Source organism: Eubalaena glacialis, chromosome 4 (genome assembly GCF_028564815.1).
Source record: "Eubalaena glacialis isolate mEubGla1 chromosome 4, mEubGla1.1.hap2.+ XY, whole genome shotgun sequence".
NCBI classification, from domain to species: Eukaryota; Metazoa; Chordata; class Mammalia; order Artiodactyla; family Balaenidae; genus Eubalaena; species Eubalaena glacialis.
Window position 1 is genome coordinate 116,138,589 of NC_083719.1, and position 144,179 is coordinate 116,282,767.

Consider the following 144,179-nt stretch of genomic DNA (forward strand, 5'->3'; position numbering starts at 1 on the left):
AGCTTCAACCTCATTGTAGACTGACTGTTTTATGTGGGTCCGTGGCTAACCATTTTATGGTGCAAGAGGCTCTAACCACATATATATGTTAAAGACGCCTTGAAATGTTCTCACATTGGCAAGGACTAGGAACACTAGATAAAGACCAGAGAGGCTGTCATTCTGGCCCCAACATAAAGGCCACCCAGAAGGATCAGGATTTTATAATCCTGATTAAAATAAGATTTGCTAACCCCTGAGATGCTTATTCTTAAAAAATAGCTTTACCCTCTCTATCCCAAAATTAGAAAACTTGGGCTGAAAAGTAACTAGATCTTAGTAGAACAGTTGAGAATGCTTACTAAGTAAGTTCAGTAGGGCTGCTTCAAAACTAAAAAGTTGAGCACTGAGAGATCCAAACAATGATGACAGAAAGTTTAAAGAAGGACCCAGAAATTGTAGTTTAGGTTGACACATTGTTGGTAGCTGTGTCTTTAAAGGACTTTGTCTATTTCATCTAATTTGTCAAATTTATAGGCATAAAGTTGTTCCTACTATTCCCTTATTGTCCTTTTACTACTTGTAAGGTCTGTAGTGATTTGACAATATTGGGCTAAGTAGAATTGTTTGAGAAAGAAAAAAAAGGGAGGGAAATTCGAGATTGCTTTATGTGAAGCCGTAACTTTTCCAAGGAGCATTCTATCGCCATCTCAGCCAAGAAATGCAGATGAGGCAAGTGGGGGAAAAAAAGGAATTTTTTTTTTTATGGTTCTAGTGATGGGCTGTTGGTTGGATTAGCTGCCCATTTGTCCGCAAGCTGCTTTCTCCTCCCATTCCGAGCTCCCTGCCATCACAGTGCAGCTGCTGGCCAGGAAGCCTGAGGAAGGGGCTCCCTCTGGAGCTGATGGCAGTGGCACTTTGGAAAGTGCTGGCAGGGGGTGGGCTATAAAAAACAATTTGGTCTGGGAACAAAAGGCATCAATCACAGCAGTGTCATCAACCCTTGATTTGGATGAGGGGAGAGAACTTTCTGGGTCATCCTGGAAGCAGGAAAGGAACAGACATCATATTTAGTCATCTCCCCTTTCCAATGGACTAAAGTATGTAGTTAATTTAATAGGAAAACTATGCTGGACTGCTCCACAAAGATTTTTTTCTTTAGTCATGTCCTTCAGTGAGGTGGAAGAAAGCTATCTCCCTTACAGTATTTATCTGAAATTGCCAAAAATCATTGGACTCCACCTTTAGAAGTGAACTTCTCTACTAAAGGCTCTCATAAGCCAGGGAGTTTCTGAGATTTAGTTAACTTCTGTAAAATAAATGAAAGGTGCAAAGTTAGTACAGTGAATGTTATTAGTAAGGGGACTAACAAAAATAACCCAAGATAAGCACCTAAAGTCAAAGAAGTAGCAAACAAAGAAGAATTGAGCCATCTCTGAATGAAAATTCAAAGCTTAATCTAAATAGTTCTTATATAGAGTTAACAACAAGAGAGAAGTGGCAGTATTTCTGAGATGGAAAAGTACTTCTCGAAAGTATCTGTGACACTTTCAAATCAAGCTAATCTGTGGCACCCTTAAGCCAGGGCAGATAAACTATTGCCCTGGGTTCTCCAAATGGGGGGGGGGGGGCTTCTACATGCCATCCCAGATCTAAACTTCTAAAGCAGTAAAGAAAAATCTAATCTTCTTCTGTTTAGTCCCAAGTCATAAGAGAGCTGCATGCTTGCTTCCTTTTTTCTATGATCTCTTTGAGTCCTAGAGAAAGAAACTAAATGAAGTGGTATATCTTGATTAACCAGAATACCACACTATCATTCAGTGCAAGAGAAATGCATTAAATCACCACTACTTAACAATAACAAATGTGTACACAGGACTTTGATACCACCTGACAGGTTATGTCAGAAGGCAGTCTTCTCATTTTCTTATTCATTCTATGCTGTACTTTCCAGTTCTGGCCCATGAAATAATGACCTCAAATGTGTCCCAAGTTTAAAAATCCTATGGCTAACTACATTGTTTTCCATCTGCATGTATTTTTATCTATTTTTTCTCCAAAATGTATCTCAGATTAGTCTGTTTTCTCTATTTTTTTCTTCCACTTAAAAAAAAAAAAACCAAAAACAAATGGCAGGTCTGGCGACTGAAGCTGACTTCCAGTACAGAATTTTTCTGCCATACACCATGTTGCCTCTTTTTTGCACAAGAGGAGGCTCTTGTGGTGGAAATGACCTCCTGAAGCTGGAATCTCATTGTAAAAACCATTTGCTTTTTCCCATATGCTCTTGACCATTGCTCAAAATATAGCCATCCACTATTTATCTTTGTTTTTAAGATTTTAGTTTGTCTTCCCAACACAATGTTAAAGGTGTTTTGAAACACAGTGGGCACACCAGTCCCAGGAGGAATATGTCCAAAAATTCATATAAACACCATGACTGAGAACTTGTAAAACATCTTGGCTCTAGATAGCTTAAAGATAGTCTATTAATAAGGAAGTGTTGCTAACCCTTTTAATGTTGACAACCATTAAGACATTTGTCTTTTTAAACCCTTTAAAAAATGACAAAAGCAGTAATATGAACACTGTAGAAAAATTAAAACACAGCTAAGCAAAAATAAGAAAAAAAAAATCAGTGTATTCCCACCATCCAGAGATTATATAATAACTTTGAGTGGGTGCCCTTCTACATCTTATTCCACACATATACACATATATGTATTTCTTTATCAAAGTAAGATCTCACTGGGCTTCCCTGGTGGCACAGTGGTTAAGAATCCCCCTGCCAATGCAGGGGACACAGGTTCAAGCCCTGGTCCAGGAAGATCCCACATGCCGCGGAGCAACTAAGCCTGTGCGCCGCAACTACTGAGCCTGCACTCTAGAGCCCGCGAGCCACAACTACTGAGCCCATGAACCACAACTGAAGACTGCGCACCTAGAGCCTGTGCTCCACAACAAGAGAAGCCATGGCAAGGAGAAGCCCGCGCACCGCAGCAAAGAGTAGCCCCTGCTCACCACAACTAGAGAAAGCCCGCACACAGGAATGAAGACCCAGCGCAGCCAAAAATAAAATAAATAAAATAAATTTATTAAAAAAAAAGTAAGATCTCACTGTACATATTGCTTCGTAACATGTCTTTTCAGTTAATAATCTTTACCTTCCAAGACAACACATTTTCATTGTATCTAATACTCATTCTAGATTCAAATCTTCCCAGTTACCTCAAAAATGTCCTTTGCAGCTTGTCTGCATAAATGAGGGTTCAATCTAGAAACTAGTGTTGATTCTGATTATGTATCTCACATCTCTGTTAATCTAAAAGAGTCCCTTTTCTCATAACACCAATTTGTTGGAAGACCAAGGCAGCTGTCCTACAGAACATCCATCTTGTAAATTTTTGCTTCTTTATGGTATCGTTCAGATGGCCACATTATTTCCTACTACTGTAAGCAGGAAGGTGGGCCTAAAGGCTTGATAATTTTAAGGTACACATGTTTGGCTAAAACACATCATAGATGATTAGTATATGTCATTTTTATATCAAATCAAGAGCTATATAGTATCTGAATGTTTCCCTATCAACAATGTGGAAAACTGATCACCAGCTTTTGATAATAACACACAGATCTTTTTTCCCCAACTTCATTTGTGAATAGTTTTAAAGCACAGAAAAGTTGAAAGAATAGTACACTAGAGTGCCCACCACCTAGACTGAACAATTGTTAATATTTTGCTAACTTTGCTTTATCTTTACATGTATAAAAATATTTCTTGCTGAACCGTTTGAAAATAAGTTGCAAACGTCAAAAAATTTACCCCTAAAAATTTCAGAATGCATCACCTAAACATGATATTCTCCTTTTATGGCCATAACATTTTGACCCTTTGAAATTTAGCAATTATTCCCTAATATCACCTAATATTTAGTCCATATCTAAATCTCCTTAATTGTCCCCCAAAGGTCTTCTGTAGATGTTTTTTTAGTCAAGAGCTACTCATTGCTTTTGGCTAAGGTGTTTCTTTGGTCTTCCCCATTTCTATTTTTTGTTTTATAATGACATTGTCTTTCTGAAGAGATGAGGCCAGTTTAATTATTTACTCTTAATAAAAGTCTTTTACAACTTGGATCTTTTTTTAAGTAAATTAAAATTTCTTTAATAACTGAGAATTTTTCATTTTTTGAAAACTAGCACTTCATCACAAAAACATAATTGAGAAATATTAACCTAAAGACTTTGGTAGAGGGACCAATCATTCCATTTTGTGAAGGATTAAGGGGTCTCACAGGATGCAGGACTTTCAGTGATACAACCAGAAATGAGTTGTCATGCTACTGTCTGGTCACCCTTGTAGGGCACTTATTAATGTTGAGCAAATAGTTATATATGACTGGTTAAAACTATAATTGAGTTCTAACCGTTTTCATTTTACTAAATTTAGGTAGTCCCCCTTTCTGAAAGTTCACTTGATGCCACTTTGCTCTTACAAAAGACCTGCATTCGTATCTGTTTTCATTAACCAAAAGAAATCTGAAGAGGATTTTTGCTTTTATGATAAAAGGCAAAAAGGGAAAACAGAACTATTTGTTTTGCAATGAGCCAATTCAGAGGCAGCGCGCACACTGAGCAACAAGAGTAGCACCACCAATGTCCTTCATAGGGAACTACACTCAGCATCTCAGCATCAAGCCGTGATAGCTTTGAACTGTCAGTGAGCATCTGGGCTTTATCCCAATTTATTCTGTGCATCTGCTAGCAACTTGTGAACTAAGGTAACTGATTCTTCACATTACACCCTTTCAGCTTATGAAAGGTTTCATAGGAACGCTCTACTACTGGATAGTGGAAAAAACCCGTAATTATTTATATACTTATACTTTTTAAACTCAGCTGTCTGAACTATGCATTAATTATGCATGTAGATATAGAATATAGGCTAGGGAAAATATAACGAAAATTCCACATCTTACTTCTCGAAATTAAAAAACAATAAGCAATATCTTACATCAGCCTTCTATTACTTAATGCTTACATCATTGTTAAAATCATCCTAAATCGACAGCCATTGTAACACAATGAGCTCCACAGAGACAGCACCAGGGCAAGTGAGAGCCAGATGGGCACTGGATGACTGTGACTCACGGAGGAAAAATAACTAAATATGGGAAAGGATATCCTAAGAGACCAAGAAGCACCATCATATGCATTCTTTGGGCAAACTTGCCAGAAGGAGCACAAGAAGTACCCAGTCACCTTCTCAGAGTTTTCCAAATGTCCTCAGAGAGATGGAGGACCATGTCTTGCACTGTAAAGCTGTGCAAAACTTGTTTTTAAACTGTATAGTGTCTTTTGTGTATAGTTAACATACTACCAAATGTGTCTTTAGCTACCCCTGTCCTGGTGGTATTTTCAATAGCTACTAACCTTGCCTAGTACATTATGGGGGTTGTAAATTGGCAGAGAAATTTAAAGTAGGTTCTTGTTGGTGCACAGCAAAAATCAGTTATATATAGAAATGGTATCTTATTATCTTCAGTTGTCTCTGATGCATCCTATATGAATTGTTGTTCTCTTAACTGAACACCACTTTGTAACTGTAAAAATAAAAAGTTGCAGTTGTTTTGTTGACATTCTAAATGCTTCTAATACAATTTTCTTATTAGAAAAAAAATCATACCCTAAACCAGTATTTTATTTTAGATAATGTTATCTGCTGCACGAAATAGTTATTCTTTTAAAATTTATTTTTAAGAAATAATTTAGGGGCTTCCCTGGTGGTGCAGTGGTTAAGAATCCGCCTGCCAATGCAGGGGACACGGGTTCAAACCCTGGTCCGGGAATATCCCACATGCCGCGGAGCAACTAAGCCCGTGCGCCACAACAACTGAGCCTGCGCTCTAGAGCCCGCGAGCCACAACTACTGAGCCGTGTGCCTAGAGCCCGTGCTCCACAACAAGAGAAGCACCTCAATGAGAAGCCTGCGCACTGCAACGAAGAGTAGTCCCCGCTCCCCGCAACGAGAGAAAAGCCCATGCGCAGCAACGAAGATCCAATGCAGCCAAATATAAAATAAAAAAAAAATTGTTTTAAAAAAGAAATAATTTATTTCACATGTAGTTACTTAAACCCTTAGGAGTTACTTCTTTCTTAAGTAGAAGCATGCCTTTTACAGTGAGATAGCTCGTGATTTGTTCTTTGAGGGTTTTATTTTAATAAGGTTCTTCTGCAATTGGATGATGACAAAGTTTGGGTTTGTTGGGATTATTTTTCAGCAACCAATCAGCCAGCCAAATCTATGGAAAAAAGAAAAAAAAAACCCTTACGTTAATTAACGTTTACATATTTCTTCAATATATACTATTTCTTCAATATATACTATTTAAAACAGTTTCCAAAATCACTTTAAGAATAATAAGAAAATGACCATTAAAAATTGAAATAGGGGGCTTCCCTGGTGGCGCAGTGGGTAAGAATCCACCTGCTAATGCAGGGGACATGGGTTTGAGCCCTGGTCCGGGAAGATCCCACATGCTGCGGAGCAACTAAGCCTGTGCGCCACAACTACTGAGCCTGCACTCTAGAGCCCGTGAGCCACAACTACTGAGCCTGTGTGTGACACAACTACTGAAGCCCACGTGCCTAGAGCCTGTGCTCTGCAACAAGAGAAGCCACCGCAATGAGAAGCCCACCCACCACAAGGAAGAGTAGACCCCACTCGCCGCAACTAGAGAAAGCCCACGCGCAACAACAAAGAGCCAACGCAGCCAAAAATAAATAAATAAATTAAATAAATTAAAAAAATAAAATTAAAACAATAAGTTTTACATTAGGCAATATTGTCAAGTATAGATCCATATTGGAAAGGAAGGTAAAATTATGTCCATTCACAGATGACACGACCCTATTATATATAGGCAGATCTCCATCGGTTTATTGCACTTTGCAGATACTGCATTTTTTTTTTTTTTGTACAAATTGAAGATTTTTGATCACTCTGCATTGAGCAAGATTATTGGCACCATTTTTCCAACAGTATTTGCTCACTTTGTGTCTCCATGTCATATTTTGCTAATTCTCACAATATTTCAAACATTTTCATTATTATTATATTTGTTATGGTGGTCTATAATCAGGAATCTTTAATGTTACTATTGCAAAATAATTATGACTCGCTGAAGGTTCAGATGATGGTTAGCATTTTTTAGCAATAAAGTATTGTTGCACACTTAATTGACTACAGAATAGTGTAACCATAACTTTTATATCCATTGGGAAACCAAAAAATTTGTATGACTTGCTTTACTGCAATACTTGCTTAATTGTGGTGGTCTGGAACCTAACCCACAACATCTCCATGGTATGCCTGTATTAAAAAATCCCAAAGAATCTAAGAAAACTACTAGTGCTAATAAATTAATATGGCAAAGTTGTAGGTTACAAGATCAATACACAAAAATCAGTTGTGTTTCCATATATCAGCAATGAATGATTCAAAAAGGAAATTAGGAAATCACTTTCATTTATAATGGATTTGAAAAAAATATCTAGGAATAAATTTAACCAACTTGTGTCCTGAAAATTATAAAACATTGCCAAAAGAAATTTAAAAACCTAAATAAATGGAAAGACATCCCATGTCCATGGATAGACTTAATAACGTTAAGATGCTAAGATGTCAATATTACTCAAAGTGATCTATAGATTCAACACAATCCCCATCAAATTTCCAACAGTTGTTTTTGCAGAAAAGGAAAAGACAATCCTCAAATTCATATGGAATTTCAAGGAGCTCCAAATAGCCAAAACAATCATGAAAAAAAAAAATCAAGTTGGAGAATTTGTTCTTCCCAATTTCAAAATCTTCTGTAAAGCTACAGTAATCAAAACAGTGTGGCATATAGATATACATATAGATCAATGGAATAGAATTGAGAGCCAGAAATAAACCCATATATATATGGCCAACTGATTTTTGACAATGGTACCAAGTCCATTCAGTGGAGAAGATATAGTTTCTTCAACAGATGGTACTAAGAAACTGGATTTCCACATGCGAAAGAATGAAGTTGGACCCCTATCTCACATCATACACAAAAATTAATTCAAAGTTAATCAACAACCTAAATATAAGAGCTAAACCCATTAAAATCTTAGAGGAAAATATAGGAATAAATCTTCATGACCTTGAATTTGGCAGTGGATTTAGATATGACACCAAAAGCAAAGGAACAAAAGAAAAAAGAGATAAATTAGACTTTTGTCAAATATTCAAAAATCCCATGTGTCAAAGGACATCATTAAGAAAGTGAAAGGACAACCTATAGAAGAGGTGCATATATTTGCAAATCATATAAGGGTTTAAAATCTACAACATATAAGAACTCCTACAACTCAACAACAAAAAAACAATTAAAAATAGGAAAGGACATGAACGTGAATAGACATTTCTCTGAAGAAAATATACAAATAGCCAGTAAACACATGAAAAGAGGGTCAACATTATTTGTCATTAGGGAAATGTAAACCAAAACCACAATGATAGGCCATTTCATGTCTAATAGGACAGTTACAATTATTAAAAAACAAAAAACAAAAAAACCAGAAAAGAACAAGCATTGGCCAGGACATGGAGAAACTGGAACACTCATACATTGTTAGTGGGAATGTAAAATGTTGCAGATGCTGTGAAAAACATTTTAGTGGTTACTCAAAAAGCCAAACTTAGAATTACCATATGACCCAGAAAATCCACTCTTAGGTATATACCCCAAAGAAACGAAAACAGGTACTCAAACAGATACTTATACACCAGTGTTCACTGCAACATTATGTACAATAGCTAGAAGGGAGAAACAACCCAAGTATCCATCAACAGATGAATGGATAAACAAAATATGATATATACATATACAATCAAATATTATTCAACTATAAAAGGGATGAAATTCTGATACATGCTACTACATGAATGAACTTTGAAAGCATTATGCTAAGCGACATAAGCCAGACACACACAAAAACAAATATTATATAATTCCACTTATATGAAATATCTAGAATAGGCAAATTTATGGAGACAGAAAATAGACTACAGGTTACTAAAAGCTGGGGGAAGGAAGTAATGGGGAGTTATTGCTTAATGGTTACAGAGTTTCTGTTTAGGGTGATGAAAAAATTTTGGAAATAGGTAGTGATGGTGACTACACAACATTGTGATTATAATTAATGCCATTGAACTGTACACTTGAAAATGGTTGGGCTTCCCTGGTGGCGCAGTGGCTAAGAACCCGCCTGCCAATGCAGGGACACAGGTTTGAGCCCTGGTCCAGGAAGATCCCACATGCCGCAGAGCAACTAAGCCCGTGTGCCACAACTACTGAGCCTGCACTCTAGGGCCTGTCAGCCACAACTACGGCAGCCCGCGTGCCTAGAGCCCGTGCTCCACAACAAGAGAAGCCACCGCCATGAGAAGCCCGCGCACTGCAACAAAGAGCAGCCCCTGCTCAATGCAACTAAAGAAAGCCCACGTGCAGCAACAAAGACCCAATGCAGCCAAAAATAAATAAATACATAAATAAACAAAGAAAGAAAATGCTTAAAATGGCAAAGTTTATCTTATTTATATTTATCACCAAAAAACTTGTGAAGTATATACAGAAGTACTGAAAATGATGTTAAAAGCAATTGTTTATTGTGGTACTGTTGTTAGAACATACAGATCCATGTAACAGAATACATGCCCATATATAGAATTTAATGTGTGATAAATGAGGCTTCAAAAATCAATGTACAAGGACAACTGGTCAGAAAAAAATCAATTTAGATCTTCATCTTGTAATTTATACAAAAGTAAATTCCAGATGCATAGGAAAGTTAAATATAAAAAAACTAGAAGAATACAATAGTGAATATTTAGCAAAACTTTCAATGGGATAGAACTTCCTAAACTTAAATGGTAAAGTAAAACTCACAATAAGAAAAAAATCAAGGTTTGTCTTATTAAATATTATTTAAAAGGCAAAATTAAAATTTAAACAAAAAGGGAAAAAATTTTGCAGCAAGTATGACAAAGGTTGATGTAACTAATATATAAAGAATTCTTACACCTATCCTTCTCAAACTCTTCCAAAAAACTGAAGAGGAAAAAATGCTTCCAATCTCATTCTATGAGGCCAGCATCACCCTGACACCAAAACCAGACAAAAACACCACCAAAAAAAGAAAATTACAGGTCAGTATCACTGATGAACGTAGTGGCAAAAATCCTCAATAAAACGTAGAAAGCTGAATTCAACAATACATTAAAAGAATCATACACCATGATTAAGTGGGATTTATTCCAGGGATGCAAGGATGGTTCAATACCTGCAAATCAATCAACGTAATACACCACATTAACAGACTGAAGAATAAAAATCATACAAACAACTCAATAGATGAAGAAAAAGCTTTTGACAAAATTCAACATCCATTTACAATAAAAATTCTCAGCAAAGTGAGTATAGAGGGAACATACCTCAACATAATAAAGGCAATACATGACAAGCCCACAGCTAACATCATACCAGAATTCCCACTTTTGCCACTTTTATTCAGCATAGTATTAAAAGTCCTAGCCACAACAATCAGACAATAAAATAAAATAAAATAAAATAAGGTAATCCAAATAGGAAAGGAAGAAGTAAAACTGTCAGTGTTTGAAGATGACATGATACTCTACAGAGAAAATCCTAAAGACACCACCAAAAAAAAAAAATTAGAACTAATAAATGAACTCAGTGAATTTGCACAATACAAATTTAATACAGAAATCTCTTGTGTTCTATACACTACCAACAAAAAGAGAAATTAAGAAATCAATCACATTTACAACTGCATCAAAAAAAAAAAAAAAAAACCTAAGAATAGATCTAACTAAGGAGTAAAACACCTGTACTCAGAAAACTAAAATACACTGATGAAAGAAATTGAAGACACAAATGGAAAGATATGTCATGCTCATGGATTAGAAGAATTATTATTGTTAAAATGACCATACTACCCAAGACAAAATTCAATGCAATCCCTATCAAAATACCCATGGCATTTTTCACAGAACTAGAACAAATAATTCCAAAACTTGTATGGAAACACAAAAGACCTTGGAAAAAAAAAAGAAAAAAAAAAAAGACCTTGAATACTCAAAACAATATTGAGAAAGAAGAACAAAGCTGGAGGTATCGCATGCCCTGATTTCAAACTATACTACAAAGCTAGAATAATCAAAACAGTATGGTACTGGGGGCTTCCCTGGCAGTCCAGTGGTTAAGACTCCATGCTTCCACTGCCGGCGTGGGTTTGATCCCACATGCCATGTGGCATGGTCAAAAAAGATAAAATAAAATAAAATAATAAAACGAATGGTACTGGCACAAAAACAGACACATAGATCAATGGAAGAGAACAGAGAGCCCAGAAATGAACCCACACTTATATGGTCAATCAACCTATGCTAAAGGAGACAGGAAATACAATGGGGAAAAGACAGTCTCTTCAATAAATGGTTTTGGGAAAACTGAACAGCTACATGCAAAAGAATCAAACTGGACTACTCTCTCACACCATATACAAAAATAAACTAAAAATGGAATAAAGACTTAAACGCAGACAGGAAACCGTAAAATTCCTAGAAGAAAACACAGGCATTATGCACTTTGAAATCAGTCTTAGCAATATATTTTTTAAAAATTTTATTGAACTATAGTTGATTCACAATGTTGTATTATTAGCAATATATTTTTGAATATATCTCCTCAGTCAAGGGAAACAAAAGCAAAAAAACCCAAATGGGACGACATAAAACTAAAAAGCTTCTGCACAGAGAAGGAAACTATCAACAAACTGAAAAGGCAGCCTACTGAATGGGAGAAGGTATTTGCAAACAATATACCTGATAAGAGGTTAATATTCAATATATACAAACGACTCATACAACTCAAAATCAAAAAAACAAAAACTGAATTTAAAAATGGGCAGAGAACCTGAATAGACATTTTTCCGAGGAAGACAAACAGATGGCCAACAGACACATGCACAGATGCTCAACATCACTAATCATCAAGGAAATGCAAATCAAAACCACAAGGAGATATTACCTCACATCAATTAGAATGGCTATCATCAAAAAGAACAAATAACAAATGTTGGCAAGGATGTGGAGAAAAGGGAACCCTGGTGCACTGTTGGTGGGAATGTAAATAACTGATACAGCCACTATAGAAAGCAATATGGAGGCTCCTCAAAAAATTAAAATCAGAACTACCATATGATCTAGAAATTCTGCTTCTGGGTATTTTTCTGAAGAAAACAAAAACACTAATTTGAAAAGATATATGCACCCCTATGTTCATTGCAGTATTATTTACAATAGCCAAGATAGGGAAGCAACCTAAGTCAATAGATGAACAGATTAAAAAGATGTGATAGAGGGCAGACAGCAGAAGCAAGAAGAACTACAATCCTTCAGCCTGTGGAACAAAAACCACATTCACAGAAATATACACAAGATGAAAAGGCAGAGGGCTATGTACCAGATGAAGGAACAAGATAAAACCTCAGAAAAACAACTAAATGAAGTGGAGATAGGCAACCTTCCAGAAAAAGAATTCAGAATAATGATAGTGAAGATGATCCAGGACCTCAGAAAAAGAATGGAGGTAAATATTGAGAAGATGCAAGAAATGTTTAACAAAGACCTAGAAGAATTAAAGTACAAACAAACACAGATGAACAATACAATAACTGAAATGAAAACTACACTAGAAGGAATCAATAGCAGAATAACTGAGGCAGAAGAACGGATAAGTGACCTGGAAGGCAGAATGGTGGAATTCACTGCTGCGCAACAGAAGAAAGAAGAAAGAATGAAAAGAAATGAAGACAGCCTAAGAGACCTCTGGGACAACATTAAACACAACAACATTCACATTATAGGGGTCCCAGAAGGAGAAGAGAGAGAGAAAGGACCCGAGAAAATATTTGAAGAGATTATAGTCGAAAACTTCCCTAACACGGGAAATAGCCACCCAAGTCCAGGAAGCGCAGAGAGTCCCATACAGGATAAACCCAAGGAGAAACATGCCGAGACACATAGTAATCAGATTGGCAAAAATTAAAGACAATGAAAAATTATTGAAAGCAGCAAGGGAAAAATGACAAATAACATACAAGGGAACTCCCATAAGGTTAACAACTGATTTCTCAGCAGAAACCCTACAAGCCAGAAGGGAGTGGCATGATATACTTAAAGTGATGAAAGGAAAGAACCTACAACCAAGATTACTCTACCCGGCAAGGATCTCATTTAGATTCGATGGAGAAATCAAAAGCTTTACAGACAAGCAAAAGCTAAGAGAATTCAGCATCACCAAACCAGCTCTACAACAAATGCTAAAGGAACTTCTCTAAGTGGGAAACACAAGAGAAGGAAAGGACCTACAAAAACAAACCCAAAACAATTAAGAAAATGGTAATAGGAACATACATATCGATAATTACCTTAAACGTGAATGGGTTAAATGCTCCAACCGAAAGACACAGGCTTGTTGAATGGATACAAAAACAAGACCCATATATATGCTGTCTACAAGAGACCAACTTCAGACCTAGGGACACATACAGACTGAAAGTGAGGGGATGGAAAGAGATATTCCATGCAAATGGAAATCAAAAGAAAGCTGGAGTAGCAATACTCATATCAGATAAAATAGACTTTAAAATAATGAATGTTACAAGAGACAAGGAATGACACTATATAATGATCAAGGGATCAATCCAAGAAGTAGATATAACAATTATAAATATATATGCACCCAACATAGGAGCACCTCAATACATAAGGCAACTGCTAACAGCTATAAAAGAGGAAATCGACAGTAACACAATAATAGTGGGGGACTTTAACACCTCACTTACACCAATGGACAGATCATCCAAACAGAAAATTAATAAGGAAACACAAGCTTTAAATGACACAATAGATCAGATAGATTTAATTGATATTTATAGGACATTCCATCCAAAAACAGCAGATTACACGTTCTTCTCAACTGCACACGGAACATTCTCCAGGATAGATCACATCTTGGGTCACAAATCAAGCCTCAGCAAATTTAAGAAAACTGAAACCATATCAAGCATCTTTTCTGACCACAACGCTATCATATTAGAAATCAATTACAGGAAAAAAACGTAAAAACCACAAACACATGGAGACTAAACAATACGCTACTAAATAACCAAGAGTTCACTGAAGAAATCAAAGAGGAAGTCAAAAAATACCTAGAGACAAATGATAATGAAAACACGTCGATCCAAAACCTATGGGATGCAGCAAAAGCAGTTCTAAGAGGGAAGTTTATAGCTATACAAGCCTACCTCAAGAAACAAGAAACATCAAACATCTCAAATAAACAATCTAACCTTACACCTAAAGGAACTAGAGAAAGAAGAATAAACAAAACCCAAAGTTAGCAGAAGGAAAGAAATCATAAAGATCAGAGCAGAAATAAATGAAATAGAAACAAAGAAAACAATAGCAAACATCAATAAAACTAAAAGTTGGTTCTTTGAGAAGATAAACAAAATTGATAAACCATTAGCCAGACTCATCAAGAAAAAGAGGGAGAGGACTCAAATCATTAAAATTAGAAATGAAAAAGGAGAAGTTACAACAGACACCACAGAAATACAAAGCATCCTAAGAGACTACTACAAGCAACTCTATGTCAATAAAATGGACAACCTGGAAGAAATGGACAAATTCTTAGAAAGGTATAACCTTCCAAGACTGAACCAGGAAGAAATAGAAAATATGAACAGACCAATCACAAGTAATGAAATTGAAACTGTGATTAAAAATCTTCCAACAAACAAAAGTCCAGGACCAGATGGCTTCACAGGTGAATTCTATCAAACATTTAGAGAAGGGCTAACACCCATCCTTCTCAAACTCTTCCAAAAAATTGCAGAGGAAGGAACACTCCAAAACTCATTCTATGAGGCCACCATCACCCTGATACCAAAACCAGACAAAGATACTACAAAAAAAGAAAATTACAGACCAATATCACTGATAAATATAGATGCAAAAATCCTCAACAAAATACTAGCAAACGGAATCCAACAACACATTAAAAGGATCATAGACCATGATCAAGTGGGATTTATCTCAGGGATGCAAGGATTCTTCAATATACGCAAATCAATCAATGTGATACACCATATTAACAAACTGAAGAAGAAAAACCATATGATCACCTCAATAGATGCAGAAAAAGCTTTTGACAAAATTCAACACCCATTTATGATAAAAACTCTCCAGAAAGTGGGCATAGAGCGAACCCACCTCAACATAATAAAGGCCATATACGACAAACCCACAGCAAACATCATTCTCAATGGTGAAAAACTGAAAGCATTTCCTCTAAGATCAGGAACCAGACAAGGATGTCCACTCTCACCACTATTATTCAACATAGCTTTGGAAGTCCTAGCCATGGCAATCAGAGAAGAAAAAGAAATAAAAGGAAAACAAATTGGAAAAGAAGAAGTAAAACTGTCACTTTTTGCAGATGACATGATACTATACATAGAGAATCCTAAAGATGCCACCAGAAAACTACTAGAGCTAATCAATGAATTTGGTAAAGTTGCAGGGTACAAAATTAATGCACAGAAATCTCTTGCATTCCTGTATACTAATGATGAAAAATCTGAAAGAGAAATTAAGGAAACACTCCCATTTACCATTGCAACAAAAAGAATAAATAAAATACCTAGGAATAAACCTACCTAGGGAGACAAAAGACCTGTATGCAGAAAACTATAAGACACTGATGAAAGAAATTAAAGATGATACCAACAGATGGAGAGATATACCATGTTCTTGGATTGGAAGAATCAATATTGTGAAAATGACAATACTACCCAAAGCAACCTACAGATTCAATGCAATCCCTATCAAATTACCAATGGCATTTTTCACAGAACTAGAACAAAAAATCTTAAAATTTGTATGGAGACACAAAAGACCCTGAATAGCCAAAGCGGTCTTGAGGGAAAAAAGTGGAGCTGGAGGAATCAGACTCCCTGACTTCAGACTATACTACAAAGCTACAGTAATCAAGACAATATGGTACTGGCACAAAAACAGAAATATAGATCAATGGAACAGGATAGAAAGCGCAGAGACAAACCCACGCACTTATGGTCAACTAATCTATGACAAAGGAGGCAAGGATATACAATGGAGAAAAGACAGTCTCTTCAATAAGTGGTGCTGGGAAAACTGGACAGCTACATGTAAAAGAATGAAATTAGAACACTCCCTAACACCATACACAAAAATAAACTCAAAATGGATTAGAGACCTAAATGTAAGACCGGACACTATAAAACTCTTAGAGGAAAACATAGGAAGAACACTCTTTGACATAAATCACAGCAAGACCTTTTTTGATCCATCTCCTAGAGTAATGGAAATAAAAACAAAAACAAACAAATGGGACCTAATGAAACTTCAAAGCTTTTGCACAGCAAAGGAAACCATAAACAAGACGAACAAGGAAAGGTTTTGCACAGCAAAGGAAACCATAAACAAGACGAAAGACAATCCTCAGAATGGGAGAAAATACTTGCAAACAAATCAATGGAAAATACTTGCAAATGAATCAATGGAATCAATCAATCTCCAAAATATATAAACAGCTCATTCAGCTCAATATTAAAAAAACAAACAACCCAATCCAAAAATGGACAGAAGACCTAAATAGACATTTCTCCAAAGAAGACATACAGATGGCCAAGAGGCACATGAAAAGCTGCTCAACATCACTAATTATTAGAGAAATGCAAATCAAAACTGCAATGAGGTATCACCTCACACCGGTTAGAATGGGCATCATCAGAAAATCTACAAACAACAAATGCTGGAGAGGGTGTGGAGAAAAAGGAACCCTCTTGCACTGTTGGTGGGAATGTAAATTGATACAGCCACTATGGAGAACAGTATGGAGGTTCCTTAAAAAAATAAAAATAGAATTACCATATGATCCAGTAATCCCACTAATGGGCACATACCCAGAGAAAACCGTAATTCAAAAAGACACATGCACCCCAATGTTCACTGCAGCACTATTTACAATAGCCGGGTCATGGAAGCAACCTAAATGCCCATTCACAGATGAATGGATAAAGAAGACGTGGTACATATATACAATGGAATATTACTCAGCCATAAAAAGAACAAAATTGGGTCATTTGTTGAGACGTGGATGGATCTAGCGACTGTCATACAGAGTTAAGTAAGTCAGAAAGAGAAAAACAAATATCGTATATTAACGCATATATGTGGAACCTAGAAAAATGATACAGATGAACTGGTTTGTGGGGCAGAAACTGAGACACAGATGTAGAGAACAAACGTATGGATACTAAGGGGGGAAAGCGGCGGGGGGTGGTGGTGGGGGTGTGCTGAATTGGGCGATTGGGATTGACATGTATACACTGATGTGTATAAAACTGATGACTAATAAGAACCTGCTGTATAAAAAAATAAATATAATTCAAAAATTCAAAAAAAATGATGTGATATATGTACACACACACACGCACAGAAATGGAATATTAATCAACCGTAAAAAAAGAAAATTTGCCATTTGCAACAAGATGGATAAACCTAGAAGGTATTATACTAGTGAAATAAATCAGAGAAAGACAAATACCATATGATTTCACTTATGTGTGGAATCTAAAAACCAAAACAAATGAATAAACATAACAAAACAGAAACAGAGTCACAGATAGAGAGAACAAAGAGGTGATTGCCAGAGAGAAGGGGGGTTGGGGATAAGTGAAAGAGGAGAAGGATATTAAGAGATATAAACTTCCAGTTACAAAATAAATGTCACAGGGATGAAATGTACAGCATGGGGAATATAGTCAACAACATTTCAATAACTTTGTATGGTGACAGGTGGTAACTAGACTTAATCATAGTGATCATTCTGTAATGTACAGAAATATCAAATCACTATGTCATGCACCTGGAACTAACATAGTGTTGTAGATTAATTATAATTCAGTAATAAAAAAGGAATTCATACAAAACTCCAACAGATAAGTGGACAAAAGATAAATAGATAATTCACAAAGGAGGATATACAACTAAACAGAGGGGGAAATGTTTAACCTCACCATTGTGTGAGGTTAAAACAACTGAATGGAAGTTAAAACAATTGAATTACCATCTTTAATCTATTTTTCCTCTTATCAAATCAGTCCCACTCCCACTCGTGTTTTTAACTTATATCTAATACTTATGTGGATGAGGTGAAATGGAAATTATACATTGGTGATCACACTGTAACTTGGGATGGCCCTTTAAGAAAGCAATGTGAGGTCTAGGCAAGATGGCGGAAGAGTAAGACGCGGAGATCACCTTCCTCCCCATAGATACATGAGAAATACATCTACACGTGGAACTGCTCCTACAGAACACCCACTGAACGCTGGCAGAAGACGTCAGACCTCCCAAAAGGCAAGAAAATCCCCACGTACTTGGGTAGGGCAAAAGAAAAAAGAAATAACAGAGACAAAAGAATAGGGACGGGACCTGCACCAGTGGGAGGGAGCTGTGAAGGAGGAAAGGTTTCCACACACTAGGAAGCCCCTTCGTGGGCAGAGACTGCGGGTAGCAGAGGGGGGAAGCTTCGGAGCCACGGAGGAGAGCGCAGCCACATTGGTGCGGAGGGCAAAGCGGAGATTCCCGCACAGAGGAGCGGTGCCGACCAGCACTCACCAGCCCGAGAGGCTTGTCTGCTCAGCCGCCGGGGCGGGCGGGGCCTGGGAGCTGGGGCTCGGGCTTCGGTGCTAGCCGGGAGGGAGTCCGGGAAAAAGACTGCAGCTGCCAAAGAGGCAAGAGAATTTTTCTTGCCTCTTTGTTTCGCGGCGCGCAAGGAGAGGGGATTCAGAGCGCCGCCTAAACGAGCTCCAGAGTCGGGCGCGAGCCGCGGCTATCAGCGCGGATCCCACAGCAACAGGGACGCAGAGGGAAAAACGGAGAGATTCCCGCACAGAGGCTCGGCGCCGAGCAGCACTCACCAGCCCGAGAGGCTTGTCTGCTCACCCGCCGGGGCGGGCGGGGGCTGGGAGCTGAGGCGCGGGCTTCGGTCGGATCCCAGGGAGAGGACTGGGGTTGGCTGCGTGAACACAGCCTGAAGGGTCTAGCGCACCACAACTAGCCGGGAGGGTGCACGAGAAAAAGTCTGCAGCTGCCGAAGAGGCAGGAGACTTTTTCTTGCCTCTTTGTTTCGCGGCGTGCAAGGAGAGGGGATTCAGAGCGCCACTTAAATGAACTCCAGAGACGGGCGCGAGCCGCGGCTATCAGCGCGGACCCCAGAGACGGGCATGAGACGCTAAGGCTGCTGCTGCCGCCACCAAACAGCCTGTGGGCGAGCACAGGTCATTCTCCACACCGCCCCTCCCGGGAGCCTGTGCAGCCCGCCACGGCCAGGCTCCCGTAATCCGGGGACAACTTCCCCGGGAGAGCGCACGGCGCGCCTCAGGCTGCTGCAACGTCACGCCGGCTTCTGCCGCCGCAGGCTCGCCCCGCCTCCTCCGTACCGCTCCCTCCCCCCGGCCTGACTGAGCCAGAGCCCCCGAAGCAGCTGCTCCTTGAACCCCGTTCTGTCTGGGCGGGGAACAGACGCCCTCAGGGGACCTACATGCAGAGGCGGGTCCAAATCCAAAGCTGAACCCCGGGAGCTGTACGAACAAAGAAGAGAAAGGGAAATCTCTCCCAGCAGCCTCAGAAGCAGCGGATTAAAGCTCCACAAACAACTTGATGTGCCTGCATCTGTTGAATACCTGAATAGACAGCGAATCATCCCAAATTTAGGAGATGGACTTTGGGAGCAGGATATATTAACTTTTCCCCTTTTCCTTTTTTTTGTGAGTGTAGATGTGTATGCTTCTGGGTGAGATTTTGTCTGTATAGCTTTGCTCTCACCGTTAGTCCTAGGGTTAGGTCCGTCCGTTTTTTTTTTTTTTTTTTGGCTTAAAAATTTTTTTTTTCCCTAATAAATGTTTTCTTAATAATTTTTTCCTTATTTTCTATTTTTAAAAAAAATTTTAATAAGTTTTTTCATATTTTTATTTAAAAAAATTTTTTTTCTTAATAAATTTTTTCTAAATAATTTTTTTCTTATTTTTAGTATAAAAAATTAATAAATCTATTTTTAAAAATTAAAAAAAATTTTTCTTCTTAATAAATTTACTCTTAATTTTTTTTCTTATTTTTTATTATAATTGCTTTATTTTATTTTATTTTATCCTCTTTTTTTCTTTCTTTCCATTTTTTCTCCCTTTTATTCTGAGCCGTGTGGATGAAAGGCTCTTGGTGCTCCAGCCAGGCATCAGGGCTGTGCCTCTGAGGTGGGAGAGCCAACTTCAGGACACTGGTCCACAAGAGACCTCCCAGCTCCACGTAATTCCAAACGGCGAAAATCTCTCACAGATCTCCATCTCAACATCAAGACCCAGCTTCACTCAACGACCAGCAAGCTACAGTGCTGGACACCCTATGCCAAACAACTAGCAAGAGAGGAACACAGCCCCATCCATTAACAGAGAGGCTGCCTAAAATCATAATAAGGCCACAGACACCCCAAAACACACCACCAGACGTCGACGAACCCACCAGAAAGACAACATCCAGCCTCATCCACCAGAACACAGGCACTAGTTCCCTCCACCAGGAAACCTACACAACCCACTGAACCAACCTTAGCCACTGGGGACAGATACCAAAAACAACGGGAACTACGAACCTGCAGCCTGTGAAAAGGAGACCCCAAACACAGTAAGATAAGCAAAATGAGAAGACAGAAAAACACACAGCAGATGAAGGAGCAGGGTCAAAACACACCAGACCTAACAAATGAAGAGGAAATAGGTAGTCTACCTGAAAAAGAATTCAGAATAATGATAGTAAGGATGATCCAAAGTCTTGGAAATAGAATAGACAAAATGCAAGAAACATTTAACAAGGACGTAGAAGAACTAAAGAGGAACCAAGAAACGATGACAAGCACAATAAATGAAATTAAAAATACTCTAGATGGGATCAATAGCAGAATAACTGAGGCAGAAGAACGGATAAGTGACCTGGAAGATAAAATGGTGGAAATAACTACTGCAGACCAGAATAAAGAAACAAGAATGAAAAGAACTGAGGACAGTCTCAGAGACCTCTGGGACAACATTAAACGCACCAACATTCGAATTATAGGGGTCCCAGAAGAAGAAGAGAAAAAGAAAGGGACTGAGAAAATATTTGAAGAGATTATAGTTGAAAACTTCCCTAATATGGGAAAGGAAATAGTTAATCAAGTCCTGGAAGCACAGAGAGTCCCATACAGGATAAATCCAAGGAGAAACACACCAAGACACATATTAATCAAACTATCAAAAATTAAATATAAAGAAAACATATTAAAAGCAGCAAGGGAAAAACAACAAATAACACACAAGGGCATCCCCATAAGGTTAACAGCTGATCTTTCAGCAGAAACGCTGCAAGCCAGAAGGGAGTGGCAGGATATACTTAAAGTGATGAAGGAGAAAAACCTACAACCAAGATTACTCTACCCAGCAAGGATCTCATTCAGATTTGATGGCGAAATTAAAACCTTTACAGACAAGCAAAAGCTGAGAGAGTTCAGCACCACCAAACCAGCTTTACAACAAATGCTAAAGGAACTTCTCTAGGCAAGAAACACAAGAGAAGGAAAACACCTACAATAACAAACCCAAAACATTTAAGAAAATGGGAATAGGAACATACATATCGATAATTACCTTAAATGTAAATGGATTAAATGCTCCCACCAAAAGACACAGACTGGCTGAATGGATACAAAAACAAGACCCATATATATGCTGTCTACAAGAGACCCACTTCAGACCTAGAGACACATACAGACTGAAAGTGAGGGGATGGAAAAAGATATTCCATGCAAATGGAAATCAAAAGAAAGCTGGAGTAGCAATTCTCATATCAGACAAAATAGACTTTAAAATAAAGACAATTACAAGAGACAAAGACGGACACTATATAATGATCAAGGGATCGATCCAAGAGGAAGGTATAACAATTGTAAATATTTATGCACCCAACATAGGAGCACCTCAATACATAAGGCAAATACTAACAGCCATAAAAGGGGAAATCGACAGTAACACAATCATAGTAGGGGACTTTAACACCCCACTTTCACCAATGGACAGATCATCCAAAATGAAAATAAATAAGGAAACACAAGCTTTAAATGATACATTAAACAAGATGGACTTAATTGATATTTATAGGACATTCCACCCAAAAACAACAGAATACACATTTTTCTCAAGTGCTCATGGAACATTCTCCAGGATAGATCATATCTTGGGTCACAAATCAAGCCTTGGTAAATTTAAAAAAATTGAAATCGTATCAAGTATCTTTTCCGACCACAACGCTATGAGACTAGATATCAATTACAGGAAAAGATCTGTAAAAAATACAAACACATGGAGGCTACACAATACACTACTTAATAACGAAGTGATCACTGAAGAAATCAAAGGGGAAATCAAAAAATACCTAGAAACAAATGACAATGGAGACACGACGATCCAAAACCTATGGGATGCAGCAAAAGCAGTTCTAAGAGGGAAGTTTATAGCAATACAAGCCTACATCAAGAAACAGGAAACATCTCGAATAAACAACCTAACCTTGCACCTAAAGCAATTAGAGAAAGAAGAACAAAAAAACCCCAAAGCTAGCAGAAGGAAAGAAATCATAAAGATCAGATCAGAAATAAATGAAAAAGAAATGAAGGAAACAATAGCAAAAATCAATGAAACTAAAAGCTGGTTCTTTGAGAAGATAAATAAAATTGATAAACCATTAGCCAGACTCATCAAGAGAAAAAAGGAGAAGACTCAAATTAATAGAATTAGAAATGAAAAAGGAGAAGTAACCACTGACACTGCAGAAATACAAACGATCATAAGAGATTACTACAAGCAACTCTATGCTAATAAAATGGACAACCTGGAAGAAATGGACAGATTCTTAGAAATGCACAACCTGCCGAGACTGAACCAGGAAGAAATAGAAAATATGAACAGACCAATCACAAGCACTGAAATTGAAACTGTGATTAAAAATCTTCCAACACACAAAAGCCCAGGACCAGATGGCTTCACAGGCGAATTCTATCAAACATTTAGAGAAGAGCTAACACCTATCCTTCTCAAACTCTTCCAAAATATTGCAGAGGGAGGAACACTCCCCAACTCATTCTACGAGGCCACCATCACCCTGATACCAAAACCAGGCAAAGATGTCACAAAGAAAGAAAACTACAGGCCAATATCACTGATGAACATAGATGCAAAAATCCTCAACAAAATACTAGCAAACAGAATCCAACAGCACATTAAAAGGATCATACACCATGATCAAGTGGGGTTTATTCCAGGAATGCAAGGATTCTTCAATATACGCAAATCAATCAACGTGATACATCATATTAACAAATTGAAGGAGAAAAACCATATGATCATCTCAATAGATGCAGAGAAAGCTTTCGACAAAATCCAACACCCATTTATGATAAAAGTCCTGCAGAAAGTAGGCATAGAGGGAACTTTCCTCAACATAATAAAGGCCGTATATGACAAACCCACAGCCAACATTGTCCTCAATGGTGAAAAACTGAAACCATTTCCACTAAGATCAGGAACAAGACAAGGTTGCCCACTCTCACCACTATTATTCAACATAGTTTTGGAAGTGTTAGCCACAGCAATCAGAGAAGAAAAAGAAATAAAAGGAATCCAAATCGGAAAAGAAGAAGTAAAGTTGTCACTGTTTGCAGATGACATGATACTATACATAGAGAATCCAAAAGATGCTACCAGAAAACTACTAGAGCTAATCAATGAATTTGGTAAAGTAGCAGGATACAAAATTAATGCACAGAAATCTCTTGCATTCCTGTATACTAATGATGAAAAATCTGAAAGTGAAATTAAGAAAACACTCCCGTTTACCATTGCAACAAAAAGAATAAAATACCTAGGAATAAACCTTCCTAAGGAGACAAAAGACCTGTATGCAGAAAATTATAGGACACTGATGAAAGAAATTAAAGATGATACAAATAGATGGAGAGATATACCATGTTCTTGGATTGGAAGAATAAACATTGTGAAAATGACTCTGCTACCCAAAGCAATCTACAGATTCAATGCAATCCCTATCAAACTACCACTGGCATTTTTCACAGAACTAGAACAAAAAATTTCACAATTTGTATGGAAACACAAAAGACCCCGAATAGCCAAAGCAATCTTGAGAACGAAAAATGGAGCTGGAGGAATCAGGCTCCCTGACTTCAGACTATATTACAAAGCTACAGTAATCAAGACAGTTTGGTACTGGCACAAAAACAGAAATATAGATCAATGGAACAGGATAGAAAGCCCAGAGATAAGCCCACGCACATATGGTCACCTTATCTTTGATAAAGGAGGCAAGCATATACAGTGGAGAAAAGACAGCCTCTTCAATAAGTGGTGCTGGGAAAATTGGACAGGTACATGTAAAAGTATGAAATTAGAACACTCCCTAACACCATACACAAAAATAAACTCAAAATGGATTAAAGACCTAAGTGTAAGGCCAGACACTATCAAACTCTTAGAGGAAAACATAGGCAGAACACTGTATGACATAAGTCACAGCAAGATCCTTTTTGACCCAGGTCCTAGAGAAATGGAAATAAAAACACAAATAAACAAATGGGACCTAATGAAACTTAAAAGCTTTTGCACAGCAAAGGAAACCATAAACAAGACCAAAAGACAACCCTCAGAATGGGAGAAAATATTTGCAAATGAAGCAACGGACAAAGGATTAATCTCCAAGATTTACAAGCAGCTCATGCAGCTCAATAACAAAAAAACAAACAACCCAATCCAAAAATGGGCAGAAGACCTAAATAGACATTTCTCCAAAGAAGAGATACAGATTGCCAACAGACACATGAAAGAATGCTCAACATCATTAATCATTAGAGAAATGCAAATCAAAACTACAATGAGGTATCATCTCACACCAGTCAGAATGGCCATCATCAAAAAATCTAGAAACAATAAATGCTGGAGAGGGTGTGGAGAAAAGGGAACACTCTTGCACTGTTGGTGGGAATGTAAATTGATACAGCCACTATGGAGAACAGTATGGAGGTTCCTTAAAAAACTAAAAATAGAACTACCATATGACCCAGCAATCCCACTACTGGGCATATACCCTGAGAAAACCATAATTCAGAAAGAGTCATGTACCAAAATATTCATTGCAGCTCTGTTTACAATAGCCAGGACATGGAAGCAACCTAGGTGTCCATCATCGGATGAATGGATAAAGAAGATGTGGCACATATATACAATGGAATATTACTCAGCCATAAAAAGAAATGAAATGGAGGTGTTTGTAATGAGGTGGATGGAGTTAGAGTCTGTCATACAGAGTGAAGTAAGTCAGAAAGAGAAAAACAAATACAGTATGCTAACACATATATATGGAATCTAAGGGAAAAAAAAAAAAAGAGGTCATGAAGAACCTAGTGGCAAGATGGGAATAAAGACACAGAACTACTAGAGAATGGACTTGAGGATATGGGGAGGGGGAGGGGTGAGATGTGACAGGGTGAGAGAGTGTCATGGACATATATACACTACCAAATGTAAAATAGATAACTAGTGGGAAGCAGCCGCATAGCACAGGGAGATCAGCTCGGTGCTTTGTGACCACCTAGAGGGGTGGGATAGGGAGGGTGGGAGGGAGGGAGATGCAAGAGGGAAGAGATATGGCAACATATGTATATGTGTAACTGATTCACTTTGTTGTAAAGCAGAAGCTAGCACACCATTGTAAAGCAATTATACTTCAATAAAGATGTTTAAGAATTTAAAAAAAAAAAAAAAAAGAGAATAAATAATAATTATTAATAATTATTAGTGAAAAGAAGCATCCAGTAAACTGGAAACATACTCGTTTTGACTTGTAATGCTTTTAAAACCCAATAAAATTTATTCCAACATTCAAAAAAAAAAAAAAAAAAAAAAAAAGAAAGCAATGTGAGAGTATGTATTGTGACTGAAAATAATCACATTAGAAATAATAATGCAAAACAAAATTAAGAGAATTCTGAAAAAAAGAGTAATTGAAAGGTTTAGAACTATCTGATTTTGAAATATATTACAAACCTATAATACTTAAAACAGTGTGGTACTTACAAATGAACAGATGAAATTAACAAACCAAAAAAAAAAAAAAGAAACCCACTAAATGCATGTAAGAACTTAGTATATATTAACAGTAGATTTTTAAATCGATGAAGAAAATACATACCGTTCAATAAATGGTTTTTGTCAATTGAGTAACCAAGTGGAAATAAAATAAAACGTGGCTCTCTACCTCACTCCCTACAGCAAAAAAATATTCCAGATGATCAAAGACATACACGTGGGGGGAGAAAAAGGAAATATTAAAAAGTACTAGAAGGCAGAATGAGAGAATGTTACTTATAATCTTAAAACAGAAAACCTTCTTCAAATATAACAGAAACCTGGAAGGCATAAAAGAGCTCAACAAATATAGTACAAAAAATAAAAATATATCATGGAAATAGTGATAAACTGAGAAAATCTACTAACGAACAAAATATGTTGGTTAAAATGTTTAATTTCTTAAACATAGAGAGTACCAATACAGTAAGAAAAAGACCTAGACAACCAAGCGCTGGCAAATGGACAAAGGCCTGGGGTAGGAAGTTCACAGAAAAGGAAATACAAATGGCTTTAAGTAGCATATACTAAAAGATACTCAAACTCACTCATAACAAAAGAAATACAAATTAAGTTACAAGATAACCATTTTTCACCTGTGAGATCGGTAAAAAAAAAAAAAAAAAACCCACAAAACTTGAAAAAACATCCGGTACTCTCATTCACTTTTTTTAAATTAATTATTTATTTATTTTTGGCTGCATTGGGTCTTTGTGGCTGCACGCGGTCTTCTCATTGTGGTGGCTTCTCTTGTTGCGGAGCCTAGGCTCTAGGCACGCGGGCTTCAGTAGTTGTAGCTCACAGGCTCTAGAGCGCAGGCTCAGTAGTTGTGGCACCCGGGCCTAGTTGCTCCATGGCATGTGGGATCTTCCTGGACCAGGGCTTGAACCCATGTCCCCTGCATTGGCAGGCCAATTCTCAACCACTGTGCCACCAGGGAAGCCCTCCCATTCATTTTTTTTTTAAATTGGACTGTTATTTATTCATTCATTCATTCATTCATTTATTTATTTATTTATGGTTGCGTTGGGTCTTCATTGCTGCACGCAGGCTTTCTCTAGTTGTGGTGAGCGGGAGCTACTCTTTGTTGTGGTGTGCAGGCTTCTCATTGCGGTGGCTTCTCTTGCTGCGAAGCATGGGCTCTAGGCGTGCAGGCTTCAGTAATTGTGGCACATGGGCTCAGCAGTTGTGGCTCATGGGCTGTAGAGTGCAGGCTCAGTAGTTGTGGCTCTCGGGCTTAGTTGCTCCACAGCATGTGGGATCTTCCTGGACCAGGGCTCGAGCCTGTGTCCCCTGCATTGGCAGGTGGATTCTTAACCACTGCGCCACCAGGGAAGTCCCCTCTCATTCATTTTTGATCAGAGTATAAAATGGTACAACCACTACAAAAGGTAATTTGGCAATATTTATCCAAATTAAAAATGCACATACCAAAAACATCAAAATAACACTTTTTGACTTAGTATTTTCATTTGTAGGAATTTATTCTACAAATAAATGGTATGCTGACAAATGAATGAAGATATTCACTGTAGCAGTTTATAATAACAAAAGAGTGGAAACAACTTGAACAACCATCCATATGTGACTAAGTAATAAATTGTAGGGAATTCCCTGGCAGTCCAGTGGTTAGGACTCCGCCCTTCCACTGAAGGGGGCATGGGTTCGATCCCTGGTCAGGGAACTAAGATCCCACAAGCCACGTGGCCAAAAAATAATTAAAAAATTTGTAGAAAATCCATAAAACAGAATGCCATAAGCTGTTCTTCTAAAATGGGGTAATTTTGTTTATGGTGCTATTTAATAATTTATAATACATATTAAGTATGTAAGGTAAAAAGCATCAAATAGTGTGTTTAGTAGCTAGCATTTGTATCTATATGTGTTTTTAAGTACATATAAATAATAAGTATTTTATTTTATGCTTATATATTATAGAGTTTCTCTGAAAGGATATACTAGAAGCTGGTAACACTAATCAACTCCAAGGAACAACTGGGTAGCTGAGGAAGAGGAATGGAAATGAGAGTTACTTTTCACTATATATCCTTTTGGAACTTTTAAATTTTATACCATATTCTAACATTGCTTATTCAAAAAATTAAACAGCTTAAAAAAGAAGTAAGTTCTTTAAGGGATAAAAATTTTTTAAAGATTTCATGTTTTGAATTATAATTTGACTTTTTGATCTCTTTCCAAATGAAATAATCTCAATGTGTGAAAAGCATTATACTCAGAGATGTTTATTGTTACAGTATTTATAATAGTAAACAACTCAAACAGCAAAAGAATGGTAAAGGTAACAAAAGAAACATCATGGGGCTTCCCTGGTGGTGCAGTGGTTGAGAGTCTGCCTGCCAATGCAGGGGACACGGGTTCGAACCCTGGTCTGGGAAGATCCCACATGCCGCGGAGCAACTGGGCCCGTGAGCTATAACTACTGAGCCTGCGCATCTGGAGCCTGTGCTCCGCAACAAGAGAGGCCGCGACAGTGAGAGGCCCGCGCACCGCGATGAAGAGTGGCCCCCACTCACCACATCTAGAGAAAGCCCTCGCACAGAAACGAAGACCCAACACAGCCAAAAAAAAAAAAAAACCTCCTTACTAATATCCATGCTTGCCCTGCTCAAAGCCATTAAAAAAAAAAAGAAACATCATGTAACTATTAAAATAATCTCTATAAAATATATACTTAAATATAGCAATATTTATGGGATATGTGTTTATATGTACTGATATAAAAAAATAAAACCTGGGCAAAGAAAAACAAAAAAACAGGACTAGTTTTTTTGAAACTAAACAGGATTAGCTTCATTGGAGATACAGGCTTTAAAAACCAAACCAAACCAAACCAAAACAAAACCAGTAATAGCAGCAGCTAATGTTTGAGCACTTACGCACCAAGCACTTTAAGAATTTTACATGCACTAATACATTTAATCCTAACAATATCCCTACTAGGTAGGCAGGTGCCAATATACCTATATCTTATTGATGAGAATAAAGAGACTCAGAGAGAGGTTAGGTGTCTGGAGTCAGAGCTGAATCCAAGCAAGATGATTTGGGAGACCATGTTTAGGAAATGGAACCAGGAGTATCTTTTTCTTCTCTTCTTTACATTTTTCAGTAGTTTCAGGTTTCTTACTAAATGAAAATATACTATTTTCACAATGAAAAAAACATATTAAAGAAATAACCTGTCAATTTTTTTCTTTTTGGTAAAAGTGGTAATGTTAGTGGGAAAGATTAAATCTTTTGTCTTCCAAAGGGGATTCCCTTTGAGAATGCTAACAAAGCCTAGAGATATTATTTTGGTACGGCTGGTATTAAAATAACCTTCCTTGATTATCTCAGATGGGTGGGAGTATCTATAAAGAAGGACCCCGGCTGACACTTGGCCCTGGACAATCATCCTAGGTCCTCATACTCAACCGTTCTTCCCGATGAATGAGCAATGTTGAGGCCTCTAGGTATGTGAATAAATATGTTTTCTATTAAAAACATTTAGATAGCATGAGAAACAAAAATGTTGAACACAATTCAAGTAAATAATTTTATCATTTGATTATATATATTATATACAAAAACAATGCTTAGCAATGAAAGGATGCAATGATTGAAAATGTACTTAGGAAGAAATTTTTTTTAAGAGTTAAAACACAGCAAGAAAATAAGTACAATTGACCCTTGAGCAACATAGGTTTGAACTGTGGGGGGTCCACTTACACGCAGATTTTTTTTCAATAGTAAATACTACAGTACTACACAATCCACGACTGGCTGAACCCAGGATGCAGAATCACGGATACAGAGGAAATGACGATACGAGGGTCTACTATAAGTTATGTGCCAGATTTTTGACTGCACAAAGGGTCAGTGCCCCTAACCCCCACTCTCAAGGGTCAACTATAATCAAAAGTTATACAAAATGAAGTATCTAAAATGTATATAAAAAGTTTTTTAAATGACTCTCAATATGTTTCAAAGAATATAATATTTTAACTATGAAAACTATAGACAATATTCTTTAGTATGAATAAAAAAATTTCTTACAAAAGGATCTGCTGGTTTTTGCTTACAAAGCTCTACAAGTCCTTTAAGCAGAGTTGGCGTTACATACAAATTTAAATAGTCCTTAGCAGCTTGTCCAACTGGAATGGGCTCAACAATCACTGCAAATACAAATGATTAAAGATAATATAAATGAAGAAATATTATACAATCATTAAAAAGGACACCTTCAAATAAATTGTAATGGCATAAGAAATACTTAAGAGTTATTATTTTTTTAAAAAAAGGAAACAGAACGATATACATAGCATAATAGTTTGTTCAAAAACACACAAGCACACACATACAGAAAATAATAAGACTCATATAAGACTGGCAAAAAAAAACATCAAAATGTTGATAGTGCTCATAAGATTCTGATTATGTTTTCAACAATCTCCTTTTCTGCATTTACATTTCCATGTTTTTTACAGTAAATACATAATGGACAATGTTATGAAAAAGAAAAATATGAAGAATGTGTATAATCTAGGAGATTAATTCATCACAAAAATTAACTCCTGTCAACAAAATGGTAGGCACTTTGCAAAGTGTTACAGATACAACAGTGAATAATACATGCTTCTTGCTCTCTTACAGACTACTGAATATACACATAAAACCTATTTCTATAATAGTATGAATGAATATTCCTGCTCTTATTTTTCAGGTTTTAAAATAAATAAAGTAAGATTTAGGGAAATTTTAGTGTTTTCAGCTTTGTTTGAACACTATGTAGGTGAACCAGACTTGCAGTACAACAAAAAATATACTTCTACCAGAAAGAAATGTGTAAGTCTTCATAGGTCTTTTGAGGTTGATCTCCATCAATGTGTTTTTTTTTTTTTTAAATAAATTTATTTATTTATTTTTGGCTGAGCTGGGTTTTCATTGCTGCGCACAGGCCTTTTCCAGTTGTGGCAAGTGGGACTACTCTTCGTTGAGGTGCACGGGCTTCTCACTGTGGTGGCCTCTCTTGTTGCAGACCATGGGCTCTAGGCGCGCGGGCTTCAGTAGTTGTGGCTCGCAGGCTCTAGAGCGCAGGCTCAGTAGTTGTGGCTCACAGGCTTAGTTGCTCCATGGCATGTGGGATCTTCCCAGACCAGGGCTTGAACCCATGTCCCCTGCATTGGCAGGCAGATTCTTAACCACTGTGCCATGAAGGAAGTCCCAATGTGCTACTTCTGATAAAGATAAGAAAGCAAAGCTACTAGTCTCATGTGTTCAGATCTAAATCCTCATTGGCCCAAGGCAAAGGAAGGTGGGATAATTTCTGTATGACTGTATGTATATGTGTATAGGCTCAGTTGACTCTTGAGAGTAGGGGTTAGGGGCACTGACCCTTTGTGCAGTCAAAAATCTGGCACATAATTTCTGTATGACTGTATGTATATGTGTATAGGCTCAGTCTCAGTGAGACAAAGACTAACAATGGGAGTCATTTGCCAGGATGCCATGAAGAGCTGGGAGAAGTCTCACAGGTATTGGGTAACAGGTTCCCTTCCTATTAGTCTCATGATAGTACCCTTTATTACACTGATTACTGTAATAATTTTGTTTTATTTTGATTATATAAATATTTGTCATCTGTCTCTTTTACTCTGTAAGACCATGTTAAGACCATGTTTATCATGTTCACTGGCCCCAGGTCCTTTTATATTATTTTAAAAATGAAAATCTGAAAAAAATAAAAATAAAAATAAATTAAATTAAAAAATAAAAATGAAAATCTGATTAAGTCACTTTCATCCTTAAAATGTTTCACTGATTCCTTTTTTTTCTCAGTTTTTTTTTTATACAGCAGGTTCTTATTAGGTATCCATTTTATACATAGTAGTGTATACATGTCAATCCCAATCGCCCAATTCATCACACCACCTCCCCCGCCACTTTCCCCCTTGGTGCCCATACATTTCTTCTCTACATCTGTGTCTCAATTTCTGCCCTGCAAACCGGTTCATCTGTACCATTTTTCTAGGTTCCACATATATGTATTAATATACGATATTTGTTTTTCTCTTTCTGACTTACTTCACTCTGTATGACAGTCTCTAGATCCATCCACGTCTCAACAAATGACTCAAATTCGTTCCTTTTTATGGCTGAGTAATATTCCATTGTATATATGTACCACATCTTCTTTATCCATTCATCTGTGAATGGGCATTTAGGTTGCTTCCATGACCTAGCTATTGTAAATAGTGCTGCAGTGAACATTGGGGTGCATGTGTCTTTTTGAATTACGGTTTTCTCTGGGTATATGCCCAGTAGTGGGATTGCTGAGTCATATGGTAATTCTATTTTTATTTTTTTAAGGAACCTCCATACTGTTCTCCATAGTGGCTGTATCAATTTACATTCCCACCAACAGTGCAAGAGGGTTCCCTTTTCTCCACACCCTCTCCAGCATTTGTTGTTTGTAGATTTTCTGATGATGCCCATTCTAACTGGTGTGAGGTGATACCTCATTGTAGTTTTGATTTGCATTTCTCTAATAACTAGTGATGTTGAGCAGCTCTTCATGTGCTTCTTGGCCATCTGTATGTCTTCTTTGGAGAAATGTCTATTTAGGTCTTCTGCCCATTTTTGGACTGGGTTGTTGTTTTTTTAATATTGAGCTGCATGAGCTGTTTATGTATTTTGGAGATTAATCCTTTGTCCATTGATTCGTTTGCAAATATTTTCTCCCATTCTGAGGGTTGTCTTTTCGTCTTGTTTGTAGTTTCCTTTGTTGTGCAAAAGCTTTGAAGTTTCATTAGGTCTCATTTGTTTATTTTTGGTTTTATTTCCATTACTCTAGGAGGTGGATCAAAAAAGATCTTGCTGTGATTTCTGTCAAAGAGTGTTCTTCCTACGTTTTCCTCTAAGAGTTTTATAGTGTCCAGTCTTACATTTAGGCCTCTAATCCACTTTGAGTTTATTTTTGTGTATGGTGTTAGGGAGTGTTCTAATTTCATTCTTTTACATGTAGCTGTCCAGTTTTCCCAACACCACTTAGTGAAGAGACTGTCTTTTCTCCATTGTATATCCTTGCCTCCTTTGTCATAGATTAGTTGACCATAAGTGCGTGGGTTTGTCTCTGCGCTTTCTATCCTGTTCCATTGATCTATATTTCTGTTTTTGTGCCAGTACCATATTGTCTTGATTACTGTAGCTTTGTAGTATAGTCTGAAGTCAGGGAGTCTGATTCCTCCAGCTCCATTTTTTTCCCTCAAGACAGCTTTGGCTATTCGGGGTCTTTTGTGTCTCCACATAAATTTTAAGATTTTTTGTTCTAGTTCTGTAAAAAATGCCATTGGTAATTTGATAGGGATTGCATTGAATCTGCAGATTGCTTTGGGTAGTATAGTCATTTTCACAATATTGATTCTTCCAATCCAACATGGTATATCTCTCCAACTGTTGGTATCATCTTTAACCTCTTTCATCAGTGTCTTATAGTTTTCTGCATACAGGTCTTTTGTCTCCCTAGGTAGGTTTATTCCTAGGTATTTTATCCTTTTTGTTGCAATGGTAAATGGGAGTGCTTCCTTAATTTCTTTTTCAGATTTTTTAACATTAGTGTATAGGACTGCAAGAGATTTCTGTGCATTAATTTTGTATCCTACAACTTTACCTAATTCATTGATCAGCTCTAGTAGTTTTCTGGTGTCATCTCTAGGATTCTCTTTGTATAGTATCATGTCATCTGTTTTACTTCTTCTTTTCCAATTTGTTTTCCTTTTATTTCTTTTTCTTCTCTGATAGCTGTGGCTAGAACTTCCAACACTATGTTGAATAATAGTGGTGACAATGGACATCCTTGTCTTCTTCCTGATCTTAGAGGAAATGCTTTCAGTTTTTCAGCATTGAGAATGATGTTTGCTGTGGGTTTGTCGTATATGGCCTTTATTATGTTGAGGTGGGTTCCCTCTATGCCCACTTTCTGGAGAGTTTTTATCATAAATGGGTGTTGAATTTTGTCAAAAGCTTTTTCTGCATCTATTGAGATGATCATATGGTATTTCTTCAATTTGTTAATACGGTGTATCACATTGATTGATTTGCGTATATTGAAGAATCCTTGCATCCCTGAGATAAATCCCACTTGATCATGGTGTATGGTTCTTTTAATGAGTTGTTGGATTCTGTTTGCTAGTATTTTGTTGAGGATTTTTGCATCTATATTCATCAGTGATATTGGTCTGTAATTTTCTTTTTTTGTAGTATCTTTGTCTGGTTTTGGTATCAGGGTGATGGTGGCCTCATAGAATGAGTTTTGGAGTGTTCCTTCCTCTGCAATTTTTTGGAAGAGTTTGAGAAGGATGGGTGTTAGCTCTTCTCTAAATGTTTGATAGAATTCACCTGTGAAGCCATCTGGTCCTGGACTTTTGTTTGTTGGAAGATTTTTAATCACAGTTTCAATTTCATTACTTGTGATTGGTCTGTTCATATTTTCTATTTCTTCCTGGTTCAGTCTTGGAAGGTTATACCTTTCTAAGAATTTGTCCATTTCTTCCAGGTTGTCCATTTTATTGACATAGAGTTGCTTGTAGTAGTCTCTTAGGATGCTTTGTATTTCTGTGGTGTCTGTTGTAACTTCTCCTTCTTCATTTCGAATTTTAATGATTTGAGTCCTCTCCCTCTTTTTCTTGATGAGTCTGGCTAATGGTTTATCAATTTTATCTTCTCAAAGAACCAGCTTTTAGTTTTATTGATGTTTGCTATTGTTTTCTTTGTTTCTATTTCATTTATTTCTGCTCTGATCTTTATGATTTCTTTCCTTCTGCTAACTTTGGGTTTTGTTTATTCTTCTTTCTCTAGTTCCTTTAAGTGTAAGGTTAGATTGTTTATTTGAGATGTTTGATGTTTCTTGTTTCTTGAGGTAGGCTTGTATAGCTATAAACTTCCCTCTTAGAACTGCTTTTGCTGCATCCCATAGGTTTTGGATCGTCGTGTTTTCATTATCATTTGTCTCTAGGTATTTTTTGATTTCCTCTTTGATTTCTTCAGTGAACTCTTGGTTATTTAGTAACGTATTGTTTAGTCTCCATATGTTTGTGTTTTTTACGTTTTTTTCCTGTAATTGATTTCTAATATGATAGCGTTGTGGTCAGAAAAGATGCTTGATATGGTTTCAGTTTTCTTAAATTTGCTGAGGCTTGATTTGTGACCCAAGATGTGATCTATCCTGGAGAATGTTCCGTGTGCACTTGAGAAGAAATTGTAATCTGCTGTTTTTGGATGGAATGTCCTATAAATATCAATTAAATCTATCTGGTCTATTGTGTCATTTAAAGCTTGTGTTTCCTTATTAATTTTCTGTTTGATCTGTCCATTGGTGTAAGTGAGGTGTTAAAGTCCCCCACTATTATTGTGTTACTGTCGATTTCCTCTTTTATAGCTGTTAGCAGTTGCCTTATGTATTGAGGTGCTCCTATGTTGGGTGCATATATATTTATAATTGTTATATCTACTTCTTGGATTGATCCCTTGATCATTATATAGTGTCCTTCCTTGTCTCTTGTAACATTCATTATTTTAAAGTCTATTTTATCTGATATGAGTATTGCTACTCCAGCTTTCTTTTGATTTCCATTTGCATGGAATATCTCTTTCCATCCCCTCACTTTCAGTCTGTATGTGTCCCTAGGTCTGAAGTGGGTCTCCTGTAGACAGCATATATATGGGTCTTGTTTTTGTATCCATTCAGCAAGCCTGTGTCTTTTGGTTGGAGCATTTAACCCATTCACATTTAAGGTAATTATCGATATGTATGTTCCTATTACCATTTTCTTAATTGTTTTGGGTTTGTTTTTGTAGGTCCTTTCCTTCTCTTGTGTTTCCCACTTAGAGAAGTTCCTTTAGCATTTGTTGTAGAGCTGGTTTGGTGATGCTGAATTCTCTTAGCTTTTGCTTGTCTGTAAAGCTTTTGATTTCTCCATCAAATCTAAATGAGATCCTTGCCGGGTAGAGTAATCTTGGTTGTAGGTTCTTTCCTTTCATCACTTTAAGTATATCATGCCACTCCCTTCTGGCTTGTAGGGTTTCTGCTGAGAAATCAGTTGTTAACCTTATGGGAGTTCCCGTGTATGTTATTTGTTGTTTTTCCCTTGCTTTCAATAATTTTTCATTGTCTTTAATTTTTGCCAATTTGATTACTACGTGTCTTGGTGTGTTTCTCCTTGGGTTTACCCTGTATGGGACTCTCTGCGGTTCCTGGACTTGGGTGGCTATTTCCCGTGTTAGGGAAGTTTTCGACTGTAATGTCTTCAAATATTTTCTCGGGACCTTTCTCTCTTCTCCTTCTGGGACCCCTATAATGCGAATGTTGTTGTGTTTAATGTTGTCCCAGAGGTCTCTTAGGCTGTCTTCATTTCTTTTCATTCTTTCTTCTTTCTTCTGTTGCGCAGCAGTGAATTCCACCATTCTGCCTTCCAGGTCACTTATCCGTTCTTCTGCCTCAGTTATTCTGCTATTGATTCCTTCTAGTGTAGTTTTCATTTCAGTTATTGTATTGTTCATCTGTGTTTGTTTGTACTTTAATTCTTCTAGGTCTTTGTTAAACATTTCTTGCATCTTCTCGATATTTGCCTCCATTCTTTTTCTGAGGTCCTGGATCATCTTCACTATCATTATTCTGAATTCTTTTTCTGGAAGGTTGCCTATCTCCACTTCATTTAGTTGCTTTTCTGGGGTTTTATCTTGTTTCTTCATCTGGTACATAGCCCTCTGCCTTTTCATCTTGTCTTTCTGTGAATGTGGTTTTTGTTCCACAGGCTGCATGATTGTAGTTCTTCTTGCTTCTCGCTTCATTGATTCCTTACTGCACTTATATTCAAGACAGAATTCCATATATTGGCCCAGAGACTACACTATGTGACCTCTATTTACCTCTTCAACCTCATCTTAGTGTGTCTTCCTCCACATCTTTCAGTTTATATATGTACCATGTGCCATATTCTTTCCTACTCATCACTTGAGCACTTGCTGTTCTTCTGCTAGAATGTTCTTCCCTTTCTCTGGTTAACCACTATTTATCCCTTGGATCTCAACTAAAATGTCACTCCTCAGTCGGGCCTGTCTTGTTACCAGTCTCTCATGATACCCTCTAATTGCTGTATAGTACTTACCACACAAGAACTATGCAACTGTTAGATAATAACTATGCAATTATATAGATAATTATTGTTTAACGGCTATCTTTTGAACACTAAACTCCATGGGAGCAGAAACCTCATTTTTTATAATTTTATTTTTTTAAGTTTTATTGAGGTATAATTCCCTTATCATGAAATTCTCCCACTGAAGTATACAACTGATTTAATAAACTTATAATTGTGTGGTCCTCACTGCAATCCAGTTTTAGAAAACTTCCATCATCCCAAAAATGTTTCCTTGTATTCATTTGCAATTCCCCACTACCACTCCCACCCCCAGCCCTTGGCAACCACTAAGCTTCTTTCTGTTTCTAAAAACATCTTTTGTGGACATTTCCGACAAATGGATCATATAATATATGGTCTTTTGTGCCTGGATTCTTCTACTTTGCATAATGTTTTGAAGTTCATCCATGTTGTAGCATGTATCAGGAGTCTGTTCCTTTTAATTGCTGAGTAGTATCCCATTGTATGGCTGTATGGCTATACTAAATGCTGTTTATCCATTGGTGAACAGTTGGATTGTTTCCAGTTTGGGGCTGTATTAAATAATGCTACCATGAATATTCACATATGTTTTTTAAGTAGAGTTATGTTTTCATTTCTCTTGTGTGGGTAGATGCTGCCAGGAGTGGAACTGCTAGTGGAGTTACATGTTACGTGGATGTTTTAACATTTTAAGAAATCACCAAACTGTTTTCCAAAGTGGCTGTACCATTTTACAATAATGTATGGAGAATGCCAGTATGTCTATACCCTTGCCATTGATTATAGCCATTCTAGTGGGTATGCAGGTGGTATCTCATTGTTTCAATTTGCATTTCCCCAATGATTAATTATGTTGAGCACTTTTTCATGTGCTTATTAGCCATTCATCTTCTTTTGTGAAATGCCTATTCAATTCTTTTGCCCAGTTTTTAATTCAGTTGTTTGTCTTAGTATTGAATTGTAAAAGTTCTTTACATATTCTGGATACAAGTGCTTTACCCGATATATGATTTGCAAATACTTTCTCGCAGTCTGTCGTTATCTTTTCATACTTTTTTTTTTAAATAAATTCATTTATTTATTTTTGGCTGCGTTGGGTCTTCGTTGCCGCGCGCAGGCTTTCTTTAGTTGTGGTGAGCAGGGGGCTACTCTTCGCTGCAGTGCACGGGCTTCTCACAGCAGTGGCTTCTCTTGTTGCGGAGCATGGGCTCTAGGCGTGTGGGCTTCAGTAGTTGCAGCACGTGGGCTCAGTATTTGTGGCTCACGGGCTACAGAGTGCAGGCTCAGTAGTTGTGGTGCACGGGGTTAGTTGCTCCATGGCACGTGGGATCTTCCTGGACCAGGGATAGAACCCATGTCCCCTGCATTGGCAGGTGGATTCTTAACCACTGTGCCACCAGGGAAGTCCCCTTTTCATACTCTTAATGACGGCTTTTGAAGAAGAAAAGCTTTGAATTTTGATGTAGTCCAATTTATCAATATTTTCCTTTATAGATCATACTTGTGATGTCATATGTAAGAGCTCTTTGTCCAACTCAAGGTAATGAAGATTTTCTATATTTTCTTCTAGATGTTTTTAGCTCTTATGTTTAGGTCGATGATCCATGTTGTTTTAAATTTTGTGTGTGGTGTGAACCAAGGGTCTAAGTTGTTTTGTTTGTTTTTGCATGTGGATATCCAGTTGTCTCTGCACCATTTGTTGAAGAGACCACTCTCTCCCCATCAAATTGTCTAGGTACTTTTATCAAAAATCAATTGTACATAAATGTAGAATCTAATTCTAGATTCTCTATTCTGCTTCACTGATCTTTTTTTTTTTTTTTTTTAATTTATGGCTGTGTTGGGTCTTCGTTTCTGTGCGAGGGCTTTCTCTAGTTGTGGCAAGCGGGGGCCACTCTTCATTGCGGTGCGCGGGCCTCTCACTATCACGGCCTCTCTTGTTGCAGGGCACAGGCTCCAGATGTGCAGGCTCAGTAATTGTGGCTCACGGGCCCAGCTGCTCCGCGGCATGTGGGATCCTCCCAGACCAGGGCCCGAACCCGTGTCCCCTGCATTAGCAGGCAGATTCTCAACCACTGCGCCACCAGGGAAGCCCTGCTTCACTGATCTTTATGTCTACCCTTATGTCAGGACCATACTGCCTTAATTATTGTGGTTTCATAATAGAGTTTGAAATCAGGTTAGTGGAAGTCCTCCAACTTTGTTCTTTGTTTTCAGAATTGTTTTAGCTCTTCTAGATCCTTTGCAATTCCACATAGATTTTAGAATCAGCTTGTCAATTTCTACATAAAAGCATTCATAGACTTTGATAGGGATTGTATTAAATTTATCAATCAATTTGGAGAGAACTGCCATCTTGACAATATTGACTCTTCCAGTAACAAGGGATGTCTATTTATTTAGATATTCTTGAATTTCTCTCAGCAACATTTTGTGCTTTTCAGTGCACAAGAATTTCACTTCTTTTGTTAAATTTATTATTAAATATCTTATTTTTGATGCTACTGTGAATAAAACTGTTTCCTTAACTTCATTTTTGGATTGTTTGTTTCTCTGTTTTTGCTGACCATTTATTATTTGTCTCTGACCACTTATTATTTGGAAGTTGGAGGACTTCCACTAACCTGATTTCAAAACCTATTATGAAACCACAATAATTAAGACTGTATGGTACTGACATAAGGATAGACAATAAAGATCAACGAAGCAGAATTGAGAATCTAGAAGTAGATCCTTACATATATGGCCAACTGCTTTTCGACAATAGGGCTGGATGAATTAATGAGAAACTAAGAAGTGCTTTCATGTTTCTTACATAGATAAACTTTCAATGTACTTTAAAAAGCTTTTTCATGGCATAATTTATATACTGCATTGTATATTTATTTTTATAGACTTTTAAAATATAGTGTTCTTGAAAAGAGCAGAGACATCTTATTCATCTTTGTATTTCTGGCACACGGTAGTTAACTCAATAAATTTGTTGAATGAATGGAATATAGCAAAGCTTTGAATCAGCCATCCCTATTAAAAGGGAGGGAAGAGCACTAGCTTTTTCAAGGATTAGGAATATGTTTTAGAATATCTTTGTAACTTGCTTTAGTGACTCTTCATCATATAGGGTTTTGCATATAGTTCCTGACTGACTGCTAAGCAAGAGGGAGCTCATATCATAAACTCTGAGAACTTTCTCTCAAGAACTTCACATTCTCATAGCAAGAGATCTGCAAGGTAGTAGGTAATTAATCATTTATATTTATCCTACAACTGCTGCTTCTCAAATGTCTAACTGTATCTAGAGGATTAATTAATGGGTAAAATCAAAGGCAATCCAAAATAACAGTTTAGGGATATAACCCTATGAGTAAGAAGTGCTTCCAAAAATATCTTCTACTTAAGATAAATGAGCTTTTAACTCTATTTTAGTTAAAAGCTAAGGAGGAAAAGTCTAATTCACTAGTAGGACTAAATCTAAAGATCTACCACATTAAAAAAACATCTCATGTTTAAGATGTGCTCCAAAATAATATGGAAGCAGGAAAAGTAGGAGCAGGGGTTATAGATGAAATAAGACTGAACTAAATCAACTATACTTCAATTAGAAAAAAAAAAAGACTGACCAAAATTGTTGAAGCTGGGTGATGGGTTCATTAGGGGTTTATTATACTATGCTATCTACTTTTGTGTAAATATTCCACAATAAACAGTTCCAATGAAAAAGATATCTTAATGGGATGGATATGACAGAAATTTCTGTCACAGAAATAAAGTATGTAGTAGGCAAATCCTTTTGTGTACAGATATCTTTAAAACAGTTTTTGTTCAAAAATCCGAACTTTTAAATCTCCAAGACAATTTTCAGTTTTCTTTGAATAAATCTTCAGCAGAAAATACTGAGGAACAGGTCTAAATTACTTAGAGAAAAAAAAATGCCAAAAAAAATTCAAAATTGCCCAATGCTTTGACTTTTCTTAATACTGAAAATCACCAAAATTCCTTTCTGCTCTAAAAATATTATTGAAAATAAACTAAAAACCTCAGTGCTGCTCCTTATTATACCCACTTATACAAGGTTTATAACTTTCATAACAGGTTGGAAACAAAAAAAGGGCCTGAGAACTATTAATTTCATAAAACCATGAGTGTTTGTTAGACAAACAGTAAACTGTTAGAGAAAATGGCAAATCAGTCATAATTTCCAAAGAAGATTCTTTTTTCAAGTGTAACAAATTTGACTGATGCATTTAGGGATAACTAAAAGGAATTACAACACAGAAGAAGAAAAACCCAAGAGAAAAGAAAGAAAAAAAAGTAAACTCTTCTCAAAAGATTCCCTAGAGGTCACAATTTAGTTCTGAGAAAAGTGTTTTCTACTCTTGGCTTCAAGTTAAGTAACTACAACTTGAAAATATGACAGAATATACTGGAGAAAATCCCTGTTATCTTCCTTCCCAGCTACATCTCCAAAATAAAAGAGAAAGCAAACAATAAGTAGATACAATTGACTAATTACTCATCTGTAACTCACCTGCAGGAAACATGAATCTCATTTCTCTTTCTGCTGCAGCAAAATCATTACTTCCATGAAGTGCATTCCTTAGCTCATCTGTGCCATAAATTGCCCTTAGACTAAAAGCAAGTTAGAGATGATGACCATCCAATCTGACATACTTTCTTTACTTTTTACATATGCATTCTATTTAGGAATTTTACAGAAGCATCACCACTTCTCACATATGGAGGTTTTAATCTATTTTGAATTTAAGCATAAATCTATCCACATGAGGGTCAAGTATATTTAAATCTGCAGGAGGGATACACTGGAAAAATAAGAGTTATCTGGGTGAAAAAGAGGTGTTGTTTTGTGACAACTGAAAAAGCAATGCATTTTCAAAGTGCAAGAACTCAATGCCCTCTGGTTTCCAGACATTAATGATAATGCTGAAAATCTGAGTCTCTGGTCCTGTGTTACCAATATTCTATAAAATACCATACCAATTTTCCCATGAAAAATCCTACACCAGTGGCAGTTTAATTCAAGGATGAGAGAAAAATAAGGCTAGTCAACCATAAATCAAAATTCTCTGAGACCTTTTGTGGTATTTGATATTAAAATACACATTTAAGTAGTTAAAACACAAAATGGACCTCCCCCACCCAGCCCTCCACCACCACCGAAGAAAATCAGGTTATTTAGGAAAACTTTCAAATTAAAGGAAATTCCTATTACAATGAAATCAGATTTTTTTTTTTTTCATTTTCATAGTTGGATTCCATTTCTCCCCTTGGAAAGTTACCTGTCTGGGTGTGTCTCCTTAGCTACTAAGCTATTACTTGGTCCCAAGAGTTCTTTCCAGTAAGAGATGGCTTTATGTCTAGCTAATATCATGGCAACAAGTGGTCCAGAACTCATGTAAGCTGTTAAATTGGGGAAAAACATTTTCCCATACTGTTCCACATAAAAGTTACTACAGTGCTCAGGGCTGAGATGCAGTTTTCTTCTCTAAAAGAGAAACAAAATGAACAAAAGCATTATTGACAGTTCAATAATACCTCATGAAGTCATTAATAACTTGAAATTAGTACCAATCTGACCACAAATTTGACATTTATTTTTGTATTATGAACAAAGGTCAAGATAAGAAAGTTAAATGTAGGCTGTAAATAAGAATTATTTAACCTACTTAAGAAAAACTATTCCTGTTGGGCAGCCTCTTTCAACATATGGTATGTTAATGACAAATTCATCATATCTCCTTCTTAAAGTAAAAACATGCCAATCATCAATATTTTGTTAATACATACTTTGTATAAAGTAACAAAATTTGACTTTAGAATATTCCAAATTCATCTTTCCCTATTTGTGATATTTTCCTATTCATTGTGAAATTTTCCTACATATTTCAGGAACCTGGTCTCATTATGGTATTTAGAAATAGTACGCAGTATAATGATGCAGTAAACAAGTTTTTCACTTGAACATGAAAGTTGTATATTCTTTTTTCTTTTTTTCCACACACACTGTATTTTATTTTTACAAGAGATAAATAGACTGACACCAAGCATTGTACATGGATGACCACAACAAAAGCAACAGTGATTGCAATTACCAAACATGAAACACACTCATACTATGTCATAATATTGACATTCAGTCCAGTAATCCTCCACTGTAACAGCTCCTTTACTTTGCAGTGAAAATTGATTTGTATATTCTTTGCCTCTGAGTCCTTGTGGGATTTTTTCTTTTTTTAAATTCAAACAGAAAGTCACAAAAATTATACTCATCCTCATCAGTTCACTCAGTCCCATGTAATTAATTTTTTTTTTCATCTTGATCTTTTGTTAGCACTTTTATGAGCTCATCAGTTTTTCAGAAAGTTGTATATTCTTTATTCTGGTTCTGCCATTAAATATATTGATTCACTATGATCTTAAGAATAGTTAGTTAGCATTAACTTTGTTAATTTGAAAGAATATGAAATGTATGGGACAAATAAATGTTAATTTTGTTCACAAATGAGAAACTATATGAATGAATTATTAAATTTTAAAAACCATAGAAGCTGAGTCAGTCATTCTTCCAATTAGAAGGCATCACATTTTCCCTAAGAGCAACTATTTGAGTACATCTTATTTATTTATTTATTTATTTATGGCTGCGTTGGGTCTTCGTTGCTGCGCGCGGGCTTTTCTCTAGTTGTGGCAAGAGGGGGCTACTTTTGGTCGCCATGCACAGGCTTCTCACTGTGGTGGCTTCTCTTGTTGAGGAGCACAGGCTCTAGGCACGTGGGCTACAGGAGTTGTGGCATGTGGGCTCAGTAGTTGTGGCACACGGGCTTAGTTGCTCCGTGGCATGTGGGATCTTCCCGGACCAGGGCTCGAACCTGTGTCCCCTGCATCGGCAGGTGGATTCTTAACCACTGCGCCACCAGGGAGGTCCCTTGAGTACATTTTTTAAAAAATCACTCCATTACTACTGTTTATCAAATCCATTAAAGGTAGATCATGAGGGAAAGGGCTCCAAATATAATAGAGGGATTCAAAGTAGACATCAAGGAAAACTTCTCGCTGGAGTAAGGATGATGAGACATGGAGATAAATTACTAGGTGAAGGCTAAAAATCTCCAAGATTAAGGCAGATATCCATCTTTCTAAAATGGGTTAGAGGGCTTCCCTGGTGGCGCAGTGGTTAAGAATCTGCCTGCCGATGCAGGAGACATGGGTTCGAGCCCTGGTCTGGGAAGATCCCACATGCCGCGGAGCAACTAAGCCCGTGTGCCACAACTACTGAGCCTGCGCTCTAGAGCCCAGGAGCCACAGCTGAGCCTGTGCTCTAGAGTCCATGAGCCACAACTACTGAGCCTGTGTGCCACAACTACTGAAGCCCATGCACCTAGAGCCCATGCTCTGCAACAAGAGAAGCCACCGCAATGAGAAGCCCGCATACTGCAACAGAGTAGCCCCTGCTCGCCGCAACTAAAGAATAGCCCAAGCGCAGCAATGAAGACCCAATGCAGCCAAAAATAAATATATATATTTATTTAACTAAATAAATAAATAAAATAAAATGGGTTAGATTTTCCTGAGAGTACAGTGTGAATTTTACCAAGTGACCTACCTCTTAAAGTCCCTTCCAAAACTATCATGTGTCTTCAAGTTTCAGAAACCTGATAAAATTGCTTGGTTTGTAGAGAGGGATCTAAACTGCCCAGAGCAAGAATCTTGTAGAGATGCTTACTAGGTAGGTCAGCAATGCTATAAACAGGCTCTACTGGACAAACATAACATTCTCACTAGTCAAGGATCAGTTACAGTACTGTAAAAAAAAAAAAAAAAAAGGTGCTGACATCTATTCTCATATTAAAATTCATATAGTCAAGAAATAGAAGAAATTTGAGAAGTTATAACAGTGCCTGATTTAGCATAATCCTTGATTCTATTATTTAAAATTAAGATATGCCAGTATTTGTGATTCTTATGCATATTGATTTGAGTGCTTTTTTTGCTGCATTGTTAAGCCCTTATCTGCCATGTACCCCTTAACAAGCAAGGAAAGCTATATTCTGCAGGTATGCTAGCTAATGCAGCGTAATTTTAAAAATTAAGGGCTCTTGAATTGGGCGATTGGGATTGACATGTATACACTGATGTGTATAAAATTGATGACTAATAAGAACCTGCAGTATAAACAAACAAACAAAACAACTAATACTAAACTTTCATTGGGTTATTTGTATGGAAATATGTTAATATAAATGTTTCAGACATTACATGAAATTTCTAAAAATCTTATATGTTCTGGTATAATGTTATAAGTCATAATCCTAGTTATTACTTTAAAATGTATACCTCAGAAATAACTAATTTTCTTGTCAACTGCATTATTATGAACTTTCATCAAATCTTTAACCGTGGTCATTTTTAAGTCTTTTGTCATTTACAGACAGTTCTGGGTGTACTCTGATGCTTTTGCAAATATGTTCCTATAAAAGGGTTTCATCTTCAGGAAATTCATGGAAAAGACTCTGACAAGTACAGGTTTCTGGTACCTGACTGTACTGCTGAACTGAATGAATAAGCATTTTCAGAACTCTAATGAAAAACTGATGAGCTCATAAAAGTGCTAACAAAAGATCAAGATGAAAAAAAAAAATTAATTACATGGGACTGAGTGAACTGATGAAGATGAGTATAATTTTTGTGACTTTCTGGTTGAATTTAAAAAAAGAAAAAATCCCACAAGAACTCAGAGGCAAAGAATATACAAATCAATTTTCACTGCAAAGTAAAGGAGCTGTTGCAGTGGAGGATTACTGGACTGAATGTCAATGTTATGACATAGTTATGAGTGTGTCTCATGTTTGGTAATTGCAATCATTGTTGCTTTTGTTGTGGTCATCCATGTACAATGCTTGGTGTCAGTCTATTTATCTCTTGTAAAAATAAAATACAGTGTGTGTGAAAAAAAAAAAAAAAAAAAAAGAGAGATGATCTCTCTCTGCTCTTGGCCACATAAAGGTACGAGGAGAAGACAGCTTTCTGCAGATCAGCTGGAGTGCCCTCACCAGGCACTGAATCTCCTGGCAGCTTGATCTTGGACTTCCCAGCCTCCAGAACTGTGGGAAATAAATGTTTGTTGTTTAAAGCAAAAAAAAAAAAAAAAAAAAAATTAAGGGCTCATCTTAAACTAAAGTTGACACTGAATCAGTGATTCCATCAGTTGCTTTAAAATTAGATCAGATAAACATTTTTTGGAATTTAGATTAATATTTTCACAAAGAGGGAATTCCCTGGCAGTCCAGTGGTTAGGAGTCTGTGCTTTCACTGCCAAGGGCATGGGTTCAATCCCTGGTAGGGGAACTAAGATCCCACAGCCACGGCCAATAAATAAATAAATAAATAGAAATAAACAACAACAACAAAAAATATTTTCACAAAGAGGAGTCATTAGTTTGTAACACAGGAAAGACTGCCACCTACTGAAAGAATACATCATATTTTAGGAGGTTTTTCCTAGATGGAACAAGAAAGCCTCAAGTTCAACGAACTCCCACCTATAATAGAGCCTATTTTTAAAGCATACAATACAAAGGACAAATGATTCCATTGACATGAGACACCTGGAATAGCAAAGTCATAGAGACAGAAAGTCTCTCAGAAAGAATAGTGGTTACCAAGGGTAGGGAGAGGGCTAAACAGGGAGTTAGTGTTTAATGGGTGCAGAGTTTCAGTTTGAGATGATGAAAAAGTTCTAGAGATGGATAGTGGTGATGGCTGCACAACAGTGTGAAGGTACTTAATGCCCCTGAAATGTACTCTTAAAAATGGTTAAAAAGGTAAATTTTATGTTGTGTATATTTTATCACAATTAAAACAAAAAAGAAGCATACAATATACCAAGGCGTTCTTTGGTTTGAAACTTCTTGCTGACTAGGGAAAGTGTTAAATATTAGCATTAACACTAAGTTTTTTTTTTTAACACTAAGTTTTAACTTATAGTTATCATTAACTCCTTAATTATTAAGTTTTTCACTAATTCTTTTCAAAATATGGACTTAAAAGACAAATTAGAAAATTTATATTACTTGTATACTTTGTTTTTTTCCTCAAATTAATGAGTAATATACTTACAGGGCTAAAAAATTCAAAGCAATATAAAAAGGTTTATATGAAAAATCTTATTCCCATCCCTGTCCTAACCCAGCCTGTTCTTCCTCACCCTCAATATGCAACCATTTTTTAATGGTTATTTATCTCCTAGTTTCATTTTGCAAATACCGGCAAACATGAATATATATTACTTTTTCTCTTTCTATCATGGAAAGTAGCTACACATTGTTCTGCATCTTGCTTTTTTCCATAACAGGACACAGAGAGGTTTATAATTAGTTGCACAGTATTCAATTTGGTGGATCGCCAGGGTCAATTTAACCAATCTTCTAATGCTGGGTTGTTTTCAATCTTTTGCTTGTAAATAAATAATGCTGCAAAAAATAACGTAGATATAGGTCACTTCATATTAATACATGGGTTATAGGAGAGATTCCCAGAAGAGTACTGCTGGGTTTAAGGGTATATGCATCTGTAATACTGATAGATAATTGCCAGATCCCCTTCCATAGGGGTTATGTCATTTACTTTTATATTCTTGCCAGATGGTATCTCAGTGTCATTTTAATTTGCTTTTTTCCTGCTTAGAGATTGAGCATCTTTTCCTATGTTTCAGAAGCATTTGTTTTTCTTTTTCTGTGACCATCCACATGTACTGCCCATTTTCAACTGAATTTTTATCCTGTTCTAGGAGCTTTTTATATACTAGGGAGATTAGCCTTTGTGATATGAATTACAAATCTTCTTCCCAAGTTTGTCATTTGTGTTTTGACTTTGCTTATTATGTTTATTTGGCCATGTGCAAGTTTTTTATATTTATACTTTTATCTTTTCCTTTACGGTACCTAGACTTTTTTTTTATTATTTTTTAAAAATAAATTTATTTATTTATTTATTTTTGTCTGTGTTGGGTCTTCGTTGCTGCACACGGGCTTTCTCTAGTTGCGGCGAGCAGGGGCTACGCTTTGTTGCAGTGCATGGGTTTCTCATTGCGGTGGCTTCTTTTGTTGTGGGGCATGGGCTCTAGGCACACGGACTTCAGTAGCTGAGGCACACGGGCTTCAGTAGTCGTGGCGCGTGGGCTCAGTAGTTGGGGCTCGCGGGCTCTAGAGCGCAGGCTCAGTAGTTGTGTCGCACGGGTTTAGTGGCTCCACGGCACGTGGGATCTTCCCGGACCAGGGCTCAAACCCATGTCCGCTGCATTGGCAGGTGGATTCTTAGCCACTGCGCCACCAGGGAAGCCCAAGTTTTCTCCTTTTTTTATTTTTAAAAAGATTCAATAGGCAATATGACACTGTATATTTATTAGAGAATAAAAAACTGAAATTTCAAATAAGGATGGTAGAGAAAAAAGGAAGATTAAAAATATTCCATTCTAAAGATGCAGACATAGAGAATGGAGTTGAGGACATGGGGAGGGGAAAGGGTAAGCTGGGACGAAGTGAGAGAGTGGCATGGACATATATACACTACCAAATGTAAAATAGATAGCTAGTGGGAAGCAGCCACATAGCACAGGGAGATCAGCTCGGTGCTTTGTGACCACCTAGAGGGGTGGGATAGGGAGGATGGGAGGAAGATGCAAGAGGGAGGAGATATGGGGATATATGTATATGTATAGCTGATTCACTTTGTTATAAAGCAGAAACTAACACACCATTGTAAAGCAATTATACTCCAATAAAGATGTTTTAAAAAAATTCCATTCTACTTGATTTTTTAAAATTTGATAATGTTTAACAACACTCTATATTCATTTTCAAAACTACCAACTGCAGAACAAGTATAAGGCTTAAAACATTAAACGTTCGTAAATAACTGAAAAAATAAAATAAAACCAACCGAAAAAAACACCCAACAGGGCTTCCCTGGTGGCGCAGTGGTTGAGAATCTGCCTGCTAATGCAGGGGACACGGGTTCGAGCCCTGGTCTGGGAAGATCCCACATGCCGCGGAGCAACTAGGCCCGTGAGCCACAACTACTGAGCCTGCGCGTCTGGAGCCTGTGCTCCGCAACAAGAGAGGCCACGATAGTGAGAGGCCCGCGCACCGCGATGAAGAGTGGCCCCCACTTGTCGCAACTAGAGAAAGCCCTCGCACAGAAACTAAGACCCAACACAGCCAAAAATAAAGAAATAAATTAATTAAAAAGAAAAAAAAAAAAAAAACACCCAACAGTCAAGAGAATACCAAGTAAATAGACTGTGGCTCATCTCTACAGAAGAGTATTACACAGAAGTTAGGAAGAATGAGATAGATTCAGATGTAATGATCTGGAATGCTATCTGAGGGACTTTGTAAAGGGGGTCAAGGGAAGGGGACTGTCCTGCTTTATGGGGGAAAAATGTTTGTAAATGCATTAAAAAAATCCTGGAAGAACAGGAAAGTGTTAAGTGGTTGCCTCTCTCTGGAGTTTAGGACTTGAGCTGGGAGAGGAGAGATGGAAGAAAAAGAAATTTTACTTCTCATTTTATATCCTTTTGAAATGTGAAAAAACTTTTGTAATATTATCACATATAACTTTTATACTTACAAGAATAAACCTAAATTTCATGCTAAATACTAAGGATCTAAATGGGCTGACACATTTACATAAACATTTTTAAAAGGTAAAATCAAAGGTAATCTTGGACTTCCCTGCTGGCGCAGTGGTTAAGAATCCGCCTGCCAAGGCAGAGGTCAAGGGTTCGAGCCCTGGTCGGGGAAGATCCCACATGCCGCGGAGCAACTGGGCCCGTGCGCCACAACTACTGAGCCTGTGCTCTAGAGCCCACAAGCCACAACTACTGAAGCTTGCGTGCCCAGAGCCCGTGCTCTGCAACAAGAGGAGCCACCGCAATGAGAAGCCCACGCACCGCGACGAAGAGTAGCCCCTGCTCACTGCAACTAGAGAAAGCCCGGGTGCAGCAACGAAGACCCAACGCAGCCAAAAATAAAAATAATAAATAATAAATAAATTAATTAAAAAAAAATAAGGTAATCTAAAATAACAGTTTAGGGATATAACCCTATGCCTAAGAAGAGTTTCCAAATATATCTTCTACTTAAGATAAGTGAATTTTAAATTCTATTTTAGTTAAAAGCTAAGGAGGAAAAAGCCTAATTCACTAGAGAGAAAAAAAACATGATCATCCGGCCCAGAAGTTACCTGAACAATGGTGAATCCAGATCTGAGAATAATATCTTGTATCTCCTCCTCTTTGTCAACAATATCTGGTTTGATAATGGCCAGAGTCTTTTCTACATAGATCTGAGGTGGGGGCATTGATAGCTCCATTCTGGCTTTTCAGGGTACAATTTAAGAGATTCTTGACTGGTATCAACTGCAATGACAGGCATCCCCCCACCCCAAATTTAATGTAATTGTGACTAAACAGCATTAACAGGTGCTTGATTTTATTAATTTATAAAGCTGGAAACTGTCATACCTTTTTCAACAAGCAGCGTCTCAATAATACGATTTCTACTCTGCGTCTAAGTCCTGCCGTGGGTTTTCCTAAGCACTTTCATAGAGGTGGAGAGACCAAGGAGCAAGCCGAAAGCCTAGGACCCTGGGGGCCCAGGAGGAGACTAGGTCTGCAACCCTCTGCGCCGCTCAGCGGCCCGGGCCCCCCCACCCCACGCCCCCCCCCCCGGGAAGCTTAGCGTCAGGCCCGGTTGGAAAGCAGAATCCCTGACCCCCTGTGGGCTGCACCCCCAGATTCCTTCCGAATCCGACCCTCATCTGGGCACTCACCTCAGCTCGGGCTCCTTGAGAGTCACCACATGTTGTTGCTAGGAGACCGGAAACCCAGCTTAGAGACGGTGGCTGCAAAGGCCCAATTCCAGCAGAGCGCTTCGCAGCCTTTCGCTAGCTCCTCAAGAAAGGGAACCAGCCACAGGCATTTTTATTCCCCTTGCAAATCTTAAAAGCAAAAGACGTTTTCTAACATTTTCCTCATAATTTATCTTACTTCATCCTCCTAGCCATTCGAAGGACACTTCAATTATCTCCACTTTATAAATGATGAGACAAATCATACACACTTTCCCTCGTCCTACCCCAGCCCCTTCCAGACAGTGTATGTAAGAAAACCCATGTCAAATACCTTCCTTATTTCACCAAATAATGCTATCCCCTCTATTCCCAGCTTCTGTAAACATTAAAAGGCAATCTTCGACTTGTGAAATAACATTTATTTAAAGAGCAGTAAAAGAGGTTTAATCTATTTACCTCTAAATTAAGCCTATGGAACAAAGACATGGGCAACATATATGGCATAACCCCAAATCTCAGTTTCCCGTGTTTTCTTTGTATTATGTCCACGGGCACCTTTAATTCTTTGGTTGTAAGTTAAGGCATTATTCTTATTGGAAAAGACAACAGAGAAGTGGTAAACAAGTACTGGGATCTTCTCTAGGTCGGAGTCTCAATGAAAGATCCAAATTCCAGAAAAGTTCAGGGTAGCAGCTCCAAGTTAGCAAAACAGGTTTCCCATCATCCATGGGGTTGGTTAGTTCTCATTCCAGACTATTTAAGTCTCTTCTTTCGTCTAACCAAATACTCAGCACCTACAGGGTCAAGGCAGACAGCAAGCTATGAACCTTTATGGAGGTTTGAAAGCAGTTTTATTTCTTTCTCCGCAGAGATTCGACTACACTTTTTTTCTTTAAAGTAAGAAGCTGCCCAGAAAAGAAACCCTCAAATGTCTTCTTCTGGCTACCATATCTTATCTCCTATAGATGGGACAATGTGAACATATATTAATACCAACAGGTACAGCAACCAAAAAATGGACAGTGACTCCAGCCTCTGGTTTGCATGTTTAGCCCTCTGACTTGAGGCTCTGGAAGCAGATGCGCCCATTATTTATCTATCCCCAGGTCTCTTAAGAGCTCTTCACTGCTGCCTGCCTTCCTAGACTATTTCACTTCACTATCTATTAAAGCTGGTCCCACAGAGGCTCAGAGTTTTCAAAACCAGCAGGTACAATGTCAGTCCTTCAGGTCCTTGAATCACCTCTGAACATAAACTCTGGGAACACAAGGTCACTTCAACATCACCCTTATTCTCACAGACTTTCTAAAATCAGATTCCAGAAACTACATTCTTTTTTCCTGCAGCTCTCTACCTACAGTACCTGAATCTGCTCCAAGACTTCTCGCTGCATCTCCACAGCCATATGGTACACCTGATGATCAGAGTCATTGTACATCACAGCATTCTGGAACATCAGCATCAGGTCCCTCTGGAACTGAGCCACGGTGTGAATCCGTCCCTTAGACAGATTCCTTTTCAGGCTAGTTAAGTCCATGGGTCTACAGGTGGCCAAGAGAAACCAGAGGAAATCAAACCTTCATGTGGAACATGTGGTGACCTATCATGCTCTCCTGAAGAACTAACCAGCTCTTAATGAAAACAGTAGTAAAGATAACAATCCCCATCAGATAATAAAATAGCAACAGCAGCTAACATACAACTGCTTACAATAAGCCAAGTGCTATGCTAGGTACTTTCTATATGAACTCACTTGATCCTCTCAATAAACCTATATGGTAGGTACCATTATCACAATTGGCAATGAGGAAACTGAGATCAAAGAAGTTAGGTACTTGCCCAAAGTCACACAGCTTAGTTTCCAATTCAGAAACAGCCTGACTCCAGAGCCCACAGGCCCAGCCATTTCACTTTACAATTGGAGGTATCAAAGTTATAAAGAGCTCCAATGATCAGTTTGTCACAGGGTAGTTACTGACCGATTGTTTACAATGTGTAGTCATATACTAGGTATTTAATCAACTGTTTTTACTGTATAATCAAAAGCTCAGAGTTTTTTTTTCTTCTTTCATGGAGATGAAAAGAGAATCAAGTGAATATTAAGGTAAATATTATATAACGCGACACAGAGAGTGGGTATATAAGAGAAGGCACAGCAGCGTAGAAAGAGGACTGAACTGGGAGGTAAGACTCTGGGGTTTAGTTCTAGCTCTGCTATTCACTGTTGATCACAGACAAGTCATGACCACCTCTGAGTCTTAGTTTCCTCATCTACAGAATTAAGGAGTCTGTCTCCAAAGGTTCTTTTCTGATCTTTTATACACTATTAACACACACTGGTTTATGACAGCATTTTAGATGAACTATGCTATAAAAATCCAAAATACTGCAATCAACCAGTGTTTATAACATCCATTTGGATTACCATCTTTGCCTTAGCATACCTATAACTGCCTGAATGAATACAGTGTTCCTTTTAAAGTTTTGCTCTGAAATAACAGTGTCAAAAACTACCAAAAGCTAATGTAAGATTATAATAAATGGATCATATTACTTAAAAGTCAATACTGATAAAAGCCTCTTTATCCTTTTGTTCCCTATATTCTCAAATGAGAACTGAGCTTACCATAACTTTATAAACTTGTTCAGCTGTAAAATATATCTTGAGCTTAAGTAATGTAAATGAAATAAAGAAATAATCTAACAGATGTAAAATAAAGTATGAAAAGACAGAAATAAAAGCAACCAACCTTTCTTGACCCCTTTTCCACTGACCTTTTCACCACATCCTTGTATCCTGGGGCCTGCCTTTCTGACACAGGCTTCAGAAACGGACTGCTGAACCTGTTAAGGGACAAACCCAGAGAGGATGAAGAAACCCTGGAAAGTCACCCTAAATGAGAAGAGTGGCTGTGAATACCGAGAGTGGCTTGGAGTCCTACCTGTGACTGGCTATCATCTTCCAGACTGGCAGGAGAGTCTTCTTAAATAGCAAGTGATCCTGAACAGGGTCACTATGGCCTAGATCAGAACTATAGGATAAAGCAGAGCAGAAAAGAAACAGTAACTTCACAAATGGTATTCTGTTCCCCCTAGATGCTTGATAAGGTTTCCTCAACACATAGTGCTCCTAGTTAACATCTGAAGGAAATAACACCACATGAATGAAAACATGCTTTCATAAAGGACCCCAGACTCTATAAATATTCTCTTACTGATCAGTATTATCAAATGAAGTGGTTACATTCTTGTAAAGTGTACTAAAAATAGGCAACTGCCTTTGCCTTTTGGAATCTTGCCGATTTGCCCTTTAGCACCTGTGACTCTAAAGAACTGGTCTATAAAAGTAGTCTTTGAGATGTGACAGGGTGAGGGAGGGTCATGGACATGTATACACTACCAAATGTGAGATGGATAGCTAGTGGGAAGCAGCCGCATGGCACAGGGAGATCAGCTCGGTGCTTTGTGACCACCTGGAGGGGTGGGATAGGGAGGGTGGGAGGGAGGGAGATGCAAGAGGGAGGAGATATGGGAACATATGTATATGTATAACTGATTCACTTTGTTATAAAGCAGAAACTAACACACCATTGTAAGACAATTATACTTCAATAAAGATGTTTAAAAAAAAAAAAAAAAAAAAAGTAGTCTTTGTTCACTGATGTCTCCCAAGTTCCCAGTACATACTAGGTGCTCAAATAAGTATTTGATAAATGAATCTGGTCCTGTTTTTTATGCAGAAATATGCCACATTAAGAAGTATCTCTCCCATACTTCCAGAGGAAAAAATACTTGGTTTCATATCCCAAGGAATTCTCTTACACTTCATCTGAATGCTATACAATTTAAATATTTTTCCTTTTCACTGTCCTCATATAGTAATCTTTAAAATACCAAGAAAAATCCATTTCTCCTCATGGTCCTTCCTTCTCTGGGCTAAACTGCCTAATTTATTTAGTTTTTCTTTAGAGATGCAACTGCTCAATGTTTTATTTCATTTTATAATTTTCCCAGTTGGCAAGTTTTCTATTTACCCCAAAGTTAAACATGTTACACTTCACACTTTATTCACTGCATTATTCTCTCTAAATAGGCTCTCTTCACACCTAAGGTTTCACACCCTCGTTTTGCTTTATGTACCACATTGTGTGCATCCATTTGAGCACAACTCATACCGTATCATTCTCCAATTTGAACAGCTCCACATAACTATTCATTTTCATGATGCACTATCTCACCTGTATCTAAATTACATACCACAAAAATCAATTTTTCCTTAAGCCCAGAACCCTACAAGAACAAGGGACTTAAAGCCCAAAGCAAACCTCTTCCTTTGTCTCTGATCAGTCAGTCAGAATAAACAATAGGTCCTTGGTACTGATGCAATTTTGTTCATATAGCCACAAAACAGATATTTATTGTTTCCATTACGTGAAAGGTACTACAATAGGTTTTGTAACTTCATAATCAATCACCTTTGCAATATTTTAAGAAACAATCCCTTGCTTACCTTTATTTCCATCTATTTGGAAATGCATGCCAAGCAACTACAAGTAACAGTGTGGGAGTGGAAAGGATATGCAGACTTAGACTGGTACTCCAAAGGTTCCACTTTACTCCTAAGAGTCAGTACAGACTAAGGAAGAAGCCAGAAAAGAGGGGCCTAGGGAATGTCTATCTTTCAAAGTAGTTTTAAGGTTCCCTAATGATAGCACAAGAACTCAAATGCCTATCTCCCCTTAAGCTATCTAGCCAAGCAGACTCAATTACTAATATCTACTGCTTTCTAATAAAGATTTCATGTTTAAGCTAAATTCTAAGATAAGAGTGTGGTGTTTGCATTTCAAGATGCTGAAATGTCATGAGATGAAACATCCCAGATTATTAGAGATTTCCCGTTTTGGGGATAGTCATCATATGCCACCTGCTCATACTCACAAACAGAGTTATAGAAAAGCAAAGGAAGCAATTCTTCAACAAGCTAGGTTTTTAGCTGTATTCTATTTGTGCAACAAAAATTTGAAATCTGCTATTTACAAAAATATATATGCATGGTTCAGTTGTATACCTTAAACAAAAGAAGGCTAAAATAATTATTGGTTTGCCTTCCCACAGATAATGTGGGTGGCTCTGGGATATAGCAAAGAAAAAAAAACAGTTCATACTATCTTCTCTCAATACTTAGACACAAGACTAGGCCCAGAAGATGAACTATTTGTTACATAACAAAAATAACTTTGTTTTTCTGATTTAAAAAGAAATTCACTTTACTGAAAAAAATTAAGATTCTAAAATGTGCCCTCTGGCCCCATAGTTATTTATGTTAAAAACAGACAATTATATAAACAATTTCCCAAGATGTGTGAAAAAGGAACAAGGGCGATAATAACTTAAAAATAATTTTTAATTTCAAGTTAATAGGAGATGTTTTAGTATTTTTAAAAGTATAGTTTGTATAATATTAGACTTGAGTGACAATCTGACTCAGCAACGTTTCCTGAATAAATATAGAGAGGATTACTTATGAAAGAGATTCTTAATGTTGATAAAACAGTCTTGTTTTATAAGATGAAAGCATATAGACTTCTATTTATACAGTAAAATTATATTTAATTCTATTTCTAGTGTTTTAGAGCTCTAATTCTCTACTTTTCAATTTACAAAAGTAATCAATGTCCGCAGCAACAAATTCAAATAGGTGTAAACAGAAGTAAAAGTATTAATCCTAACAACATGGGATAAAAGTCTATACTTACAGCTTTGAGGAGGTAGCACGGCTGAAAAGGATATCCACCAGAGGAGTCTCCTGGATGCTGAAGCTATCATCACACTCACCTGAAGAACGCTGATCTTCCATCTCTGACACATACCCTTCACTCTGGTCCTCCTCTTTGGATTCTTGCTGAACCTCCCCCTGGGAATGCCAGGAATCAAAGGAAAGTTTAGAAAGAGATTTACTATCTTCAAGGTAATTTTTCTTGCATGGGGTAAATGAAGGCTGACCTTAAGGTAAGAATAGGCCAGTTATATAAAGTTATAGAATAAGTTGGAGAAAGGTGACTTAACGAGACCTAAGACAAAGAATTCTTAGAGAACTCTGTATCCCAAGAAAAAATGAAAAAAGCAATATACTCTATTCTAGATAGATGCTGTTTTCTTTTAAAACTGTCATTATTACTTGTGGCCCTGGAGCTGACTAGTCTAGCTGGCCAGATAATATTAATGATAATGGTATTCTAAATTTTACTGATTGCTTACTATGAGCCAGGGACTATGCTAAGTGCTGCACGTGAATTATCTCATTTAAAACTCACAGTACACCTGTAAGGTAGAGCACTATTATTCCATTTCAGCAGAGAAAACTGAGGTTCTAAAATGTTCACTAACCTGCCTAAGCCTACACAGCAAACTGATGCTAAAACCAGGATTTAGACCCAGATAACTGAACTCTCTGGAGTTAGCCTATGTGCTCTAACCATACTGCTCTGCCTCTTTGTGCAGAGGACTGATCAGACAGCTGGTTTAAGTTATTCACTTACCTCTTCACTCTCTGTGGGTTGTTCCTGAAGTGCCCAAATATCTGAGGGAGGTGGAGCCACCTCTGGCCTTCCATTTTCTCCCAGTAATGACTTCTCAGCTACCAAGGGGTCTACCTTGGCTGAAAGCTCTTCAGGCTCTTTGCAGGGCTCCCCCTCTCCTTCAGTAGCTTCAATTCCCCTCGCCTCTTGTTGTCTGGTGCCAGATGAGGGGCAGCAGCCTTCACCTGATTCTTTGCTGCTAATGCACAATGGCTCCATTAAATAAGCTACCTGCAATCATAGTTTACTGTTAGATGTATAAGAACACCAGTGGAAATCATCATCTACATATCAATAATGCCACATCATTACACTGCCACTGTGACTAAGTTTGAGATGGTAAGGGTTAATTGATTCATTCAGTCATTTTAAATTTATCAAATATCTTATATACACAGGTACTGGGCTAATTGGTAGGGACCTAACAGTAAACAAGATAGACATGATTCTTGCCTCAAGGAGCTTATGTTCTAATTTTTCATCTCAAGTGTCAACTCGAACCAACTGGTAACAACTGTCTAAAAAACTGCTGAAAACTTTGTCTGCCACAAACAATGCAGATAGAATTGGCAATATGTGAACAATTGGAAAGACCAGATTCTTGCTGGTCTTGACCTAGGTTCTACTGAATGTGTAGAGTTGCCACATAAATATAAACTCTGTCCAATTCTCTTTATTTCTGGTCCTCAGCCCTTCACTAGGGAAATATGAACACTGCAAAATATTGCCTGGAAGTCTTAACATTATAAGCTTCAAGGGGAGTTTGGGCAAGTGTCACCTCCCATGACTCCGAAAGAATGAATTGCAAGGATACTCCTAAAGATAGGCCTATATACAGAAATCCCACTTCCTATGATCAGGCTCCTAACGACTGGGATCTTAGAACATTCAGTCAAAAAGTACATATTTGGCACATGTTTTGTATCAGCACCAAGTGCTGGAGACAGAAATGAACTCAGTTCCTGCCAATGTGGACCTTATATTTTAGTAAACAATAATGAGAGTGGTAGATGTATGTATAGGTAAACATTCTCTTAGGAAGTTGAGATTCTTCCCACCTTTGGAAATAATGGCTCCCCATTACCTCAGAGAGAAAGTGGAGGAGGTTCTGGCGGCTGACATGCTCCGCCTCTTCCTGAGATTCCTCACTGCCTCCGTCCCCCACAAGCAGCTCACGAGGTTCTCTCCCTGGGCTGCTTTCCTCTAGTTCCTCAGCCCCTGGCTCCTCAGTTTCCCTCCAGCTGCCCATATCAAGATCCAAACTGGAGTCCCATGAGCTGAAGAGTGACCTGCAATCGTTGCTCAACTCAGAGTCATTGGGATAGTCTTGTTCAGAATCCAACCAAACCCATTCATGCCCCATCTGTAAATACACAGAAAAAAAATGCATTAAATTCACTCAAATCAATATTCCTAAGGCATTTCCATCTCCCAATTTTGGTAGAAAGATAAGGGGTCAGAAATTTTTTTCGACTCAACATTAGGAAGAGTAAAAACTAGCTGAAGGGGGACATCAGGAGAAAAAGTGATCCGCCATTGGGAATAAAGAAAAAGCCCTATGTCAAATAGTATAATAGAATTATCACCCAATAATTATTTGTTGTTAGATTTCCTCATACTCTAAAAGAGAAAAAACTGGAGCATTGCTAGCTGAAATGAATTCCTCTAACCCAAACCACCCTTAAACTCAACTGCAAGGCAACAATTTTGATGGACAAGGGATATTTTCCTCAGCATATAGACACTTATAACCTATCAACCATTAAATCCTCAATGCATACTAAGATACCTGTGGCATCCTTCTGGTCATATCCAGCTCTCACTTCTCAGAAAGAGAACTGCAAATCAAGTTTTAAAAATATCTTTCCTTGCTTTCAGTACACTGCACTCCTGGTTTTCTTATCCCTTCGTCCTCTCCCTTTTACAACTTTAATACATCCATCTTCTATGTTCTTGTTTGGGCCTCTGCTTCCTTAACACGTCCTTAAAAAAATGCAGCTACTTTGAGGTTTCAACTTCGATCTTTATTAAGGTGGCTTCCAAATCTCTCAACCTTTACTTTTTATATGCATTCTGGTCTCATTTCTCCATGTACCCAAAGGTCAACTCCCTTTAGGTGCCCTACCATCTCCTTCAACTCAACACTTATAAAACTAAAACCACTTTTCTTTCTGAACATCTCCCAATAATTTGCTCTCCCGAAATTCCTTATGCCTATCATCAACACTATTTTCTTAGTCCTGTTTTGACTCTTCTCTTATATTCAGTAAACAAGTCCACTTCCCAATTTTCTTCCACAATAATTTTTCTCAATGCCCATCCTTTACATCTGAATAAATGTGATAGCCTCCTGGTCAGTTTCTCTATTCTTAATCCAACCTGCTCTGAACAGAGTCTCCCTATTCAATGCTTTACAATAGCTACCACCTCAAATTTCTCAATGTCACTCAAAGCCCTCCATAAATCAAGCTCTATTTTGTCCCCTTAGCCTGGTACCTGTAATTCACTATTCCTTAATATGATTCCTCATTACATTAGTCTCCTTATTTCCCCCACCTCAGATGCCTATACCTTAATTTAGCTTGCTAAGCTTATAAATCACGTTCTCTACCAACCCAAAATCTATGTCCTTTAATGGACCTCTTCCTCCACAAACTTCTCCAACTTTTAGGGCTCCGTTGCTTATATCACATGCATGTTTGCAGACTGCTTTGGGAATATACTGTAATTGTATTTAATTTTCTAACTCCTGGATTGATTGAAATATCACTCACAAAGACGGTATCTTCTACTTCCTTAGGATCCTAGCAAGCTTTCTAGTTTTACTTAAGCCAAAAAGATCCGTGACTTCCAATCATCAAGTTCTATATCTTTCTCAAGAAGGCTCAAAATACTAGACAATACCCTATTAATCTCCATCTCTTTTTAATAAAAAGCTCACTAGTTCACTTCACTGATTTAGTTTTTATTTAGTAACAGAAGTTGGAATAAACTCAGGTGATAAACTTGATAACTGAGTTTAGCCTTCCAATAGTAATGTTAAGAATTCTAAAATACACAAGAACCCTACACATAGAAATAGAAAGGAATAATAATATACTATTCAAGAAATACCATGTGCAAAGACAGTATAAGAACAAATGCCGAGGATAAAGATGCTACCTATATCCATGCTTTAATCTTCTTTAAGCAATGCCATGAACAGAGAACTCTGAAAACCTTAAGTTTTACCAAACATTGAAGAAAGGATGAATAAGGCAGTACTTACGGCACAATGCAGTACTTTTAAACATTATAAACTCAATCTTGGTTACTTACCTTCTCTGACCTGTAGTAGAACAGTTCATATTATAAGACCACTTTCCCCCCAACAATCTCATTCCCACAAATGACAGAAGTTTCCATATAGAAGAAATCACAAGTTTCACACACACATTCACACACTCAAAGAACACACCAAAGGCTAGTTTTCTTTTCTTTCAGAGTTTATTGTGTACACATACACTTCACAGATTTTTTTTTTTTTTTAAGTCTGTACACTTCACAAGACAGTACAAACTAGCTACAATCTGCTAGCAACACATCAGGACATTAACACATCCCATGATTTTTGCCCTAAAACAGGCAATTGTGCTACTCCAACTCTCTGAGAGAGATTTTTCCAGCTCATGTCATGTGGCCCAGACACCTCCTCTTCTGTAACTTACACTTCTGGAACTTCCACAAGCCCAAGCTCTATCTTTACTTCTATTTCATGTTCAGCTCAGTGCAGATACTCTGAGGCTTCACTTTTTCATCTTCATATCTGCTTCAATGGCACAGCGGCGCCCCCTGGTTCCCCCATCCTAGATGACAGGCAGACAAAGAAACGGAGCATAAGTGAGTTAGCTATGAGGTAAGAGAAAAGGTGCAACAAGAATGCTGGGGATTTGGTTTTTTGGGGGAAGAAGGGGGAGAATCAGCAGAAAAATCCAGGAAATGAGGGGCATTTATCTGTCTTCCCACAGAGTGGGCTAAAAAGCACCTGGTAGTAGTGTGTGAGAGGAAATGTAGGACAGAGTACCTTGCTTCTGCCCACCATAGAGGTCACTGGAGTTCACCTGGGGTCCCACAGAATGACTATGAGTCATCCCACCCAGGCCCCAAATCATGTGCAAAGGAACAGGAAGAGTAAAAGATGGGTGGGAGAGTCAGAAAGGGCAGTGGATAGTGAGATTCTTGGCTAACATACCTGTCCAGCTGTTGATCCCTATAAGAAAGGCCTTTCCTGCAGACTGACCCTGGCACTAGTTCCCTAGCACCTCCTGAGTTGTTTTCCATGAGATCAGGACAATCAGAAGGCTTCTTTCCATCTGCTGCTCTCTCCCTGCAGCCCAGCTCCTTCCTCTTGTGCAATACTTTGCTGTCTTCAATAGATAAAAGATTCTATTAACCAGCCTTGCAACAACCAGCCAATTGCTTGGGGATCCAGAGTCACTGTTGCAGGCCAGTAGGAAAGAACGGAGATTACAGTGTTCTGTCTGTGGTACAGACTAAGGCCTGTAGGTAAGATGAGCTAGTGAACACTTTTGCTGGGCCAGGCCATTTTTACATTTCTAACATGCAAGGACTCTAAAATTCTTAGAGCTCATGAACACAAGTTGCCTTTGAGGCAACAGTAAGTATAAAAATACCACCCTTGTATTTGTATAACACTTCCTTTTTTTTTCAAGCCATTTTATCCTCACAACATCCCTGTGAGGTACGCTGGACAGGCACCTCATTATATTACCTCCATCACACAGATGAGGAAAACAAAGCTCCAAGAGATAATCCAGAGTTTTAAGATCATGTGGTTTTCTAGGCTGATATCCTTCCATTACATCATGACTTAGTGCCTCGTAATGAACAACAGAGAGTCAGAGTATTGTTCAAATCACAGAGGAAAAGAATAGAAGTCTTTAGGCTAGCTTTACTAAGTTTATCTCTAATTCCACCAGCCACTACTGTATGTAGTGGTCACTGTTACTGAGATCTTTATCTTAAATTTTACTGTATGTTTGTGTATCAGTCATCACTCTTGCAACTTAATATTAGGGGAAAAGAAAAAACCCATGTACTGAGTATCTGTAGGTATGAGGAACACTTTTAAAAAGCCAGCTAGCAGTTGCTGCTCTGAGCAATCTTCTGTTTGTAAGAAAAGAACTGTCAAAAGGTGCAGTCAAGAAATGAGGAGCAGGTGCATCCTAGATCCTTACCAATAATCCCTCATTTCAGCTCAGTGAAGTCATAAATAGTCCCTACCCAGCCCACACACACACACATGCAGAAAGACAGGAGTGCAGAAGAGAGAGTTTCTTATTCAATGACTTGAATAAACAGAAGTTTAAGACATTGCCACAGTCTGCATGTTCGATTTCCCTCTGCCACCCACCCCCAGCAAGAGCTGAGAATCTCTGTGGCAACACCACCCCTTGCAGCCATTCAATACTTACAAAGAGAGAGAGAAGGAAGGCAGGAGAGCCCATGGGGACACTGTCCTGTTAGAGGACAAACAAACACTGATCAGGTTCCACGGAAACTCTCAGCTGCAAGCACCCCAAACCTCAGGACAGAGACACAAGCACCACACACACAAAGACAAAAATTTTTAAACTCAAGAATAAGAGGAAAGAGATCCAAAAGCAATCTGGCCATTATGCCTCTGGAATAGGAACTGATGGTCCCCAAATGCTGCAAGCTAAGTCATTTCTCCCACCTTGTGAGCACTCTCCGAGAGGAGATAATAATTCATGCACTCAGCTCACAATTTCTCCCATGTGACTGGGTCTTCCAGTCACAGCAGGTTTCTTCAGTGTTTGGATGGGAGCAAACAACTACCATTTAAAAATCTTTATGTCTGTATACCATTGGAATGTAGAAGCCTGGAAGTACCAAGTAGTAACATAAGGTTCCTTGGATGCTTCAAACTTCTATCACTGGAACACTGGCACACAGGCTCTTCCTTGGTCTCCTCACCTTCTCTGAAGAATCCTGTTTGCGGGTAGAATCTCTCCCTCGAAGACTTTTAGCACTGATCCCAGACTCAGATGTCTGCATAATCAACTGTGTGGCCAGGAATTGCTGTAGGGAGAAGAAACAGAGTTGGCCCTAGAGACCTGATCCATCAAGGAAGAATGAAGACACCTTAGGCTTTGTAAATAGGAGTACAGTACTGTTCTGCAAACAGCATTCAAATACGTCTTGAATGATTAGGAGTTTTAGCACATTAGATTTTAATTCTAGTTGTGCATGCTAAGGAATCGGAAAATGCCAAATAGCTCTAATTTTTTGTTGTTGTTATAATATAGCATCAAAATCTCTATGCTCTTACTCTATAGCACAGGGAATTATACTCAGTATCTTGTAATAGCCTATAATGGAAAAGAATCTGAAAAGAATATACATAAAAAATTGGGTTGGCCAAAAAGTTCGTTTGGATTTTTTTCTGTAAAATGTTATCTGAAAAACCTGAACAAACTTTTTAGCCAACCCAATAGATATAAAACTGAATCACTTTGCTGCCCACTTGAGACCAACACAACACTGTAAATTAACTATATTTCAATTTTTAAAAAAACCCTAAAAAACAAATCTCTATGCTCTAAGAATGAGAATGAGAGAGAATAAAACTAGATGAACCGAAGCAATTTAAGTAATCAGTAAGCAATTTAAGTAGTTTGGCAGACTCTGCAGAGATAGACAACATCCCTCCAAGTTCAATATCCCAAAGGGTGCCTGGTAATGTAACTACAGAATGTAACTACAGAAGTAGGTTCCCTGCAATGAAAAGGATTGTCTACCATGTACATAATTCATATCACTTAAAAATACACATTCACCATTTTACAAAAATTTTATTAAAAAACTTCAGGAAACAAGATATTTTCCCAAGAAAGGCAGAATATTCTCTCACAACTCTTTTACCAAACCAACATGAGAAAACCAACATGAATCCAGCAAGAACAAAATTGTATCTTCCTGTGTCCCTGATGGCTATTCCAAGCAAAAACCACAACACCCCTTCCTAACATCAATACAAATCCTTCTCTTGAGTATTTTAAAATTCTCAGGATCCTCAAAGTACCTGGATCTGCTCCAAGACATCTCGCTGCATTTCTACTGCCATGTGATAGACATCGTGGTCTGAGCTATTATACATCACAGCATTCTGGAACATCAGCATAATGTCACGCTGAAATTCAGCTGTGCTGCGGATCAGTCCATTTTCAATGTTTTTCTTAATAGTTGACAAATCCATAGGCCTAAAAAACAGAGCAGGGGGAAATGGGAGCATAGAGGGGAAAAGGACTCCACTGGATCTCCGAATATATTATTACCGTATGCATTTCCTTATACCTTTAGTCCCAGCTGCCAGGACTCAAACACCAAGCCCTAAAACAAGTACTTAACCCCAAAATCAAATTCAGCCAGTATAATAAGTACTGAGAAAGGTAATAAAGGGGGTTAATTCTTTTAGACTCAGTGATCCAGTCAGTGAAATAATTAGTTTAGCACTTGGTCATACTTACATCAAAAACATCTGCTTTAAACTTTCTGTCTAAAGCAAAAGTCCACTAAGACTGGACAACTTACAATTCAGGCCTAGTCAGCATGCTGAATGGATCATGGCTTACCTCTGTACAATGCTGTGGTAGCCAGGTGCTATGTCATCTGTAACAGGCTGCAGGAAGACATTGGCATACCTGTCCAAAAAGAATGTGGTGCAATTACTGACTTATCCTCCAAGAAGCACAGGTGAGGGAACTTGATCTAAGCGGCTGAAGGTTGTAAGAGCCAATGCCATTAGTCCTGTATAAGCGTACTCAGACTTTTTTCTAATTACCAACAATGAGGAGGAGCAGGAGAAAATGTTCCTACTACTTGGTAAAGCCCACTCACCTATGATTAGCTGCAGCTCTCCATACAAGCATGATGGCTTTCTTCCAGATTTTCTGTGCCTGAATAGCTTCCTGATCCTCACTACAGACAGAGCTGAAATAAAAGAAATATGGGAGTCCCACTTGGCATAAGTCCAAAAAAAAAAAAAACAAAAAAGAGTCCTAATTATTTCTTGTCAGATGTTTGTTCCAGGCCAAGAAACAGAAGATGAAAAAGTAAGACTAAAGAAAAGATCCTCTCCTACTTCTCACCTTCACTGCCTTGACCTCAAAGAAAGAATCGCAGATACTCACAACTGTGAAGAAGCAGGGCTGCTGGGGATGGAGTCTGCCAGTGTGTGGGACTGCAGCGTAGCATTGTGTATGCTAAAGCCATCATCACTCTCACTCACAGGGGGCTCATTATCCATTTCTGACAAATAGCCTTCTCCTTGATCTTCTTCCTTAGGCTCCTCTAGGCTGGCCGCTTCACTGACTCCATCTTCCTCCTCATCCTCACCTGGGGCATCCTTAGACATAGTGTGCTCCAGTCAACAAATGGAAAGGAGAGCAAAGCTATCCAGCAAAGCATCATTAAACATGATCTGTCTTTTGGGTTAGATCAGTTCTAGAAAATAACCTCACACTGTTTCCTGCCTGAGCCCTCTATCACTTATACTACCATCTACTTACAGATACTGACTGATCAAGTAACTTAGAACCTGGACAAAGAATAAGACCCAGGATCTTTTTAAAAGGAAGAAAAAAAAAGCTACTTACTTAAGACTAAGCTAAGAGGCGTTCCTTCTTTCCCCTTGCTCTTGAGAGGAACTCTGACCCTGGGTACAAAGTTATCAAAAATAGTTTTTATTGTGTGTCTCATCTGATGGAGCAAGCTCACATCGCATTAAGTCTGTTTGTTACTACTGCTTTAGTAATTCTAATAAGAAAACTTTGGATGACTTTCTCTGAATAGTATAATTAATAATCTGATTTCTATATGCTCTCCCTGGCTCTGATATCCCTACTCACTCCAAATCACTCTGGATGTATCAAAGCTTCTTTGTGCATTATATGCAAAGAAAGGTCTGTGTGATATTCACAAACTCTTTCAAATAGGAAGCACCTGTTGCCATAGTACTCCCACTATGCCTAACTGTCCACTGCAGCTTTTCCCCATGCAACTCCTTAACCAGTCTCATCTCAGAGAATAATGATGCGAGTTTACTGAAATTCATTAAAAAGGTAGTGCTATAGGGAAATCTAGTCACACAGCAAGAGGAATAAAGAAAAATCTGAAATACCTTTATCTGGCTTCCAAAAATAGTCCCTGATTCTTCTTTCAATGAGTCTGCAGAGGAGAGAAAGACTACCTGAAGATTTTTCCACCTTAGCCTTCCCCTTCCTACGGACAATAGTCCCCTGCAGCTCTCCTTTCCATGCTGACCTATTCTACCTCCTCTACTTGCCCACAACCCACAAAGCCCTCAGAAGCCAAAGCAAATGATTTAAAGTTAGTTATAGAGTACATATTTCCTGGCTTTATTATTTACCTGACATTTCAAACTTGTGCTGAGTCTCTGACTCTAAAGGATCTTCAATGGGATTTGAGCCATGTGATGGAGACAACATGCTTTCAGGGGATGCCTGAAGACCAAAAAGAACAAATACCTTAAGTCCTGGTAAATCACTACAGCTTACACATTATTCTTCAATGATAATGAGACTATACAAGAAATTCTAAGTCCTCCTACCCATGTAATATGATTCTAATGGTCACCTTAATAGAACAGGGTAAGTATATATAGCACTGATCATACCTATGGGCTTTGGACACATCAACATGTCAGAACTCAGGCATGCAACAGGAACACCAAAGGCCTAAAATGTCACTTCTTACCTAAGATATAACCCTCCACCCCCCGCCCCCATCCCCCAAGCCCCCGATCTTAAATACCTCTGTCTTCACTGTTGTAATTGGAGTTTCATCGCCTCTCCTACTGGAAGCATCTGCTATAGTAATTTCTCCAGTTGCAGTACTTCTGGGTTCCTCATCTAAGTCCTGACTCCTGAGTTCTGGTGGCTCCATACTCGTGGCTGGAACAACTCCAGATACTATTTCAGCCCCTGAAATGCCTTGCTCTGGTTCTGCAGGTTCCATTTTGATCTCAACACTGGGTTCCCTGATGTCCACCAGTTCATGGATTCCTTTGCTTTCTGTTTCTTCAAAGTCCAGCCTCTCTTGCTTGACCGTCATCTCTGGTGCAGGGAGAGGTACTGGCTTGTCCCGTTCCTGCTGGATAGGGTGCTCCCAGGGGCCAGGCAGGGATTGGGGATCGTCATTCTCTTCACAGAATGACAGTGCTGCTTCCACTGCTGCCACATCCAGCACTTCAGGATGATCATCTACCTGTCCCATAATACATACACTGTTGAAGTCACAAAAAGAAGCCCAAGCCCCTCAATTCATTAGCACCAAATGAGATGGCCTGAATCTGCAGCTTCTCTCTCCATCTTCTCCATGTAGCAGAAGCAACCAATGGACAGGTACCTGTCTGGTGCAAACCAGTAACACAGGAAAGGCTGGGTAGATGACTAGTATGTCAGCATCAAAGGGCTCTGGGACTACAGAGATGGAGATGGGAAGAAGCAGGAGAGTTGTTTGTTTATGTAATTCTTACTACAAGAAGCAAGGAGAGGCTGAGGAGAGAAGCCTATGTAGGACCCATGAGACATTCTTTGGGGCTTTGCTGAATAGTTACCTTGTCCTCAATGATGGCAATGATGTCCCCAACAGTCTCAAAGTCCAGCTCTTCACCTGTGTAAGACACAGCAATATCCATCTTCTCAGCCAGATCTAAATCTTCCTTCCCATCAATGCTAGGAGCCTTTGATCCTCCAGGGGCCTCTGCTACCCCTGACCGGAAACACTCTTCTTTGATAGAATTAATGATCATGGAGATTTCACTGCTATCCATGGAGACAGTCACAGTATGTGGATCCCCCACAGCCTCCATGGGAACACAGGTGTCAGGCTGACTCACTGAATAACAGGAAAAGAAAACCATCTCAGAAGCTTATTTGGTACCAACTGCCCACCTGGAGATCACACCAATGCTGTGGACAGATGTCAAGCACCCATACACTTAAGCTCAATAAAAGTTATCTTACATCTGCCTATGTTTTCTTCTCCTCAGTTTTATCTAGAAAGGTGAAAACACATTCTCAAGCCCATTCATATATGTACACTTAGCCCTTTTGCCCCAACACATAAATGCCCACCCACTTCTTCTCACATCCTTGTTTTTGTAAGAATAAAGACGGCACATGTCCACAGAGAACAGAAGCTGATGCTCTTGGTCACCTTTCTCTAACTGAAGCTCAAAATGAAATTTTGGATCTAGTTGCTGCTCAGGGTGTGGGTCAAGGACGCACCTGGAGCTACACTCTCAGAAGTGGAGACAGCCGGAGCAGAGGATGGTGCTGGCAGCGCAGGCATCATGACAATGGTAGCCTGGGACACAGATTCTACAGGGGGTGGCACAATTTTAACTGGAGGTTCACTGGCAACAGTAGTGAAGGAAGCAAGAGGTGTGGTGAACTGTGTAGGACCAGCTTCTAAAAGCCGGGAAAGAGTGGGAGCACCTAACAGACAAAGAGGTACACAAACGAGGTAAGAAGAAAGCACATAAGCAAGAAGCAAACAGTAGCCACTTTAAGACTCAACCAAGAAAATTTTTAGTCTCAAAGGATGAAAGTAACTCCTGTGTTAAATAAGCTCATTATCTATATCCTTATTTTTTCAAACCTTACTTAAGATCTTCTGCCAAGTTAGGAATGACTCAAAGCACTAGAATACACAACTCACATGAAAAATGAGTGGTAATTAAAAAAAAAAGGTATGAATAAATCTGTCCCTTCTACTGAAGTTAAGCATGCTATAAACCACCCAAATTTAACACCACTCAAATACCAAAATCGAATGTTTGGCATTTTTTAAAACTCTTTTTTCTTTACATTTTCTACCTCATTTAATTCTCACTACATCCTTGTGAAGTATATATATTGCAATTAATAAAAGAGGAAACTGAGGCTCAAGAATTAAGTTACCTATCCAAGGTCACAAAACCAGTATGTGGCAGGCCTCAGACTCTTTAAGTCTAGTGTTCTAGTTCCAAATCTTGTCTGCCTATGCTATAGTCTCAGGTATCCCTAGCACCCTTCTGTGATTTTTGCACCTTCACCATTAACTTCACTATTCCTCTCAATCAGTATCTATGCTGTGGTCATCCAGGACAATCAGTATTTTGAAGATGAAATGGATTTACAATTTCGAGCACCATGTGGTTTAACAGGTAAAGTAGCTCCAAGGTTGGGCTTTAAATCTAGGATTCACAGTTGCTTAATAACAAAGGCTAGAAACCAAGGGCAGTCAATGCCATGTTCAACATCTCTAAAATAAAGTCGACAACGGAAAAGTAGTGACTTACCTGAGGCAGCTGGGGAGGCTGCAACAGTGTTGGGTGTTTGCTGCGTCTCCCCACCATGTATCATGGGAAGGACCCCGCCTACCTCCAGGAGGACACCTGTACTGTTCAGGTGGCCAGAAGCCACAGCCATTTCACTCTCATTGACCTACCAGGGAAGAATAGAGGTGAAGGCTACACTCAAGCTTTCCTTTATTACCACTTCCCAAAAAAGCTCCAGCAGTTGGCCAAACTTCATGAAACTAAAAGTTAATATCCAAAGAAAATGATTTCAGACCCAAGGGAAACTCTGATTTTCAAAACTTATTGACAAGAGTTCTCTGGAGAAGAGAACCAAAATAATTATGGTTTCAGATACCTCAGGACCCAAGGATACTATCAACTATTTTGTTTTGTTTTGTTTTTAAATTAACATTTAACTAGGAGAGCTCTTCCTCTTTTGAACTTTTTTTCCATGTTATATTTTAGGTCCCAGGCACTCCCTTCCAAATTACTTAATCACCACAGCTCTCAAACACCCACAGAAGACTCCATACCAGTCTGGGGCTAGTAGGCAGGAGGCTGCCCTTCTTCAAGAGCTCTGACAGCAGAGGGGAGGGGGGTGGAGTTGCTTTCTGTCCAAGCATCTTTTTCTGGGGTGAATCATCTGTTACTGGGGTCATGGGGGCTTCTAAGGGTGCAGAGCCTGGAGGAAGGGTGTCAGGAATTCCAGGAAACGAGGTGACTGGGGTACTCGGCAAAGTCCCAGGGGTTACCTAAGAGACAACAGAGAACCTTTATCTGACTTCTCAAACTCAGGAAGGTTCCCTACTAATCTGGATGGGTTAGTGTGTCTACCTATTACTTTATTAGTCCTGAGTGGAACTGCCCAGAAACCCTCTACCCGTCTTGCTCTCAACCACACCTTTCTTCCCCACAATTTTTTCTCTTCTACTCACTCAAACCCAAAGTGACTCAACCATTCCACCCAACTTGCCTTTTATAAACTCCTTACCCACTACTAATATTATATTTACATAGAAATCACCCTATATTTCAGCAGGAATTTCGTAAGACCAGTACACTTACAAGTAATTCCTTAAGTTAGCCTTTTACTTATCTCTAAAAATGTCAAAAGCTTCAATGTTTTTAGGTCCATTCTTACCTTAGAGCACAGAACATGGTAAATTATGTCTTTAGCATTCAGACCAAGAGAGGAAATTGCCTCTAAGCCAAAAGTGGTTTCCTCATCACTCAGCTCTCTGCTGGCTTACTGCCCCTTTGCTGATCGATTCCTGTGGATGGAAATATACTCACCCCAGAGGTGGCCTCTTCCATAGTGGTTGCAGTCAAGTCGGCAAGTGGATAATCACCTCCTGGGGAGGCAGAATCTATAGGAGAGCGAACCATCACAGTAGGTAACCTCCGAGGGGGTGTTTTTACTGCTTGACGGGCTAGAACATACAAAAGAACAATTTCTGTCTTCAAGATTAAATAAATAAAGCTAGACTCTGCTATTATATAATAAAGGACAAATAGGGATGTTACATTACTAAGGCAGCATTAAGAATCTGGATTAGAAAGCTTTCTTTACAAGTTTTTAGCCTAATTTTTCCTATGAGCAATTCTCACCCTAAGCAAACTTGTGTACCCTAAAGGTCCTTGTTGTAGGAAAGTAGTTTAAACATCCCTCAATATCCTCTTCAACAACTGAAGATTCTGCTTTTAACAAGAGGAAAAGACCTCAATGGCTCAAAGCATGTATTCCTAGAATTACAAATGCTTAAGTTCTTCCCCTTATCCAATGACTAAGTTATTCTCAATCTTTTTACAGGCTTTGACTTCTAAAACCTTGTTTATGTTCAATATGTTATTATCAGGCTTTTGTGTCTTAAAAGAACACAAGGTCTATGAGATCTCAGCAGAGCTCACTTTCTAAGAGTTTCTTCCTGGACATAAAGAGACGTTTTTATTCTGGTAAAAGAGAGGATGACAGAGAAAAGCGTGCAATTGGAATTAGTAGATTCTGTGTTAACAGTCTTCAACTGTCATCGTCATGCAGTAGTGTATAGTCAAATTGTTGAACAGAGTCACTAGGTTCACCTTACCCTGATAAGCCGCATCCGTAGCCTTCCTCTTTACTTCAGCCTCCTCTTCCTCCAATTTCTTTTTCCTAAAGAGGAAAATAAGGGTTAGATTCTAGCCGGCTGTAGCTTCTTCACAGTGCCCTCACAAGGAAATTTTTTTGCCAGGCTAGCACTTTCTAGAGGAAAAATCTAAAAAATAAATCTTTATCAGCAAAATAGGGAGTTTTGAGTATACTAACTACCAGTTCTTTACCCAGGCAAACTAGAGCCACTTTTAAGTTAGAACTAAGTTATGTTCTCACACTGAAATATTCTATCACATTACCTTCTAGGACTCACTACCCCCTCCCAGCCACCAGGACACTCTGCAGCTTTCCCTTTCCAGAATCTCTCAAGTCTAAAGGGATGGCAGATGTAGGAAATAAGCCAGATTACTTAAGAAGTAAAGAGGGTAAAAAGAGAAAAAGGAGTACAGATGGAAGAACAGTATAATATAACCCACATCGCAATGTCATTGCAAAGCTCATCCAGTCTGCTGTCCATGTGCCCAGCTTGAATTAGTTCTGCATCTCTTTTCAGCCGTCTGTAGGATGAGAGGTAGGTAGACTGGGTTTTTTAATCTATTTAAAAAATTCTGACTAGTATAAGCCAGCCCGATTTGTCTCTCCCAACCATTTTGCATTCTCTGATAAGTACCTATATTTTTCCTGGGTTTCCTTTATCACTTTCTTTAGTTCCTCAACTCGCTCAGCAGTCAGTTTCCGAACAATGACATCTTCAACAGTTTCTACCACTTCTCCCTTTTCACCCCGTTTCCGTCTATGCAAAAATTTAAAAAACAAACAAAAACAAAAAAAAGACCAGACACACACTTGAATAAGAGAACATTTTTTCCTACTCTCACTTGCTTTCTTTGAGCCTTCTCCACCTTCTAACCAGAGATAATGTCTAACTTTTATCACACCATGATATAAACAGATAAAAAAACCAGACTTCCACAGTAAATATTCTCTACTAAAGAGATTTGGCTCAAGTGCTTGGCTTTGTACTCACTTTGGGGTCTCAGTGGTCTCTAGGAGCTCTGAGTACTGGGAAGCACAATGCTATGGAAAAAAGTGAAAATATGATGAGCAAGCCTGAAAAGGAATGACCTTTCAAAGTTCAACATATTAGACTAAGGTTTAGACAGGGGAGCTATATTTAAGGTAGGAGTAGCTTCTAGGAGGACAAATTACTTTGCAATCAAATTAGTTCAAAATAATCAATACCATAACACAGAAAAGGAAGTCTTCTGGCCTGGAGTTTGTCTATTTGAGGAAAGACAAGCTAAGAGCCAATATTTATATTTAATATCTACTGAGTAGTTACCGTATGCAAGGCACTGTGCTAAATGCTTTCTAGGTATTACCTCAACTAAATATTTTCAACAATCCTGAATCAACTTTTATCCCTATTTTACAAATCAGAAAACTGAGGCTCATGGTTCAAAGTTTTCAAGTGGAGTCATATTAAACCCAGATCCATCTAATGTACAAGACTGGCCTTTTAACTGTTATGCTACACTGACAAGAATATTTGTAATAGTGTGGGCATACATGGATGGATCAGCAAATATTGAGAAAAAGGAAAAGTATTTTCAAACTATTCTTCATGGTACAAAAGCCTTGTGATTAAAAGGGCAGGACCTGGTCACACTGGTCAGAATGGCCATCATTAAAAAGTCTACAAATAATAAATGTTGGAGAGGGTGTGGAAAAAAAGAGAACCCTCTAACACTGTTGGTGGGAATGTAAATTGGTGCAGCCACTGTAGAAAACAGCACAGAGATTCCTCAAAAAACAAAAAATAAAACTACCATATGATCCAGCAATCCCACTCCAGAGCATATACCCAGACAAAACTATAATTTGAAAAGATACATGCAACCCTATGTTCATAGCAGCACTATTTACAATAGCCAAGCTAAGACATGGAAACAACCTAAATATCCATCGACAAGTGAATGGATAATGATGATATTCACAGACATAGAGAACAGACTTGTGGTTACCAAGGGGAAGGGGGTGTGGGGGAGGAAAGGATGGGGAGTTTGGGATTAGCAGATGCAAACTATTATATACAGGATGGATAAACAACAAGGTGCTTTTGTATAGCACAGGGAACGATATTCAATATCCTGTGGTAAACCATAATGGAAAAGAATATGAAAAAGAATATATGTATGTATAACTGAATCACTTTGCTGTACAGCAGAAATTAACACATTGTAAGTCAACTATACTTCAATAAAATTTAAAAAAGAAATAAACATAAGAACAAATAAATAAGCGAGATACTTAAAGACCAAAAAAAAAAAAAAGGCAGGACCTGGAAGGGAACCCACTTCACATCTCAAAAAGTGCTCTAAAAGAACGCTTACTTGGGAACTTACTTTTTGAGAGAACCAGTCTGGAGGGCGGCCAGGTTCTGCAAAGGGCTTGATTGCTCTGCTAACTGATACCCTACAAAATTAGAAAAGCCTTATCACATACCAAATTGAAAAAAAAAGAGAGAAGGTATACTGAGAGTTCAAGGTTTAGAGTACAAACTTTGGAGTAAAAAATTGTCACTGGGAAATATTCTGGAATATGTGACTATGGAAAATGACACAGCTACTGAAAAGTCATTTTAGAGGGAAAGCGTCATTGCTAAACAGTTTTCCTGCATGATGTATTTCCTGAGTGAAGTGACGCTACTAGGACCTAGTAAAGTATCATTTGTTCATTTGGGAAAATATTTTTATGTTGATCTTGGTTCTTTCAGAAAACATCTGTCATTTGGGAAGCAATCTGTAAAATATTCCAGCCCCCCAAAAGTTATCTTCTGATCTATTAATACAGCTCTTAGGAATATAAGAAAATAACAAAAGCAGCAAGCACCAGGAAGCATGCACCATGTAGACTTGACCAGACTGATGAACAGTTAGGTTTTTCCTAAATGCCTGCAAGAGGATGTTTAACTTACGGTACTTCACCTCTAGAAAATACTAAACAACCCATAAAAATAACTATGAAATATAATATATATGGTGATACGGAATGTATTTATAACATAATATTAACTGAAAAAAGGTGACACAATTTTCTGCTATGATGCACTCATATGACTTTTTAAAAAGTTACAGGTATAAAGACAAAGGAAGAAACAGGCAAAAATGAAAATAGACTGAAATGGCTTGATGCAAGAGTGTGAAGGGGCTTCAACTGTGTCTATTTCTTTAAAAAGATCTGAAGGAAACATGACAAAATATTAAGATTTCTTAAATCCAGGTACCAGATACATGGGCACTCTGCATTATTCTCCCTACTTTTCTATGTGGCTGAAGTATTTCACAACTTTAAAAACAAAAAAGTTTTGAATTTTGTGTTGGGATAATGGTTTCAGAGTTCTTTTCTTTTATAAAAAATTTACTTTAACATTGTTATGTGGATAGCTATCAGTAAAAAATAAAGTTTGATCCATAATTTACACCTTTCTTTATACCAAGAAAAGCCCCCAAATCAAAGATTTATATATTTTTTAAAATGTAACCATAAAAGTACCAGAAGAAATCAAAGGAGAATTATTTTATAACCTCAGACTAGGGAAGAACTTTCTAATTATGTCACAAAATCCAGGAGCTATAAGAGAAAATTATTAATCAACTACATTTTAAAACTCTTCATGTAAAAATATTACATTAAGCAAAGCCAAATAGCAAAGTGGTTTAAAAAAATGCACCTCAAAATAGACAAATGGCTAATCTCCCTAATATATAAGGAGCCACCCCCACCCCCCCTCCCCCAGTCAAAGAGAAAGACTAATAGTCAAATAGAAAAACAGGAAAAAGCAGTTTACAGAAAAGGAAATACAAGTGGCTCTTCAACACAAGAAGATATTTAACTTCACTCATCATAGGATAGACGCAAATGAAAAATACGAGAACTATTTCAAAGTTTGATCTTATACTGTCAAAGATCAAAAATACATAACACCACATTCTACGAACCAGGCCATAGAAAAACAGGTACTATGACATATTACCAATGGGTGTATAAATTGAAACAAATCTCTGAGTAGGGCAATTTGAAATACTTACCAAGTTTTAAAAACGTATATATTCTTTGACTCAATAATTCTACTTTCAGTTTATCTTAGATACAATTCATACATAACCATGCAAGGCTATATTTATATCAGCAAATGTCCATCAACAGAGTTCTAGTTAAATAAATTATGGTACTGCATAAAACAATATCATGCAGCTGTTAAAAAAAATGAGCTAGATCTTCATATAAAGATATATAAGGATCTATAAGATACAGTACTAAGTTAAAGAAAAAAAAAGCAGCAGTGACAAGGTAAAGAACACTGTGCATAGTAAATAACCAGTTGTGTTTAAAAAAGAGGGGGGAAAAGAAAATATTTGTTCATGTATACAAATTTAATGGCAGAGAAACACACAAGAAACTACTAACCCTGGGAGATAAGATACAGTGATGGGAGGAAAACACTGTGTACCATTTTTTTTTTTAATTTTTATTTATTTCTTCATTTATTTTTGGCTGCTTTGGATCTTCATTGCTGCGCGCGGGCTTTCTCTAGCTGCGGCGAGTGGGGGCTACTCTTCGTTGCACTGCGCAGGCTTCTCACTGCGGTGGCTTCTCTTGTTGCGGAGCACGGGCTCTAGGTGCGTGGTCTTCGGTAGTTGTGGCACACGGTCTCAGTAGTTGTGGCTCGCGGGCTCTAGAGCGCAGGCTCAGTAGTTGTGGCGCACAGGCTTAGTTGCTCCGCGCCATGTGGGATCTTCCTGGACCAGGGCTCGAACCCGTGTCCCCTGCATTGGCAGGCGGATTCTTAACCACTGAGCCACCAGGGAAGTCTCAACCATTTTGAATTTTGAACCTTATGACTTAAGGACCTCCTCAAAATATAAATACAATTTAAAATTTTAAAGTTTTACTTAAGTGTTCTTCTACTATTTTTTTAATAAAAATGTAAGAAAATATACAGATTAGATTCTATTTCAATTCAGTTTACTTGGTATTTTGTTTAAAAATGAGTTCAGTTTATATTTGAGTTATATTTAAGTTCAATCTGAGATTTACCAAATTAGTGTGCTTCGTTTTGTCACAGGATTTACCAGCTCGAGAACAGCTGCTACCTGGAAGATCCTGGTTTCATCTTTGAAAACTTATTTGAAAAATACATAAAATTGTATAAGTGCTAAGTGTGACCAGCAATGGTGCTTTGGTAAACTCATCTGAATGGTTAAAGTAGTAGAGCTATACCATACAAATGCAAATTTGTATATTAAGTAATCTGAACACTTAAGACAATTAAAAGGTGTCCTTAGATCCTGAGGGAAAAAAGAGGGGGGAAAAAAAGGACTAATGTTAAAAATGAAAGCTTATGTCCTGGTAGCAAAAAAGATTGGAAACCACACAGAGTCCTATTTTCTGGTACTTAAAAGAAATACTGAGTGCTAAGACAATTCAATAGGGAAAGAATAATCTTTTCAACAAATACTGAGTCCTGGGACAGTTGCATACCTACATGCAAAAGAGACTCCTGCTTTACAACCTACACAAAAATTAACTCAAAATGGATCAAAGACCTAAATGTGGAGAGTCGAAAGCTGTTAGAAGAAAATATAGAGGTAAACAGTTTCTTAGCTATGACACCAAAAGCACAAACAACAGAAGAAAAAATAAACTCGTATCAAAACTAAAAACTTTTGTGCTGTAGACAATACCAACAGATATCAACAATACCAAAGAAAGGCAACACACAAAACAGGAGAAATATTTGCAAATCATCTATCTAACAAGGGATTTGTGTCCAGAATATATAAAGAATTCTTAAAACTCGATAATAAAATGAAAAATAATCCAAGGGATCTGAGCAGACATTTTTACAAAAAAGACATACAAATGGCCAATAAGAACATGAAAACATGCTCAACAACACTACTGGTCATCAGGGAAATGCAAATCAAAACCACAATGAGATACCATTTCATACTCACTAGTACAGCTATAACAAAAAAAGACAACAATAAATGTTGTCAAGCATGCAGAAAAATTGGGGCCCTCATTTATTGCTGGTGGGAATGTAAAACAGTGGGGCCACTTTCTAGTTTGGCAGTTCCTCAAAAAGTTAAATAGAGAATTACAATATGATCTAGCGATTCCACTCTTTCAAGACAACTGGAAACATGTCTGCACAAAATCTTGTACACAAATGTTCATAGCAGCATTAATTATAATAGTCAGAAAAATGGAAACAACCCAAATGTTCATCAACTGACAAATGGTAAACAAAATGTGGCATACCCACACAAGGGACTATTATTTAATCAAAACAAGGAATAAAGGGGACTTCTCTGGTGGTCCAGTGGCTAAGAATCTGCCTTCCAATGCAGGGGACGAGGGTTTGATCCCTGGTCAGGGAACTAAGATCCCACGTGCTGCGGGACAACTAAGCCCGCGCGCCACAACGAAAGATCCCGCATGCTGCAACTAAGACCTAATGCAGCCAAATAATATTAAAAAAAAACAAAAACAAGGAATAAAGTACTGATACATACTCCAACATGAATGAACCTTGAAAGCACTATGCTAAGTGAAAGAAGCCAGTCACAGACAACCACAAACTATATGATTCCATCTACATGAAATGTCCAAAATAAGTTATCTATAGGGAGACAAAGTAGATGAGTGGTTGGTGGGGAAGGGGGAGGGGAGATGTTAGAGAGGTAAAGAAGAGATTGTAGAATAACTGCTAAGGGATAAGAGGCTTCTTTCAGGGGTATTTAAAATGTTCTAAAATTAGACTCTAGTGATGGTCTTACAATTCCAAATATACTAAATTCTGTGAATATACTGGGTTAATTTTATGGTATGTGAACTATATCTCAATAAAGCTGTTAAAAAACAAATGCTGCTTAAAGGTTAACTATTGGAATCCACCGGTATAAAAAAAAAATACCCGACCGCTTCTAATACCCAAGAAAGCAGACATCCTAGATACCTTACCAATTTTGATCTCCACTCCTCATAACGGAAGACGCTAAACACAGCTTCTCTCGGATGGACCATGGCTCTGTAGGGCCAGTACTCAGCAGCTTATGTTCTGAAAGGAGAGAAGACTTGGAGACAACCACTGAGACACTAATTCTAAGCCCCAAAGGAAGGACTAAAAGCCTAACACAAAACATCCCAACCTGTAAGGACAAAGTGAGCCACTATCACCAAATCTTGATTTTCACCTCTCTAGTAAACACCACCACTAGGGTGATGCCTATTCATTGCATGAGAACTGCACTGAGTATATGGCAAAACATTTTTTCTTCAAATGCCATGGTTACTCTATTTTTTTTTTTTTTTTAAAGAGTCATTAATTTAGAGCAGTTCTCCCCAAAGACCCAGTTTTAAGAATGCTTTATTCCAGGTACTTCCCTGGCGGTCCAGTGGTTAAGACTCCGCACTTCCACTGCAGGAGACACAGGCTGGATCCCTGATGGGGGCAACCAAGACCCTGCGTGCCCCGCGGCGTAGCCAAACAAGAATGGTTTATTCCAATTTGGCCGCAAGGGCTATTTCCCAGGATTCCGAGGGCTAACGCCCCCCCCCCCCCACCCCGCACTGCCCCACCTCCTTCTTAGCATAAACTTGTTTACTTCTCTCAGGAACACCCACTCGCCTTTAGCTGTTGGGCCTAAAAGACCTTTTCAATCCGTGAAACAGGGGGAAATGGCTGAGATGCACGAAATGCAATTTTCCCCCAGTGGCAGAAAAAGCTCACGGTTAAGATACCCCATTTCTCTGTGAGTACGGGCCTCACAAACGTTCGTCAGAAAACGACTCTTTGAGACGCCGGCCATTCCATATAGCTGTTGTGTGGACAACATGTCTGTCCACACGCCCGAGCCTCTGAGGCACCTTTTTTCCTCTCACTCCGCGGAGCTCCCAAACATACAAGGACTCCCTGAGGTGCTTCTCTCAAAACTCCGCGGCCTTACTGAAACACAAGACTCTACGCTTCTAGGCCCCCAACCGTTGGCCTTCACAACGCCGGTCGAGCGCAGGTCTCTGATGGCCCTGGGCCCTCAGGCAAATCATTGCTCCTACTCTCTAAGAGTGTGACAGAAATCTGTCGCCTGGCCTTGGCTCTACAAACACCTTCCACACAAGAGCAGCACAATTACTTACTGCCCGTTCCTGTCGCCATCTTGGCCCCGAAGTCTCCAACCCCCGAAGGAAGACCGTCTGGTAGGGCTAAAGCCCGCGGGATTCTGGGAAATCGAGTTCCGGTGTTTGTTCGCGGTGCGTCATGGGAAATGTAGTCCCCCACCCCACCCCACCCCCAACCCCAGGATGAACAAGCGCCCTAAACTAGGTCTCCTGTGAGAGGATGGCGACTGAAGCCTAAGGATTGCCTTTAGGCTTCTTAGAAAAGAAATGCCTAGGGTTCAAGAAAAACTGATAAACCGGATTTCCAGTGGGCCCAACTCCAAACTCCGACAGTTGGTAACCCGTCCTGCACTAGAGCAGAGAGGTCAAGCCGTAGCAGTTTCCCGGTCTCGCCCGCCCCCTTGCGCAGATTGGTAGGTGCAGATTTCGCTATCTGATTGGCCGAACGAAAGCAGCGCGTAATTTAAAACATTGTATCAGTAACAAAGGTGCACCTCGTGGGCGGAGTTGTGCTCTCAGGCTAGGAAAGTCCAGGTTCGGCCGCGGAGTGAGAGTGAGCCGGTACCGTAGGAGAAGTGTGGCGTCTTCGGGTGAGTGTGCGGCTGTGCTCGAGCCCAGCTGGGGTACTTGCTTTTGCCCTGGCGGATTCGGCTTTCAGAAAGCGGAACTGCCGCCATCCCTTTTTTTCTTAATACCACTGTCCTCACTGTGGGCCTGGGGGGCGAGGTTGGAGCAGGAGCCTAGGGCTACTGACACCGCCTCCACGACACCGTTGAGCGAGGCACCCTACTTGGAGCGTGACCTTATGCTTTCGGAGCCGGATATCTGTTCATTCCTGTTCGCGGTCCGAAATGCTGCCTCAGATTGGATTAAATGATTAACTCTTTCTCTCATTCCCTTCCCCTTTGCTGGTAGTTTAAGGGGAAAAGGAGTAAGAATTCAGGCAGCGAGACTAGATTGTCCTGGGGCCAGGGAATTGTTTCTTACCCAGAATTTGCAGCCCCTTTTATCCCTTAAGGTTCTCCTCTCTACCCACTCTTGTCTCTTTTTAGACCTAAACTGCCCCTGCTGAAATGTCGCAAGGGATCCTTTCTCCACCAACCGGCTTGCTGTCGGATGAGGAGGTCGTAGTCTCCCCCATGTTTGAGTCCACAGCTGCAGATTTGGGATCTGTGGTACGCAAGGACCTGCTGTCAGACTGCTCTGTCATCTCCACCTCCCTGGAAGACAAGCAGCAGGTAAAGGAGTTGAAGAGTGGCTTGGGGACAGAAAGTGATATCCTCAGCCTACTAGTTGTCCATACAGAGTAGCATGAGGTAAAAAATCCAGCAATCCTAGGGTTTGAGAGATCAACTCAAAATTAAGAGCATGACAAGTAAAAAATGTACAGTTGTATGTCCATAAGAAAACTATTAATTGCATTGCATTAATGAAACATCCTCAAATGCATACTCTGTTAATCCTATGAGGGAAGGCAATTGTTGTGTCTCCTTCGCCATGAGTCCCAGACATTTTAAATAATTTGCACAAGGTCATATTGCCATTAAGTAGGTGGAATGTACATTCAGGTTTTAATATCGACCACAGCTTCCATTTAAGGAGCCTTTCTTTCTGCTGAGCTGAGGTTTCTCAGCTGCAGCATTATTGATGTTTGGGGCCAGATAATTCTTTGTTATAGGGGGCCGTCCTGTGCGTTGTAAGACGTTAAGCAGCATTCCTGGCCTCTACCCACTAGATGTCAGTAGCTGCTTACCATTTGTGACAACCAGGAAACCTGTCCTGACATTACTAAATGTCCCTTGAAAGGGAAATGGCCATGGTTGAGAACAACTCTACTCAGAAGTCTCCCCTTTTGTAGAAGTTTCATGAGAGCAGGAGCCTTGTTAATGTTCTTCACTGTGGACTACCAGAGCTCTTAGAATTTCTGGGCCAGAGTAGACAGATCCCTAAATAGCTGTTGAATGAACGTGGTGGGTGCTATTATTAACCCCACTCTACAGATGAGGAAACTGAGGTGAAAAGAATTTAAAGAACTTGTTCAAGATCTCATAGTTACTAAATGATGAAATTGGGACTCAAATTCAGGTATGTCTGCCTCCAACGTGCTTAACTACTGTCTTTTGCTATATCACACACTGATTTTCATACCAGTCAACTAGTTCTGACTCAGATAATCTGTGGTGAAGAGACAAGTGAAGGGTGATTAAGTACTGAAAAACTCCATGTGGGTTGGAATGATTACGGAACCAGAGTAATGGCACAGAGTCATTTGAGGTAGAATAGAGGTAGTGTTAGAATGATTCCCAGGAAATATGCTATATTTGCCCATCTGCTCAGAAGTAACTGTTGAGATTAATCTGTGATATTGGCCTGGAATTCTGCCACAGGTTCCATCTGAAGATAGTACAGAGAAGGTGAAAGTATACCTGAGGGTCAGGCCCTTGTTATCTTCAGAGTTAGAACGACAGGAGGATCAGGTAAGTTTCTGAGGAGGGAGGATTCAAGGTGGAATGATACAGTACAGTAGAGGTTCCCAGGAATGTTTCCTTCTGTGACAACTGTGTTTTCCCCCTTCTCAGGGTTGTGTCCGTATTGAGAATATAGAGACCCTTGCCCTACAGGCACCCAAGGACTCTTTTGCCCAGAAGAGCAATGAGCGAGGAATTGGACAGGCCACCCACAGATTCACCTTTTCCCAGGTATGCAGTTACTGACATGTGAACAAGGGACCAACACCTAGGGGCAACTTTATTCCCTCTTTAGAAGGAAAGCTTTTTACTTGACTGTGACTCCTTATATATGCATGTCTACAATCTGGGGGACCCTTGTTATGTGCTAGCCAGTGTGTCAAGTACTTTATGTGCATTAATTCCCAACAACTCTATTGTTATTATTATCATCATTGCCCCTAATTTCCTGGTAAGGATACTGTGGCTCGGTGAGTATAATGTTGCTGAAGCCATGTAGCTAGTCATTGGTGGAGTTAGGACTTGAGTCTAGATCCATCTCTCTCTCAAGCCCATGCTTGTGACCATTATGTTGTTCCATTTTGTGTGCAGCATTGGACTTAGTGGATAGCGTTCCATAAGTATTTGTTGATTTGGATGAAAAATGGACTGGCAGAGAGTATTTAGGCAGCAGCTGGCAGCAATGCAGGAAGAAGTTGCTTGAGTAGTCTCCAGAGCCAACCACCCAGGAAGGGATGTATCTGCTGGCTCTGCACAGAGAAAAGTGGGAGACGAAGGATGGGCCTCTGAGAAATTGGGTGTGTCTCTAGATCTTTGGGCCAGAAGTGGGCCAGGAATCTTTCTTCAACCTGACCGTGAAGGAGATGGTCAAGGATGTACTTAAAGGACAGAACTGGCTCATCTATACATATGGAGTCACCAACTCAGGGAAAACCCACACAATTCAAGGTGAGTAACAGGCCTCACAGAACTGCTGACTGTCTTTGCCTTTTGATGCTCTGAGTTGGGGAACAGCACTTACTACAGCTGTCCACCTTTCACATGCCTCCAGGTACCATCAAGGATGGTGGGATCCTGCCCCGGTCCCTGGCTCTGATTTTCAGTAGTCTCCAAGGCCAACTTTATCCAACACCTGATCTGAAGCCTGTGCTCTCCAATGAGGTAATGTGGCTAGACAGCAAGCAGATCCGGCAGGAGGAACTGAAGAAACTGGCCCTGCTAAATGGAGGCCTCCAAGAGGTAAAGTGTTGGTGCTCACAGAGGCAGGGATGGGGTACAAAATCTCCAGAAAGTTTTGTGCTTATCTTATCCCTGGACCCCTCCAGGAGGAGCTGTCCACCTCCTTGAAGAAGAATGTCTACATTGAAAGTCGGATGGGTACCAGCGCCAGCTTTGACAGTGGCATTGCTGGGCTCTCCTCCACCAGTCAGTTTACCAGCAGTAGCCAGCTGGATGGTATGTACCATGACTGGGCTCTGTGCCAAGTAAGAGTAGGAACCTATTCTCTACTCCCAAAACCTTCCAGGGGTACAGACCAGAGGTTGCAACCTGAGCTCCACCTTCTGAGGCCCCTGCAGGCCAAAGGGGAGATGGACTACTCTTGAGTTGATGCTCTGTACATTGGCTTCTTCCCCAGAAATGAGTCACCAATGGGCACAGCCAGACACTGCCCCAGTAAGTGTCCCTGCAGATATTCGCTTCTCCATCTGGATCTCCTTCTTTGAGATCTACAATGAACTGCTTTATGACCTGTTAGAACCACATAGCCAGCAGCGCAAGAGGCAGACACTGCGGCTGTGTGAGGATCAGAATGGCAATCCCTACGTGAAAGGTATTGGAAAGCAGGGAGACTGGCATGAACCCTGGAGGGGACCTTGGGAGAGACTAGGAAAAGAGTTAGGTGCTCCCCTCTTATGTATGCCCTTCTTTCCTTGGCCTCTCAGATCTCAATTGGATTCATGTTCAGGATGCTGAGGAGGCCTGGAAACTCCTGAAAGTGGGTCGTAAAAACCAGAGCTTTGCCAGCACCCACCTGAACCAGAACTCGAGCCGCAGGTTAGTGGGTTATGAGTCAGCCTTTCACTGTGTTCCAGGAAACATTAGTCCTCCACCTGGTCATAGAAGATACGCAGTGACTTTTCTCTCTTTCTTAACTTCCAGTCATAGCATCTTCTCAGTCCGGATCCTGCACCTTCAGGGGGAAGGGGATATAATCCCCAAGATTAGCGAGTAAGTTTTTCCATTTAGAAATTTGGGTTCTTGGCCATAAATGGTAATTGGGGGAGGGGACGAGAGCGGTCCTCTGGGGAATTACTTCCATTAGATTCATGCTCTCCTTCCTTGGGTACAGAGATTCTTCATGGGTCCTCCCCTCCCTAAAACTATACAAAGGGCTAGAAAGCTCATAACATGTGGGGTCCTTATGTCAGATCCTGTCCATCATTCAAGGTTATCACTCTGTGATCTGGCTGGCTCGGAGCGCTGCAAAGATCAAAAGAGTGGTGAGCGCCTGAAGGAAGCAGGAAACATTAACACTTCTCTGCACACCTTGGGCCGCTGTATTACTGCCCTGCGCCAAAACCAGCAGAACCGGTAAGCTTTTCACTGCAAGCCAGGATGGCCTGGAGCTCTGCAGTTTGCTAAGAGACTTCCTGGTCATCACTGGGGCTAGTGCTAGGATACCCCCAAGGGCTGGAGTTCTGCTCACAGCTCTATTCTCTGATTCCCTGCCAGGTCAAAGCAGAATCTGGTTCCCTTCCGTGACAGCAAGTTGACTCGAGTGTTCCAAGGCTTCTTCACAGGCCGAGGCCGCTCCTGCATGATTGTCAATGTGAATCCCTGTGCATCTACCTATGATGAGACCCTTCATGTGGCCAAGTTCTCAGCCATTACTAGCCAGGTGAGAAGCTATAGGTGTGATGACTGCTCACTTTGGGCTGGTACCTGTACTTAAGGAAGCTATTAGGGACTAGTAATGGATTCAGTTAAGATTTTTCCCCCTCACTAGCTCGTGCATGCTCCACCTGTGCAACTGGGATTCCCATCGCTACATTCATTCATCAAGGAACACAGTCTGCGGGCATCTCCCAGCTTAGAGACTGGAGCTAAAACAGACCCAGGCCTTGATGATGATATTGAAAATGAAGTTGACATCTCCACATATGGCAAGGAGGTGAGAAGGCAAGAAAGCTTTGGTGCAGCAGCTTGATGGCTATACATTTTCCATGCTACCTTCCAGGTAGGCCTGTGCCTTTTTAGGGCATAGGCTTCTAGTGACCTCTGACCTGTGTTTCCCTCCTAGGAGCTTCTACAGGTGGTGGGAGCCATGAAAGCACTGCTTTTGAAAGAACGGCAGGAAAAGTTGAGGCTGGAGATGCAGCTCCGTGATGAAATTTGCAATGAGATGGTGGAGCAGATGCAACAACGGGAACAGTGGTGCAGGTACCAGCTGAGTAACCCCTCTTGTTCTGTCACCTAGACCTGAGGGTGGGAAGCAGAAACTAGGATGGAGTAGTGCCTCAAGATCTGCTCTCCAAGCTCACTCCTCAGCATCTTCACTCACTTCTCTCTTCTCCTCTGACAGTGAACATTTGGACACCCAAAAGGAACTACTAGAGGAAATGTATGAAGAGAAACTAACGATCCTCAAGGAATCACTGACAAGTTTTTACCAAGAAGAACTTCAGGTGAGTTGCCCTGAACCAGTCCCAACTAGCTGCTCAGATTCCCATCACTAGCTTGCTTGAGATAAACAGATTATATAAACTCTCATAGGGGTAGGAATATGTAATTCACCTTTCTATAGTCTCCTTAGTGCTTTGTACGTGTCAGTCTATGTTTGATTAATTGATTAAGAGTTTGATTGGCCAGGAAATGGTGTAAGTGCTAACAGGATTTTGAGGCCCATGTATCAGGGAAATTTTTGTTCACTGTTCAGTCATCTATTCCTGTAGGATTCGTCTGACTCTGAATGGAATTGTGCTCTCTGCTTCCTTCTTAGGAGCGGGATGAGAAGATTGAAGAGCTAGAAGCTCTCTTGAAGGAAGCCAGACAGCAGCCAGTGGCCTATCAACAATCAGGGTCTGAACTGTCCCTACGGCGGTCACAAAGGTTGGCGGCTTCTGCCTCCACCCAGCAGCTCCAGGAGATTAAAGCTAAACTGGAACAATGCAAAGCAGAGCTAAACTCCACCACTGAAGGTGAGGAAGGAGACAGGGCAGGAAGCATAACAGTTTCAGGGAAGAGCTGTTCTTCAAACTTGGGCCTTCTGGTGCCAGCTCCAACATAATTTCCTCAACTCCAAGCTACATCCCCCTGACCTTTCATCCTAGGATGCACATGGCATCACTTGTTATGTTTGCTGCAAGCTACTGTTAATTCAGTTAAAGAGATAAGTCCAAGGCTAGAAAGCCTACACATGTAAGGTTATTGTTTCCTTCTCTCAGAGCTGCAGAAATATCAGAAAATGTTAGAACCACCACCCTCAGCCAAGCCCTTCATCGTTGATGTGGACAAGAAGTTAGAGGAGGGCCAGAAGGTAATTACCTTTCTCTGTTACCAAAGCTCTCACCTAAGGCAATTTCCAGCACTATATCCCTGGTTCATATGAGGACAAGATGTTTTCTCTGCAGTCCTAGAGAGTGGCTACTTCATTCAAATGACTAGCCTTTCTAGTTTTACTTCTCTTCAAATGGTTCTCCGACTCCTCCAGATCACTGGTTGATCTTGGCCGCAATTTGGTTCCTACTCCTCCTTTTTCAGAATATAAGGCTGCTGCGGACAGAGCTTCAGAAACTTGGTGAGTCTCTCCAGTCAGCAGAAAGAGCCTGTTGCCATAGCACTGGAGCAGGAAAACTTCGCCAAGCCTTGGCCACATGTGATGACATCTTAATCAAACAGGTTAGGGAAGCCTATATACCACTTTCTCCCATCAGCCCACTTCAGAGTATACATGAGAAACAGAAAGGTAAAGATTTTTAGGCTAATCTTATAGTGAGGGGAGTTTCTCTTCCTTGCAAAATAACCATTCACTAAGTACGAGGCATTATGTTAAGTTATTTGTAGGCTTTTTCTGTTATAACAACCCTAGAGAGGTAGATACTATCATATTTCATCCAAGATGCTTAGATTATAAGAAACAATTAATTGTAAGACAAAACACTAACAATTAAGCTATGACACTGTCATCAGTAAATGCATCCTGATTCCAGATGTATTCAAATGTAAAAAAAAAAAAAAACCATCCTAGGCTAATTTGATACCTAGGAACTGAGGCTCTTGGAGGTTAAGTAAAATTATTCAAGCTCATACCACCTGATGTGTTAGAAAAGGTCCTTCTATTCAGTGCTATTTGTTTGGGTCTTAAAGAAAATACCCTCCTATTCAGTTAAAAGCTCTGACCATAAAGTGTTAATCTTTGTAAAAAGCAGTTTTAGTAACCAGTAGTGGATCGTGTGTATTACCTTGCCCTCCTGTTTCTCTAATAGATTAGACAGAAATGTTTTCTATAACTTTGTTGATCTTCCTTAGGATCAGACCCTGGCTGAGCTGCAGAATAACATGATGCTAGTAAAACTGGACCTTCGGAAGAAGGCAGCATGCATCGCGGAGCAGTATCATACTGTGCTGAAACTCCAAGGCCAGGCTTCTACCAAAAAGCGCCTCGGTGCCAACCAGGAAAACCAGCAACCAAACCAACAGCCCCCAGGGAAGAAACCATTTCTTCGTAACTTACTTCCCCGAACACCCACCTGCCAAAGCTCAACAGACTGCAGCCCTTATGCCCGGATCCTGCGCTCACGGTGCTCCCCTTTACTCAAATCTGGGCCTTTTGGCAAAAAATACTAAGGTTGTGAGAAGGAGAGAGCATTGCCCTGAGGTGGGTCAGCTGCTCAGCTTAAGAAATAGGTCTCTTTAAAGCTTTACTGTATATATACCTGGAACTCTATCCAGAATGCAATATTCAGACACTAGTTTTTCTCCCTTTTGTAATATAATCACCTATGTAATCTTACACTTTTTTACTTATATGGTTTCTATGCACACAAAAGTTATATTAAAATAAAGATATTGTTCACATTTTAAAGTTGAATTCTAAATTTAGCATAATCATTGAAGTAAATTATAAAAGGGGCAGAAAAATTGAAAATCAAATATCATTCGGGCCCCTGGGAACTTTGCACAGGAATGGCAGTGCAGACCAGCAACTGGTGCACAGGTAACCCAAGAAAGCTTGGTAAGAAATTAATTCAAGGGACATTAGATATTTTAAACCTTCCTTAATATCAAATGAAGTGTCACCAATAAAGATGTTAAAAAAAAACAAAAAACAAAAAAAAAACAGTTTAACTAAATGATTAAAAGGTTAATAAAAAAGTTATTCATAAAAAAATAAAATAAAATAAAATGAAGTGTCATACATTAGGAGATGAATGGGTAACAAACTTGCTTTGGAACAAAAATAAAGGAAGGCTGGGCCCTGAGCTCAGAATAACCCATAGCATCTACTGTACAAATTCACTACAGCAGGCATTATAGTCATAGCATATTACCTCCTACTGAATACACAAGCACAGGCCTGAAACTCTCCCAAGAGCATAGCAAGAATGATTACTTTTACCTTGTCTAATAGAAGAAGGCTAGAAAAAAACATTCTTTTGGGGATGGGGGGGATGTGGGGGGGGAAAGACAATTATGGCAAAATATTTATTAAAACAGACCGACTCTAAGAGTTTATTCTTATCTGTACAGTCACAGAAGTTATCACACCCAAATGTCCATGAAACTCTCTGTAACCCTGCCTCCTTGCTCTGCTTTAGTAGGGGTATAGCTAACTCTATAGACATCTTTTCCCCTTAGTAGGGGCTATCAGCAGTTCCACACTCAGTGAGAGTCCTTTTGCCCCTTCTTTTGTTCAACTCTAGTAAGTTACTTCCAATTTGAAAGCTTCTAGGAGACGCCTCAAAACCATGTTTTGGCAGAATGTCTCCCCAGTAAGAATAAAAGTATACCTTCACCCCATTTAAGCCTGATCTCTGATATCAGAATAGTCATGCTCAGCAAATCAAAGAGTGATGAGTCATGTCTATCCAGTGCCCTGACCTTCCTAGGGTATCCAGTGCCCTACTATCAGCAGAGGGTAGAGTGGCAAGCTTTTCTCCCTTCTTTCTTCCTTGCCTCTCTAAAGAAATCTCCCACTCCCAGCAGCATTTAAACTTTGTCCCTGTAGCCTTGCCTGTGCTAAAGTGCTGTTAAAGGGATGTTTTGGGGGGGCAAAAAGGTCTGGGAAAAAGGCCAAGATCTATAGCCACTCTGAACAGAAGGGAGATAGAAGTGCTTCAAACTGGCAAAGACAGTATCTGTTCCTGCCAGGATTCTTCTGTCAGTCCACTCTGCAGGTGATTCTATAAACTGTCCCCAAGGAGCTGTTTCCACGTGTACAAGCAAAAAGAACTAAGGTCCTTGGAAGAATAGACGTGGCTATTCTTTACATGGAGGTAAGGCTTAATATGGGTCTGGCAATGTGCTGGCTTGAAAGTGGCCAACTATGGTGTGACTGAAGACAGGTTGAGTGGAGAAACTCTGCGTGTGGGAGTGTTGTTAGCAGACAGTGAAGCAGGGAGGAAAAAGGGAGCAGGCATCTCGGTGGAGGGAGTCTCGCCTTGGTTCCGAAGCTGTAGGATTTGCCGAAGCAAGGCCTTACCTTCTTCCCGGGTCTGAAACAAAGTCAGGCAAATGTGTCAAAATATGCCCAAGGCTTTTCTCAAAAACAGTTTCTAAAATACTGACATACAAAGTTCCACAGAACAAGGTAGCCTTTCCACTCACCGTGTTTCGTTTTTTTTTTTAAATCTTTATTGGAGTATAATTGCTTCACAATACTGTGTTAGTTTCTATTGTACACCAAAGTGAGTCAGCCATATGCATACATATGTCCCCATATCCCCTCCCTCTTGAGCCACGGCAATCAAAGAAAAAGAAATAAAAGGAATACAAATTGGAAGAGAAGAAGTAAAACTGTCACTGTTTGCAGATGACATGATACTATACATAGAAAATCCTAAAGATGCCTCCAGAAAACTACTAGAACTAATCAATTAATTTGGTAAGGTTGCAGGATACAAAATTAATGCACAGAAATCTCTGGCATTCCAATACACCAACAATGAAAAATCAGAAAGAGAAATTAAGGAAACAATCCCATTTGCCATCGCAATAAAAAGAATAAGATACCTAGGAATAAACCTGCCTAAGGAGGCGAAAGACTTGTACTCAGAAAACTATTAAACACTGATGAAAGAAATCAAAGATGACTTAAACAGATGGAGAAATAGACCATGTTCTTGGATTGGAAGAATCAATATTGTGAAAATGACTGTACTACCCAAAGCAATCTACAGATTGAATGCAAACCACTCACCCTCTTAACCACCTTCCACTTTCCACCCCCAGATCATAGTAAAGTCATGTGCTCGAACCTAAAATCCAAACCTTTTACTAAAGAACTGATACTCACATCATTGAATGCACAGCACTTTTGGGCACAAGCTGAAGCTTCATCCCACAGCTTGCACTTAAAATAATACTGGGCCAGATAGCGGAAAGCAGTGCTCTCCTCCAAGTGTTCCACTATTTCCTAGATAAGGAAATCAGGAATGACTGAGGTGACAAGAATAAGATCAGCAACCCAATTCTCATGCTCATGACACATACCCCACACGAATAGATGTCTTGGATATATTTGATGTAACATTGGGCTGCCTGTTCTGACTCAGTCAACTGTTCATGAAGCCTACAAAAGAAATTGGTCTTTAAGTATAAATCATATCTCAAAGCAAGCTAGTGATAAAAAGTAAAAGCACACAATTAAGATAAAAAAATGATAATACATAGACAAGTACAAATTTTGACATAAATGACACAGTGGGACCCAGAATAGTATTAGTGCCCAGAGGTGGTGGTTACTTCATCAAAGCTTAGAATCATTACTCTGCTACTGGTGAGGGAGGGAAAGTTAGTAAACACTTAAGCTGGATAACATACCACTGCAAAAATTCCCTGGTAATACCATGAGTGAGATTAAAAAAGATACCAATTCAGATTTTTTGTAAGAATCCAGAAAAGAACTGGCAGGAATGAAATTGCATTTAAGAACCTCTTTCCTTATCATTTCTGAGTTATTCCTTATTTTCCTGGGCCTTATCAGGAGGAGATTAGTACCTAAAGTAGTTTTCCTAGACTGCTCTGACATAAAAATTTCATTTCTTTCAATTCATTCTTGAATTTTCCAAATAGGAAAACAATTCCTCTTCAAAGAGAAGTAGCATTCTCTTGAGTCAAGATGGCTAAATTTCCAGATCAGTAATCATACACTGTGCTACATCCCCTCATTCATGTAGGTGATGGATGGGAAGCTCTAGAATGTGCAGCACCCACCTCACCAGAGAAGCCAACAGAAATATCACTAGCGTGTCACTCTTTCACTCACTTTGCCAGTTTCACCAGAGCCATCTTTTCCACATCTCCCACGGCATAAGCTCTCCAATAGCACTGTCAAAAAAATAAATAAACTGGTCACTTCAACCACTGACCCATGTGCCATGACTAATCACATAGAGACTCAGGTCCTGCAAGCCTCCCAGAATTTCAGACTTAGGGAATACAAAGCATTTTTACTAGATTTGATAGGTCCAGGCTACATACTAACATTCCCACTAATGATGTCAGCCCCACTTTGCTTTATACACCCTATGTGCCTATAACTATTCAGACTTCCCTACGTAGATAGATCCACATGAAGGAAAATTAAGCACAGATAGCTCAACCCCTCATCCAAACAGCAGATTTCCACACAAATTCTCCAGGACCCAATTTCAGATACCTTTTTGGCTTCCACTAGTTGATTGAGTTTCTCATAACATTCTCCTAAAGCGACCAGCATACGAGAATCATTGGGCCTGAGAGGGAAGAGAAATAGGAAATCCAAGCAAAAACTGAAGTCCTCCCTTGAGGAACCACCACCACTATTTCAAAGCTATGAAGGGAATGGGCTTTAATCCAATACTTCATGTAATTATATTATTTTGTGTTCACAATTATACTATTAACACATTAGTAGAATACACTACATAAAAATGACCAAACAACATATGGCATGTTTAAACTTAGGTCTCTAAGAGTCAAAACCATTCACTGTGATTCTTCAATAGCTATCAAAAGAGAAAGAAAACTGTCAGCCCTTCCCACAACAAACACATCATCAAGTGGCCCGACTTACCGAAGCTGGTGGGCCCGTCTATAATAATAAAGGCAATAAAATGGCATCTTAAGGATTTCATAGGTCTGCCCAAGGCCATACCAGGCTCTGTAGTCCCGCTTATTGACCTCAATAGCATGCCTAAGAAATGGAAGAGAGACTGGTAAGAGAGCAGAATCAAAGTTAGCGACTTGCAGGCTCAGTAGAGACTCCTAAAATCACAACAATCTGCTCCATCTCCCCCTCCAACTAAATGCTCACCTATAAGCCTGAATAGCAGCAGATGTGTTCTTCATTTCCATGTATTCATGTCCCATCAGGGTCCAGGCACCAAGATACCGAGGATTCAATTTCAGTGCTCTCTGGAAATACAAGGCTGCTTTCTCATGCTGAGAACGCAAACTATAATAATTGCCTAATTGAAAAAAAAACAAACAAAATATATAAATAACTAGAAAGGCAAAAATAAGTCACTAAAATAGGCAGCATTCCACAGAGTAGGCATGAACCATAACCCATTCCCCCAAAGTCCTTGCAGAAAAGCCAAATTCTACAGATGGGCAATATCATCATTCCCTTGGAAAATATGTTTTATCTATCACAAATTCTGTTTTTTAAAAAAAAAAGGTTTCCTAACACCACAAAGGTTTTCTTCATTTTATTTCCTCTCGATATAGCATTTATACACATATTTCCTTAATAAAGGGTAGGAAATTCCTAGAGTATCCTTTAGATTGGTGGTTTTCCAACTACCTTCCTAGGTTTCTAAGGAGGTACCTAAAGGATTAAAAAGGTAGCACTCTGAACTCCCCTCTTCCACAAAAATCAAGGAAGTTCTATTATCATTGGTCTTAAAAAGAAAAGACGGGAGTAAAGACACAGACCTACTAGAGAATGGACTTGAGGATATGGGGAGGGGGAAGGGTAAGCTGTGACAAAGTGAGAGAGTGGCATGGACATATATACACTACCAAACGTAAAACAGATAGCTAGTGGGAAACAACCGCATAGCACAGGGAGATCAGCTCGGTGCTTTGTGACCACCTAGAGGGGTGGGATAGGGAGGGTGGGAGGGAGGGAGATGCAAGAGGGAAGAGATATGGGAACATATATATATGTATAACTGATTCACTTTGTTATAAAGCAGAAACTAACACACCATTGTAAAGCAATTATACTCCAATAAAGATGTTAAAAAAAATAAAATAAAAAAAATAAAAGGATTCTTTATCCAATTAAGGAAAATCTAAAAAAAAAAAAAAAGAATATATGAAAGATTTTAAGATTCTATAAAAAATTTTATTTGAAGAAAGGGAATAAAGGCCATCTTTCTTATACTAACTAGTAAATGGATAAACGAAATGTAGTATATATCCAGACAATGAAATACTTCTCAGCAGTAAAAAGAGAAGAACTACTGACATATGCTGCAACATGGACAAACCTCGAAAAAGAGCTCAGTGAAAAAAGCCAGACAATAAGACTAAATATTCCAAGATTCCACTTATATGAAATTTCTAGAAAAGGCAAAACTATACAGATAGAAGGCAGATCTGCTGGGGATTGGCAGTAGGACTGACTGCAAATAGACCCAAGGGAACTTTTTGGGATGATGGAGTGTTCTAAACTGGATTATGATTATGGTTACAAAACTGTATAAATTAGCAAAAACTCAGTGAACTGTAAACTTAAAATAAGTAAATTTTATGGTATGTAAATTATCCCTCAATAAAGCTATTTTTAATATATACCAATAAAATGGACAACCTAGAAGAAATGGACATATTCCTAGAAATGTATAATCTCCCAAGATTAAATCAGGAATAAGTAGAAAATATGAACAGACCAATTACCAGTAATTAAATTGAATCAGTAATAAAACAACTCCCAACAAAAAAAGTCCAGAACCAGATGGCTTCACAGGTGAATTTTACCAAACATTTAGAAAAGAGCTAACACTTATCTTTTCCAAATTATTCCAAAAAATTGCAGAGGAAGAAATGTTTCCAAACTCATTCTACAAAGCCAGCATCACCCTGATACCAAAACCAAAGACACCACAAAAAAATAAAATTACAGGCCAATATCACTAATGAACATAGATGAAAAAATCCTCAATAAAGTATTAGCAAACTGAATCCAACAATACATTAAAAGGATCATACATCATGATCAAGTGGGATTTATCCCAGGGATGCAAGGATGGTTCAATATCTGCAAATCAATCAATGTGATACACCACACTAACAAAATGAAGAATAAAAATTATATGATCATCTCGATACAGAAAAAGCTTTTGACAAAATTCAACATGCATTTATGATAAAAACTCTCCACAAAGTAGGTACAGAGGGAACATCAACATAATAAAGGCCATATATGATAAGCCCACAGCTAACATCATACTCAATGGTGAAAAGCTAAAAACTTTTCCTCTAAGATCAGGAAAAAAATCAAGGATGCCCACTTTTGCCACTTTTTTCAATGTAGTACTAGAAGTCTTAGCCACAGCAATCAGATAAGAAAAAGAAATAAAAGGAATCCAAATTAGAAAGGAAGAAGTAAAACTGCCACTGTTTACAGATGACATGATTCTATACACAGAAAATCCTAAAGATGTCACCAAAAAATTACTAGAGCTCATCAATGAATTCAGTAAAGTTGCACAATACAAAATTAATACAGAAATCTGTTGCATTTCTATACACTAATGACAAACTATCAGAAAGAGAAATTAATGAAACAATCCCATTTACAATCACATCCAAAAAAATAAAATACCTAGGAGTAAATCTAATTAAGGAGTTCAAAGACTTGTACTCAGAAGACTATAATACACTGATGAAAGAAACTGAAGACACAAACAGAAAGATATACCTTGTTTATGGATTTGAACAATTAATATTGTTAAAATGACCATACTACCCAAGACAATCTACAGATTCAATGCAATCCCTAACAAAATACCAACAGTGGGACTTCCCTGGTGGTCCAGTGGTTAAGACTCTGTGCTCCCAATGCAGGGGGCCCGGATTTAATCCCTGGTCAGGGAACGAGATCCCGCATGCCGCAACTAGAGATCCCACGTGCCACAACTAAAGATCCCGCATGCCACAACAAAGACGCCACACGTGGCAATGAATATTCCATGTGCTGCAACTAAGACCCAGAGCAGCCAAATAAATAAATAAATATTTTTTAAAAAAATACCAATGGCATTTTTCACAGAACCAAAACAAATAATCCCAAAATTTGTATGGAAACACAAAAGACCTTGAACAGCCAAAACAATCTTGAGAAAGAAGAACAAAACTGGAAGCATCACATTCCCTGACTTCAGACTATACTACTAAGCTACAGTGATCAAAACAGTATGGTACTGGTCCAGAAACTCACTCACGCACTTATGGTCAATTAATCATGACAAAGGAGGCAAGAATATACAATGGGGAAAAGACAGTCTCCAATAAGTGATGCTGGGAAAACTGGACAGCTACATGTAAAAGAATGAAATTAGAACATTTTCTCATACCATATAAAAAAAAAACTCAAAATGGATTAAAGATCTAAATGTAAGACCAGAAACCATTAAAACTCCTAGAAGAAAACAGAGGCAAAACACTCTTTGACAGGAATCATAGCAATATTTTTTTGGATCCATCACCTAAGGCAAAGGAAACAAAAGCAAAAATAAACAAATGGGACCTAATTAGACTTAAAAGCTTTTGCACAGCAAACAAAACCACCAACAAAACAAAAAGACAGGGACTTCCCTGGTGGCACAGTGGTTAAGAATCCGCCTGCCAATGCAGGGGACATGGGTTTGATCCTACATGCCGTGGAGCAACTAAGCCCACGCACCACAACTACTGAGCCTGCGCTCGAGAGCCCACAAGCCACAACTACTGAAGCCTGCGTGCCTAGAGCCCATGCTCCACAACGAGAAGCCACCACAATGAGAAGCCTGTGAACCGCAACGAAGAGTAGCCCCTGCTTGTCACAACTAGAGAAAGCCTGTGCACAGCAACAAAAACCCAATGCAGCCAAAAATAAATAAGTTAATTAAAACAAAACAAAACAAAACAAAAAGACAACTTACTGAATGGAAAAAAAATTTGCAAATGATATCCAAAATATATAAACAGTTCATACAACTTAATATCAAAAAAACAAACAACCCAGTCAAGAAATGGTCAGAAGACCTGATAGATATTTTTCCAAAGAAGACGTACAGATGGCCAATAGGCACATGAAAAGATGCTCAATATCATTAATCATCAGAAAAGCAAATCATGGGGCTTCCCTGGTGGCGCAGTGGTTAAGAATCCGCCTGCCGATGCAGGGGACACGGGTTCGAGCCCTGGTCCAGGAAGATCCCACATGCCGCGGAGCAACTAAGCCCATGTGCCACAACTATTGACCCTGTGCTCTAGAGCCCATGAGCCACAACTACTGAGCCCATGCGCCACAACTACTGAAGCCCGCATGCCTAGAGCCCGTGCTCCGCAACAAGAGAAGCCACCGCAATGAGAAGCCCGCACACCACAACGAAGAGTAGCCCCCACTCACTGCAACTAAAAGAAAGCCCACGTGCAGCAACGAGGACCCTACGCAGCCAAAAATAAATAAATAAATAAATTTTTTTTTTAAAAAAAGAAAAGCAAATCAAAACCACAATGAGATATCACCTCACAACTGTCAGAATGGCTATCATCAAAGAGACCACAAATAACAAATGTTAGTGAAGATGTGGAGAGAAGGGAACATTTGTACACTGTTGGTAGGAATGTTAATTGGTACAGCCACTAGGGAGAACAGTATGGAGAGTCCTCAAAAAACTGAAAATAGAACTACGATATGATCTAGCAATTCCACTTCTGGGTATATATCCAAAGAAAACAAAAACACAAATTTGAAAAGATACATGCACCCCAATGTTCACAGCAGTATTATTTACAATAGCCAAGATATGGAAGCAACCTAAGTGTCCATCAACAGAGGAATGGATAAAGAAGATGTGGTATACATACATAATGGACTACTACTCAGCCATTAAAAAGAATGAAATTTTGCCATTTGCAACAACATGGATGGATCTGGAAGGTATTATGCTTAGTGAAATGTCAATTTGAGAAAGACAAACTATCTATTATCACTTATACATGGAATCTAAAAAATAAAACAAACGAATGAATATAACAAAACAGAAACAGACTCACAGATAGAGAACAAACTAGTGGTTACCTATGGGGAGAGGGAAGTGGGGAGGGCAAGATAGGAGTAGGGGATTAAGAGGTACAAACTACTACGTGTAAAATAAATAAGCTACAAGGAAATATTGTACAGCACAGGGAATATAGTCAATATTTTATAGAACTTTAAACAGAGTATAATCTATAAAAAACTTGAATCACTATGTTGTACACCTGAAACTAATATTGTAAATCAACTATACCTCAATTTTTTAAAAAAGAAGAGGGCTTCCCTGGTGGCACAGTGGTTAAGAATCCGCCTGCCAATGCAGGGGACACGGGTTCGAGCCCTGGTCCGGGAAGATCCCACATGTCGTGGAGCAACTAAGCCCGTGAGCCACAACTACTGAGCCCGCGCGCCTAGAGCCCGTGCTCCACAACGAGAAGCCCGCGCACCGCAACAGAGTAGCCCGCACTCGCCACTACTAGAGAAAACCTGCGCGCAGCAGTGAAGACCCAATGCAGCCAAAAATTAAATAAATGAATAAATTCATTTAAAAAAAATAAAAAATAAAAAAAGAAGAAAAAACAATTCGAGATATACCAAGACTTTGAGGGATTTTTCATGAGATATTGTTGAGTGAGAAAAGTAAAATACAGAGAAATGTGTGTAAAATGATCCTATTTTTGTAAGCAAACAGCCCATTAAACCCTGCATATGTGTATGTGTATTTTTCATGTGGTATGGGACATGCTAACACAAGTATTTTAAAGGAGGAAAGGTGCAGTGAGGGAAAAAAACCCTGCACTTTAAAAAATCTCCTTTATGTATAAATTGCATGTGCATAAACTAGATACAAAGATGGATTTAAATGTATATATACTAATTTACAGAGATAATGATATACCGTCAAACGGAAAAAGCAAATTGCAGAGAAATTATACGATTCCACTTTGGTAAAAAACAAGTAATAAGATTTCTATATATGTGTTTGTCTTTGCTTTTAATTTGTCTAGATTCAGCTGTCAGTTTGATTCAGGAGAAATTATTTATAACAATTGTCTGTATCACTTAAGATCATTCAAGTTCACATTCACCTGGGAAAAAAGCAAGATGGAGGGCTTTATGTCCTATAAAAGGATACCTTTGCTTCTGCCACTGACTCAGACCCAGAGACAGAGGAATAAACAAACTCTAGACAGATTGTCCAAAGGTTAACTTCTGTAATAGAATAGGAGAACTGAAGTAGTGGTAGCAAGGGTATAAGCTTTAGCTGCTAAAGGAGTCAGGATGACAAAGGAGATGTTAAAGAAGTCAGAACAGGCAAGTTCTGGGCAAAGATTAAGTAGATGAGATTTTCTGACCAGTTGGAACAGCTAAAATGTACTGAATGATTACAATGTGCTGGGCAACTTACATTGTTATAAGTGCTTTGTATATGTTAATTTGCTTACTCCTCACAACGAATACATGGGAGAAGGTTCTACTGTTATTATCCCTTTATGGATGAGGAAAGTGTAGCACATAGAAGTTAAATCCAATGTCACACAGCTAGTTAGTAGCAAAACCAAGATTTAAACTTGTGCAGTTTTGTTCCAGAGTCCAAATCTTAACCATGCTATACTGTAATATATACATATATAAATACACATACATATATGTATTTGTGTGTGTGTGTGTGTGTAAAGCTGCCTCTCAGAGACTGGGACCCCAGAAAAGATGCAGAAGGAAGCATTCAATTCACATCAAGACGTAACTGCAGAAGCAAGGACTAAACAAGTAGGAGATTCTTGCCATCACTCTATTCTTAAGTTGTTTCATTCTCTTTCAGGTCCTCAGTTTCTTCTCTTCTCTCTCCACCCTTCTTTCTCCTTTGTGAAAGCTGAAATATATTTTTTGTCATATCTAATGTTCCTTTTTCTTGATTTTTAAGATAGGTGGGCTGAATTCAACAAACATTTATTGACCATATGTCAGGAACTTTGCTAGGCATTACAGATACACTGAAGAAAAAACAGTTCATTAAGAAGTTTACCAATCAAACGATTATTTAAAAAACCAGATGGGAATTCCCTGGCAGTCCAGTGGTTAGGACTCCACACTCTCACTGCCGAGGGCCCGGGTTCAAACCCTGGTCCGGGAACTAAGATCCCACAAGCCACGAGGCATGGCCAAAAAATAAATAAATACATAAAATAAAAAACCAGAAACTCCTAAAGCATTACTCTTCATATGTACGTATCCTTTGATTTTAACTGGCTTTAAGTTAGTAGGCTAAAAAAAGAACAGTTCATTATCTCCCCTACCTCTGTTTCCTTTCTTCAGGTGAAGGACACTGTTATCAATCTGGTTACCCATTCACCAATTCCTGTATGTTCTACTTCCTAAATATCTTCTAAATCTAATCGCCTCTCTTCATTCCTCCTGCCAATACCTCAGCTTGGGCTCTCATCATCTCTAGACTGGATTATTGCAAAAGCCTCCTTGTTGGTCTTGCCCTTTTTCTAATCCTCCCAGCACACCGTCTCCAGTTATCATGTGACAATGAAAATCTAAAAACATTTATCATTCTCTGGTTTAAAATCCTTCAGAAGACTTCTCCTGCCTTAAGAATAAAATCCAAACTTCTGGTAAGGCACAAAAGGCTCTTCAAGATCTGGCCCCGTTCATACATTCCCTCCTCCTACACCATGCTTCAGGACACTAAACTATTTCAGGATCACTGTCTGTTTCACACTTCAATGCCTCTGCACTGCAATACCCTTCCCAAGTCAATCCATCTCCTCCTTTAGTGAACTCTTTCACTCCTGCCCATCCTTCAGGTATCACCTTCTCAAGAAGCCTTCCCTAATCAGACTGGATTAGCTACCTTTCCTATGTACTCTCTTAGCATCCTATGTTTACTTCAATCATAACCCTCAACCCAGTATACTATAGTTGTTTCTCACTGGTCTTCCTCAGTAGGTAATGGGGTAGGTACTGCAACACAAACCACCGTATCTGGCACTCAGAAGATGTTCAAAAGATGTTTTCTGAATAAACTGGAGTTCCATCCTCACTTTAACGGACTTTATACTTCATTCACAATGCTCTGATATTGAAAAGATCATTTGTTCCTCTTACCTATGTTCCCATAGGATTTTTCTTTTTTTAATATTTATTTCCCATACTAGACTACAACTTCCTAAAGGGCTGGAAATATTTATTGAACGACTGAATTGAAATTCTATCAGTTTATTAACAACATCCTAACATACAAATGTATGTTCTCAATGCAGTGTCACCAAAGACCCAGGAACAGGGACTTTCATCTCCAGGAAACTTAGGCTTTCAATCACAACCAACCAAGCTTACTTTTATCCAAGAGTGGCCATTCATCTATTTATGTCAACTGATTATCAGGCCACAGTAGTGTGGCCAAGTACATAGGGCCATGGTTCTCAACCAAGGATGATTCTGACCCCAAGAGGTTATTTGGCTTTATCTGCACAACTGGGGGAAGGAGGTTACTGACATCTAGTGGGTAGAGCTAGGTATACTTCTAACACCCTGCAATGTACAGGACAGACCCCCACAAAAGAAATTATCAGCCAAAAATGACAACAGAGCCAAGAGTGAGACACTCTGATACAGAAAAAGATACACTCTCATCTCTTTTCATAGGATTGGAAATTCTTACAAACATTTTAGTAATATTAGTAAGTTTAAAATACACACGCTTTGGGACCCCCCTGGTGGTCCAGTGGTAAAGAATCTGCCTTCCAATGCAGGGGATGCGGGTTCGATCCCTGGTCAGGGAACTAAGATCCCACATGACATGGGGCAACTAAGCCGCACACCACAACTACTGAGCCTGCGTGCCGCAAACTAGAGTCCACGCGTTCTGGAGCCCACGCGCCACAACTACAGAGCCCATGCACTCTGGAGCCCACGCGCTCTGGAGCCCACGCACCACATCTAGAGAGAAGCCTGCGTGCCACAACAAAGAGCCCACGCCGCAACAGAAGATCCTGCATGCCTCAACAAAGACCCTGCGTGTCGCAACTAAGACCCGACACAGCCTAAAAATAAATAAATAAAATAATAATTTTAAAATACAGGGACTTCCCTGGTGGTGCAGGGGTTAAGAATCCGCCTGCCAATGTAGGGGACACGGGTTCGAGCCCTGGTCCAGGAAGATCCCACATCCACGGAGCAACTAAGCCTGTGCGCCACAACTACTGAGCCTGCGCTCTAGAGCCCGCGTGCCACAACTACTGAAGCCCACGTGCCTAGAGCCCGTGCTCTGCAACAAGAGAAGCTACCACAATGAGAAGCCTGCGCACCACAACGAAGAGTAGCCCCCGCTCACCACAACTAGAGGAAGCCAGCGTGCAGCAACGAAGACCCAACGCAGCCAAAAATAAAATAGATAAAATAAATAAATATATATTTTTTTAAAAAACACATATATATATAAAAAATACACACATTTTTGATCCAGCCTTTCACTGCAAGGAACTAATTATACAGAAACAGTTGCATAAACATGCAAAAATAAATATATACATACAAAGATGTTTCCTGAAGCAATTTTTATGTTAACAAACACAAGCCACAACTTATACAATAGAAAATGATTAAATAAAAATAATGGCACATCTATATAATAAAATACTAAATAGCCATCAAAAATAATACAATACAACTCTACATGTACTAGCATGAAAAGATGGAAAAGATATATTGTTAGGTTAAAAAAAAGGACATTACAAAGCAGTGTGTATAATGATACAGTTTTTGCAAGCAAACCATACACATACACATACACCATTTTTAGTACTCATACACACATACACCATTTATAGTACTCACACAGAAAAATATTCTGGAGTCATATCCACCAATCTTGGGGGTGGGATTACAGTGATCCTTCACATTATATTGTATATAATTTTGTTACCTTTGACACTTATTTTTTTTGGCTGTGCTGTGAGGCATGCAGGAATGCAGGATCTCAGTTCCCCGACCAGGCATCGAACCCGTGCCCCCTGCAGTGGATGCGCGGAGTTCTAACCACTGGACCGCCAGGGAATTCCCTTTCTTTCTTTTGACACTTTTATATTATTGTTATTTTTACATTTGGATTACTTACAATAAAGATAAAAAAAGGAAAAAAGTGGTGACTCTTACCAATTACACAGCATGTTTCTACACGATATTTATCAATCTCACAGAGGTTGTGAGCCAGATAACTCAACTCAGATTTCATGCTCTGAAAGAAAAGAAAGACGATCTAAGCATGAAAAAGGAACCCCTACATAATTTTTCTTGTAGCTCATGTTACTAGGTGACAATCCAACCCAGGAGATCAAAGCACAAAAGAGCTTAAGTCCAAGCAAAGGAAGGAGCTCACCCTGACATAAAGAAGGTTGGAGAATGTGTCCATATTTTCAATCCTGTAAGGGTCTTGTTTCCTTAGCTCATTAAAAATAGAGAGGGCTTTATCGATATCTGCAGAAAGAAGACAGAGAGTTCAGAAAACAACACAGCGCTACCTTCAGGGTTTGATGGTATTTCACTGTCCTTATTCACTCACCTCTGATATTGTGATAGGCAACTGCAATTTGGGAAACAATATATGAGCTCTTAGAGAAGCCCACATCAATGAGATTCTGATACTTTTGCAGGGCCTCCTCTATCAACTGCAACTCTGTGTATATATGAGCCAGAAAAAACTCTTTCATCCAGGTGTCTGGCAAAGACAGGAACTTCAGCTGGCAGCAGGAGAGAGAGGAACACACTTAATATACTTTGACCTGTCTCCCAAATGAACATCAAGGAACTATCTTTATTGTCTAAAAGAATTTATCACCAAAATTTTATTAGAGTACCTAATAATGAACACAGGGCAGTTCAATTAAGTGAATAGGACTTACAAGCACAATAGGGAGGAATAGGGAGGAATGGTCTAGCTGGGGACAGCTTCAAAGAAACGATAGGATTTGAGGCGAGCCTTGGAGGATGGGTAGAAACTGAATAGAAAAAGGGAGAGGAAGAGAAAAAAGACAACATTCTAGGTAAGGACAACAAAAATAAAGGAAAAACAATCATGATGAGTGTGGGTAAATAGAATGAGGCAACTAGCTCAGTTTGAGGGGAGGCTATGTGTTGGGAAGTAGTGGAAAAATAAGACTGAACTGATAGGGTGGGTCCTATGCTGCAACAGGAAATGGGATGCAACAGGAAACCACTGCAATTTTTGACAGGAGAATGACATGATGACATGGGTGCTTTAAGAATAAGTTTGGAAACAGTATGTCAGATGGCTTGGAAATGGGAGTATAAAAATGGGAAAGCTAGATAGAAAGTATTTATTACTTTTAAGTAATCCAAATTTGAGATGATAACCAAGACAGCAAAGGAAACCAAGAGAAAGAGATGCAGACAAGAAGGTAACCATGGCAATGTCTCGCAACTAACTAGATAAAGGGAAATAAGAGAAAGGGAAGAGACAAAATATGACTCTGAGGCATCAAGACTGGGTGCGTCCTGAGAAACAGAGATACAACTGAGAGTCCATCAAGTTGGGAGGAAGAAAGAGAATTTGGTAGGCAAGATGAGAAATTTGGTTTTGCATATTCTGAGTTCAGAGATAAAACCAACTTTCAATGAAAGTCTAGTAGGCAGTTAGAGATAGGTAAATACAAGTAAACCAAGATTAAGATTTCAGACACAAATGTAGTAGCATGTATCACTATTGGGGAAAATCAACCAGCCCTTGGTCCTTTAGAGCCAACAAAAGGAAGTGTGTTGTTGCTTCTATTAACTATTGAAGAACAGCAAAATAAACTTTGTAGACAATGTTCTCTAACAATGACTAATAAAACAATGCAGTTTATAAACCAATTTCATATACATTATTTCCTTAACAAATCTCAACAGAGACCTATGACAGCTCAGAAGAAACATTAAAAATGTTTTTAATTCAATTCTTGATATCAGAGAAATTGTTCCTATAGCATCTTTGGAATTAGGAGAGAAACTATAATAACATTTAGTCTATAAAACAAGTTACAGTAAAACTTGAATGTGAAAACGTGAATATGAAAACATATTCTAAATCAACTGAATGCAAATGCAACAGCAACTACCAAACAAGATCTAGACATTAGTCTTTCAAATAAAGACCTAAATCCCAACAGTGAAAGAGACTAGAGAAGGAGCAAAGAGGTAGCTATAATGAAAGGTTTAGCAAAACTTTCTCCCCCTACCCCATTATTAAAGAATTACATAAGACTTGAAGCAGAAGATTTTTCACATAGCTCATCTCAATTTACCATCTCCTTGTCTGTAATCAAGTTACAGAGTTCTAGCCAGGCTCCCCAGTGCAAAGGCAAGACATGAGTAGCCTCCACAAACACATCAATGGCCTCTTTCACCAAGTCCAGCTTTCGAAGCACCACACCATACCTAGGAAAGAAGGGAACGATCACAGAAGTTAATAACATCTCCCCTCTACTCAGAAGAATATCTCACATAAGTTCCAAATTACTATAACACTTACAGATAAAGGCCAAATCCATCAAGTTCCCGAGCCTGGTGTTTTTTGCTGAGCTCCACTCTCAATTCTCTAAGAGCCTCATTTTTCACTTGACCTTTCTCCAGGGGGCCTAGAAAAGAAACAGGGTTTCTTATCTAAGGGTAGACTGCTGTTTTTCATTTCATAGACCTAGATATTCCGTTTGGCATCAACCAAAGTTACACCTGGAACTTCCAGCAAACACTCACAAGCGGCCAATGACATCTTACACAGTCCATTTACTTTATTATAGAAACTGCAACTGATAACTGGTCTGCAGTCATATTTTGTTAGGCCCACACAGGTTTTTAAAAATCTGAATTAATTATCAATGTTTAAAAATCAGAAGCCTCAACTAAAAATCTAAATTTCCAGGTTCAGGTTGCAGGGAACAGGGTAGGGCCAGCGGAAGAAAGCCCCTGACAACACCAGGCCCACATTCCCACCGGGCAACCCTCAGAGGAAGCTGGGTGACAACCAGTCAGTTGTGCTCTCCAATTTGCAGACTCCTCCTCAGTCCACTTCCCACGTTTATATTACCTGCCTGGCTCCTATAGGCATTATAGAGTTTGCAACCTCTGCTTTAGTCCAAAAGGTAAGAGAAAGAAATTCATACCTAGGCTATCAACTGTTTCATCATCCTTCTTCTTTTCTCCAGACTGTAAGAGAAAATCAATAAATAGGTCTTTTTTCCGCTTATTCTGAAACCTGTAGCAGCCTGATTCGACCTAAAGGGTACAAGTCCAACCAAAATGACATCTACTATTGGTCACTAATTTTAAACAACTATTCAGGGGCTCCCACTGGCCAAATCTGGAATCATCTGAGTACCAAAATGATAAAGTGAAATAATGAATTATAAACAATTAAAAATACAGGAATTCTTGAGTCCATACTGATACTAGATAAATACATAAATAAGTGGAGAACGGGAAGACAGGCTCTTGCTTAGAGTAGAATTTACTACTCAAGAGAGTGCTGGAGTAGAAAATCATCATTTTGCAACATTATAATAAAGAATACTTCAGGCAAAAATTAACAATGAATTTCTTGACTAATGGTTATTTAGGTTTTTAATTTTTTTGGCTATTACAAAAAACCCTTCAATGAACGGCCCTGTACATATATATATCCTTGTGCACATATTGAAGTATTTCTATTGGACAAGTTAAGTTTCTTAAAGAATTGTTTGGGCATAGTATTTCAAATTGACATAATCTGCCCGGAGCAGCGGCCCACACATGTCGGGGCCTGGGTTTCATCTCCCCATACCAAGGAGTGGGTGGTGGGCTGAGGCCCCAGTGGTTCTGGGCGCCAAATCTCACCCACAGGCACGCCAACCAAACCAACGCCAAACTACTTTTACTCCTGAAACAGAGGGTCTACTGCCCCATACCTTTGTCAATAATGAATATTACCAATATTTTTATATTTTCTTTCATACCATCATTTTTTTTACTTTACTTATGATGTCTTCTTTATTATTGCTAAGTATTTATAAAGTACATTCACCAAGTAGACTTTGCTAAACTATTTGAAGATTAAACTTTTGCTACTGGGATTCTAAATATGGATGCTTCACTGACAGCAGAATGACATCTTAAAATGGCCCTCACCAGATATCTAGAATACATGTACAGGAAATAGGCTTTCTTGCTATTGCAGCCATGCAGGAAATGTGCTGCCCGATCATACTCTTTAACGTCAAAGTAGGCCTTGGCCAGGGTGTAAGCATCCATATCCTGGGCATCCTCCTAAAAAAGAGACAAGTTTATGTAAGTGGTTAGGAACAGGATAACAAAAGTTCAAATCCAAGAATATTCGTTAATTTCAAGATGTAAGAAAAAATAATTATTTTCCTCCTCCCAAAAACCTAATACTTATTTATTAGTTTATGAAGTAAGGTCACAGAACATTTTTTCAAAATAAAAGCTTGGGGAAAAATATTAAAATTAAAAAAACTAAACCAATGCACTCAGAAACTTTTATTGTTTCTGCAAATGTTGTGGGAAATTGCATACGCTTTAGTGTTAGGGACTTGGATTTAAATTGACTCCTTGATTTCCTGGTTTCAAGACATTAGTAGGGAACTTACTTAGCTTCTCTGAGTATTCACTTCTTCATCTGTAAAATGGAGCCAGTAATATGGATTTGATATGAGGAAAATGTGAAAAAGTCATGAAAAAAGTCTAGCATTAATATCTGACATTCCTTTCCTTCGGCAGACTTTTAAATTTCCACATAAATGCAACATGCTGTAGAATTATTTATACTTTTTGTACTTCAAGAAAGTTTTGACATGTTAGTATTGTAAAAACCAAAAAAAACAGCTATAATTCTTTATGTAAAAAAAAAAAATGAAATGATGCACATTTGAGGTAAAAACATACAATCCCCCCAAATTCTAAGGATAAGTTGATTAAAACTTTAGTAATTTCATTCTCCTCATCCTTCATGTCCAAATATTACCAGCACAAAACTGGAACCAAAATTATGTTCAATATTTTCTTCATTGGATGAACATGTCCTAAATATGGCCATTCAGCTTAGGATTCTGGTGGCCCTTTTCACGTACACTCACCGTTTACTTATTTCTTCTCCTGCCTCTCTCACCTGCATTGTATCTTTTGGATTAAGGAACAGTCATTGTTTTTAAGTGTGTGTGTGTGTGTGTGTGTGTGTGTGTGTGTGTATGTGTGTGGTTGGTGGGGGTGGTAATCAAGAAATGGCATCTTCAGGAAAAATAAAATGGATTATGATAAAGATCTTTCAGACGACACAGACTACGTAAACATATATACTATAGATCATACATAAAATGTATTCCTATCTCATTTAATTCTCTCAATATCCCCACAAAGTAAATACTATCATCCACAGATGGGGAAACTGTGGCTCACGAGGTTAATTAAGTTGCCAAAAGTCACTAGTATGGCTGAGATTTGAACCCAGAGGTGTCTGGATCCAAAATCAGCTTCGTGCTGTTGTATTGGGTTGGCCAAAAAGTTCATTTGGTTTTTTCCATTAGATGGCTCTAGTAGTGCTTAGTCGTCTTTAACTTCATTTGAAACAATTTTGTTAGAGTGTATTGTGACAGCTGTCATATCAAGGTTAATTTTTAAAAAAGCTTATCAAAACTGGTGAACTTTTGTGTAGCCATTTTAATATTGAAGATGGAAGGAAAAAAGCTACATTTTCCACATATTATGCTTTATTATTTCAAGAAAGGTAAAAACGCAACTGAAACGCAAAAAAAGATTTGTGCAGTGTATGGAGACGGTGCTGTGACTGATCGAACGTGTCAAAAGTGGTTTGCGAAGTTTCGTGCAGGAGATTTCTCACTGGATGAGGCTGCATGGTTGGGTAGACCAGCTGAAGTTGATAGTGATCAAATTGAGACATTAATTGAGAACAAGCAACGTTATACCATGCAGGAGATAGCTGACATACTCAAAATATCCAAATCAAGAGTTGAAAATCATTTGCACCAGCTTGGTTATGTGAATTGCTTTGATGTTTGGGTTACACGTAAGTTAAGCGGAGAAAAACCTTGACCGTTTTTCCACATGTGTTTTCTCTCTTAAACGCAAATAAAACGTTCCGTTTTTAAAACAATTGTGACGGGCGATGAAAAGTGGATAGATACTGTACAATAATGTGGAACGGAAGAGATCGTGAAGCAAGCGAAATGAACCACCATCAACCACACCAAAGGCCGGTTTTCATCCAAAGAAGGTGATGTTGTGTATATGGTGCGATTGGAAAGGCATCCTCTATTATGAGCTCCTTCCGGAAAACCAAGCAATTAATTCCAACGAGTACTGCTCCCAATTAGACCAACTGAAAGCAGCACTTGACGAAAAGCCTCCAGAATTAGTCAACAGAATACGCATAATCTCCCATCAGGATAACGCACGACTGCATGTTTCTTTGATGACCAGGCAAAAACTGTTACAGCTTGGCTGGGAAGTTCTGATTCAACTGCTGTATTCACCAGACATTGCACCTTTGGAGTTCCATTTATTTAGGTCTTTACAAAATTCTCTTAATGGAAAAAATTTCAATTCCCTGGAAGACTGTAAAAGGCACCTGGAACAGTTCTTTGCTCAAAAAGATAAAAAGTTTTGGTAAGATGGGATTATGAAGTTGCCTGAAAAATGTGAGAAGGTAGTGGAACAGTGAATACGTTGTTCACTAAAGTTCTTGGTGAAAATGCAAAATGTGTGATTTGTATTATTTTAAAACCGAAGGAACTTTTTGGCCAACCGAATAAAAACCTTTGACGCTTCTCCTCGTTATGAATACTGTCTAGGTTGAGCTAGAAAACCTAAAAGGCTGAAATCTTAAGCAAGGATTGTTTACTAATCTCTCCAGCTTAAGTAAGAGCACCACCAAGTCTTTCAAAGCTTAGCAAAAACATACAGATAAAATCGCTTAAAACACCCAGCTCTTTGAATGCTTGAATTTCCTCTACAAACATCCCTGCTAAGCAGTATGCTCCCTTCCGGTGACAGGGCACTCAGTATCTCTTCTGATGATGGGGAGCACTCACTGTGAAGACGTGCTTACCTCTGTAATAGGCGGCGGCGGCTGCAGCTCCGACAGAGGCAACGCCGGGAGGGAGAAGGCCAACTCCGCAGACCTGGAACACCCACACAAACTGAATCAGCTCAAGACCCCCAAGGCCGAGGATCCAAGCCCGGTCCCCTCGGACTCCGACATCTTACCATTTGCTACTGTGCAGTAGGCCCCGCTCCCGGGTAAGGCCCGCGATAAGTAGCAGCTGCTTTTTAATTTCCCGCAAATTTGAGAAATCCCCGCTCGATGACAGGGCGGAGACCACGGCAGCCGACACTGCCACCGGGACTACAGAGGAGCTGGCAGCCATTTTCCTGTCTTGGCCACCCCAGCCAATCACCAACAAAAATACTGGCTGCCCCTCCGCACCAAAAAAGTCTGTCTGTTATTGGCACGCTCTTGCTCCAGAAAAACCAATCAGAAATCTTCCTTCTCGGAACGTCAGTAAGAGGCGGGGAGGGAAGAGGCAATTACTTCTCCGATTGGCGAAGAACTAGTGGGGCGCGAAAGTTAGAACAAGAAAGAGGGGGGATAGCCACGACTTCTGGGCGGGGCAGAGAGGAATGAGTGATTGGGAAGGTGGCTTGGGAAGCTAGGGTTGGGAATAGGGGCAAGAGAGTGCAGAATGATGTGATTGGACGAAAGATAAGAGTGTAGTTCGTGGGCAGATTCTGTGCCGCTGGATGACATAGTGGTGTATGTGTCTAGCAAGGATGTCTGGTATCCTCTAGATTTTTTCTTAAAGAAGTAAGTTGTATGGCCACAGGTGGAGAATTCTTCCTCTTTACCCACCTTTTTCTTACCCCGGGGGAGGGGGGAGGGTAACTAACATTTATTGAGGGCTTACCTTGTGACAGGTTCTGTACTTTTACATACATAATCTGGTTTAACCATTAAAACAGCTCTATGATATTGTATCATCCCAGTTTTACAGAAGAAGAAAACGAAAGCTCAGAGAGTTTGCATCACTCTTCCAAGGAGAGTGTTTAGATTATAACCCAGCTCTGACTCCAAAACCCAGAGTTCTTAAACACTACATGAACATTTTCAACCTTGTTTTGTTTTTAACCCTTTCATAGTAATATATGGTTTTACCAACTCCCTTGGGAATGTTTTGAACCCATTCTTTGGGTGTTATATAGAAGTGATTTTAAGTAAATCATGTTGTTTAGATTAACATGTATTATTAAAGATTGTATTCTAAAGTCAACTTTATCGCAATATACTATACAGTGCATGAAGGCAAAATTCTACTTTTTTCTTGTTTCATAAGTGTTGCACACTTTGTATTTGTTTTAAATTTATAATTTAAGAAAAAATGATTTGTTAGCAAATACAAATATTACAGTATATCATACATCTACTCATGTGTATCTATGTATATATATTTGTATATATATACTGAATATAAACTGAATAAATACTGACACATAGAATGAAATGTAACTGTTTATGGCATTATAGATAGATAGATAATGCTTTTATGACTTGTTTAGAATTCTTATATTTGCCCTTTAAAATGTTATTGTTTATTTTTATAATTGTCTATAATTTTATAATGTTTTGTTTTTAAATAACAAGAAAATAGAGATGATTTCAATATGCTTTTGGCAAACACTTATTTACAAACAATACATTTTTAGTGTAGCCAGTCTTTTGTCCCAATGAATGAAAAGATAAATTGGATATAATTGTCACACAATTTTTTTTTAATAAATTTATTTATTTATTTTTGGCTATATTGGGTCTTTGTTGCTGCACGCAGGATTTTCTCTAATTGCGTCGAGCGGGGGCTACTCTTCGTTGCAGTGCGCGGGCTTCTCATTGTGGTGGCTTCTCTTGTTGCAGAGCACAGGCTCTAGGTGCATGGGCTTCAGTAGTTGTGGGACGTGGGCTCAGTAGTTGTGGCTCGCGGGCTCTAGAGCGCAGGCTCAGTAGTTGTGGCACTCGGGCTTAATTGCTCCACAGCATGTGAGATCTTCCCAGACCAGGGATCGAACCCGTGTCGCCTGCCTTGGCAGGCGGATTCTGAACCACTGAGCCACCAGGGAAGCTCACTGTGGGTAAATTTTTAAAGTATATATGACTTAAAATAAAAAACTACAACAGTCAAATCCACCACAGAGGCTTCCAGTGTTCAGCTGAGTAATACAGCTGACCCTTGAACAACATGGGTTAGAACTGCGCAGATCCACTTATATGCAGATTTTTTCAATAAATACATATACGTGGGCTTCCCTGGTCTGGGAAGATCCCACATGCCATGGAGCAACTAAGCCCATGCACCACAACTACTGAGCCTGAGTTCTAGAGCCCGTGAGCCACAACTACTGAAGCCCGTGCGCCTAGAGCCCGTGCGCCTAGAGCCCGTGCTCCGCAACAAGAGAAGCCACCGCAGTGTGAAGCCCGCGCACCGCAACGAAGAGTAGCCCCTACTCTCTGCAACTAGAGAAAGCCTGCGAGCAGCAATGAAGACCCAACGCAGCCAAAAAAAAAAGAAGTTATACTCAGATTTTTGACTGGGGGGCGGGGGCTGGCACTCCTAAATCCCATGTTGTTCAGATGTCAACTGTAAACTGTTTCATGTTCCTCTGATCACCAAGAACCACCTCACATTCATTCTTTAATTCACTCAAGACCCAAACTGTTTCCTTTTATCAGGAGAAAATATTTTAATAATTATCTTATTTGTTAAATGTTTAAAAAATGAAAGCCATAATCACCACCTTTAATGATGTGGACCGCCCCCCCCCAACACCTTTGTGAACTCCTGATCTCTACTTCCTTGCCATTCCAGCACAACCAATCTCAGCCCAGTTCAAAGGTGTTTTATTTCCAAGCTGACATCAGTCCTCCTTTTACATTTCTTCTCTCTCCAGGGGTACAATGGTGGTAATAATGAGTTCTTTACTGGGAGGCAGTTGAGCGGAGAGCTGTAGAATGTGGGCCCTAAGCCATATTACCTAGGTTCAAGCCCTAACTCCACCATTACCAGTATTCCCAAGATCTTGAGAATAGCATTTATTCTATGTCCTTTAGGTCATTCAATGATAAAATGAGGATCATAACAATAATTCCTGCTATTCAGTTGGGGTAAGAACTGAATGAGATAATCCATGTAATATATTTAGAGCAATTGTTAACACAATGAGCACTGGATACATGTAAGATATTCTTGAACACTTACTGTCTGCTGGGATCTTTACATATCAGATCACTAATTTGCATGACAACCCCGCAAAGCAGGTATCATTATCCCTATTTTACAGGTATGATACATTTATATCAGATACAGTATATAAGTATGCTTATACATAACATACAGTCTATAAGAACAGTTTAAAGAATAATACTAAGGGACTTCCCTGGTGGTCCAGTGGGTAAGACTCTGTGCTCCCAATGCAGAGACCCGAGTTCGATCCCTGGTCAGGGAACTAGATCCCACATGCATGCCACAACTGAGAGTTTGCATGCCCCAACTAAAAGATCCAGCATGCTGCAATGAAGACCCAGCGCAGCCAAAAAAGAAAGGAAGGGAAGGAAGGAAGGAAGGAAGGAAGAAAGGGAGGGAGGGAGGGAGGGAGGAAATTAAAAGAGCACCCATGACCCACTACTTCGATTAAGAATAGAACATTACCAGTTCCTAAGCAACCTAAATGTCCATCGACAGAGGAATGGATAAAGAGGATGTGGTACATATATACAATGGAATAAATTAGTCATAAAAAAGAACAAAATAATGCCATTTGCAGCAACATGGATGGACCTAGAGATTGTCATACTGAGAGAAGTAAATCAGACACAGAAAGACAAATATCATATGATATCGCTTATATGTGGAATCTAAAAAAAGGGTACAAAAATAAACTGACTTACAATACAGAAGTAGAGTCACAAATGTAGAAAACAAACTTATGGTCACCAGGGGATATGGGGGGAAGGGATAAGTTGGGAGACTGGGATTGACATATACACACTACTATATATAAAACAGATAGCTACTAATAAGAACCTGCCGTATAGCACAGGGAACTCTACTCAATACTCTGTAATGGCCTATATAGGAAAAGAATCTAAAAAAGTGGATATATGTATATGTATAACTGATTCACTTTGCTCTACACCTAAAACTAACACAACATTGTAAATCAACTATATGCCAATAAAAAAATTTTTTAAAAGAACATTACCAGTTCTTTATTTTTATTTATTTATTTATAAAAATAAATTTTTTTAAACCAGAACACTTAATGCATGACTAACCGTTGAAACCCCTAAGATGAACTGTATGCTGCAACAGCTGCCCTCTTGGGTTTAGGTGTTGCTCCTTCACAGAATCCATGCCTGAATCCACAGCATACAATTTTTAGGTGCCTCATTCACTGGTCAAGGTGATATTTTGTCTTTTAGCCTTGGCACTCCATTATACTTTCTCTTCCTCTTGGCCAGGTAACCACATTTGCCACAGGTTGACTTCTGAAGATGGGAGGCGGCACAATGTGTGCACCTTACTGTGACGCTTTCCCAGTGATGACATCCCCTTCCTCACCTCTTCTGTGGCCAAGACCAAAGAGATTACCAGTTCTTTAGAAGCCCCTCCAGTGACACTTTCCTTCCTCCTCCCCTCCTTTCCCTTTGCTCTTTCTCTTTTCCTTTCCTCCCTCTGTACATTCTTTCTTCCATTCTCCTCCTTTTAAAGAATTCCCTTTTTTTTTTCCTTCCGCACTCCGCTATTTCACAGCTATGAAACCTAGAGCAACATACTTAATTCTTATGGACTTCAGTATCCTTATCTATAAAATGGGAATAATAAGAACAATACCTACCTTACAGGCTCGTGGTAAAATTTAATGAGATAGTGTTTGTGTGAGGGTTAAATGAGATAATCTATGTGAAACCTTAGCACAGACCTTGGCATATGGTTGGAAGTCAATAAATAGTTGTTTATATTTTTACTATTATTTTAAAATCATTTCTTCTCTGATGGAAGAATTCTGTGGTATAATGGAAATAGGCCTTTGAAGTCGTAGAGACCTGGGTTCAAATTGTGGTTCCATTATATACCAGCAGTGGCTTAATGCAAGTCACTAAACCTCTCCATCTATAAAATGGGGGTGATGATACTAATGGTCAGTAGTTGACCACACAGGGTTGTTGTGAGGATCAGAAGAAATGACACATAAAGTACCCAGTAATCAGTTAAAACCTTTCCCTTCCTCTCTCCTTTTCTTCCTCTTTCTTTGAAAGAGTAAATTTTCTTCCCAACAGGGGTATTAAAAACAGCTGTGTGCTTGTGCAGTTTCTCCTAAACTCTGGATTCAGTTCGGCAAGTGTTTAACAAGCACCCACTAGGTGGCTACAAACACCTTCCTTGCTGGTGTGCTGTTACGCCTAGGACACTAACCCCCTTTGAGAAAATGAAGTTCTAGGATCATCTCCATTCCTGGGTCTGGACCCCTGGGATAATTTTTTAAATAATTTCTAAAAAAGAAGAAAGAATAAGAAGTTGCTGAATACAACTCTAGGCCCTAACCCCAAGCTTGTCACACACGACAGCTTCAGTAACAACTTTATCCAGTCATGTGCTGTCCCAACTAACATTCTCCAGCTGCCCTAGGGGTCTGTAATACAGTGAAGGTTGACACACCTGAGGCCTTTCCCAGAAAAAACTCCATTGTCTTCTCCTGCTGTGATCCCAGCTCTGGCCAACAGATAGAGCCATTTCCTCCCTCCCTTCTCTTCAAACTGCCTAAGCAGAAAAGCTGTTGCTCAAAAGCTGTGTGGTCCAGGAATGGGAGAACTGTGGCCATCACCAGACACCAGAGCTAAAGAAGGGTGAGGGCTGACTACTACCAGGAGGAATCTATTACATCTAAACTGGTGAGGACAGAAAGAACAGTCAGTTCCCATCAGGGTTTCAGCCCTATGGATATCTGGGGCCGTTTAGATTTTTGTTGGGGCTGGGAGAGGGCTGTCCTGTGCATTTTAAGATGTTTAACATCCCTAGCTGCTAGCCTCTAGATGCCAGTAGCATTCCCCTCCCCAACCAAAAATGCCTGTGATAACCAAAAATGTCTCAGACATTGCCAAACGTCCCCTGTGGGGCAGAATCACTCCTAGTTGAGAACCACTGGTTTGCAGCCACTAATAGTGTTGGGGCAATGGTCTATATAGAATAGACTCCTGGGGACCTTCAAGGGATGTACTCTGAGGGCCACCTGCCCTGGAAGCCCAGTTTCCAATGCTTGGGAGTTGAGGGAAGGCCCTTAAAACAAGGAAACTAGCCCTCACCTGTTGAGTAAGAAAAGCTAAGAGGGTCACAAAGAGAAGAGAAGAGAGCAAATGTGGAGTTGAAACCCTCATGGTTAGGATTAGACTGTGAAGTGTGGTTTATTTTTTTGTTTTTAATTATTTATTTATTTATTTATTTATTTTTGGCTGTGTTAGGTCTTCATTGCTGCACGCGGGCTTTCTCTAGTTGCGGCGAGCAGGGGCTACTCTTCGTTGTGGTGCGCGGGATTCTCCTTGCGGTGGCTTCTCTTGGTGTGGAGCACGGGCTCTAAGCGCGCAGGCTTCAGTAGTTGTGGCATGTGGGCTCAGTAGTTGTGGCACATGGGCTTAGTTGCTCCATGGCATGTGGGATCTTCCCGGACCAGGGATTGAACCCATGTCCCCTGCATTGGCAGGCGGATTCTTAATCTCTGCACCACCAGGGAAGTCCCTATTTTTAAAAAATATTTATTGTATTTATTTATTTGGCTGCGCCGGGTCTTAGTTGTGGCAGGGAAACTCCTAGCTGCAGCATGCACCTGGGATCCATTTCCCTGACCAGGGATCGAAACCGGGCCTCCTGCATTGGGAGCGTGGAGTCCCAACCACTGCGCCACCAGGGAAGTCCCCAGGTGTGGTTTATTTTAATCTCTAAAGATAAAGAAACTGAGGCTCAGCGATCAAGCAACTTGCCTAAGGTCAAACACCTAGGAAGTGATAGAACTAGATTTCAAACCCAGGACTATCTCCAAAGCCTTATGCTGCAACTTTGGGACTCCTGGAGCCTTATTTATTCATTCATTCATCCATCTGTTCATTTAACAACTACTTAGTTTCCACTATGTGCCAAGCTCTGGGAATAGAGTGATGAACAAGATAGTCAGTCCCTACATTCATGGACCCTGTTGTCTAGTGGGAGATAAAAATGACAAAGAAACAATCATACAAGGAATTAGTCAACAACAGTTATAAGAGCAGCGAAGGAAACACTTAGGTAACTAGACCTGTGCTAGACTATGGCCAAAGATGGCTGTAAGTCCTTCTATCCCTGGATACATGCCCTTTTGCAAGGTGACTTTTCATCAAGAAGTGAGTCTATTTCTCTGCCGTTGAATTTGTGCTGGCCCTATGACTTTCTTTAACCTATTGGTAAAACAAATGCAGTAGAAGTGACATTATATGACTTCTGGGGACCTTCAAGGGATGTACTCTGAGGGCCACCTGCCCTGAAAGCCCAGTTTCCAATGCTTGAGAGTTGGAGGAAGGCATCAAGGGACCTTACAGCTTCTACTCTCACCCTCTTGCTGCCCTGAAGCCACCATGTAAGGAAGCCCCAGGTTAGCCTCCTAGCTGTCTCAGGCACTCTAGCTGTCCCAGCTGTTTCCACCATTTTGGCTGAGGCTCCTTACAATGAGCAAGGCTACCTAGGAACAGCTAGCAGCCAGTCAACCCAACAACTGACAGCAGCTGCAGAGGTCACCCAGGCAAGACTGAGCCCAGTCAAACTGCAGAATCAGGAGCAAATGGTTAAGGGCAGTTTGTTATCCAAAGACAGAAATCCAGTTGAAAGCCCTAACCTGGTCTGGGGGTGGGGAGTGGGTCAGGGGAGGCTTCCTTGAAGACATAGGTTCAAGCTGAGACCTGGAGAATAAGTGGGAGTCAGCCTGGTAGAGAATGGGGGAAGAGTATCCAGGTAGCAGAGACCACCATTTGAAGGCCTTGAGCTAAAAATGGAACTGTGCTTGTCTGAGGTCCTACGCAGGGAATGGCAGCACAAGATGGTCTAAAGAGAGAGGCAAGCCCAGCATTGCAGGCAATGACCAGTAAGTGAAGTGCTTTACTTACCACCCACCACCCATCTCCATCTCTATCCTGGACCGACTTTTATCACATTCTGAATACATCCATGGGCTGTGTCAAGCATGTAAATTTCGTCCACTGTGTATGTCAAAGAATTAAAAAGTTGAAAATACAGATGCACGTTAACCTGCTTCCCAGAAGCTTGCAAAAGGTTGAGTCACAGTCTTCTGGGGATGAATGATATGAAGATGACAAGGCAGCCTGAGCACATGGTAAAAAATGTATTTTTAATAGCTGCGATGACCATCTAAGCTATTATGGCCCCATCTTCAATGATCTCAGCTCATACTTAAATGGAAATTTACTTGAAAAGCCCTTTCTTTGCATAATGGGAAGGCAGGCTTGTCCAATTCCATTTCCCCAAGGTAATAGCTCCAGGATGTAATGGGAGGCCTCGCTACCAGCCCTGCTCATCGGGGGCTCAGAGCCTGGGTACCCCCCCTTCTCAGTGTTCTTTATCCCTATTACTCAGTAAGGTCCCCCTAAGGATGCCTCACCTCCAAGGTCAATGCTGAGAACTGTTAGGAGGAGGGAGAATTGACTGGGCTGATATCACTGTGTTGCTCATTCTCTTTGCGATGGGGAAGATGATACAGTGGGAGCTCCTTCTGCAGGGGCAAAGAGCTAAGCCTGATCACAGCAGGCTTCCCATCAGGACAACCACAGGACCCCACACCCAGGCTGTTCATTGGTTCCAACCAGCTGAGGGAGGAGGGCAGGAGGGGGGTGGCTCTGTCTTTATCCAACCTAGCAACTCCTGCTTTCTCTCCTATCCCAAGAGGGTCCCACTGCGAAGCACTACCGAAGAGGGGGTCATTCACATTTTTTTCACTACAAAAGTGAATATTTACTTAGGATAATAAAAGAAATCATACAAAATTACACATTAAAAAAAATGACAGGGATTTCCTTGGCGATCCAGTGGTTTAAGACTCCACGCTGCCATTGCAGGGGGCGCTGGTTCGATCCCAGATTGGGGAACTAAGATCCGAATGCCACGTGGTGAGGTCAGAAAAAAAAAACCTGACAAATCCCATAAGCATTACAAAATCCGAGGGGGGAAACCATGTTTTTATCAATTAACTTCCTGACATACCTCCATAATACATTTTTTCCTACATTTTAGCCTGCAATTTTTTTTTTTTAATTTGAACCCTTTCACTTTACCAACCCTGACTTACAAGAGCTTCCTTTTGTTTTTCTTGTTTTTGTTTTTTTTTGTTAAGGTATAAGATACATACAATAAAATGTGAAAAGTACCCATTTTCACATGTGAAAAGTAATTTGATCTTAAGTGTACAGTTCAAGGTTTTTTTTTTTTTACATATGCACACACTCATAAAACCACCACCCAGATCAAGGTAAAGAACATTTCTGACAGGTGTTTACTCTTAATCCAGTTCTATTACCAATACCTTTTTTTTTTTAATTGACTGAGGTTCAGGTATTAGGCTATGAGCTTTATGAAACATGATATCATTTGATCCTCACAACAAAGTACCACTATCATCTCCATTTTACAGATGAAGAAACTGAGGCTTCAAGAATTTAAATGCCTTGCGAAAGGTCACCCACAGAAGCAGGTGCCAATGTGGCACTCAAACCCAGATCTGCCAGACTCCAAGACTCATGTGCCTAACCACTGCTATAGCAGGGGGCATCTACTGGCATCATTTCAAAGTAACCTACTGCCTCCCCCATTTTTGTTTTATTTTACTTATGTTCCCCAGGAACCTCTGGGCTTCCCTTTAAAACTTGGATGGAATAATCTCCACTTTCAGCATACCCCCTCCTGTGAGCTCAATGCCTGGCTCCTGCCCCCTGAGGAAGACATCAGAGGACCCTCTACCAGCCCACTGTTTCTGGCGGCACAGTGGCCACTCCACTGAGCTTGCGGGCCCTCCCTGAGAAAACAGCTCCGTTCTCACACTTCCCCAGCGTCCATGAGTGTAGAAAGCACAGCTCAGAACCGAGAATGCTCTTTATCTGGAGTTGGAATGGAAAAGTCACTCAGTCTTTGGACAAGTCCTGCTTCAGCCACTTCCTAGTCAAGTAACCATGAGCAAGTTGTTTTATCTCATAGAATGAGAGTTTCCTCAACTGGAATACGAGGGTACTAAGAGAAGCTCGCTCATAAAGTTGTTCTGAGGATGAGATGAGATCATGCCATGCAGACAGTCGTTACACAAAGATTGTTGCATTTCCAACAGGCACGGTGTCCGGTGTCCCTTCACACTTGTCAGATTACCTGCTGGGTCCAGGTCAGGAAAGGATCAATCACAATAAAATTACAGAGCGGTGGCAAATAAAAACAAGAAGTAAGGGAGAAGAAGGGAGCCAGGAAGATGAGAGATCTGGGCAGAGAGAGGGTGAAGTACAAGCTGGGAGTCCTGAGCTGGCACCTCAGACTCAGGAAGGAGCCCTTGCTGGGGCAGCCTGGCACTGAGCATTTAGGCCTTCCCTGTCTTTGGATAGCCTCCCAGACAGCTCACAGCTTGCACCTGCCTACTCCAAGGCCCACCTGGTTGTTGGAGGCTAATGAAATCCCCCTTCCTCCCTTCCTTCCTGCTTTGCCCTCCAAGCTGAGGCTGGTCCCAAGCTGACCCAAGTCCGGTAAACACATCTCCACGGTGTTGACCTCATGCTGAGGAGGCATCTGGCTCAGTCCCAGCTCTTTCTGCCAGGGGACACACAGAGACATGCATCCCATCCTCTAATACCTTCCCCCCGCACACCCCCGCAACACTCGCAACCTGGGCAAGAGAAATGCATCTTCTCTGCTGCTTCTCTAATTTGAGAAGGTAGACAAGAAGGCTAAACCCACTCCCACCTACACTGTCTGAAGAAGACTCATGAGTGCCCATTCGTTGAGCAGCACTAGGGGCCAGGGGACGGGGGTACGCACTTGCCCTAGAGCACTTGCCTTAGTAAGTGCTAACTGCTATGCCTAAATTTCTCTAACCCGTACAACCCTGGGAGGGAAGTGTTATTTCCTCCTTTTTACCCATGAGGAAACAGGGTCTGAGAAGTTAACAGTGTGGCACAAGGTCAGTGGGTGGCCAAGCCAGAATCCAAACTCAGGTTTATCTCTAAAACCTAGTTGTTTTAACTCATACATTTCGATCTAAATTAACTCTTTGTAGTAAATGCTAATGTTCCCAGCTCAGAGTTGAAAAAACTAAGTCTCAGAGAAATTTAGCAACTCACCTGCAATCACACAATTATTCCTTTGCCCCATAACTCTGCAATTACATGATGATACCTTTGCCCCATTAACTCTCGTTTGCTAATCTCCTGCATCCCTGTTGACTGCCCTCATGGAGCCTGTCATTTCTTGTCTTAGGTTGGAGATGACTGGGTGAGCATCCTTCCTCCCAGTCTGCAACCCAAGGTGCCTAGTGAGTGCCTAGCTGTTGGCTTCCATGCTTAGTCAGTCCTTGCTACTTGAAATTGATCCCAAATGGCTGCCAGAGCCTCTCCTCAGCCTCTGCCTTTGAGGGTCCCTTGGGCCCAAAGAAGTGTGATGACCTTAGATTGGGCCAAAGGCAATAACAAGGAGCTGCCGGCATCAAGCCTGGGGTAGCAGACAGAAGGCCCCAGAGCAAGTCTGATTTAATCCTGTAATGGAATGTGACTCAGATAAGGCTTTTATCAACCCTTCCTAGGCTGTGGGGAAAAAAGGACCATCCCAGAGTCATGGAGAGATGCTTTCCACTGTCCTAGGGCTGCCCAAGGGTCCCTGAAGGCCTGGCCCCACTGGAAGGACCAGGGGAAAGCAGAGGTATCAAGGGGCACTTGGAGGAATTTGTCTCAAATTTTCAGGACTGAGGGAACAGGAGGGAGAGGAGGAGACTTGGGAATTCAAATGTTCAGGCAAAGAGGATAGTAAACCCTAACACTTAAAATAATAACAATAACAATAACAACCGCTATAATTTATTAGGCACTGTACTAGGCTTTTAAATGCTTATGCAGTAGGTACCATTATCGTCCTTATTATAGAAGAGAAAATCAGACTCAGGAAGGTAAGTCACACAGTTGCTAAAATGGGAGAGCTGGGACTTCAACCTAAATCTGCCTGATTCCAATGCCCTCCGGCCTCACCATGACGCAGATGGACGGTACACAATCACTCTTACTCACACACTTCTTCACCCCTGGAACCTTTGTTTGTCAGCACCTCATGCACTTCCCCTCTTCCTGGAAGAATTCCAGGAAGCTCTATGTAACCACAAGCTGCAGCCTCCCCAACACCGTAAAGGGGAGAAAATACAGGATAAAGCTAGGTGAGCTGACCAATCAGGAGAAGAAAGGCTACACAGCCCCCACCTCTGAACCCCCAGGGGCAGCCATACCAAAGGCAAAGTGGTATCTGGCCTTCTGCCAACTGCTTCCTCTGTCCCTCGTCCCCTCCCCCAGCCCTAAGCTCCCTACACTCACTTCTCATTTTTTTTCCTAGATGAACTTTATTTTCCAAGCCCCTACTCCACTCATCTTGTTCATTCAGGAACACTTCTAAGTACTCATTGTTAGCAATAGACTAGGGATTCACCTCCCTTGCCAGAGAGAAACACATACAATGCAATATTAATAGCAATAATAGCTAACACTTACTGAGCACTTACTATATGCCCGTCACTTTTCTTTCAATTTGAGCTTGAAAATGCAGGCAGGACAAGCAGTAGCTTTTATGTCAATTACAAGGAGACTAAGTCAGACAAGGGGAGGGATCTAACGTTCCAGAAGCTTTCTCTGCATGGAGGCCCAGTACCCTCAGGAGACAGAGGAGCGTGGTAACAAAGATCATGGACCCTGGGCTCAGGCCACCTCGGGTCTGAGGTCAGCTCCATTACTGGCTAGCTATGGATTTGTAGACAAGCTAATTCTCTGAGTCTCAGTTTCTTCCTTGATAAAATGTAAATAATAGTACTTATCTCCTAAGGCTGTTGAGAGGATTAAAGAAATGATGTTTGTAAAGTGTTTAGCAAACTCCCTAACCCATAATAATCAATCAATTGTTAGCAATTATTATTATTTATTAAAATAGTGTTAGGATGAAATAGCTAAATTGCAAACTTTTTTAAAGCTCTTCAGACCTAAGCAGGATTTTTTTTTTTTAATTGCATGGTTGTAGTTGATTGGACTTAAAACTACTGTGCTCCTTGGGACTAATAGGTCAAGGGCTTTCCACATCATTCTGCCTGCTGCTTGGAAGCATACTTGGCAGGAGCTGTTGTAACAGAAGTGGTTTGGGGCAAGCACCTATAGATCTAATTATCTGGGTTTGGGCAGAAATTACCACTGGGAGAGCCGGAGGGGCAGCATTTTTGGATTTGTTTGCTTCATACATTAGTTTGCTAGAGCTGCGTAGCAAACTAATGTGGTAACAAAGTACCACGAAATGGGTGGCTTAACCAACAGAAATTCATTGTATCACAGTTCTGGAGGCTGGATGTCCAAAATCAAGGTTTCAGCAGAGTTGGTTCCCTCTGAGGGCTGTGAGAGAGAATCTGTTCCAGGCCTCTCCCCTAGCTGGTGGTTTGCTGGCCATCTTTGGTGTTCTTGGCTTATAGGATCACCACCTTGATCTCTGCCTTCATCTTCACACGACATTCTCCCTGTGTGCTTGCCTATGTCCAGTTTTTGTCTTTTTATAAGGACACTAGAGGTACTGGATTCGAAGCCCACCCTTCTCCAGTTTGACCTCATCTTTTTTTTTTTAATTGAGGTGTAGTTGATTTACAATGTTTCTGTAACAGCAAAGTGTACAGCAAATTGATTCCAGAAGTTATTACAAGATATTGAATATAGGTCCCTGTGCTATACAGTAGGTCTTTGTTGCTTATCTATTTTATATTATATATAGTAGTGTAGATCTATTAATTCCAAATTCCTAATTTGTCCTTGCCCCCCCTTTCCCCTTTGGTAACCATAAGTTTGTTTTCTGTGTCTGAGTCTATTTCTGTTTTGTAAATAAGTTCACTTGTATCAATTTTTTAGATTACACATATAAGTGAGATCATATGATATTTATCTTTCTCTGTCTGACTTACTTCACTTAGTATGATCATCTCTAGGTCCATCCACGTTGCTGCAAATACCATTATTTCATTCTTTTTTATGGCTGGGTAAAAATCCACTGTATATATATATATACACACACATATATATATATATATATACATATATACATATATATATATACATACATATATATATGTATATACACATATATATATATGTGTATATATATATATATATATAAAACACATCTTCTTTAGCCATTCATCTGTAGATGGACATTTAGTTTGCTTCCATGTCTTGGCTATTGTAGTCCTCATCTTAACCATATCTGAAATGGCCCTGTTTCCAACTAAGGTCACATTCTGAGGTACTGGAGGTTAGGATTTCAACATATAAATTTGGGGGGATGGTGCAATTCAACCCATATCATGTTAGAATTTCTTGACTAAACTCATGACTTTAAACTCTGGAAAAAAATTTAAGAATTTGTGGGTGTTCATGTTGACCTTCTAAGTCCATGAACCCCTCCTCTCCACCCTTCTCATCTACCTACTTTTCAATACTTCTACCCCAGAATTAGAATCCTCTTCAAAATCACCATTTTACTTTCCAAAGCTTTCAAACTCCTTTTCAGTCTGTGATGACCATACTGAGGGCTCAGTAATTATTCAAAAATTACTTATCGAATAGGCACTAAGCTCTATGAAAACCACAGCAATCAAGACCCAGTACCTACCCTCACAAAGCTACTGAGTAGATATCAGAGCATTTACTTTAATTTTAATTTAATTTTAGAGCATTTTCCTTTTTTAAAAAATAAATGTTATTTATTTATTTATTTATGGCTGCTTTGGGTCTTTGTTGCTGCGCATGGGCTTTCTGTAGTTGCAGCGAGCACAGGCTACTCTTCGTTGCAGTGCACAGGCTTCTCATTGCGGTGGCTTCTCTTGTTGTGGAGCACAGGCTCTAGGCACGTGGGCTTCAGTAGTTGTGGCACGTGGGCTCAGTAGTTGTGGCACGCGGGCTTAGTTGCTCCATGGCATGTGGGATCTTCCTGGACCAGGGCTCGAACCCATGTCCCCTGCATTGGCAGGCGGATTCTTAACCACTGCACCACCAGGGAAGCCCAGAAAAGTAGACAAGGGGGCACCCGGATTTGAACCGGGGACCTCTTGATCTGCAGTCAAATGCTCTACCACTGAGCTATACCCCCTCTCATTTTCCTTTAAAATCTGGCTCCAGCACCAACTTTTGTCACATTTTCATAATCGCTGTAGCTAGTAAAACATTTATGGATTTTAATCTGTATGCCAGGCAGCAGGCAAAGAATTTGCATGCACTACTTCATTTAATACTTGGATCAATGATATGAAGTGGGTACATTATTATCCCCACTTTACTGATGGGGAGAATAGACATTTATAATTATATACTCTCAGATAGCTTTTCCCTGTTTATTTTTTTTACAATTTTCTTTTTTTTTTTTTTTTTGGCCACACCATGCGGCTTAGTTCCCCGACCAGGGATTGAACCCAGGCCCTCAGCAGTGAAAGTGTGAAGTCCTAATGACTGGACCTTGGACCGCCAGGGAATTGCCTTCCCTGCCCTGTTTCTTTAATTAGTTCAGTGTAAGTCCTCTAACCCCACCCATCCTTAGGTCCTCAATATCCCTTTAGAAACTACATGATCATATAATACAATTTTTTTGAGAACTTCCAGGTGCTGTTGCAAATCAAACATTTTGAGCCTTTCCGTATAATGACAAAATATTCAAGAAAACATGGGGGAAAAAAGTTTCTCAACTAGTTTGTTGATACTCTGCTTCATAACTGGTCTTACTGATTTGTGCTTACTAGTTAACTGAGGTATGGGTGTGTTTTGAGTATATAAGCTCATTTGTAAGAAAACCATTCGAGTTTTTAAAGAAGTGTGTTTTACCTTATAAAGGGACAACATTGCCCTTATCCTAGAGTAGTCTCTTTCTTTGGGTTGCAAGGAAAAGAGAGGCACTCGTGCTAGTTTAAGAAAAGGTGAGTACTAATGGTTGGGTGTGTAGACTACATAGACTTCAAGGACAGGAAATTAGCATGGCTAGGCCTTATGGAACTCAAAAAATCATCAGGAACAAGTCCATTTCCATCATTTTCACATAGACTCAAGCTAAATGGCTTCTTCTTGGTACATCTCTCTGTACTTCTCCGTATCAGTTTCCTCAGCTCATCCAACAGCGGTACTAGTTCTGGAGTCTACATAACTCCCCACAATTGACTGCTTCAGTTCCCAAGAGAGGAATCTGATTTGTCTAGCTTAGGTTAAGTGTTCACTCGTGGTCCAACCAACAAATGGCCAAGGGGACAGGGTCATATGGCACAAACATGGCTGCCCAGGTCTAGCTATTTGGCAAGAACTATGAGTGGGAACAGTTCCTAGAGAAGTGGACCACAGATGACAAACCAAAGTATGACTACTAGAGAGTTCTGAAGACTATAATGACCTAGTTGACCAGACTCCCTATTTCCAAAATATTAGTTGGCAGATAAATTTGTGAACAATTCTATCATGGCTACCATTTCTTAAGCTCTCACCTTAGTATCTTATTTAATCTTCACAACCCTTCTAGATAGGCATTATCATTTCTGTCTTACAGATGAGAAATCTGAGGCTCAGAAAGATTAAGTGAGAAGTAGTCACATCACGGTGAGCTAGGATTGGAACCTGGGTCTGTTTGACTCCAAATCCTGTGCTCTTAACTTCTAGGAGTAGGAGACTCATGCTATTACAGTAAAAAGCAGTTTTTTAGCTACTGTTCTAGCTTAAAACCATAACCTCAAATATATTTGTAAGGTCTACAAACTTCTTTAAATTGCATTTACATCAATGACTCATATGAGTCCCTAGCAACCTGTGCAGTAGTCAGGGCAATTCTTATCACATTGTAGATTCACCTTGCCCATTGGACCAGTGAGTGAGAAGTAGTAATCAGACGGCTGACCTGGCAGCTACAATCCACAGAAGATGTGTACATTGAATGTTAGATCTGAGCAAATGCTTCTAAATCAATTGGACCGCCCTAGAGACTTGGCTGGCAATGAACGAGAGTGTGAGGTGCTTTTGACACACGCATCCAGCATCTGATTTGAGCAAAAATGTCCAAGGGCACAGGTGGGACTCCCAGCCCCAGGCTCTAGACTGTGGTAGCGGAAGACCTAATCTGCTGTCTCAACTGGACTGCGTCAAGGGCAGTTTCTGGTCTCCTGGTTCTGCCGAGTCATTGGGAGTTGTGTGGGTTAAGAAGCTCCTCTCCCCAACTCCCACCCCCACCTTTAAACACCCTTCTCTAGCAAAGTTTGGCCTCTGTAGCCCCTTTGCCGGTAATAGGAGATGGTACTTCTCCCCAACCCCCCAAGTTCAGAAAGGAAAGCACAACAAGATTTCTTGTTCACTGAGAAAACTACCTCCTTTACATTTGGCTTCTTTTCCACTAAGATCGAAAGTTGCAAATCAATCAGGAGAAAACTGCCCTTGGGACTGTTGAGCAGACATTTTCACTCAAATCAGATGCTGCATGTGTGTGTCAAAAGCACCTCACACTCTCATTCATTGCCAGCCAAGTCTCGAGGGAGGTCCAATTGATTTAGAAGCATTCACTCAGATCTAACATTCACTGCACACATCTGTGGATTGTAGCTGCCAGGCCAGCCATCTGATTACTACTTCTCACTCACTGGTCCAATGGGCAAGGTGAATCTACAATGTGATAAGAAGAATTTGACAGAATGAAAGACAGAGCAGCTGTCCTCCACACTCCAGGATCACCAAGCTGAGAAAACTGAAGGTACTAAAAATTAACCAGGTTTTGAAGCTATCATTGAACATCTACCACATACCAAGGGTTTGGCATACATTAGTTCATTTAATCATCAAAACAACTCTGGTAAGTAGATATTATTAATATCTTCATTTACAGGTATAAACAATATTTTAGCTATGGAAAGCAGAATTTCTTAAACATAATAAATTATGAATAGGCTTTATGAGTGGATCATCATCTCTAAAACTAATTTCTCTCACAAAAGGGACCTGGGAAGAGCTCTCTGGGCAGGGTGGTTAAATGGTTATCACTTTTACTGCTTTGCCCCACTATCATCTTCTGTAAAAAAAAACTTCAAGTGCACTTCTGTAGTCAGACAGATCTGGATTCCAATCACGGCTCTTAAGAGTAATCAAGAAAATGAATTCACTCTTAGTATTTCAAACAGAGGGAATTTATTTATTTATTTATTTAAAAAAGATAAAGAACTTTATTATTACCTGTTACATCTCCTATATTCCCCTCCTACCCCATCCAAACAGAGGGAATTTAATACAGAGAATTTAATACTGTGGCCACTCAGGTAATGGAAGAACCAAGAAGCCAAACAGGGGAAAGTGAGGTGACCCAGAGATTAGCAAGAGCAGGAAACCACTACCATCCCTGGTCTGGAGTCCAAAGTAAGGGAGATGGAGCCCAGAAGCTGCCAAGGCTGAGGGTCCCCTGTTTCCTCCTGTCCTCAGCCCCCTAATCTCGAGCCAGTGGCTCCCATTGGCCAAACCCAAACAAAATTCAGCGACAAGGAAGCCTGGGAAATGTTGCCTGCTGGGAGGTGGGTTTGGGGTAGAGGGGTCAGGGGAACCCATTTGTGACGCGGAGTATCATAAGGGGAGCAATGGATCTGAGGGCAAACAGGCAAATGATGGGCCCAGTTCTTGCTAGTATCAAATTCCACCTTTATAAAACAATTTCTGTCTTACAGTGTTGTTGTGAGAATTAAAGGAGCAAATCTAAAAGAAGTGCACAGTCCCTGGCACATAGTTTGGAGGCAGCTCTAACTAATTTTCCCCAGACAGGAAAACAAGATTCAGACAGATGAGGTGATTTGCTTAAGGAAAGAGCTTGGGGTTCCTTTGGCGGAAACTGGTGTGATCTTGGGCCTGTCACTTCATTTCTTTGAGCCTCAATTTCCTCACTCTACCAACTCACTGGGTTGCTGAGGAGATTCATTCTGTCTGCAAATATTGATATTTACTAAGCACCTACCATGTGCCAGGCTCTGTGAGTGCAGATAAACAAGGCAGACTCCCACAGTCCCTGCCCTCCTGCAGTTTACAGTCTGGTTGGGGAAAAGACATTGATAAGAAAGTTGTACAGACCACCATGAAATGACGCTATGATAAAGGCCATGAAGAAGTCAGTACTGGAAGGGTGGGTTACATCGTGGCCTGGCCTAGTCTGGGAAGGTCAACTTGGCTTCCTTGTGACTAAAGTCAGTGGGAGGGGGCCTGGCGAGGAGCCAGCCACCGTGCCCCCAGCCTCCCCAGAGTCAGGCCACGAAACTCGCCTGAGAGGACATCCCGCATCCCACGCCCGGCATCCCCCCACCACTCGCAGGGGCTCCGGGTGGCGTAGGCCCTTCCCAGCAAGGCACCGCGTCCCTCGCGGGGCCGCCCAACCTAGGCGCATCAGCTCCCGCGCTCGGCGGCCCCGCGTCCCGGGCAGCCGCTGATAGTGCGCTAATGCGTATCGAATTTTTGTTGAATTCGGCCTGCGGCCCGCGCAGAGAGCGTGGCAGCAGCGCTGCCAGAGCCTCTTAATTCCCTTTGCTTCGATCCCGCCGTTAATGACATAACCTTCTTCTCTAATTAACTGACAACTGCATTAGGCGGCGCGCCTCCTCCGCACGCCGCCTGCGGCTTCCCCACCGCGGAGCCCGCGCCGGGGCAGAACCCGCGCCGGGGCAGAACCCGCGCCGGCTACCACTCGAACTAAACCGAGAGACCTGCTATGGGGGTGGGAGGTGGGGTGGATAGTGTTTCAGGATAGGACGCCCCTGCCGCCCTTATCACTCAAAAACGTGTGCTGTTGTTTATGTTGTTGTTTACCGTGTGCTAACATTGGGCCACGCACTTAACATGCTTTAGCTTACTGATTCGCTACCACGACCCAGGAAGCAGGTAAATTGGGGTTCGCAGGTGAAGGAACATAGGCAATAACCAAGGATTGTAGCAAGCAAATGAGGGAGGCAGGACTCCCACCCCTCCTACCCAAGCTTGTGCCCTTAACTCCTAGGCTACCTACCCTCCAACATATAATTTACACTACACTAAATAGGAAATATAGTAAATGCGAAGTGCTGAGCAGACTAGCTGACACATAACAAGCACTCAATCAATTTTAGTGGCAGGATAACTTATTGAAATGCTAATTTCCATCTCTCCTCTTCTGCCTCCCCTCTCATGGTTGGCCATTTCAATCAAGCGGTCCCCGCAGCCGAGGAAGCAGAGGCAGCTGCCTGTGGTCTCTTGCCAAACACAGGGGACCCAAACTTTGTACTCTGTATAATTTACAAAGGGTTTCTCCTCCCTCTCCCTCATTCAGGCACATGCATATTATATGCTGGAACCAGAGCAGGACTTAACCTCAGTTTCATTTGTAAAACAGAAGTGTTACCTTTAGCTCTAAGATACATTTTCCAAGCCCTACTACCTGCAAGCATGATATACTAGGGGTTTTGTGGCAATGGTATTCATCTGGGCAGGACCTGTTCACATGCATTACAGATTACTGAAATGATCCGGCTGTCATTCACTGTTCTCTCTTCACCTTGGTTTCTGTGCCTTTATATTCATTTTGTTGTATTGTGTACTTTTTTTTTCTCTATAAATTTATTTATTTATTCATTTTTGGCTGTGTTGGGTCTTCGTTTTTGTGCGAGGGCCCTCTCCAGCTGCGGCGAGCGGGGCCCACTCTTCATCGCGGTGTGCGGGCCTCTCGCCGTCGCGGCCTCTCCCGTTGCGGAGCACAGGCTCCAGACGCGCAGGCTCAGTAGTTGTGGCGCACAGGCTTAGTTGCTCCGCGGCATGCGGGATCTCCCCAGACCAGGGCTTGAGCCCGTGTCCCCTACGTTGGCAGGCAGATTCCCAACCACTGCGCCACCAGGGAAGCCCCTGTATTGTGTAGTTTTATAAGCCACCTGAAATCTCTTCTGGGCTGAAGGAGAATATGAAAAAAATACATTTAAAAATTAAACAGATGGGACTTCCCTGGTGGCGCAGTGGTTAAGAATCCGCCTGCCAGTGCAGGGGACACGGGTTCAAGCCCTGGTCCAGGAAGATCCCACATGCCGCAGAGCAGCTAAGCCCATGCACCACAACTGCTGAGCCTGCGCTCTAGAGCCCATGCTCTGCAACAAGACAGGCCACTGCAATGAGAAGCCCGCACACTGCAACGAAGAGTAGCCCCCGCTTGCCACAAGTAGAGAAAGGCCAAGCACAGCAAAGAAGACCCAATGCAGCCAAAAATAAATAAATAAAATAAATAAATTTTAAAAAAATTAAACAGATGAAATAGCAATGCAAGTGTCTGGCCAATATCCATTAAGTTGAATTGGCATTTGAAAGTGAGGAAACTGAGGCTGGGAGAGGTTCACAGAATTGTTCCAGCATGGCAACAAGAGAAACGTCTCTGTCCATGCTTCATCTAGCACCTCCTCTCTTTCCTTCTGCTTGCTGGGAGTCACCTTCCCACCTCAAGCTCCTGAGATCTCATACTGTCCACTTCCTGCAGGAGAAAACTGGATTTAACAAGTCCCTGACACCCAACACTGAAGTAAATATTAGATCAGTATATCCCCAGACAGCCATTTCTTCTCCCTCTCTGACAAACCTACCAGACACGGCTTTTTGGCAATAGGGCCCATGATTTTTTAGATCAAGAGACTGAAGCTTGGCAAGATAAAGCAATTTGCTTGAATTCATCCAGCTGATAAGTAGTTTTGCTGAGATGCAAAGGCTGAATCTACTTTCCATTGTGCTCTTTTCACTACAACATGCTTCCATTGAACAGCTAGAGAGCTGCGTTCCCTAAGACACTCTTGACATGTAATTCCTGAAGAATTAAGTGTATTTGATTTGGCCTAAGAGGGGGTTCATTTCTGGGCTCCTTCACCACATCTCCCTCTCTTCTCCTACGTGTGGGAGGGAAGTGGAGGGTATGCAACCAGCCTGAATTAGATGGTCTCTTTCAGAAGACACAAGGAGGCTTTGTGATGGAGGCTCTTAAAGGGCACAGGCAGACTCTGCCTGGGGCAAAGTTGGGGAATGAGGCAAGTCTCTTAAATGCCAGGCCCACCGCCACTGAGAGGAAGCCATGAGATGTGGAGAAATGAGACTGCCTCTCTTCTGATATCCCACAATATGATACGCTCATCTCTCAGGCTTTCCTCCCTTCCTAAGAAACACTTCTATGCCCATTTCTATCTGTTGAGCTTCTCTTTGTCCCTTGAGGTTTCTACTCAAACACTGCCTCCTCCATGAAGCCCCCCACAATGAATTAACTGCCTCTTCCTCAGGAGTCTCACAGACCCTAGATCACATGCACTTTCACAACAAGCACAAATCCTGCTTCAAAAACACTTGCCAGTGATTAGCTGTGTGACCTTGGGCAATAATTCATTTCTGGACATCTGTTTCTCCATCTGTAAAATGGGGATAATAGTGTATGCCCTCAGAGGGCCGTGAGGAAGTTTAAATTGGATTACTTACGCATGTCAGACAAAGAAAAAATATTAACTATATATATTCATGGTGTAAATCTCTCCTCTGAGGATCATGTTGAGAGAAGAGATTCTGTGGAGATGGCTGCTTCATGTATACAATACAGGGAGACAGATGGGGAAAGAGGATTTCAAGTTTTGCTGTGTACTTTTTTCAAAAGACTGTGCAGTAGTTATTTAAAAATTTTTTTCAAATATTATGGATGCCAGATGATACCATGTGGAGACAAGCCCATGAGGCAACTCAGCTTTAAAAAGGATACACAGGGGCTTCCCTGGTGGCGCAGTGGTTGAGAATCTGCCTGCCAATGCAGGGGACACGGGTTCGAGCCCTGGTCTGGGAAGATCCCACATGCCGCGGAGCAACTGGGCCCGTGAGCCACAACTACTGAGCTTGCGCGTTTGGAGCCTGTGCTCCGCAACAAGAGAGGCCGCGACAGTGAGAGGCCCGCGCACTGCGATGAAGAGTGGCCCCCGCTCGCCGCAACTAGAGAAAGCCCTGGCGCAGAGGCGGGGACCCAACACAGCCAAAAATAAATAAATAAATTTATAAAAAAAAAAAAAAAAAAAAAAAGGATACACATGCAAAGCTCTCAGTGCAATGTTCAACACATATCAAGTACTCAAAAAATGATGTCTCTATTATTTGTTTGTCTATCTCCACCATAAAATTTGTCTTCATTTCTATGCCAACCTACTGCCTGCCATACCCAGTCCACAGCAGGAAGAAGTCTCCACGGGAACCCCAAAGCCAACCAAAGTCTGGGAAGACCGGACTCTTGGAACGAACGCCCTGACACTTCAGTTGACCACAGCAACTGGTAAATCAGCATGGGGGCAGGGAGGGAGGGAGTGGCTATTTGCTGGTATCCCTCTGTGGGGGATAGGCTATCCCTTCCTGCTTGTCACTGTTCCAGGCCAGACACAGACTCACTTCATCCTCTCACCCACACGCTGATCTCTGCACCCTGGGACGTCACCGAGGGGTCCAGAGGCCACGGAGCTCCCCATGGCCAGGGACGCCAAGCATGCCAAGCCAGAATTCTGCACACCAGTTTCCCAGGACTCCTGCCTGATCCACAGGGCCTGGCTTTCACAACAGTAGCTCTGCAGTTGGGTGTGTCCCCAGAGGAGAACCCTCCCCCTGGACAGTGGGGTAGGGAGTTGAGCGACAGGAAGACCTGACAACACCTCCCCTCAAAGAACTCCAGTCACAACAGACTACTTGTCATCCTCCCAGCACTCCCTGCCCTTTCTAGTCTGCATTTGCCCACTCTGATTTTTGGGATGCCCTTCCCCCAATTTCTGCCTGATAAACCCTACTCATGCCAGGTCCAGTCCAAATACCTTCTCTTCTAGGAAGTCATGCCTGTAGCTTAAAAGAGCTCTCTGACCCCCCCCCCTCCTCATCACAGCCTCTGCTGAAATTTAGGTAGTGGCGTCTCACCCCAACAGTGGACAGACGTGACGTGGATCAAAGATTGCGCCTGGGAGTCAGGGAGATTGAGGTTTGATTCCTAGATCAGCCACTTGTTAGCCCTGTAACCTTGGACAAGCTGCTTAGCTTTGTTATATCCCCTTGTAAAACAAGGAAAATAAAAGAGGATACTTCTGAAAAGTAAACGAGACAATGCTCTTTAAGCCATTAGCCTGGTGCTTGGCACACATTAAACTCTTAATAAATGTTAGTTATTATTATTGTCTCCTCCACTCCCACAACTCCCACAGTATGTCAGATAAGCCCTTGACCAGCTCAGCACCTGAGGGTGGAATTTTATTGGACCAAATCTCCCATGTGAATAGGCATCCTCCTGAGAGAAACAAAGATGCTGAAAAGAGACTGGAACTTCTGAGAACCCAAGATTCCATGAGAGGAAATGAGAGTGAGAGCCTATGACTGTTGGTAAGATGGGATATAGAGGCAAAGATGGAGGGTTGTCAGCCAAGGAAGTGGCAGTGCTTTTGTTGGGGAGAACAAACCTTTTCTTCTACCCTCTTAGGGTCAGTAACTGGAGGCCTGTTAATTAAGCTAACAAAAAACATATTAACAGGAGATAAGGCACAATTTTTATTAATATTTACCTGCATGGGAGTTTACAGAAAAGAAGTAAAACTCATATAGGACTTGGGGTTAGACTAGGGGCCTTATATACCCTTTTAACAAAGGATAGAGGGTTTGGGCCCCAAGGAACAATAAATTGTGCAGAAGTGACTAGGAAATATATGGGGGAAACTAATGGAAGATAAGGGCTATTTTAGTAAGGTCTGTCTATGCAAACTCATCTTGGTGTTGACTCCTCATCTTCATTTATGCCCTTTCAGGCACGTAAGGCGAGGGCACAGAACTCTTCCTGTTGGTTCTTAATTGCCTTCAGGTAAAAATAATCCTTATGCCAAAGTGGCATATTTTGGAGTGGCATATTCTGATCCCCTTCACTTTGCCTTACTCTTCAACTGTTGAGACCAGAGATCTAGCAAGCTCCACAGCAGCAAAGCCTCCTTCTGCAGCCATAAAGAACCTCCATCTAGCTCTCAGGATGGTTCTCAGACCCAAAGGAGCCACAACAGGGCCTATGTTCCTACATTCCTATCCCTGAGGGCATCCAAGAAGGAAGCTCAGAGAAGACACTCCTAGACTAGGAAGGAAGCCACAAAAGAAGCAAAGCTGGACCTTGGGTGATTAAGATCTACCTTAATTCCCTGCCAAGAGTCTATGCTCTTGGAGTCCTGCTGAGACACACTGCCTTCTCTGAAAACTGCCCTCCACTAACAGGCCTGGGGCCCTGTAATTACTTTAGTAGCATGTGGATCTATGTTTCTTTTACCCAGCTGATAAGCCTGGGATGGACCCTTAACCCAGGAAAGCCAATCTAGAACCTGTGCACAGACAATCAGATTTTCCATGAATTTGGAATTGGGATGGGAGGTCATTTAGTTGAAGATGCTGGCCCTGGAAGGTCATGCAAAGGAAGTAGGTCTACAGAGGGAATGAAGTAGATGGCCCAAGATGTCTAGGCCTTCAACAGACAGGGCTCAAGACTGGTTCCTGACTTTCCAGTCCTATTCCCGGCAAGGCCCAGCTGAACTTCCTGGGATTCAGTTGCATGACATTCCCTTTTTACTAAGTAATTCCAATGTTTCTGTTACTTGCAGCCAAAAGACCCTTGACTAAGACACTGACTGTCTTTGATTCCATGCCTGGTCCAAGGTCCCTCAGAGCCTGAGCTACAGACCCAGAGCTCTGGTTTCCATCCTGGAGTTCAGAGCTTGAATAGCGAGTCTGAACTCGCTATTGAACTTGAATAGCAGCCCCACCCAGAATTCAGCCCACAATTGGAGGCAGAGCCAGCACCATCACCCACCACTGTTCCAGGGCAGGGAGCAGAATACATAGTATCCACAGATCCCCTCCCAGAAGTAATAATAGTAATAGCTGCCATTTATTGAGTGTTCATCCTGTATCAGGCACTATGTTAAGTGTTGTAATTATTTCCAATCTTCAAACAACCCTGATTGTTTTAAATATTTTTACTGTTATCTAACATAAATATACATGGAGATCAAAATGAACATACATTCCTCATGCTTATAAGCTTTTATAGAAATAAGCCAAAAAAATTGCCAAACAAAACCATTTAAATTGATATAAACATTAGTTGATATTGCTAATTTGTTTTTTGACTGAAATTAAATTGCTGATGTTGTATTTATTAAAAACAAAAGCAAAACAAAAACTGCAACCTTTTAAGTACTCCTACTGGGATCCCTCTGGAGATGAGGAAATGGTGGCTCAGAGGGATAAAGAATATTTGCCAAGGTCAAACAGCTGAGTGTTCAAATCAACCAGGATAACTGAAAAGTCCCAAGTGCCTAAAGCTGAGGTCTAGCTGCCAAAGTCCTGGGCTGCCCCTTCACCAAAATGGTAGCTCATGAATGCGCAGGGACAGACCTTGAAAAATACAGCCTGGAACAGAGCATTGCTAAGGTTTGTTGAATGAATACATGATTGAATGGGTGAATTTGAAGATAGTTGTTTAAAAGACAGTCTGCTCCACCCCAGCCATGCAGAGACCTGTAATTCAGCGCTCTCTGCTTATCACTGCTGCCAGCAGCCCTTCCCACCTCATTACCCAGAAACTAGTCTAATGGCATTAACCATCCCGGCCAGCCAGGATACCATTAAAAGCTTCAGTCCAGCCACTGTGTGCCCCCACCCCGAGTCTTGGCTCTGGGCCCTAGGCTGGGAGAGTGGTCTGGTTGTTTACCAGGAATTTGGACCTTCTTCAGAGAAAAGCACAGATGACCTATTAGTCTAATTCAAGCACTTAGCAAGGAATGACTGTACCATTCACCACCCCACCCCCAGCCCCAGGATAATGGAGCCAAAGCAAATGGAGAGGCCTTGACGGTTCAGAGATCTTCCTGGGAGGGGAGGAAGGGGAAGGTCCACCCAGTGCCACACTGAAGTTTGCAGGACAGCAGGTTGGCTGGGCACTTCCTGGGGCAGGGTGGGGTATGTGGATACAAGAATGTTTAGGGGGTGCTTTCCCTACTCCACCCACCACTCGGGCAGCTCTTCGGCACATCCTACCCCCAGTCACCTCCTCACTGCCTTAAAACTTGGCTCAGAGAAAAATAGGAAGATAACCAAACACCCATCAATACAGAACTGGTTAAATAAACTACGTATGTAGGAATATACATTCATACAAGTCCATGTTATGCAGCTGATAAAAAGGACAATGTATTTTGAGCTCTACTCATGGATGTTGAAAAGTGTCTGTGACTTACACTTAGATAAGCAGTCTCCGACCTCACTTATATAAAATTATACATACCCATAGATTCTCATGTGCACAGATGTACAGGGAGTAGTTTGGAAGTTTGAGAATGGGATTTTAAAGATTTTAATTTTCTTCTTTATAACTATCTGTATTGTCCAAATTCTCTACAAAAACCATATGCTGTAACTGCTAACTTTTTTGAGTTCTATTTATCAGGCACAATGCTTTCACATGGATTATCTCATTCCTTGTGAGGTAGGTGCTCCACCTTTTCATGTTACAGATGTAGATAGTGAGCCCCAGAGAGGTTAAGCCCAAGGTCACGTAGCTAGTGAAGAAATAAATGAATTATGAATGTATTTGCACACAGTAGGGGCACAGTAGTACTTGGCACACAGTAGGGGCTCAGTAAATGAGGGTTATTATTACAATTATTGTACAGTACTCATCACACTGCACTGTTCTTATTGACTGTCTTGTCAGTTCCCCTGCTCTGATGTGTAAAAGGCTTGAAAATAGGATCTGCAAATAGGATTACCTTGGAATCTCCCACATCCAGCACAGTGTCTTGGAGAGCCAGCACTCATCAGATGCTTTTGGAAAGAGTGAGTGAATGAATTTACAGACAAATTTCCACAGCCCTATAAATATATTTTTCCAACCACTTTGGATGGGTAGCTGTTTCCTTATCCCAACTGGATTGCACATGAGTTCAAGGACCAGTCTCTCCTTTCCTCCAGCCCCCATTATGGTATGCAGCAGACCGATAACACAAGCAGGTGCTCAAATGCTGTGGTTGACTATGGACCCTCCCCCCTCAGCTCTGTGGCAGATCCCAGGCAGCATCCCCAAAATGGCTGGAGCTGGAACAGGTATCCGGTCCACAGCCTCACATAAGTTATTTTTCTTCCAACTCCATGTCAAGTACACAGAGAGGCTGAGAGACTTGCCTGGGGGGTCACATAGCATCTGGTGGCAGGGTTGCTGTGTCTCCTAGATCACCTGGCCTGTGCTCTTGTGTCTGTAACACCCCCAATTCTATATAAATTCACAGTATGAGACAATGGGAAAAGAGAAAAGTTTTAAGTTAAAATGTTTAATCATGATCCAAGAGGCTAAGGGGACTTTGGGACAGTAGCAGGAAGAAAGCAAGGCCCATATGCTCCAGCTCCTGAGGCTCAAATGTTCTGTAGGATCCCCGGGCAGGCAGTAGGTTCCCATCCCCCATTCAGAGGAGGAGACAAGGGGCCAAGAGTCTTGCTCCAGCTTTCCTCACCATGAGGAATGTCTTTCTAGGTTGCTTCAGAACACCCAGCCCTGCCTACCTGGAGAATGCAAGAAAGCGTGACTGATTTGTTAGAGCCTGGGTGATCCCGGTGGGCAGAAGAAAGGAGTAAGGAGAGAGCCTGGTAGAGCTGGACACCACCAGAAGATATGGCTAAAGTCCTAAGGAGGGGCAGCCTGAGTCAGAAGTGAAGGGAATGACTCTGGCGGTCCAGTGGTTAGGACTCCGAGCTTTCACTGCCAAGGGCCCAGTTCAATCCCTGGTCGGGGAACTAAGATCCCAAAAGCCAAGCGGCATGGCCAAAAACAACAACAACAACAACAAAACAAAACAAAAAAAGAAGTGAAGGGAATGAGAACTAGGCTAGTCAGCTTCTACTGTGGCCTAATCTGGAGGCGACTGGAGGTGTTGGGTGGGGTCAGGGTTGCCATGCTGTATACTGAACCTCCTTCCTGATGCTGTCCTTTCCTCACTCCTTGCAGGCTGCAGGTCAGCTGGGTGTGGTAGAGGGGAAGAGGGCCCCCAGGGAAGTCCAGCTACCAGAGGCTCAGGAGCAGAATCAAGGTAAGTGTAAAGGAGAAAAGAGAGGGCACCCAGGGCTGTGGCCTCAGAGCAGGGTTTTTGTTCTGTGGAAAAAATAAAATGGAGTCAGCTCCACCCTTTATACCACCTTAGCCTCAGTCAAGGCCTGTCCTCCTCCCCTGAGGTGTCCGCTAGAGGTCTAAAGGATTCATGACCACAAGGAGTTCAACGCCCCCATCCAACCTCTTGCCTGCCTTGTCTGGGTTTCCCCCAGCTGGTCCAGTAAAGGTAGGAGGGGTGTAGGAGGGGTGTAACAGAGGAGGCCCTACCTGGCGTTCCATCGGGGAAAAGGTAGAGGCTATCCAGTCCTGGGAGAAGAGTTGGCTGTGAAAATGCATCTTAGCTGCAATGGCCTCCACTGAGGAGAGGAGAGAAGGAAGACTGAAAGCAGGCAGATGCTGGAGATCTCTCAGGCTCCCAAAGAAGGAAAGGGTATGTCTCAGGGACCCTGGGATATACAAGGGTGGGTGGGTGGCAGCTGGGAATGGGATATTATCTCATTCTGCTTGCTATTCCTTGAGCTGAAGAGTGTCCCTAGGGCCCAGGCAAGTGAAGAGGCAGCTTGGCTGGGGATGGGGGTGGGTCACTCAGAGAATGGGAGAAGGCAGAAAGGCCCAGGCTGTGGAGATGTAAGCCTATGCTGAGGAGGGGGCTGCTCCGTCCGCAGGAGATGGATGGAACCAGTGGACCACAGAGCTGACCCTTTCCCTCTCCCTGGGTCAAGCTGAGCCAGCCACGGGGGCTGGGAGCAGGTGGAGAGCACTCACTGAGGCAGGGGTTTCGGGAGAAGGACTCTTCCAGCCGCTCACACTCCTCCTGCAGATTGCCACTGCCTCGGCAGGTGCAGCTTAAGGCAACACTGGCATTGACATTGCTGACAAAGTTGGGAGTCATGGCAGTCCCTATGGGGTGAAAAGAGGATTGTCAGTGCCTAAGCCAACCCTACCTTCAGCTCCCATCCTCTCCCACCTGTCTCAGGACCACTCCATGGGGGTTCAGTCTCCAGAGCATTTTCACCCCCCCAGGCTGGCCAACCTGTAGGTTTCCTAAACATGCCCCCCAGCCTCACCAATCAGCCCCATGTATGCTCGCAGACATTTGGACTGCTCTGTTGCACAGGTCCCTAGGATGTCCATGGGATGGCAGTGGGTCTGAAAATCCGCCAGGCGCGATCTGGAAGAAGGGAAATTTTAAGAGTCCCTGTTGATGGTCTGGCCTGCAGCCTTCACCTTGCCACAGTGTCACCTTGTTGCCCCTTTAGTTGAGATGCCCATCTTCATGCCAAATCCGCCTCTGCCTTTTTCAGAGCCTGGCCCATGGCTTCCTCCTCAGTGAAGCCTGCTCCTGTCACAATTAAATGCACCATCACCCCAGCCTCCACAGCATATCACTTTGAATTTGGGCTCCACAATCCCTAATTATGAGATCTCAGGCAGTTTCTTTAGCCTCAATTTCCTTGACAGTAAGTAGAGATGAAAATAACACTACCTTGTGGATTTTTGTGAGGATGAAGTAAGAGAATACATGTATAGCATTTAACACAGTGCCTGGTATACAGTGAGTGTTCAGTAAATGTTAGATATTATTATTTTTAACACTCATACTACAATAGGTAAAGCTGGTTATCTTCAGGGGATGGAATTATGAGTATATTTTTGTGTGTATATTTGTGCACTTTTCCTTACATTTTGCCTTGTGTTAGATTGGTGGTTTACTTATCTGTCATCCCCACTCAGTTGCAAACTCCTTGAAGGAAGGGAGAGTATCTTAGTCATCTAGCCCAGCACTTGTTATGTAACAGTAATAGTAATATTGGGTTGGCCAAAAAGTTCGTTCGGGTTTTTTACATAAAAACCCAAATGAACTTTTTGGCCAACCCATAGCTCCCAGCATAAATAACAGGCAGCATAACAGAGCCTTTAGGAGCACAGGCTCTAAGTCAGACTTCCTATGAAGGAAATCCAAACCTCATTAATAAACCTGACTTACTACCTAGGTGAATTTGAGCAAGTTATTTAACCTTTCTCTGCTGTGGTTTCTTCATTTGTAAACTGAGGATGATAAAAAAAATAGTAATAGGGCTTCCCCGGTGGCACAGTGGTTAAGAATCTGCCTGCCAATGCAGGTGACACGGGTTCGAGCCCTGGTCTGGGAAGATCCCACATGCCGCGGAGCAACTAAGCCCGTGTGCCACAACTACTGAGCCTGCGCTCTAGAGCCCGCAAGCCACAGCTATTGAAGCCCGCGTGCCACAACTACTGAAGCCTGTGCTTTGAGCCCATGCTCCGCAACAAGAGAAGCCAGAACAATGAGAAGCCTGCATAATGCAACAAAGAGTAGCCCCCGCTCGCCGCAACTAGAGAAAGTCCACGTGCAGCAACAAAGACCCAATGCAGCCAAAAATAAATAAATAAATAATTAAATAATTTTTAAAAAATAGTAATAATAGCAACTATCTTATAGGGTTCTTGTGAAGCTTAGATAAATTAATAGATGTTAGTACTTAAAATAGTACTTAGCCCATAGTAAGTAAGTACTCAGTAAGTGTTAGTATTATGATTTTTCAGAGCTCCATGTAATATCTTACAGAAGAGGAAGTGGGACTCAGAGAGGTAAAGTAACTTGCCCAAGGTTACAGAGAAGTAAGTGGTAGAACCAGGTTGCAAAACAAGGTTGGTGTCTGATTTTGTTTACCTGGAGAGAAAAAAGACTGGAAAGAAATGCTCCCCAAATTATGGTAGATTACCTCCAGGTGATGGGTTTTGAGCGATATTTTAACACTGTTTTATATTTCCTAAAGTTTTTACACTCTCTCTATATAATTTTATTTTATTTTATTTTATTTTTTTAGAAAAGAGTTTCAGAAAGTATCCAGGGTAACTACATGGTAAGGTCGGTTCACGGTGCCTTGCGGCGGGGAGGGTGGTTCAGACCCAGCCCTGCCCAGGAAGGAGGCGCGGAAGGAGTGGTGTCCACCCCATCCGCCCGCACCCAGCACCCGGCACCTGCACAGCGGGTCGGACACGCATATGTGCCACAGCTCCAGGCAGTTGGGGGCCTCCGATGGCAGTGAGCAGCTGGGGGCGATGGTGTTGCGCCGGCGCTGCCCGCAACCCTGGTCGGTGGGCGCACACGGGCACAGCAGTAGGCCCTGAGCATGGGGCTCCGACGCCTTCTCGAAGAAGGAGCGCAGCTGCCTTTGGCAAGTGTGGCGCTGGCAGCGCGACCCGGAGCACGCCTCCCCGTATGCCTTGCGCAGCCGGTCACACTTGTCATTAAGAGTGCACAGCATGGCGAACTTGAGGCAGAGGTCCGAGTCTGGGGGGAGAGGGGCACCAAGTCAGCGGTCCTCTCTGCAGACCTGCAGCCCAGCCTCCCCAGGAATCCCGGCAACCCTCTGATTTCACAAGGACGGTAGTGGGAAGGCACTCCTGTCAGGGAGGACTGCCCCGAATAAGGCCTTTCCCTCTACCCACAAACAGTATCTGGTATTCGTGAGCCTCTCCCATCCTGCTCCTCTGCTTGCCTAGGTTTAAAAAAAAAAAAGCCATATACATCTAACCAAACCCTTTCCTCAATCCTATGCAATGAGTGAGATCCCATGGTGGAAACTGTAACCAAGAGGCCCTACAACATTCTAAAGTACTTTCTGGGGAATTCCCTGGCAGTTCAGTGGTTAGGGCTCCCCACTTTCACTTCTGAGGGGTTCCATCCCTGGTGGGGGAACTAGGATCCTGCAATCCTCCTGGCGCAGAAAAGTACTTTCTGGATTGTCCACAGCAGATGCAAGCAAATTCTATTTAGGATTTTGGTTCCGCATCTGTCTATTCTGCCCATCTTTCATTGATTGATGCATGCATAAGACCCCCCATACTCTAAGTCTTGGGAAATTATGGTGATATTTCTATTAACAGAATATTCCAGCAGTCAGAACAATGGAGTAACTGGAATAGGTTATTCCCAGATTCCCTGTAACCTAGAGTTTGTAATACATAAATCTCTATGCTTTTCTC

The 144,179-nt window shown here is 40.3% G+C and overlaps 6 protein-coding genes and 2 non-coding genes across 9 annotated transcripts in view; 1 reads left to right on the forward strand and 7 right to left on the reverse strand.

The window, feature by feature from the left end:
• Window positions 1–6,194: 6,194 nt before the first annotated feature.
• Window positions 6,195–51,482, reverse strand: NME5 (NME/NM23 family member 5). Its single transcript, XM_061188224.1, has 6 exons — window positions 51,453–51,482; window positions 50,865–51,039; window positions 42,902–43,107; window positions 42,133–42,233; window positions 30,481–30,599; window positions 6,195–6,278 (listed from the first exon to the last, which is right to left on the reverse strand). The coding sequence occupies exons 2-6, from the start codon at window positions 50,991–50,993 to the stop codon at window positions 6,195–6,197; spliced, it is 639 nt and encodes a 212-aa protein (XP_061044207.1). The 5' UTR covers window positions 50,994–51,039; window positions 51,453–51,482.
• Window positions 51,483–51,985: 503 nt separating this feature from the next.
• On the reverse strand, window positions 51,986–59,414 carry LOC133090568 (bromodomain-containing protein 8-like). Its single transcript, XM_061188971.1, has 7 exons — window positions 59,136–59,414; window positions 58,013–58,282; window positions 57,230–57,387; window positions 54,416–54,505; window positions 54,249–54,317; window positions 52,837–53,014; window positions 51,986–52,267 (listed from the first exon to the last, which is right to left on the reverse strand). Exons 1-7 carry the CDS (start codon window positions 59,412–59,414, stop codon window positions 52,217–52,219), a joined length of 1,095 nt encoding a protein of 364 aa, XP_061044954.1. The 3' UTR covers window positions 51,986–52,216.
• A 2,104-nt stretch (window positions 59,415–61,518) lies between these two features.
• On the reverse strand, window positions 61,519–80,780 carry LOC133090948 (bromodomain-containing protein 8). 2 transcript variants are annotated; one of them, XM_061189640.1, is made up of 22 exons: window positions 80,734–80,780; window positions 79,558–79,654; window positions 74,934–75,003; window positions 73,556–73,605; window positions 73,199–73,321; window positions 73,005–73,085; window positions 72,524–72,588; window positions 71,733–71,869; window positions 70,973–71,191; window positions 70,440–70,584; window positions 69,385–69,594; window positions 68,712–68,992; window positions 67,907–68,359; window positions 67,503–67,596; window positions 67,254–67,300; window positions 66,265–66,479; window positions 65,972–66,064; window positions 65,707–65,775; window positions 65,157–65,334; window positions 64,049–64,153; window positions 63,526–63,570; window positions 61,519–61,896 (listed from the first exon to the last, which is right to left on the reverse strand). In XM_061189640.1, the coding sequence occupies exons 1-22, from the start codon at window positions 80,750–80,752 to the stop codon at window positions 61,837–61,839; spliced, it is 2,856 nt and encodes a 951-aa protein (XP_061045623.1). In that variant the 5' UTR covers window positions 80,753–80,780; the 3' UTR covers window positions 61,519–61,836. The 2 variants fall into 2 exon arrangements, with proteins under 2 accessions (XP_061045623.1, XP_061045624.1); XM_061189641.1 differs by lacking the exon at window positions 70,973–71,191.
• Window positions 80,781–81,224: 444 nt separating this feature from the next.
• KIF20A (kinesin family member 20A) lies at window positions 81,225–89,220 on the forward strand. Its single transcript, XM_061188225.1, has 19 exons — window positions 81,225–81,305; window positions 81,768–81,953; window positions 83,103–83,192; window positions 83,295–83,414; window positions 83,993–84,131; window positions 84,235–84,422; window positions 84,509–84,638; window positions 84,820–85,014; window positions 85,127–85,238; window positions 85,344–85,412; window positions 85,632–85,775; window positions 85,917–86,082; window positions 86,191–86,355; window positions 86,485–86,624; window positions 86,767–86,869; window positions 87,184–87,382; window positions 87,629–87,720; window positions 87,945–88,082; window positions 88,713–89,220. The coding sequence occupies exons 2-19, from the start codon at window positions 81,789–81,791 to the stop codon at window positions 89,028–89,030; spliced, it is 2,673 nt and encodes an 890-aa protein (XP_061044208.1). The 5' UTR covers window positions 81,225–81,305; window positions 81,768–81,788; the 3' UTR covers window positions 89,031–89,220.
• Window positions 89,221–89,906: 686 nt separating this feature from the next.
• Window positions 89,907–111,084, reverse strand: CDC23 (cell division cycle 23). Its single transcript, XM_061188226.1, has 16 exons — window positions 110,920–111,084; window positions 110,762–110,834; window positions 107,809–107,946; window positions 106,809–106,851; window positions 106,178–106,283; window positions 105,951–106,083; window positions 104,210–104,387; window positions 104,027–104,124; window positions 103,804–103,885; window positions 93,700–93,853; window positions 93,460–93,579; window positions 93,064–93,139; window positions 92,671–92,732; window positions 91,896–91,974; window positions 91,699–91,818; window positions 89,907–90,898 (listed from the first exon to the last, which is right to left on the reverse strand). The coding sequence occupies exons 1-16, from the start codon at window positions 111,078–111,080 to the stop codon at window positions 90,728–90,730; spliced, it is 1,794 nt and encodes a 597-aa protein (XP_061044209.1). The 5' UTR covers window positions 111,081–111,084; the 3' UTR covers window positions 89,907–90,727.
• Window positions 107,432–107,553, reverse strand: LOC133091631 (small nucleolar RNA ACA64). Its single transcript, XR_009700962.1, has one exon. It is a non-coding gene; the product is annotated as a small nucleolar RNA ACA64 (small nucleolar RNA).
• Window positions 111,085–126,065: 14,981 nt separating the features above from the next.
• Window positions 126,066–126,137, reverse strand: TRNAC-GCA (transfer RNA cysteine (anticodon GCA)). The gene has a single exon. It is a non-coding gene; the product is annotated as a tRNA-Cys (tRNA).
• A 13,983-nt stretch (window positions 126,138–140,120) lies between these two features.
• The window catches only part of GFRA3 (GDNF family receptor alpha 3), a 15,837-nt gene continuing 11,778 nt past the window's right edge, over window positions 140,121–144,179 (reverse strand). The window contains exons 5-9 of the mRNA XM_061188227.1: window positions 143,172–143,484; window positions 141,236–141,339; window positions 140,934–141,068; window positions 140,436–140,524; window positions 140,121–140,210 (exon numbers count right to left, since the gene is read on the reverse strand). Of these exons, the coding sequence (XP_061044210.1) occupies window positions 140,121–140,210; window positions 140,436–140,524; window positions 140,934–141,068; window positions 141,236–141,339; window positions 143,172–143,484 (731 nt within the window). The remainder of the gene's footprint in view (window positions 140,211–140,435; window positions 140,525–140,933; window positions 141,069–141,235; window positions 141,340–143,171; window positions 143,485–144,179) is intronic.

What these genes read in the sequence shown, in the direction of transcription:
- NME5 (XM_061188224.1), bottom strand. Translation starts at nt 50,993, where the DNA reads ATGGAGCTATCAATGCCCCCACCTCAGATCTATGTAGAAAAGACTCTG. An exon ending in AAGGAGACACACCCAGACAG is followed by an intron (nt 42,234 to 42,901) that starts GTAACTTTCCAA and finishes ACTTGCTTTTAG; the next exon opens with TCTAAGGGCAATTTATGGCA. An exon ending in GAGATTCATGTTTCCTGCAG is followed by an intron (nt 30,600 to 42,132) that starts GTGAGTTACAGA and finishes TTGTATTTGCAG; the next exon opens with TGATTGTTGAGCCCATTCCA.
- LOC133090568 (XM_061188971.1), bottom strand. Translation starts at nt 59,414, where the DNA reads ATGGGGCATGAATGGGTTTGGTTGGATTCTGAACAAGACTATCCCAAT. An exon ending in AAGATGATAGCCAGTCACAG is followed by an intron (nt 54,318 to 54,415) that starts GTAGGACTCCAA and finishes GTCCCTTAACAG; the next exon opens with GTTCAGCAGTCCGTTTCTGA. An exon ending in TACAAGGATGTGGTGAAAAG is followed by an intron (nt 53,015 to 54,248) that starts GTCAGTGGAAAA and finishes GGCCACCTGTAG; the next exon opens with ACCCATGGACTTAACTAGCC.
- LOC133090948 (XM_061189640.1), bottom strand. An exon ending in AGGAGTGGAGATCAAAATTG is followed by an intron (nt 75,004 to 79,557) that starts GTAAGGTATCTA and finishes CTAATTTTGTAG; the next exon opens with GGTATCAGTTAGCAGAGCAA. An exon ending in TTCTGAGAGTGTAGCTCCAG is followed by an intron (nt 68,993 to 69,384) that starts GTGCGTCCTTGA and finishes CCTGTTATTCAG; the next exon opens with TGAGTCAGCCTGACACCTGT.
- KIF20A (XM_061188225.1), top strand. Translation starts at nt 81,789, where the DNA reads ATGTCGCAAGGGATCCTTTCTCCACCAACCGGCTTGCTGTCGGATGAG. An exon ending in GAAAACCCACACAATTCAAG is followed by an intron (nt 84,132 to 84,234) that starts GTGAGTAACAGG and finishes ACATGCCTCCAG; the next exon opens with GTACCATCAAGGATGGTGGG. An exon ending in CGCCAAAACCAGCAGAACCG is followed by an intron (nt 85,776 to 85,916) that starts GTAAGCTTTTCA and finishes ATTCCCTGCCAG; the next exon opens with GTCAAAGCAGAATCTGGTTC.
- CDC23 (XM_061188226.1), bottom strand. Translation starts at nt 111,080, where the DNA reads ATGGCTGCCAGCTCCTCTGTAGTCCCGGTGGCAGTGTCGGCTGCCGTG. An exon ending in ACATGTATTCTAGATATCTG is followed by an intron (nt 106,852 to 107,808) that starts GTGAGGGCCATT and finishes TTTCTCTTACAG; the next exon opens with TCTGGAGAAAAGAAGAAGGA. An exon ending in AGACGGGCCCACCAGCTTCG is followed by an intron (nt 93,140 to 93,459) that starts GTAAGTCGGGCC and finishes CTTCCCTCTCAG; the next exon opens with GCCCAATGATTCTCGTATGC.